Source organism: Ochotona princeps, chromosome 2 (genome assembly GCF_030435755.1).
Source record: "Ochotona princeps isolate mOchPri1 chromosome 2, mOchPri1.hap1, whole genome shotgun sequence".
NCBI classification, from domain to species: Eukaryota; Metazoa; Chordata; class Mammalia; order Lagomorpha; family Ochotonidae; genus Ochotona; species Ochotona princeps.
The window spans coordinates 110,022,700-110,143,370 of NC_080833.1; the positions used below are offsets into that span (position 1 = coordinate 110,022,700).

The 120,671-nt window shown below is 51.4% G+C and overlaps 7 protein-coding genes and 1 non-coding gene across 11 annotated transcripts; 5 read left to right on the forward strand and 3 right to left on the reverse strand.

Moving 5' to 3' along the window:
- Positions 1-5,681: 5,681 nt before the first annotated feature.
- SLC25A44 (solute carrier family 25 member 44) lies at positions 5,682-28,658 on the forward strand. 2 transcript variants are annotated; one of them, XM_058660431.1, is made up of 4 exons: positions 5,682-5,862; positions 12,556-13,193; positions 21,598-21,720; positions 26,092-26,228. In XM_058660431.1, exons 2-4 carry the CDS (start codon positions 12,569-12,571, stop codon positions 26,094-26,096), a joined length of 753 nt encoding a protein of 250 aa, XP_058516414.1. In that variant the 5' UTR covers positions 5,682-5,862; positions 12,556-12,568; the 3' UTR covers positions 26,097-26,228. The 2 variants fall into 2 exon arrangements, with proteins under 2 accessions (XP_058516414.1, XP_004589089.1); XM_004589032.3 differs by having other exon boundaries at positions 5,695-5,862; positions 21,593-21,720; positions 26,092-28,658.
- Positions 28,659-28,789: 131 nt separating this feature from the next.
- On the forward strand, positions 28,790-57,800 carry PMF1 (polyamine modulated factor 1). Its single transcript, XM_058660432.1, has 5 exons — positions 28,790-29,027; positions 50,435-50,540; positions 51,221-51,321; positions 54,410-54,605; positions 57,250-57,800. Exons 1-5 carry the CDS (start codon positions 28,798-28,800, stop codon positions 57,301-57,303), a joined length of 687 nt encoding a protein of 228 aa, XP_058516415.1. The 5' UTR covers positions 28,790-28,797; the 3' UTR covers positions 57,304-57,800.
- LOC118758779 (U1 spliceosomal RNA) lies at positions 39,862-40,025 on the forward strand. The gene has a single exon (XR_004995859.2). It is a non-coding gene; the product is annotated as a U1 spliceosomal RNA (small nuclear RNA).
- Positions 57,801-66,441: 8,641 nt separating the features above from the next.
- BGLAP (bone gamma-carboxyglutamate protein) lies at positions 66,442-67,328 on the forward strand. Its single transcript, XM_004589224.2, has 4 exons — positions 66,442-66,568; positions 66,804-66,842; positions 67,000-67,069; positions 67,193-67,328. The coding sequence occupies exons 1-4, from the start codon at positions 66,442-66,444 to the stop codon at positions 67,326-67,328; spliced, it is 372 nt and encodes a 123-aa protein (XP_004589281.2).
- Positions 67,329-67,420: 92 nt separating this feature from the next.
- PAQR6 (progestin and adipoQ receptor family member 6) lies at positions 67,421-71,923 on the reverse strand. Of its 3 annotated transcripts, none has more exons than XM_058660428.1 (8): positions 71,462-71,923; positions 70,468-70,543; positions 69,962-70,089; positions 69,680-69,885; positions 69,466-69,592; positions 69,025-69,121; positions 68,686-68,718; positions 67,421-68,340 (listed from the first exon to the last, which is right to left on the reverse strand). In XM_058660428.1, exons 1-8 carry the CDS (start codon positions 71,788-71,790, stop codon positions 68,005-68,007), a joined length of 1,332 nt encoding a protein of 443 aa, XP_058516411.1. In that variant the 5' UTR covers positions 71,791-71,923; the 3' UTR covers positions 67,421-68,004. The 3 variants fall into 3 exon arrangements, with proteins under 3 accessions (XP_058516411.1, XP_004589282.2, XP_058516410.1); XM_004589225.2 differs by having other exon boundaries at positions 68,686-68,836; positions 71,462-71,884; XM_058660427.1 differs by having other exon boundaries at positions 68,686-68,836; positions 69,466-69,885; positions 71,462-71,911.
- Positions 71,924-72,711: 788 nt separating this feature from the next.
- Positions 72,712-101,442, reverse strand: SMG5 (SMG5 nonsense mediated mRNA decay factor). Its single transcript, XM_004589033.2, has 22 exons — positions 101,200-101,442; positions 97,599-97,697; positions 95,758-95,881; positions 95,253-95,409; positions 92,364-92,453; positions 90,978-91,067; positions 90,353-90,431; positions 85,063-85,188; positions 84,888-84,956; positions 84,301-84,509; positions 83,520-83,657; positions 82,809-83,408; positions 81,370-81,545; positions 80,492-80,567; positions 79,353-79,528; positions 78,461-78,619; positions 75,697-75,756; positions 75,253-75,412; positions 74,878-74,968; positions 74,263-74,337; positions 73,642-73,780; positions 72,712-73,468 (listed from the first exon to the last, which is right to left on the reverse strand). The coding sequence occupies exons 1-22, from the start codon at positions 101,271-101,273 to the stop codon at positions 73,385-73,387; spliced, it is 3,051 nt and encodes a 1,016-aa protein (XP_004589090.2). The 5' UTR covers positions 101,274-101,442; the 3' UTR covers positions 72,712-73,384.
- Positions 101,443-104,921: 3,479 nt separating this feature from the next.
- TMEM79 (transmembrane protein 79) lies at positions 104,922-110,365 on the forward strand. The gene is made up of 3 exons (XM_004589034.2): positions 104,922-105,788; positions 105,962-106,175; positions 109,548-110,365. The coding sequence occupies exons 1-3, from the start codon at positions 105,020-105,022 to the stop codon at positions 109,759-109,761; spliced, it is 1,197 nt and encodes a 398-aa protein (XP_004589091.2). The 5' UTR covers positions 104,922-105,019; the 3' UTR covers positions 109,762-110,365.
- A 412-nt stretch (positions 110,366-110,777) lies between these two features.
- GLMP (glycosylated lysosomal membrane protein) lies at positions 110,778-113,925 on the reverse strand. Its single transcript, XM_004589226.4, has 6 exons — positions 113,776-113,925; positions 113,082-113,339; positions 112,693-112,893; positions 112,363-112,581; positions 111,614-111,870; positions 110,778-111,486 (listed from the first exon to the last, which is right to left on the reverse strand). Exons 1-6 carry the CDS (start codon positions 113,893-113,895, stop codon positions 111,321-111,323), a joined length of 1,221 nt encoding a protein of 406 aa, XP_004589283.4. The 5' UTR covers positions 113,896-113,925; the 3' UTR covers positions 110,778-111,320.
- Between the last annotated feature and the right edge of the window lie 6,746 nt (positions 113,926-120,671).

Genomic DNA, 120,671 nt, shown 5'->3' on the forward strand with positions numbered 1-120,671 from the left:
GGACTGTAGCACCCTCTTGTGCTGAGAGCTGGGGGTGGTGATGGACCAAGCCAGGCTGGACCACAGAACTCACTTGAAAGCACCCTACCTGACACATGGGCAATGGAGTTGGAAGGAGGCTGGGCTGGATCACACTGCAGCCCACGACAGCAAATGCAAAGTCCTGGACTGACGGCAGACTAGGCATATGTGAGATCCATGGCTGGGAATAGGCCTCATAGGGGAACTTGGGAAACTCCCCTGTTAGGCCACAGCTCCCACTGGGGAGCACAAGAGCTGGGACTGGAGCTGGGGCTGCAGCACTCCTCCACATCTGTATGGGCCAGGTCTGGTGTCATGCCCGGCTGGACCAGGCTACAGCAACCACTGGTATGCACAAGAGCCAAGACAAGGTGTGGGCTATGCCCAGTTAGGCAAGGCTACAACACATGTCGGCATGTGTGTGGGCTAAATTTGTGGCAGGGCAGACTGCACGAGGTTCCAGCAACCACTGGCACTCACAAGAACCAGATGGGTGTGGGACAAGCCAGGTTAGGCCATCGTACCCACTGGGTCACATGAGAGCCAGGTCAGGGGATGGGCCAGTCTGGGCTCGCCTGTAACACCACAAGTGAGCGCCAGAACTAGAGGCAGGCCATGTCTCACTGGACCACAACACCAGCTGACACACGCAAGATCTGGGGCTAGGAGTGGTGTTGGTAGAGGAATTTAGGAAACTTTCCTACTAAGCTGCCCATATGGGATCCTGATGCGTTCAAGGTGAGGACTTAAGCCGCTAGGAGCCATAAAGTCAACGCTGTCTCGGGCCCGGCAGCGTGGCCTAGCGGCTAAAGTCCTCGCCTTGAAAGCCCCGGATCCCATATGAGCGCCGGTTCTGATCCCGGCAGCTCCACTTCCCATCCAGCTCCCTGCTTGTGGCCTGGGAGGGCAGTTGAGGACGGCCCAATGCTTTGGGACACTGCACTCGCGTCGGAGACCTGGAAGAGGTTCCTGGTTCCCGGCTTCAGATCGGTGCTCATCGGCCTGTTGTGGCTCACTTGGGGAGTGAATCATCGGACGGAAGATCTTCCTCTCTGTCTCTCCTCCTCTGTGTGTATCTGGCTGTAATAAAATGAATAAATCTTTAAAAAAAAATCAACGCTGTCTCAGAACTATCAAAACCACCGTTGGAACATTCTTTACCACCTCAGGGTCTCTGACCTCCTTACTCTAATCAGAGGTCCACGTGGGTGTGCATCCCTCTCAACTATGTAAACAATATTTTTTTTATTTTTTTTAATTTTTTTTTTAAGATTTATTCATTTTATTACAGCCAGATATACAGAGAGGAGGAGAGACAGAGAGGAAGATCTTCCGTCCGATGATTCACTCCCCAAGTGAGCCACAACAGGCCGATGAGCACCGATCCGAAGCCGGGAACCAGGAACCTCTTCCAGGTCTCCCACGCGGGTGCAGGGTCCCAATGCACTGGGCCGTCCTCCACTGCTTTCCCAGGCCACAAGCAGGGAGCTGGATGGGAAGTGGAGCTGCCGGGATTAGAACCAGCGCCCATATGGGATCCCGGGGCGTTCAAGGCGAGGACTTTAGCCGCTAGGCCACGCCGCCGGGCCCTGTAAACAATATTAAAACAAAATTAAGAATTGAAAAAAAGGACATTGGTAAAATTTAAAAAAATAAAAGAGAAAGTCAGTTGGATTTTGTGACACATTGCCTATGGGTTATGAGAAAAAAAAGAGCAGAAGACTTGGCTGCCAGATTTTCAGCCTGGTTGAATGGAAGCATGGAATTGCCAGGGGGCTGAGATAATGACAACAGGCAGATTTTACCTATGTGCCGTCCACTCATGCCAAGGATCAGCCTTCAGTTTCCTTTTTTTTTTTTTTTTAAGATTTATTTATTTTTATTGGGAAGGCCGATATACAGAGAGGAGGAGAGACAGAAAGGAAGATCTTCCATCTAATGGTTCACTCCCCAAGTGAGCGCAACTGCTGAGCTGAGCCAATCTGGAGCCAGGAGCCAGGAGCTCTTCTGGGTCTCCCAAGTGGGTGCAGGGTCCCAAGGCTTTGGGTCGTCCTCAACTGCTTTCCCAGGCCACTAGCAGGGAGCTGGATGGGAAGCAGGGCTGCCGGGATTAGCACCGGCACCCTTATGGGATCCTGGCGTGTTCAAGGTAAGGACTTTAACCACTATGCTATCGCGTCTGGCCCAGTCTTCAATTTCCAAGCAAAAGAAAACAACTTGGTGGGCCCGGCACAATAGCCTAGTGGCTAAAGTCCTCTCCTTGAACACGCCAGGATCCCATATGGGTGCCGGTTCTAACCCCAGCAGCCCTGCTTCCCACCCAGCTCCCTGCTTGTGGCCTGGGAAAATAGTCGAGGATGGCCCAAAGCTTTGGGAATCTGCACCCGTGTGGGAGACCTGAAAGAAGCTCCTGGCTTCTTACTCAAATCAGCTCAGCTATAGCCATTGTGGTTATTTGTCTTTCCTTCTGTCTGCAAATCTGCCTTTCAAATGAAGATAATCATTAAAAAAAAATTACCAACAGAAGTTTTTAAAAAAAAAAAAAAGATTCATTTTTGTTTGAAAGCCAAAGAGACAGACAGAAGCTGCTGATTCAATTCCTGTGTGCCCACAATAGCTGACCTGGAGTGGGAACTCAGTCAAGGTCTCCCACTTGAGAGTCAGGAAGCTAACTACTTGAGCCATGAAGCTAACTCTTCAAGGTCTGCATTGGAAAGAATGTGGGATCAGGAGAAGGAACCAGGAGTGATGCTCTGTGTTTCGGCATGGGCCCTGGGCTGCTGACTGGTAGTTTAACTGCTCAGGCAAATGTCTGTTCCTCATTAAGTGTTGAGATATTTGTCAACACAAGTCTGAAGCTCAGGAGCAGGGATCGAGCTTATAATTTTTTGAAAGATTTATTTATTATTATTTGAAAGACAAATATATAGAACAGGAGAGACAGAAAGATTTTCCATCCACTGGTTCACTCCCTAAGTAGCAACAATGGTTGGAGCTGAGCCAATCTGAACCCAGGAACCAGGAGCTTCCTCTGGGTCTCCCACGTGGGTGCAAGGTCCCATGCTTTGGGCCATCCTTGACTGCTTTCCCAGGCCACAAGCAGGGAGCTGGATGGGAAGCGGGGCCACGAACTGGTACCCATAGATCCTGACGCATGCAAGGCGAGGACTTTAGCTACTAGGCTACGGTGCTGAATCCATATTTTTAAAGAATTTATTTATTTTTATTGGAAAGGCAGATTTAGAGAGGAGAGACAGAGAGAAAAATCTGTCAGCTGGTTTACTCTCCAAGTGGAGTTGCAATGGCCAGAGCTGAGTTAATCTGAAGCCAGGAGCCAGGAACTTCTTTGGGTTTCCCACATGGGTTCAGAGTCCCAAGGCTTTGGGCCATCCTCAACTGCTTTCCCAGCCTACAGGCAGGGAGTTGGAAGAAAAATGAAACAGCCTGAATATGAATTGGTGCCAACATGGGATCCCAGGAAATGCAAGGGCAGGATTTAGCCACTAAACTACCATGCAAAGTCCTCTAAAAATTTTTTGAAGAATTTATTTATTTTGAGTTTGGCACAATAGCCTAGTGGCTAAACCCTATTTTATTACATTTCTTAAAAAGATTTACTTTTGGGACTGGTACATTATCCTAGTAGCTAAAATCCTCACATTTCATGTGCTGGCATCACCTCGGGCACCAGGTTGTGTCCCAGCTTCTCCACTTCCCTACCAACTCCCTGCTGGTGGCCTGGGAAAACAGTGGAGTTGGCCTAAGTCCTCGGGACCCTACACCCTCTGGAAGACCCAGAATAAGCTCCTGGCTCCTGGTAATTTTTTTTTAAGTGCCACAGAAATAGTGGGAAAAATAAAAATCTTCTATCCATTGATTTATTTCCCAGATGGTTGCAATGTCCAGGGCTGGGTCAGCCTGAAGCCAGGAGGCAGAAGCTTTATCTGGGTCTCCCACATGGGTGGCAGAGGCTCAAGAACTTGGGCCATCCTCTGATGCTTTTCCCAGTCCACTAGTATGGAGCTGGATCGACAGCGGAGCAGCTAGGACATGAACCAGCACCACTATGGGTTTCTGGCATCGCAGGCAGCAGTTCTATCTGCTACACCAGCATATCAGCTCTTATCAGTGACATCTGGTACAGTCACACCATGGTGCTCACTCTATGGTTACAGAACATCCCCACCCCCTGAAAAGGTTCCTATATCCACTCATCAGTCTCTCCCCACTGCCCCTCCTTCCCTGGCCCTGGCAACCACTTACTCATTGATCTCTTCCTGATTACATAGATTTATCTGTTCTAAGTATTTCATAGACATATGATGACATATCTAGCTTTTGTATTGTATTTCCTTTTACATGATGATTTCAAGAGTCATCTCTGCCATACCATTCATTATTGATTCATTCCTTTACATCCTGGAAAATTCCATTGAGTGGATGATTCGTATTTTGCTAACCCCTTCATGTGCTGGTGCATATTTGGGTCGTGCCTAGCTTTGGTTATTGTGGATACTGAGGCGGCGAACACCCGCGTATTTGCTTTTGTTTGAACATCTGTTTTCACTTCCTTTGAGTACACTGCCAGAAGTGAAATTGTTGGATCACATGCCAATTTTCTGTTGTGTTTGCTCAAGAATCCCAAAGCTGTTTTCCACAGCAGCTGCACCATTTTACATTCCCACCAGCGATGTCTGAGGGTCCAATGGCCCCCCATCCTTATGCTTGCTATTTTCTGTCTTTTGTTTGTATTAATTTTAGCTGGTTCTAGTGGGTATGAAGTGGTATCTCATTGAGTGGCTTTTAATTTGCATTTTTCTAATGACTAATATTGTTCAAGATCGTTTCGTGTGCTTTGTTGGCCATTTGTGTTATCTTCTCTGTTCAAGTCGTTTTCTAATATTTTTTAATAAGAAGAAATTTGATTTTATTTATGTAAAAGGGGAGGAGAGAAAAGCAAAGAGAGATCTTCCATCCACTGGTTTATTGGCCAAATGCTCCCAGAGCCATCCCAAAGCCTAGAGGTCTCCCACACCGGTGGTAGGGGTTTGGTCACCTGAGCCATCGCTTGCCCCCTCCCAGGGTATGGGAGCTGACTGCTAGCAGAGTCGGGATTTAAATCTAGGCACTTCACAGGATGCAGGAGTCTTAACTATCTGACCCAGCCGCTGGACTCGTCCCTCAGAGGGCATCTTTTACAGAGCTGTTCTCTTGTAAATCCGTATTCAGTTTTAGAGCTGGATGCGTCCCTTAGGGTCATGTTCTTCAATTTCCTCCCACGCCCACCCATTCCTGACAGTTTTTTGATTTTCCAGACTTCCAAATTGATTATTTAACCTCACTCCTTCTTCTACACTTCGGCTTTTACTGTTTTGGAACATAAAGTTTCCAACAAATGCCAACACACAAGGTGACCCCCTTAACAACCCCTTCTCACACATTACCCCATGATTCGGTTTTTGCGAATCAGGAGAAGAAGAAGTACACGCATGCGCCTTAGAGCTAAGGGCAAGGCGAAGCGGAAGAAGGCGTGGCTAATGCCCAAATCCGAAATGTCTGTCCCTCCTTATTCTAGGGGAGGCTCCAAGGCTTCGAACGCCATTGGTGGAATTTCCCACAACTTATTCCGCCCTCCCGCCCCGCGCCTGCCCGCCGCACTGGGCGGTAATGACAGCAACCCGATTTCCGGTTCCGGCAGCACCGAGATCCCAGTCGAGATGGAGGAAGATGCGCCCGGAGGAGGCCGGCAGTCTTTGGGAACAGAAGATAGAGCGGGGGCTGCGGCCTAAAAGTCCAGGCTTGGAGTCCTCGGACGCGGTGGAGTCGCCGGGGTCTGAGAAGGTAAGAGATGAGCGGCTTGGGATGCCTGAGGACCAGGGCTTGTCAAGGGGGCTGTCTGCGGTCCCTACTGCAGCGCCTTGGGGACCGGCCGTGCAGGGTTGGGAATGAAGGACAGCTCCGGCGAGGCATCTCGTCCTGGCGGCGGAGCTGACAGTGACAGGAGCACGGCGAAAGGCTTGTCCGGAGGAGCTGTGTGGGCCCCGGGATGGAAGCTGCATTGAAGGGGTGTCACGTGGAGTAGGTGGAGAGAGCTGTCGTGTGTGAGAAGAGGGGTCACGTGGGCACCGATGGAAAACCAAAAGACAACAGATAGGGTGGGAGGCCAGAGATTATCCACGAGGGGTCAGTGGCAGGTGCAGCGACCTGATGGATGAAGATGTACATGCAGCAGGACAGGTGGGCGAGCATGAACCAGTGGTTGCCCTCTTGTGTCAGAGAACCGGCAGGTGCCAGAGAGAGACACAAGGACGAGAGGTTGCTGGCCTCTGCCTCTGCTTGCTGCAGCTGAGAAGTCGGGATCATGGGTATCCTGAAGGATTGGAATGGACCAAGTGGCGTCATGATGCCCTGTCCCAGTAATCAGTCAGGGTGGAGTTAATGGGCTCCAACCTGGTTACGATTGTCTTGAACTCCTGGAGTAGTTGTAATTCTTATAGTTCTATTGATCCCTAATAATGAAAGCAAGGCTTTGCAAACACACTTTGTAACTCATACATCACTTAGAGGTCTTGTTAAAATGGTTCTTATTCAGCAAATCTGAAGTGCAGCCTGAAATTCTGTATTTTTTCCTAAGATTTATCTATGTGTTTGAAGGATAGAATTGGAGAGAGGTCTTCCATCTGCTGGTTCACTCCCCAAACTGACTGCAATGGCCTGAGCTGGGTTAGGCTGAAGCCAGGAACCAGGAGCTTTTTCAGGTCACCCAAGGGGATGCAGGGTCCCTAGCCAGTGGGCCATCCTCCACTACCTTCTCATGTGTATTAGCAAGGTGCTGAATTGGAAGTGGAGCTGTTGGAACCGGAAGCAGTGCTCCTGGGCTGCCAGGGCGTTACAGCCTTAACTGGCTATACCACCACACTTTCCCCCTGGCATTCTGTATTGGGTGTTTTTTTTTTTTTAAAGATTTTATTATTATTGGAAAGCCGGATATACAGAGAGGAGGAGAGACAGAGAGGAAGATCCTCCATCTGATGTTTCACTCCCCAAGTGAGCCGCAGCGGGGTGCGCGCCGAACCGATGCCGTGAACCAGGAACCTCTTCCAGGTCTCCCACACAGGTGCAGGGTCCCAAAGCCCTGGGCCGTCCTTGACTGCTTTCCCAGGCCACAAGCAGGGAGCTGGATGGGAAGTGGAGCTGCTGGGACCAGAACTAGCACCCATATGGGATCCCGGGGCGTCCAAGGTGAGGACCTTAGCCGCTAGGCCACGCCGCTGGGCCCGACATTCTATATTGTTAACAAGCTCCCAAGTCACGTCCATGCTGCTGGTCTTGGACCTCTCTGAATGACAAGAACTTAGAACACCGCTGTCCAGTCAGATTCTCTGCAGTGATGATAATGGCTTACTGTAAACAACGCTTTCACAGTTCTTAGCTCATGTGAATTGAACCATGACTGTTACATTACTGTGACAAGCTTTGTTAGTTTTTAGCCTCATTTGGCAGATGGTGATGAATATCACTGAAGTGACTGAATACTAAAATAATAGATATGAAACTCACACATGGATCTCTTGACTGTTAACAATTATCTGTTGTATAATCTTGCCTTCTAAGTGATGCTGACTTTTCCTGGGCCACATCTTTTTTAAAAAAAAAAAAAAGATTTATTCATTTTTATTACAAAGTCAGATATACAGAAAGGAGGAGAGACAGAGGAAGTTCTTCCATCCAATGATTCACTCCCAAAGTGACCACAGCAGCCAGAGCTGAGCCGATCCAAAGCCAGGAACCAGGAGCTTCTTCTGGGTCTCCCACGTGGGTGCAGAGTCCCAAGGCTTTGGGCTGTCCTTGACTGCTTTCCCAGGCCACAAGCAGGGAGCTGGATGGGAAGTGGGATTGCCTGGATTAGAGCTGGCACCCATATGAGATCCCAGAGCGTTCAAGGTGAGGACTTTAGCCACTAGGCCACCATGCTGGGCCCCAGAATCTTTTTTTTTAAAGTTCATTTATTTTTTCTTTTGGAAACCCAGAGTTACAGAGAGAGAAGGAGAGACAGAGAAATCCAGTGGTTCACTCCACTGGCTCGCTCCTCAAATGATCACAGTGGCCAGAGTTGGACCAGTCCACAGCCAGGAGCCAGGAGCTTCTTCCTGGTCTCCCAGCACTTGGGCCAGCCACTACTGCTTTCCAAAGTTATAAACAGGGAGTTGGATAGGAAGTGGAGCAGCCAGGATTTGAACTGTTGCCCATATGGGATGCAAGTCCTGCAGGCGGAGGTTTAACTTGCTATGCTAACATACTGGCAATCCCTTCTCACCCATTCTAGCTGGAATTTTATCTCAGAACTTTGTGAGCATGTTTTTTTTTTTTTTTTAAGGTTTATTTGGAAGGCAGAGTGACAGAGGAGGAAAGACAGAAAGATCTTCCATCTGCCGATTCATTCTCCAGATAGCTGTAATATCCAGAGCTGGCCCAGACTGAAGCCTGGAGCCAGGAATCCCATCCAGGTCTCCCCCAGGGGCTGCAGGGGCCCAGGCGTTTGGGCTATTCTCTGCTGCGTTCTCAGGAAGCTGTTTTGGAAGCAGAGTAGTAGGGAATTGAACTGGCATTCCAATATGGGATCCTAACACTTTTAAATTGTGGTTTAATCCAGTTGAAGAGAGTAGAAGTGGAGCAGTGGTGTAAAGATTTGGGCCAATTTTTTCCCGTTTCAACTGGTGGGATCAGGAGTTCAAGTTCCACCTCTTGACATTTCTCTTGATGGCCTTAGGACAATGTTCAGTAATTCCTAGGTCATCTGGAAGAGATACCTCCACATGTGAGCCTCCCAAGTGTTAAAAAGATGAGACAGGGTGCAGATCTGGAGCCATGTATACAAACAAGGGCTGGGAAAGAACCATGAAGGAGTTGCGATGACAGAACAGGCAGAAGGGCAGGATGGAAGGAAATCTGCACACAGATATCCACAAAGAGGATTTTCTAAAGGGGTTAGACAGGAGGAACTGGTTTTGGTATTTCAGCAGGAAATTCGGGGCTTATGTATCAAGTACATGGAGATTGTACCTTTTGAAAGGTTAAGGAGGTGGGGGCAGGGTGCTGTTCATCTGCTCCAGAAGTGGCTTATCTGTTTGTGGCATGACCTTTGGTGGCTTCCTTTGTCACCATGACAATGGTAAGGGTTACTTGCATCTGAAATTCCTTGCTTCACTCTGGGAATATAAAATAGACTGGCACATGTGTGAGTTGAAGGCAAGATGGAGGAGAAGGGGCGGTGGGGTCCTTCCTTGATTTCTCATCTAGAGATGCTGGTACCTGATGATGGAGCTTGATAGGTTAGGAGGTGCCCATGAAAGCAGGTCCTGGAACAGAATCCTTGGTTGCCCTGCCCCTCTGCCCTGCGTAGCACGTGGTTTGTGCGGACCTGGCAGGAACTGCATTCTGCCTGGGCCCTGCTGCGTTCGTTCCATGATGATAATGGGCCTGCCCAGCCTGCCTGCCCGCCTGCCCAAGCCATTTCCACACGAGCACACTGGGAGAGCAGAGGCAGCCCTTGGTTTCTTGGGAACAAAGCTGAGCGAAGTACCCATATGACCCCGAGCTTGTACTTAACTTGGGTGACCTGCACTTGTGAGAGAGCAGTGGTTCTACCTCCAATGAGGAGAAGGGTCTTGGCTTCAAACTGAACCCAGTGACTGGTGTTGGAACTCAACTCCCAGTGGGGAAGACGGGGAAGGCGTGGTGGAGTGGAGGAGAACTTGGCTTCTATCCTGGCTTCACTGCTGACCAGCTGCGTAACCTTGGGCCCGTTACTCAACCTCTTTGACCCTCTGCTTCCTCTTTGATCAGAAGTACCTCTCGGTGCACAGGTCGATAGAGGGATTGCATGGAGTAGTAGGATTTCAGGAAATCTTCGTGTTTCCCTGTGTCTCCTCCTTATCTCTCCTTGTCATGACCCCGGGACCTTGATTGACAATCACCCTGTGGCCCATGAGACAGTGACTTTTGAAGGTCTTGGAGAAGAATGCCCTGGTGGACTTGGCAGGGGCTAGGGAGGAAGAATCACCTTTGTCCATAGCGGACACAACAGTGTTCCCAGGCATCCTCCCACCTGCAGGGCCCCACCTCCGAGTCATTTCCTACACCCTGGATTTTTCCCTTCTGGCCACCCAAGCTGCCTTTCATCCTCTCTTCTTGTTTCCAAGCTCGCTGTTCTTCCCTTTCTGCTGTTGGTGTGTATTCCTTCTTCATTCCAGCTGCTTCCTGCCTATCTGAATTCCTTGTACCCCACTCCTGCCACACCTACAAGCTGGGCTTTCCCTTCAGCCCTGAAGCGCTCAGCGCACCTAGCAGGTGGCCCATACACTAACGAAAGTGATGCAGTCCAGGTGACTTAGCTTCCCCGCTGACTTCGCTAGAAGCCAAGAGCTATTTCCACAGCCCACAGATTCCCTACAGTCTGAGTGGGGACCTTGCTTTGTCGCTGGAATCACAGGATTCAAGTCATCCCTGGGGCATGGCCGCCCCTTTTCCAAGCCCTTAGGGACTTCTCTCAAAGCCTGAGGAGCTTGTGATTTTGCACTTCCTGGAATTAGTTTCCCACTTTTCCTGTCTGGATGGAAATGGGCAGGATCCTACAGGGCAGGGCTGGGCTCTCCTGGAGTATCCCACATTCCCACTAACCATTTACCTCATAGATGAGGTCCTCTGCCTTGATGTTTCTTGATTTGAAGCCACTGCTTCTCTACAGCTCTGACATTAGTACCCCTTACTAATTTTCTTATACACTGGGCAGTGGTAAGCTGAACATGTAGGCCAGAGGTCCATGAACTTGTCCTTGTTTCTGTTCCTCCATGTCTTGCATTTCCTAGAGGAAATATGTGTCCTTGAACAGACTATGAATTTCTCGAAGACAGAGCCTGTGTCTTCTGTCGCATCTCTCCCTTCGTTCTCCAGGACTGAAGTTGCGGCTTATGTATTAGAGAGCATAGTTGGGTTTTTTTGTTTTTTTTTTTTTTAAAGATTTTATTATTATTGGAAAGCCGGATATACAGAGAGGAGGAGAGACAGAGAGGAAGATCTTCCGTCCGATGTTTCACTCCCCAAGTGAGCCGCAACGGGCCGGTGCGCGCCGAACCGATGCCGGGAACCAGGAACCTCTTCCAGGTCTCCCACGCGGGTGCAGTGTCCCAAAGCCTTGGGCCGTCCTCGACTGCTTTCCCAGGCCACAAGCAGGGAGCTGGATGGGAAGTGGAGCTGCCAGGATTAGAACCGGCTCCCATAGCATAGTTGTTTTTTATTTTTGTTTCTAAGATTTATTTATTTTTATTGGAAGGGCAAATTTACAGAGAATATACACAAAGAGAAAAATCTTCTGTCTGCTGACTTACTCTCCAAATGGCCACAATGATCGAAGCTGAGCTGGTCCAGAGCCAGGAGCCAGGAGCCTGTTCTGGGACTCCCAAGTGGGTGCAGGGTCCCAAGGCCTTAGGACATGAACTGGTGCCCATATGGGATCCTGGTGCTTGTGAGGGAAGAATTAGCCAATTAAGCCATCATATCAGGCCCAGCCTGTGTCTTCTGCCACTTCTTTCCCTTCATCCTCCAGGACATACGTTGTAACCTGTATATTAGAGTCAAGAGCATAGGTTAAACCCGGTTGCTAACTTGCAGTTCCCCAGTCTCTTCTGGGACACCCCTTAGCTCCCAGGTAGCTCTTTGCTTTCTCTAAGGTGAGTTATCTAATAACCAAAGAGGACTCTGACCTGTGGCCTATGCCCGATTTTCCAGTGGCTTTCATTGCAGCGAGGGGAGATGATCGGGGTGTCCTGTGGTGTGAAAGTCCTACTTATCATCTACCCCACATTTCCTTCCAATGCAGACTGCAGGCAATGTGGGTGCAGTGAGGGTAGGTCTATGGAGCTCCGAGTGACCAGCGTGGAAAACCAAAAATAGAGGAAGAATGAGTGAACTAGTCAGTAAGGACCAGAGGGACCGGCCAAGGGTGATATGGGGGTATCTCCTAGATGGGCCCAGGAACATGAAAATGGAGCCCAAGGCCTGTGCCTTAAAGTATCCTCCCAAATGTCGCTCAGTGACCTCCCATTGGCTCACTGAAAAGCCCTGCCTCCTACAAGGTGTTCAGTCAGTTGACAGCATCCTGAGCTCTGCTTACCTGTGCCAGCCAGAGAAGGAGAATGGTTCCTGGGCATGGCTGTGACACCAGGGCCCAAGCAAAGGCAGAGTTCAGGATGAATGCTCCTACACACTGGGGCTAGGACACTGAAGTGACAGTGGGAGTCAGGGAGTCTGAGGTGAGGAATGATTTCTGTTGGAGGGAACTTAAGTTGAGAAGGACAGGTCAGGGATGGAGAAGGCAGCAGTATTCTGAGGGTTACAGAGGGTCAGAGCCAGCTGGGTGAGGTGAGTCCCCCAGGAGGCGATGCCTGAGGACAGGGCTTCAGTGCTTGGCCCAGAAGGGAAAGTGTAAAGTTGTCATTTCCTTCCTCACATCCCTGCACTCTGCTCCAACCCCAGGTCTTCAGGCACAATGGAGGACAAACGTAACATCCAGATCATCGAGTGGGAACACCTGGACAAGAAGAAGTTCTATGTGTTTGGTGTGGCAATGACCATGATGATCCGTGTCAGCGTCTACCCCTTCACCCTCATCCGCACCCGGCTGCAGGTACAGAAGGGCAAGAGCCTCTACCACGGGACCTTTGACGCCTTCATCAAGATCCTGCGAACAGATGGGGTGACTGGACTCTACCGAGGGTTCCTGGTTAACACCTTCACCCTCATCTCTGGTCAGTGCTACGTCACCACTTATGAGCTCACTCGCAAGTTTGTAGCTGACTACAGCCAGAGCAACACAGTCAAGTCACTGGTGGCCGGAGGCTCTGCCTCCCTTGTGGCCCAGAGCATCACGGTACCCATTGATGTAGTCTCCCAGCACCTGATGATGCAGCGGAAGGGTGAGAAAATGGGCCGCTTCCAAGTGCGTGGAAACCCAGATGGACAAGGGATAGTTGCGTTTGGCCAAACTAAGGACATCATCAGGCAGATCCTGCGGGCTGATGGGGTCCGGGGATTCTACCGGGGTTACGTGGCTTCACTGCTCACCTATATCCCCAACAGTGCTGTGTGGTGGCCCTTCTACCACTTCTACGCAGGTAAGCAGGGGCCAGGAGAGCTGGGGAGAAGGGTGGATTCTCTACGGGGGCTGAGATACCATTACTGTGTGCTCGTTAGAGTTGAGGTGGAGTTTAATGCAGAACATGGCCATTTGTTCAGGAAACATTTAAGTCCAAATGGGTAAGACATGGTTTTTACCTTCAAAGAGCTTCTCATGTAGTAGGGGAAATCAAATGAGAAAAACAGATGACTAGGGGCTGAGGTTGTGGCACAGGGAGTTACGGCACCAACTGCAATGCTGGCAACCCACGTGGGTGCTGATTCAAACCCCAGTGTGCTCCTCTTCTGATCCAGCTCCCTGCTAATGCACCTGGGAAAGCAGCAGAAAATGACCCAAGTGCTTGGGCCCCTCTGCCCACATGGAAGATCTGAATGAAGTTCCTGGCTTATAAATTCGGCCTAGCTCAGACCTGGCCATTGCAGCCATCTACCAATGCATGGAAGATCTTTGACTTGCCCAATCTCTCTGTAACTCTGCCTTTCAAAGTGTTAAATAAATATGTAACAAAATAAAACACAGATAACTAGGACAGTGGGTAGCATATGTTCTGGATGTGCTATAGCCAACTTGGGCAGGATTGGCAGAGAATTGGGAGGTGAAGGACAGAAATCATGGAATGTTGGGATTTGAAGATGAAGTTGATGGGTACCAACGGCTTTTGAGTTTTTTTTTTTTTTTTTTTTTTTTATAAATTCAAGGTGTGTTATAAACTTTGAACATCTCTACTTCTATAATATATCTTTGTCAATACATTTTACTTTTTTTTTTAGATTAAGTTTCTATTACTTGAAAGTCAAAATTACAGAGAGGGAGAAACAGAGAGAGAGATTTTCCATCTGCTGGTTCACTCCTTAAATGCCTGTAATAGCTATAGAATAGCTAGAGCTGGACCCATCTGAACCAAGAGCTTCTTCTGGGTCTCTCACGTGGGTACAAGGTCTCAAGGCTTTGGGCCATCCCCCACTGCTTTCCCAGGCCGCAAGCAAAGAGCTTGCTGGATAGGAAGTGGAGCAGCCAGAACAATAACCATGCCCATATGGGATACTGGTGCCACAAGGTGGAAGATTAACGTCTTGTTCCACTATGCCAGGTCCCAGTCTAGATTTATTTATTTATTTATGTATGTATGTATGTATGTATGTATGTATGTAAAGGTTTTTTTTTAAGATTATTTTTATTGGAAAGGCGGATGTACGGAGAGGAGAAGAGACAGAAAGGAAGATCTTCCGTCAATGGTTCACTCCCCAAGTGAGCGTAACGGCTGGAATTGAGCCAATCTGAAGCCAGGAGCTCTTCCGGGTCTCCCACACGGGTGCAGGGTCCCAAAGCTTTGGGACATCCTCGACTGCTTTCGCAGGCCACAAGCAGGGAGCTGGATGGGAAGCAGGGCTGCCGGGATTAGAACCGGCATCCATATGGGATCCTGGCGTGTGCAAGGTGAGGAATTTAACCCCTATGCTATTACGCCGGGTCCAAGATTTGTTTTTTTTATTGGAAAGTCAGATTTACAGAGAGAAGGAGATACAAAGAGAAAGATCTGTCCACTGGATCACTCCCCAAGTGACCAACACGGCCAGAGCTGAGCTGATCTAAAGCCAGGAGTCAGGTGCTTCTTCCGGGTCTCCCATGTGAGTGCAGGGTCCCAAGACCTTGAACCATCTTCTACTGCTTTCCTAGGCTACAAGCAAGGAGCTGGATGGGAAGTGGAGCAGCTGGACACAAACCTGCACCCATATGGGATCCTGGCGTGTGTAAGGCAAGGACTTTAGTCTTAGTCATAGGCTACCATACTTGGGACCCTAGATTTTTCTTTTCATGATTTATTTTATTATTGTTATTATTATTTTTATTGGAAAGTCAGATATACAGAGAGGAAGATCTTCCAACTGTTGATTCACTCCCGAAGTGGCCACAATGGTCAGTGCTGAGCTGATCCGAAGCCAAGAACCTGGTGCCTCTTCTGGGTCTCCTATGTGGGTGCAGGGTCCCAAGGCTTTGGGCTGTCTTTGACTGCTTTCCCAGGTCAAAAGCAGGGAAGCAGGGTGCTGGAATATGAACCAGAGCCCATATGGGATACCAGGCATGCAAGGCAAGGACCTTAGCCACTAGGCTACCGTGCTGGACCCACACCTAGTTTTTTTGGTAAAGATTTATTTATTTGGGGTCAATACTACAGTACAACACAGTATATCCCATATGACTGCCACTTGAAGTCCTGGCTGCTGCACTCTCTGCTAATGGTCTAGATAGGTGGTATAGGGTAGCCTGAGTCCTTAGGGCACAGCATGCATGTGGAGAGGTCCGGAAGTTCCTGGCTTCAGATCAGCTCAGCTCTGGCCGTGCGGCCACTTGGGAAGTGAACCAGGGGATCGAAGAGTTCTCTGTTTCTGTCTCTACTTCTCTCTGTAACTCCACTTTTCAAATAAATAAATACATCTTTAAAACACAAACAGCAAAGATAAAAACGGTCCTTAACTCACTTCTTAGCTCAGGAACCACACTTAAAAGGAAAAAAAAGATTATTCATTTATATATTTGCAAGACAGAGCAAGTGAGAAGAAGGAAGAGGCAAAGCAGATTTCCCAGCCCTGATTCACTGCTCAAGAGGCTACAAGCAGCCAGGTCTGGGGCAGCCAAAGCCCGGAGCCGGGAGTGCCATCCTAGTCTCGCACTTGGGTGGCGGGAGTTTAAGTGCTTGGCTCATCTTCCCTTGCCTTCCCAGGTACATTAACAGGAAGCTGGATAAGAAGCAGGGCAAGCCAGCACTTCCATATAGAATGCCAGCATTGTAAGCGGTGGTTTAACCCACTGTCCCGCAATGTTGGCTCTCAAGATCCTTTTTATGTTTTCACAAACCCATATTCCTATCTTTTAGAATACTCAATTGAATTTGTAATGATATGTTAATGAAATTACCAAGTTGATATCTCTTTCCACTACTAAACCACAGCTTCTATGAGAACTGGATTATCTGTTTTTGTTTTGTTCACTGTTGGACTTTCCCAACACCTGGCTCAGAGGCTGCTAAATCAGTTCATCAAGTCCCGTGCCTATGGTGACGATTTGGTTGGGCAGGCATTTGGTACAGCAGTTCAGGCGCCATGTGGGATGCACCCATCCGGGATCAGAGCGTATGCACTTGCGTGCTGGCTCTGCTTTGGTTTCAGCTTCCTCAACACATCCAGGTAAACATCTGGGGTGACTTAAGTACTTGGGCTTCTGTCACCCTCATAGGAGACGTGGGTGAAAGAAGCTCCTTGTCCCTGGTTTCAACTTGGCCCAGCCCTAGCTATTGCAGGCATTTGGAAAATGAACCAGTGGCTAAGGGACCTTTCTGTCTCTCAACCTTTCAAATAAATAAAAATTTTATTTTTATTATTTATTTATTTATTTATTTATTTTTTAAAGATTTTATTATTATTGTTGGAAAGCCGGATATACAGAGAGGAGGAGAGACAGAGAGGAAGATCTTCCGTCCGATGTTTCACTCCCCAACTGAGCTGCAACGGGCCGGTGTGCGCCGATCCGATGCCGGGAACCAGGAACCTCTTCCGGGTCTCCCACGTGGGTGCAGGGTCCCAAAGCTTTGGGCTGTCCTCGACTGCTTTCCCAGGCCACAAGCAGGAAGCTGGATGGGAAGTGGAGCTGCCAGGATTAGAACCAGCGCCCACATGGGATCCCGGTGCGTTTAAGGCGAGGACTTTAGCCGCTAGGCCACACTGCCGGGCCCAATAAATAAAAAATCTGACAGTGCCCACAAGATTAAATACCCTGTAATGATGTATCTGTTGTCCCGTAATGTTGTATCTTGTTCACAAATGACGAGTTCACCTATTGGTGCATTCTTTGGCTAGCCCCTTCTCATACCTGGCTGCTTCTCATATCTCTGACATAATTTTACATGCATGTCACTTTTTTCAAAAAGATTTATTTTATTTTTACAGAGAGAGAGAACGAGAGAGACCTTCAATCTGCTAGTTTACTCCCCAAATAGCTGTAACGGCTGGAGCTGAACCAATCTAAAACCTGGAGCCAAGAGCTTCTTCTGAGTCTCTTACCCGGATGCAGGGTTATCCTTCACTGCTTACCCAGGCCACAAGCAGGGAACTGGAAGGGAAGTGAACAACCAGGATATGAACCGGCAAAAATATGGGTGCTTAAAGGGGGAGAATTAGCCGATTGATCTTTTGTATTAGACCTATTTGGTTTTGTTTATTTTTGATCCTTTGACTAAACCACAAGAATATGGCCATGTGTGTTTTTAGAATTGAATCTTCATCCCACAGCAGTTGGTTGGCAGGCCTGTGAGCCAGTCCTGGGAGGGAGGGCTAAGGGATTCTGCCATACCTGCTGGGACTTAGAAGCCCTCACTTCTCAGGGCTGATGTTGTGGCACATCAGGTTAAGCCACTGCCTGCAATGCTGACACCCCATATCAGAGCACTGGTTCGTGTCCTGGCTGCTCCACTTCTGATTTAATTCCCTGTTTTAGTTCTCTGCTAGGAAAGTGGTAGAGGATGGACTAAATACCTGGGATGCCACCACATGGGAGACTCAGTGGAAGCTCTTGGCTCCTGGCTCTGATGGAAATTCTCCCTCTCTCTGTGTCTCTCTATCTGTAACTCTGCTTTTCACATAAAATAAATAAATATTTTTTTAAAGATTTATTTATTTTTATTGGAAAGTCAGCTATACAAAGAGGAGGAGAGACAGAGGAAGATCTCCCATCCGATGAGTCATTCCCCAAGTGAGCCGCAATGGCCGGCGCTGTGCCAGTCTGAAGCCAGGAGCCAGGAACCTCTTCCAGGTTTCTCACGTGGGTGCAGAATCCCAAAGCATGGGGCCGTCCTCGACTGCTTTCTCAGGCCACAAGCAGGGAGCTGGATGGGAAATGGGGCCACTGGGATTAGAACTGGCGTCTATATGGGATTCCGGCACGTTCAAGGCGAGGACTTAGCCACTAGACCACCACGCCGGGCCCAAAAATAAATAAATCTTGAAAAAAAAGAAAGGAAAAGTCCTTTCTTCTGCCTGCCAACACTCACACCATATACTTCCTTCTTCAACTGCCATCATACTTCTTCAGTGTTTAGTTGCCTGGCCTCCAACTATGAAAACTGGGGGCATGAAAATCCTCTTAAAAATTTGACGAGTTGGCCGGGTGCATTGGCTCCACAGCTAAATCCTTGCCTCGCACACACCAGGATCCCATAACAGTGCCGGTTTGTGTCCTGGCTGCTCCACTTCCCATTCAGCTCCCTGCTTGTGTCTTGGGAAAGCAGTAGAGGCTGACTTGAAGCCTGGGGACGCTGCACCTATGAGGGAGACCCAGAAGAAGCTCCTGGCTCCTGGCTCCTGGCTCCTGGCTTTGGATCAGAGCTCAGCTCTGGCTGTTGCGGCTACTTGGAGAGTGAACCAGTGGATGGAAAATCTTTCTGTCTCCTCTGTAAATCTGCTTTTCCAATAAAAATTAATAAATCTTAAAAAAAAAGAATTGGCAAATGACTATATAAAACAGAGGGAAACTTGGAGATGATGAATTATTTATTATTATTATTGCTATTATTTTAGCCCCATCGCAGAGTAAGAGCCCTTTTTGCCATGGCCTTGGACCTGAATGACCCACCTGTTGGGTTTCGCCTGCTCCTCTTGGCCACAGTCCCTTCTGGGTTACCGACTAACTGTGCCTGAGTGCTTCCTGCTCAGGACTCGGGCAGGTGTATTCAGAAACCTCTCCCACAGATCTCTCCGGGGGATTTCTCCTACAGGTCTTTGCTCAGGCTTCACATTGGTGGAAAGGGCTACCATAATTACCTCCCCCAACCGGTGCATCTTGTGACCCTCCAAGCTGCCTGTCCCGTGGGATTGTTATCCATGCATACACCTGCTGACAAAGTTATAGAATTTGTTCTTTTTTTGGTCTGTTTTCCCTCACTAGCATGTAAATTTCCTAGAGGCAGGATTTGAGACCTGTTTGCTGTTTGTTTTGATTTGTTATTGTTGTTGTTGTTTTTAAAAGATTTATTTTTTATCGCAAAGTCAGATATAGAGAGGAGCAGAGACAGAGAGGAAGATCTTAAGATCTTTCATCTGATGATTCATTCCCCGAGTGATCACAACAGCTGGTGCTGTGCCGATCCAAAGCCAGGAGCCAGGAGCTTTTTCCAGTTTCATATGCAGTGAGTGCAGGGTCCCAAGGCTTTGGTTCATCCTCTGCTGCTTTCCCAGGCCACAAGCAGGGAGCCGAATGGGAAGCGGGACTGCCGGGGTTAGAACTGGCACCAGTATGGGATCCTGGCCCGTTCAAGGTGAGGACTTTAGCCACTAGGCCACGCCGCCAGGCCCTGTTTTTTTGTTTGTTTGTTTGCTTTTTTAAGATTTATGTTTTTGGATCTGGCGCAGGGTAGCCTAGTGGCTAAAGTCCTCGCCTTGCATGTGTTGTGATCCCTGGCAGCCCCGCTTCCCATCCAGCTCCCTGTTTGTGGTCTGGGGAAGCAGTCGAGGACGGCCCAAAGCCTTGGGACCCAGCACCCACGTGGGAGACCTGTAAGAGGTTCGTGGTTCCTGATTTTGGATCCGCTCAGCTCCAGGTACTGTGACTACTTGGAGAATGAATCAGTAGATAGAAGATCTTCTCTGTCTCTCCTCCTCTCTGTATATCTGACTTTCCAATTTAAAAAAAAATTAGGGCTCGGCAGCCTGGCCTAGTGGCTAAGGTCCTCGCCTTGATCCCATGTGGCCGCTGGTTCTAATCCCAGCAGCTCCATTTCCTCTCTATCTCTCCTCCTCTCAGTATATCTGACTTTGTAATAAAAATAAAAAAATAAAATAAATCTTTAAAAAAAATTAATTTTTGAAAAGAAAAGAGAAAACTGAAACTCTGATGTGGGATGCGGATGTATTAGGGCCTGGCCCAGTAGCCTAGTGGCTAAAGTCCTAACCTTACATGCACTGACAATTCCATATAGTTGCCGGTTCTAATCCTGGTGGTCCCACTTCACATCCAGCTCCCTGCTTGCGGCCTGGGAAAGCAGTCGAGAATGGCCCAATGCCTTGGGACCCTGCACCCACGTGGGAGACCCAGAGGAGGCTCCTGGCTCCTGGCTTCAGATTGGCTCAGCTCTGGTTGTTGTGGCTTCTTGGAAAGTAAATCGCCGGACGGAGGATTTTCCTCTCTGTCTCTCCTCCTCTCTGTATATCTGACTTTCAACTAAAAATAAATAAATCTTTTAAAAATTATTCAAAAAAATCTATTGGTTTGTTCCCCAAATGAATGACTGCATTAGCTGGGGCTGGGCCAGGCTGAAAGCAGGAGCCTGGAACTTCCTCCACATCTCCCATAGGAGTAACAGGGGCCCAAGCACTTGGGCTATCTTCTGCTGCCTTCCCAGGTGCATTAGCAGGGAGCTGGGTCTAAAGCAGGGCCACCAGAACTCCAGCTGGAACTCTAATGTGGGCTGCCACTTAACCCACTAAGCAGCAAAGCCGAGTTGACTTTTATTTTTGAATAGATTCATGTGGTTGAAAATTTAAAAGATAGGATAGAATATGCAAGATAAAGTTTTCTAACTCAGGACTCATTCAATTCCATTCCATACAGTCAGGGTTTGTTGTTACAGTTTTTTTTTTATTTTTTTTAAAAGATTTATTTATTTTATTACAAAGTCAGATATACAGAGAGGAGGAGAGACAGAGAGGAAGATCTTCTGTCCGATGATTCACTCTCCAAGTTAGCCGCAACGGACCGGTACGCGCCAATCCAAAGCCGGGAACCAGGAACCTCTTCCAGGTCTCCCACGTGGGTGCAGGGTCCCAGTGCATTGGGTCGTCCTCTCCTGCTTTCCCAGGCCACAAGCAGGGAGCTGGATGGGAAGTGGAGCTGCCGGGATTAGAACCGGCGCCCATATGGGATCCCGGTGCGTTCAAGGCGAAGACTTTAGCCGCTAGGCCACGCCGCCGGGCCCTACAGTTTTTTTTTTTTAAACAGCAATACTGAACGTAGGTGTGAACACGTGTGTCCTGGGTGCTTTTCCAACCTTGAGTTGGAGGGATCAGGGCAGAGGTTTGCATATTAGGAAATATGTTCTGTTTGTCCAACCAAAGAGGTCCAGCAAGCCAGGAGGCTTTGTAACTGCTCCAGAGAAATCTTGTTCTGTTTAAATGATTGGTGTTGCCAAGATGACTTCTAAAAGGGTGCCTGGGAATCATGGCAAATGATTTGTCAGCTCCATTTGGAAACAAAAGATGGGAGTTACAGATCTGAAGTGGCAAAGGACAGAGGGTTATCAGGGCTGGGAGGCCAGCAGGGAGAAGACACCTCAGGAAGGCTGGCTGTAAAACCTCACATCTTGAGCCCTTGTCTCTCCCTGAATTCCAGAGCAGCTCTCCTCCCTGTGCCCCAACGAATGCCCTCACATCGTCTTTCAAGCCATCTCGGGGCCCTTGGCTGCAGCCACTGCCTCCATTCTCACCAACCCCATGGATGTCATCCGAACCCGTGTCCAGGTAAATCCATCTGCCTTCCCCACCCTTCTCCCAGAGAAGCCCTTGGAAGTGTGACCTGGCCCCGCAGCCTTATCATCCCTTCATGTCAAGGCCTTCTGGTCTAGTCAGCCTTCTCCTGGGCATCCCAGCCCCCTCCTTGGGCTCTCCATCTACGGAAAGCAACTGAGCACTTGGAAACCCCTGGAATGCTTTTCTCACCCCTCAGCTACCTTGTGTACCTTTAGTCCTGGGATGGGAAGTGTCGGTTTGCAGGCCATATAAGGCCTGTTAAATCAAATGGTCTGGCCCAATAGACCTACAATGAACTAAAATAAATTCTTTAAAGAAAGAGTGAGAAACAGATCTAGGGAGAGAATTCCATCCACTAGTTTACTCCCGAAATGACCACAATGGCCAGAGTGGGCCAGGCTGAAACTAGGAGCCAAGAGCTTTAGTCTCCCAGATGGATGACAGGGCCCAAAGAGCTTGGATCGTGTACTGATGCTTTCCCTGGCGCATTAGCAGGAAGCTGCATCCGAGGTGGAATAGCTGGGACTTCAGCAGGAGCCCATAAGTGATGCTGGCGTTCCAGGCTGTGGCTTTATTTGCCATGCCACGACACTGGCTTCTATAGGCAGGCTGATTTTTTTTAAGTTGATAATTTTATATGGCCAGCAAATGTTAGAAATATCCAGATGACCCTAGGCAGAAAAGAGAGCCCTAGCGTCTAGCCTGTTCTGTTGCCACACCTGCAGGAATTCTGGGCTCTTCCACGGCCTAGAAGCATGGGCTGTCAATCACCCTTTCCTTACCTCTCATATTTATGGTTATTAGAAGTGCATTTCTGCCGGAGTCCAGCTCCAGACGAGAGTTCGGAGCTCGAGAAGGGTGCGTGAGATAGGCGTAGAAAGAAGAAGAGAGAAAGAAAGGAGAGACGGACCACTAGGATTCCTTGATCATTGTGGACTGCGTGAGAAAGCTGTCCACTTTATTTATACAGAAGCAGTACAAAGTTTTCTTTTAGGGGCATTTTGACATAGCTTCAGGGGGGCACAATTTACAACTTCTTGAGAAATGATTGAGGAAGGATTCCACATTCCTTGCTTATCTTGGTTTGCCAGTCTTCATCAGCTCTCCTCAGGTCTGGGCTCTAACCTAGGCGCCACCTGTGACAACCAGGCCCCTACCTTGAATTATGTATGGGTTAGTAAGTCCGGAGTCTTGGTCTATGGGGATTACGGGCCATTGGCACTAAAGGCCATTAGGTCAGCAAGCTCACACAGTTTGTTAACTGAACAAGTAAAGCAAGAGTTATAGCGGCGGAAAGAATTGTAATTAGCAATGAGCCAAGTTTACTCCATTTAAGTTTCAATTCTACAATGGACAAGTAAGTGTTTCCAAAGATAATTCTACAAATTGTTTCACCTCAAGACAGGGCATTATCCATTCCAACGTTGCAGCCAAGAATTTCTCAGTAGACAACACATCTTATTCAGTAATACACTCTTACTACAATTCTTATTCTACAACTTATCCATCACTTAATGGGAGAAATACATCAAAAGAGAAAAAACAAAGATCTAAAACAAAAGGTTCCAAACATTAAGTTCCTCTACAACTGCAGGTTCTACAACCTCATAAGTGATCAAATAATAATCAAAAGTATATCTTTGTGATGTTAGTGAAATCAGCCTATATTTCCTCTAGTTAGAAATTATGAAAGCAGCTAAAGCAACTACATTTTCTATGCTCTGAAGAGTTGCAAGGACAGGCTAACCCTTAAGGTCACAGTAACTATATTTTTTTGCCTTAGCAGGATAGCCTTTAGGGTCCCAGTAACACGATAGCCTTTAGGGTCACAGTAACAAGATAACTTTTAGGGTCCCAGTAACAAGATAGCTTTTAGGGTCCCAGTAGCTATATTTTTTGTCATGACAGTTTTAACCCATACTCCCATCATTTCCATTAGTTTGTAGAATTCTTATCAAGCCATTTCCCAGAAAGCATGCTAAATGTCCGGGCCAGATTTTATGGCAATGGGTAGGTACACAATAAGGTGTCTGGCAACAGCATGGGCTTGATTGTACTCCTGTGTGCAGTTAAAGGCCCACTCACCAGGACATTATCAGTAACATTAACTCTTAAGCTCATGTTGGTTGTAAAAGCCATCTCACAGGGGCAGACAATGCCTCAATACAAAATTCTTAGTGGGGTGGTTGAGTGCCCATGTGAAAGAGGGTGAAAACTGCGTCAAGGTGGTCAGAGATGAATCCACTAGGCCCTGCCAAGTAGCTGGAAGCTCCCTGGGCCCTGCCATGCAGGGAGCTGTTCTCTTCACACCTTTGTGTTATTCACACCTACTGCACGGACCCTGGCACATTTCAGTTTATTTCTTAAGTCTGTCTGGTTTTTCTACTGGCCCACAAGCTCTGTAGAGGGTAAGAGTTGCTGTTCTGAGATAGGTTTGGGTTTTATAGATTGTACTGTGTGGATTCAGCAAAAATGCTGACAAAGCTCTCAGTGGTAATCTCCGGAAATGATAGCCCCTGCATTCAGTAAGCTGGAAGACAATTACACAGTACCCAGACCAAGGAGACAGAACCACAGCTGTATAACAGTTTGCATGACAAGCATGGGGGGTTTTAATGTCTGGTTTGGGTAACAGCAGGAAAAGGAGAGAATTGAGAAGGATGTGCAGGAGAATGGAGTTATCATGAGGTTAGAGTAAGCAGAGGGAAGAATGAATACTAGGAAGAAAAGGCAATGGTTCTACCTCATTTTCCCCTGGGCCTTGTCTGGAGTGGTTCAGGAGCAGATCCAAGGGCAGGGACGGTCTCTCTCGGCTTCTTTTCTTCTTGTCTTTTCTTTAAGATTTATTTATTTTTTTAAATTGGAAAGTCAGATATACAGAGAGAGGGAGAGACAGAGAGGAAGATCTGCCGTCCACTAGTTCATTCCCCAAGTGGCCGCAGAATTTCATATGCAGTGGGTGCAGGGTCTGAAGTCTTTGGGGCATCGTAGACTGCCTTTCCAGGCCACAAGCAGGGTGGGAAGTGGGGCCCCCAGGACATGAACCAGCCCCCATATGGGATCCTGTCATGTGTAAGGTGAGGACTTTAGCCGTTAGGCTATTTTGCTTGGCCCAGCTTCTTTTCTTTTAAAGATTTATTTATTGGGCCAGGTGGCGTGGCCTAGCGGCTAAAGTCTTCGCCTTGAACGCACCGGGATCCCATATGGGCGCCGGTTCTAATCCCGGCAGCTCCACTTCCCATCCAGCTCCCTGCCTGTGGCCTGGGAGAGCAGTCGAGGACGGCCCAAGGCTTTGGGACCCTGCACCCATGTGGGAGACCCGGAAGAGGTTGCTGGATCCCGGCTTCGGATTGGCGCAGTCCCGGCCGTTGCGGCTCACTTGGGGAGTGAATCATCGGACGGAAGATCTTCCTCTCTGCCTCTCCTCCTCTCTGTATATCCGGCTTTCCAATAAAAATGAATAAATTAAAAAAAAAAAAAGATTTATTTATTCCTTTGCAAGTCAGAGTGACAGGGATAGGTATAAATAGGATAATAATGCTGATTATGGCTAACGTTGAGCTTCCTACCTGCCAGATACTGTGGTCCTCATTTCTGAGGATTACTCCCTCATGTTCAGAAGAACTCCCTCACCACTGTCATTGTTGCTGTTTGGTACTAGAGAAAGCTGAGGCTCATAGTGCTTCCTTAGGAGCCCACATCTTGGGGGTTTCCTGACCAGCAAGCCCCTCGAAACCACTGAGGGGGTAAGGCAACGATATTCAGCAACAAGAACCACCAGAAATAGTCTGGGCAAGCACATCCATTTATTATCAAGCAAGCATAAACTTAGACTAGAAAGGAGAAGACAGAAGGGCATCTCCTACAGTCCTCCCATCCAATAGTGATACTGTAATTGGCTAGAAGGCATGTCTATGTGGGCCCTCCAATCAAATCACAGATCACATATGGCTGGCAGGTATGTCTCAAGTCACGTTTACCACGTGGGGGCTAGCAGGTAGGCTGTAGGTCGTACTTCTCAGAGTTGCTTATCAAAGAAGTCCCAGGACAGCTTGTCCAAGGACAGAGAAGAGAGACCAGGGTGCAGCCTACCACTCTCTCCTATATGGCCAGTGGTCAGGCCAGGTTGAGGTCTCAGCTGAAACTATTATCAGGGGCTCATCTGGGGACACAATGTGCCATGTGCCTGTGACCTCCCACATAGGCCAAGCAGGCAGAGATCCACGGACGATCTCCCACACCCATGACAGTGCCTTTCAGTAAGTCAGGCAGCAGCATCAGAGCCAGGTGGCCTACCCCCTAAGTTCCTGCTACATCAGAGCACAGACCATGAATGGCCTCCACATGTGTTGACTCTTCCAGGTTGAAGGCAAGAACTCCATCATTCTGACCTTCAGACAGCTGATGGCAGAAGAGGGGCCCTGGGGCCTCATGAAGGGTCTCTCAGCTAGAATCATCTCAGCCACACCTTCTACCATTGTCATCGTGGTGGGCTACGAGAGCCTCAAGAAACTCAGCCTGCGCCCCGAGCTGGTGGACTCCAGACACTGGTAACATGTGGGAGAGAGAAGCCTACTGTTTCCACACTACACTGGGTCGGGGGCCCAAGGGGAGGATAGCACGCTCTGGAACTGCTCCCCTCTTCCCCACCCTTCCATACCCAGCCCTGATCCGGGCCACGGTAGCCTGGCGGACAGGGACAGAGACTGGAACTGCTGTCGCTGAGGAGGCTCCACTGCTGGATCCCTTGCCTCCACTATTTTGAATTCTCTGTCTGAACTGGGTACCTTCATTCAGTCGCGTTACTCAGTTACTCAATCCTTGTCTCTAAGGACCTGCCTCCATCCCCCTACCTGTTAACCCTTCTGGATCCTCCCCCACAACCTGCCCCCCGCATCCATGTTCCTGAAACCCTGGGCAGAGCTGGACAGAAAGCCAGCATACTACTACCAGCTCTTCCCCCTTGGCTTCCAGTCCAGCCTCCCTGCAGCTGCCATCAGCCCTTTTCAGTTTCGTCTCTCAGGCTTGCTTGTTTTGTTTTGTTTTGTTTGTTGGGATTGAGCTGCCCACAACACAATTTTGCTTTTTTCTTCCTCTTGGAGGTAAGTTGCCCGCACTTTTGCACAGGGAGCTGGGAGCAGCAGAGCCCTCCCTCCTCCCCCAGCGCCCTTGACTGTCTCTGGAGGAGTTGTCAGACTGGGAAAATGTTGAAACTTTGTTTTTCGGTGTGAGTTTTCTTAACATCTGTGAACCAGGCTCTGTAACTTAGTCCTGCTAATGTGCCACGAACCCACCCCTTCCTCAGATAGGTGGAAAAAAAACCTAACGGTAATATAGCATCCTCCCATTTCCCTATCCCTTTAGTATCAGCAGCCCTAGGGCAACATAAGCTGTCCCCTGACCCAAATGGCTGCACTGATGGGCACATTTCCAAGTGGATCTGACAGACTGAGGGAATACCGGACTTGGGCCACTACTCAAAAACCTAACAAAAGTAGGTTGGGAGAGTAGTTGGTTTGGGAACGAACAAGCAGGCACATGTTCCTTAGCGCATCTCCATGGACCCACAGAGCCAAGCCTAGGAGAGCGCAGTACGGGTTCTGAGCCCCCCAGGAAACCATCACATACATACACACCCAGCCACTCAGACTCAAGCAACAGATGTTGTCTGATGGTGAGAAACTCAGAGCTGTAGGACTGTTTTGGTTTTCACCCTGGACATGAAGAGTCGTCCCACTGGTGACCCTGTGCTTGGAAGAGAAGGAAGAGGAGCTGAGAAGGTCACCCAATACCAGGACCACTGCATCTACCAGCCTGATACTGCCGACATTCTCTGGGCAAGCTCTTCCTCGGGAGCCAGGAGAGGAGGACTCCTCCCCACCTCATTCTTCCACCCTCACACCTCTGCTGCCACAACCAATGGGACAAGAAGATGGAATGTCAAAATGCATTTCCACTCGAGACATTTGGCCAGGGTCATGCTCTCCACTTTCCTATTGGTCCCACCCCTGGGAAAGGCCATGGTGCCAATTTGAAAGGTGCTAGCTACCCGAAGCCTTGTTATTTCTTATGGCTGCCCCACATTCTTCGACTTGGGCCAGATCAGAATCTGAAAACCGTGTGAGTATTTATTTCTCTACCTTCAGCACACTGTTGCCCATCTTGATTTCTTATCTAAGGATTTTCTTCCCTCTTCTTATTTCTGCTTGTTTGTCCCTGCCCACATTTTTATCAACAGAGTTCCTTGTCCTACAAATGGTTATGCAAAGGATGGGGCCCACAGATCATTTCTGAATCTTCCTGTTCTTCACCCTAAAAACCACCAGTGTAATGGGAGCCTAGGGCCCTTCCTCCCTACAAGCTCAGCTCAGCAGGACCTCCCAGCCGTGGTTTTCTTAGTTCCAGAACTTTCACTTGTCTTGATCTTCCTTACTATGGCAAAGTGGGTAAAAAGTGTCCTGAACAGGAGATGGTCCCCTGCCTGCCTTAGGGTGTTTCTCCTTCCCAGACTTTGTTTTTCTCCTATTTCACCAACTCTTCTCTCTCTCCCTCCTGCTCTCTGTCACCCATAAAGTATGGTGGGTATACAATGAAAGGGACCCCTGGTCTTTTTCCGATCTGATAGTTTAGGGACTTGGATTGGGTGTGGCTCAAAACAGATCTTGGTGGGGATGTAACAATGAGCTTCCAAACCAAGACTGGAGACCAAAGCAGCGGGCATTCTTAATGTATTGGTTCCTAACCAGAACTAGCAGTAACTTCTGGGAGTCCAGGTAAGACAGGACTCTTGGAGTGAGGAGTATCAAAGGGCAGGGGAAAGAAACTTAACATCTGATGAAATAGATTCTTGAATACCAACCGCGTATATTCACTGTTGCACTGTACGAAGTCTTTGAAGTGTAATTAAAAGTTTTTATTGAGTCCCTGAATTTGGGTTTGCGCTTTTTCTTCCGGGGTGGCCACAAAGCACTTTGGGACGCTGCATCTTTAAGACTCGCCTTCCCAGACCCCTCCTCCTCTTCCATCTACGCTGACAGACTTCCCGGCTGCTCCAATCGGAGGTCCCGAATGCGGGAGTGGCCAATCGGGAGTGCCAGTGGGCGGGATGGCAGGGTAGGTTTGATTTGGCGGTCCGACTTGAACATGGCGGAATCGAGCTCCGCCAGTTCGGCGGTTGAGGAGAAAGGGTCTGAGGTCTCGTCTCCGGAGTCTGGGCCACCGCGTCCTGGCATGTCGAGGGTGCAGCTCCTCGACACCATGGTGGACACTTTTCTCCAGAAGCTGGTCGCCGCCGGCAGGTAAGGCGGGAGGGCAGTCAAGGATGGTGTTTGTAGCCTCCGAGGACCGGAGCGCGGACGCGGGTCGGGGTGGGACTCCCCGAGCGGTCCAGGCAAACCCGACCTACGGGTGATGCTTCCCAACACTGTGGCCAGGTATATCCGCGGCTGGGACCCCGGGGTCCGCTAGGGGCGCGGATTCGTATCCCACCTCTTCCACTTCCGCTCCGGCTCCCTGGCAATGCACCTGAGAAAGCAGGGAGGATGGTGCGAGTGCGTGGGTCCCTGCACCCACCAGGGAGACCCACCAGAAGCCCCGGGGCCTGGCCTGGCCCAGCCCTGGTCGTGGCTGCGATTTAGGGAGGGGACCAATAGATGGAGTATATTTCTGCCTTTCCTCTCTGCCTGTCTATACTTTAAGTAAATAAATAAGATCTTTACCAAAAACAGAACAACAAAAACGGGGAGTGAGGAAGAAGAAAAAGGTACAGCCTTGGCAGCTGGGTCAGGCACGGCTACTTAACTGCCCTGCCTGTGCCTGGTAGGAGCCAGTGGGATCGTTTTTGAGAACGTTTTGAGACGCCTGCGACCTGGAAATCTGTGTGAGTTAAGAGAACAGTAACCTCGAGGCGAGGATGTGGGAACTAAATGTATTACTATAAAAAGATACTTCTTGGCCCCGGCGGCGAGGCCTGGCGGCTAAAGTCCTCGCCTTGAACGCCCCGTTGCGGCTCACATGGGGAGTGAATCATCGGATGGAAGATCTTCCTCTCTGTCTCTCCTCCTCTCTGTATATCCGCCTTTCCAATAAAAATGAATAAATCTTTAAAAAAAAAAAAGATAATTCTTTTTCTCTTCATGATTCTTTAAATAATGTCAGACACCGTAAAGCAAAGGCTTTGCTCAGGGCCCAGCACGCCCCCAGTTGATGCTGAAACAACTGTTGTCAGAATTCCAGAGTTCGGTGCCCAGTCCATGGTCTCTCCCCACCCTCTGTCCTTACCACTGCTTTCCTTTAACCTTATCACGACTCTATCAGTATGGGAGACCCAGACTGACATTTTATTCTGTGTCAGGCACTGAGGAGGCGATTAAACAGAAAATGCCTCTTTGCTTAAAATTTATTTTACTTGGACCAGCATTGTGGAGTAGCCGGTAAAGTTACCTCCTGCAGTGGTGGCATCCATGTGCACACAGGTTGGAGGCCCGGCTGCTCCATTTCCCATTCAGCTCACTGCGAATGGGCTGGGAAAGCAGTGGAGGATGGTGTGAGGTGCTTGGGCCCCTGCCAACCAAGGGGGAGACCTGGAAGAAGCTCATGGCATCGGACTAGCCCAGACTCTACCATTTGTGGCTGTTTTGGGGAGTAAACCAGCAGATGAAAGATCTCTATGTGACTGTGATTTTCAAATAAATAAATCTTTAAAATATATGTGTGTGTGTGTGTGTGTGTGTGTGTGTGAAGCAGACCTACCATTCACTGGTTGATTTTTTTTTTTTTTAAAGATTTATTCATTTTTTATTACAGCCAGATATACACAGAGGAGGAGAGACATAGAGGAAGATCTTCCGTCCGATGATTCACTCCCCAAGTGAGCCGCAACGGGCCGGTACACGCCGATCCGAAGCCGGGAACCAGGAACCTCTTCCGGGTCTCCCACGCGGGTGCAGGGTCCCAAAGCTTTGGGCCGTCCTCGACTGCTTTCCCAGGCCACAAGCAGGGAGCTGAATGGGAAGTGGAGCTGCCGGGATTAGAACCGGCGCCCATATGGGATCCCGGGGCTTTCAAGGCGAGGACTTTAGCCGCTAGGCCATGCCGCCGGGCCCTCACTGGTTGATTTTTACAAAAGCTGGGCCAGGCCACAACTCTGAGCCAGTGAGCTTCACTAGGCCTACCTCCTGGCTGAAGCCGAACCGCCGAACCGGGCCCCAGCTCAGTGGAAGGCCCAGTCAGCAGCTTAACTGCTAGGTTAAATGACCAAGCCTTCGTTTTCTTGGCACTTAGAGTTAGTGAGTAGATAGATGCTGTAAACACTAATCACGTGATGCAGTAGTGGGTACTAGGTAACAGGGTTAGGTGAACCTACTCCAAGGAGGTAAACTTTTTTTTTTTTTAAGGACTTACTTATTTTCATTGGAAAGTCAGATTTACAGAGAGAAGGAAAGACAGAGAGGAAAATCTTCCTTCTGCTAGTTCACAGGAGTGAACCATAATGTAGCCACAAGTAGCCATTATGGCCAGAGCTGAGCCATTCGGAAGCCGGCAGCCAGAAGCTTCTTCCAGGTTTCCCATGTGGGTGCAGGGTCCCAGGTCCTTGGGCCATCCTTGACTGCTTTCCCAGGCCAGAAGTAGGAAGCTGAGTAGGAAGCAGAGAAGCCAGGGTATGAACCGGTACCTATATGGCATCCCAGTGGATGTAAGGTGAGGACTTTTGTTTGTTTTAGATTTACTTATTTTTCTTGGAAAGGCAGATTTACAGAGGGAAGGAGAGACAGAGAGGAAGATCTTCCATTTCTGGTTCATTCCCCAAGTGGCCACAACAGCCGGAGCTGAGCCAATCCAAAGCAAGGAGTCAGGAGCTTCTTCTGGGTCTCCCACGTGGGTGCAGGGTCCCAAGGCTTTGTGCTGTCTTTGACTGCTTTCCCAGGCCACAAGCAAGGAAAGGACGTGGAGCAGCTGGTACACAAACGAGCGCCCATATGGGATCCCAGGATGAGAAAGGTAAGGATTTTAGCTACTAGGCTATCACGCTGGTCCCAAGGAACCAGCTTTTTAAAAATTTGTTTATTTTTATTGGGGCCTGACACAGAGGCCTAGTGGCTAAAGTCTTCGCCTTGAATGCACCGGGATCACATATGGGCTCTGGTTCTAATCCCAGAAGCTCTACTTCCCATCCAGCTCCCTGCTTGTGGCCTGGAAAAGCAGTCAAGGATGGTCTAAAGCAGGACCCCGCACCTGTGTGGGAGACCTGGAGGAAGTTTCTGGTTCCTGGCTTCGGATCAGCACAGCACCAGCTGTTGCAGTCACTTGGGGAGTGAATCATTGGAAAAAAGATCTTCCTCTCTGTCTGTCCTCCTCTCTGTATATATGACTTTGCAACAAAAATAAAATAAATCTTTAAAAATAAATAACTCTTTTAAAAATTGTTTCCGTTATTTAAAAAATTCTTTTATTTTGGTAATCTTTGCATAGTTGATTAGGGCACAAAGGGTCAAGGACTACAGGAAAGTGGGTAAGACCATTGTTTCCACATTAATATTACTGTTTTTTTTTCTGTATCTGGGGTAAGGGAAGAGAAAAATTGTTTATTTTTATTGGAAAGGCAGATTTTCAGTAAGAAGGAGAGACAGGGTACCCAGTGCTATAGTGTAGCAGTTAAAAGTCCTCACCTTGAACGCACCAGGATCCCATATGGGCAACGGTTCTAATCCCAGTGACTCCACTTCCCATGCAGTTCCCTGCTTGCAGCCTGGGAAAGCAGTTGAGGACGGCCCAAAGGTTTGGGACCCTGCACTCGCAGGGGAGACCCGGAAGAGGCTCTTGGCCTCAGATTGGCTCAGCTCCAGCCGTTGCAGCCGCTTGGGGAGTGAACCTCTCCTCCTCTCTGTACATCTGCCTTTCTGATAAAAATAAATAAATCTTAAAAAAGAAAAAGAGAGACAGACAGAAGATGTTATCCATTTGCTGGTTCATTCCCCAAATGGCCGCAACTGCCAGCACAGAGTGATCTGAAACCAGGAGCCAGGAGCCTCTTCCAAGTCTCCCACATTGGTTGCAGAGTCCCAAGACTTTGGCCATTGGCTTCTGTTTTCCCAGGCCACAAGCAGAGAGTTGGATAGGAAGTGGAGCAGCCAGGACCCAAATTGAACTGATGCCCATGTGAGATTCCAGTGCTAGCAGGTAGAGATTTAGCCAGTTAAACCATCACACCAGTTCCAGAAACCAACTTTTTGAAGAATTACAGAAAGCCTAGAGACAAAAGCAACTGAGCTGTTCTCACATTTCCAGACACCTATGGGTTGAGCAGTTAAAATGTCATCTGGAAACCAAAACTGCCCTTTCTGTCAGCAGGTCACTTCAGTGTGAGAATTGCATAGAGGCCAGCACCGGCAGCAGTTGCACTATTTGTGGTCAGCTTGCTGGCTGCTGCACCCGACTGCCTGGCCAGGGGTTCCTAAGGGCAAGCAGGGCTGCTGGTGTGGGTGAGGGCTGTGCTGTGTGTCCTGCACTGGAGGCTACCACTGCGGTTTCCATGGGGGAAGCAGTGCTGAGCCCACAGAGCCCAACACGCCTTACCAGGAGGCCTGAGAGACCCAACCAGGGCAGCAGCAGCAGTTTGGTGCTAGAGTAGACCCAGAACCAGGCTTACAGGAAGCTCTGTGAGGATTTCAGTCAAGGGCTGAGACAATGGAGACCCGCTGATGGGTTAGTCGAATTAAGTAGAAAAAGGAATCTTATGACCCAGTTGCACTTTTTTAAGATTTATTATTTTATAGGCCCCGATCTATGGATCAGTGGCTAGATCCTCGCCTTCCAAGCACCAGGATCTTGCAAGGGCACCAGTTTGTGTCCAGGTGAAGCTGCTACCTTTGGATTGGCTCAACGCTAGCCATTGTGGCCACTTTGGGAGTGAACCAGTGGAGGAAAGATCTTTCTGTTTTTCCTCTCTGTAAATCTGCCTTTCCAAGGAAAATAAGTAGATCTTAAAAATATATATTTATTAATTCATTTGAAAATCAGTTACAGAGATTGGAGGGGAGAAGGAGATCTTGCATCCACTGGTTTAATCCACTAACGGCCACGGTGGCCGGAAAGGGCCCTGTCCTCATGGAATGGACAAAGAGATCAGCGTGAATGGAGAGGAAGGGGTTATAGCAAATGTGAGGCCGTGGCATTGGAATATGCTTGTGTCCTTGTAAAGGATACTGTCGTCTTGCCTGTGTATTTTTTCAGTGTGTGTGAGTGATAGCCTGTTAATGTGTCTCTTTTTCATTCAGCACCAGTTTGAGATCTGTCAGTGTCCCCAAGTGCCCATGGTTGGTAGCTTCTCAGTGTTGCTCGACCTTTCCTGATTTGCATTCAGTGAACACCCTTTCCTGTCAGACACCCAGTTGCCGCCCACTCTCTCTTGCACAGGTTACTCAAGATGAAGCACCTAGAACACCTGCCACACCTGTGCTAGAACAGGTCCGAGGTGTGTAACTCAGGCGGGCTCACTGATTGTGGCCTTCACACCTGCCTACAGAAAGGCTGGTCCTGTCTCCCACACCTCCCACCATCCCTGGGGAGCCACCCTCTGCGTACCTGTCTGGCAGGTGCAGGTAGGGCAAATTCAGTTTGTGTGACCCTGTTTCTTGTGAGTTTGGCCATTTCCTCTCAACATGTTAGTCATTTGGGCTTCCTGTTCTCTGAAATGCATACTCATTTCCTATAGCCTGGAAAAATGAAGTTTTTTAAAGACCTACTTAAAAAAAAAAAATGATGTTTAAAACCGAGAGACATGGGCTCGGCAGCGTGGCCTAGTGGCTAAGGTCCTCGCTTTGATCCCATATGGCCGCTGGTTCTAATCCTGGCAGCTCCACTTCCTCTCTATCTCTCCTCCTCTCAGTATATCTGAGTTTGTAATAAAAATAAAATAAATCTTAAAAAAAAAAAAAAAAAAAAAAAAAAACGAGAGACAGAAAAAAAAAAAAGAGAATCTTTTGTCTCTAATTCACTGCCTAAATGCTGTCCACAGCTGGGGCTAAACCAGCCTGAAGCAGGAGCCAGGAACCTGAATCCAGGTCCCTGCATGACTTTCAGGGACCAGAATATTCCAGCCCTCACTGGCTGCATGTGGCAACAGATAGAAATAGAAGCTGGAGTTACAGTGAAACTGAGGCTTGAACCCAGGCTTTATGCTAGGAGACACTGGAGTCCCAAGCAGTGTTGACCTGCTGCGCCAAATGTTAGACTCCCATTTAAAAAAAATTTATTTTTTTGGTTTGCTTTTTTTTTTTTTTTTTGGTTGTTTGGTTGTTTTTACTTTGTTGATTTACTGAAGTTCCTGACACAGAAGGATATAGCTTTGTCTACCAGATGTTAAATTTGTCTATGATATCCTTTGAGGAACAAGTCTTTAATGAAGTTAAGATCACAAATTTGAGTAATTTCGTCTTTCCCATGAGTAGATGAAGCAGAAATAAGAACTTGGTCATCACAGAGGACGCCTTAGGAGTGATGTAAGCTTCATGACTATCATTTTCTCAGCCTCTCAGTTAGCTTAAAGAAGCAGTAAAAGGCTGGGTGCTATATCATCAATTGATTGAATTTTTTAAGACTTTTATTTATTTGAAAGGCAGTGACAGGAAGGGACAGAGACAGAGATCCTCCGTTTGCTGATTTGCTCCCCAAATGGCTACAACTGCCAGGACTGGGTGAGGCCAAAGCCCAGATCCTGGAACTAAATCCTGGGCTCCCACATGGATCACAGAGGCCCAAGCACCTGGGCCATCTTCTGCTGTTTTACCAAGTACACCAGCAGTGAGCTGCAGTGGAAGTAGAGCCCCTGGGACTCCAACAGGCACTCACACAGAATACCTGTTTTTTGCAGGCAGCTTAATCCACTGCACCTCAGTGCCAGCCCTTAATATTTACTTCTTAATATTTACTTCTTAACATTGTCATTTGTGTATATTATCATCATTTACTTTTATCAGTATATGTTTGTGCTGTTGAGATCTTTCTTGTTTATAAAGGCTGTGTCCACATCTGTGTCATAAGTTTCCAGCATTCTCTTTGTCAGCTTAAATAGAAAACAGAAAGATTCTCCGAAGTTTAGTAAGTAATCTTTTATTTTTTTTATACATTTTATTACTCTTATTATTTTACAGTACAGTTTCATATTCCCTTATCCCCCACCCCCAGTTCCTCTATATCATAACTAACATGTAGTTCTTCATACTCAGTCATATGTCCATCATTGCGGGCCTGGACAATAGCAGTAAGTAATCTTCTAAATGGCAGAGTGATGCCACCATGGGAACCCACATGTGCTAGTAAACTCAGAAAGTATCCAAAAAGGTTGAGGCGATGGAATTTCGTTTTTTAAGGATTTCGTTTTACTTTTTTTTTTTTTCTTATTGGAAAGGCAAATCAAATTTACATAGAGAAGGAGAGCAAGAGAGAAAGATCTTCTATCTGCTGCTTCACTCTCCAAGTGGCCACAATGGCCAGAGCTGAGCCAATCTGATGCGAGGAGCCAGGAGCTTTTTGTAGGTCTCCTACTCAGGTGAAGGGAGGTCCCTAGGCCTTCTTCCCATGCCACAAGGAGGAAGCTGCATGAGAAGTGGAGCAGCTAGGACACGGACCAGTGTCCATATGGGATCCAGGCACTTGCAAGGCGAGGAGTTAGCCACTGAGCCTTCGTGCTGGGCCCGAGATATTTTTTCTGTAATGATTTTTGTTTTATTTATTAGAAAGACAGATTTATTGAATTTGAAAGAGGGGAAAAAGCAAGAGAGAAGTCTTCCGTCCACTGATTCATTCCCCAAATGACTGCAATGACCAAGGCTGGGCCAGATCAAAGCCAGGAGTCTGGAGATTCTTCCCGGTTTCCTATGTTGGTGGCAGGGGCCTAAGAATCCGGCCCTTATCTGTTGCTTTCCCAGGCACATTAGCAGGGAACTGGATTTGAACTAGAGCAGCTGAGACTCAAACTAGCACCTGTATGGGATGCAAGCATTGCAGGTAGCTGGCCCCACTGGAAAGGTTTTTTTGTTTGTTTTTATTTGTATTGGAAAGTCAGATTTACAGAGGAGGAGAGACAGATGAAGATCTTCCCTTCAATGATTCACTCCCCAAGTGAGCACAATGGCCAGAGCTGTGCCAAGCCAAAGGTAGGAGCCAGGAGCTTCCTCCGGGTCTCTCACGCAGGTGCAGGGTCCCAAGGCATTGGACCATCCTCCAATGCTTTCGCAGGCTTCAAACAGGGAGCTATAAGAGAAATGGAGCAGTTGGGACACAAACTGGCATCCATATGGGATCCTGGCGCATACAAGGCAAGGCAAGGATTTAGCCACTAGGCTACGGTGCAGGGCCCAGTGGAAAGTTTAAAGGCAGGTGGGAAGCATGCACATTATTTTTGATACAATAATCCTTTTCTACAAAAGAAGTATTTGCATGCATATGGCTGTGGCTTCTTACCAGGTTGTGCTTCCGGCAAAACCTTTTAGGATAGTTCTTGCATCAAGCCCAAGTGTGAGAACCCCTCATGCAGAACTGCCTGGCTTTATCTCTATTAAGGGTTTTTTTTTTTTTTAAGATTTTTATTTACTTTTATTGGAAAGTCAGATATACAAAAAGGAGGAGAAACAGAAATATCTTTCGTCCGATGTTTTCACTCCCCAAGTGGCCACAACGGCCAGAGCTGAGCCTATCCGAAACCAGGAGCCTCTTCTGGGTCTCTGACGTGGGTGCAGGGTCCCAAACCTTTGGGCCATGCTCCAGTGCTTTCCCAGTCTGCAAGCAAGGAGCTGGATAGGAAGCGGAGTCATCGGGATTAGAACTGGTGCCCATATGGGATCCCGGTGTGTTCAAGGTGAGGACTTTAAATTGCTACGCTATCACGCTGGGCCCAATCTCTATTAAGGTTTAATGAAAGTGCCCATAGTGATTCTAAAAGCTGTCACATCTTCTATTATCTTTTTTATCATCTTATTCCTCTTTTTAAAAAAAGATTTATTTATTTTTATTACAAAATCAGATATACAGAGAGGAGGAGAGACAGAGAGGAAGATCTTCCGTCCAATGATTCACTCCCCAAGTGACCGCAACGGCCAGTGCTGCACCGATCTGAAGCCGGGAACCTGGAACTTCTTCCAGGTCTCCCATGCGGGTGCAGGGTCCCAAAGCTTTGGGCCATCCTCGACTGCTTTCCCAGGCCACAAGCAGGGAGCTGGATGGGAAGTGGAGCAGCCGGGATTAGAACCAGCGCCCATATGGGATCCCGGGGCATTCAAGGTGAGGACTTTAGCCGCTAGGCCATGCCGCCAGGCCCACATCTTACTCCTTTTTTAAAAGATCAGTTTATTTATTTGAAAGGCAAAGGGACTAGTAGAGAGAAACAAAGATCTTCCACCTGCCAGCTCACTCCTCAGATGACTACAGCAGCTTGTGTTGGTCCAAGCCAAAGCCAAGAGCGTTTGGGTTTCTCCCATGGGTGGCCAGGGCCCAAGTACGTGGACTTTTTTCTGCTGCTTTCCGAGGACATTAGCAGGGAGCTGGCAGCAAAGCAGCTAGGACTCAAACACACACTCACGGGATGCTGGCATTGCAGGTGGCAGCTTAACTGGCTGCACCAGAATGCCAACGCCTTCATTTTACTCTTCAAAACTTTTACCTGTCTGGATTAAGGAAGGTATCGAGTTGTAGTTTCAAGCCATTCTGGCTTTTCTGGTTTTCTAAGCTCTATCAACTGAACAGTTTGTTTCCATTGCTTGATGTGGCCTCCTTATGCTAAGTGGCTGCATGATGAGTTTCGTGGAATAGCTGTAAAAATTCTGCATTATCTTTTTTTTTTAATATTTATGTATTTATTTGAAAAGCAGGGAGAAAGAAATGTTCCACCTGCTGATTCACTCCCCAAATGTCCACAAGGTCCAGGACGGGGCCTGCTGAATCCCAGAATCTTCACTCGTTCTCCTCCATTTGTAGCAGGTGCTTGAATGCTCCAACTACCATCTGCTATCTCCCAGAGCACACATTAGCAAGAAACTGGAGCAGAAGCCGAGTCAGGGTTTGACTCCAGGCACTCCGATATTGAATGCAAGTGTCCCAAGGTGACGTCCTAACCACTGCCCCAAATGCCTGTCCCAAGGCAAAAGTGGCAGAGAGGGAGAGAAACAGAAAGAGGGTTCAATTTTTTTTAAGATTTATTGATTTTAAAATGGTAGTCTTATCTACTTTCCTGTAGCCCTAGTTGAGAATAGAATCTGATCATAATCTACTTTGTGAAAGAAAAACAACTATTATAGATAGCAAATATTATTAGAAAAAATAACATGAAGAAGGATGTTGAAAAAAAAAAGATTTATTGATTTTAAAGGCAGATTTTTAGAGTGGAGAGAAGGGGAAAGAGACAGATCTTTCACCAGCCAATTTACTCCGCAAATAATTGCCATATATTTGTTTTCAACAGTATACGTATGGGTCCAGCACTGTGGCCTGGTGGCTGAGGTCTTTGCCTTACACGTGCTGGGATCCCATATGGGCGCTGGTTCATGTCCCGGCAGCTCCAAATCCATCCAGCTCCCTGCTTGTGGCCTGGGAAAGCAGTGGAGGATAGCCCAAGGTCTTGTGACCCTGAACCCGCATGGGACACCCGGAAGAGCTCCTGGTTCCTGGCTTCAGATCGGCACAGCTCTGGCCGTTGTGACCATTTGGGGAGTGAATCAGAAGGTGGAAGCTCTTTTCTGTCTCTCCTTCTCTCGATATATCTGACTTTCCAATAAGAATAAATAAATCTTAATAAAAAATATACACATAAATATATTCATTGTAGTATGTTGAGAGAACAATATTTGGAAACCACCTAAGGTTTCTGAGATTTAACAATGGAGGTTAAAAATAACATTAAAAAAAAAAAAGAATGGAATTTAGATAGTGTCATGTTTAAAGGAACATATTTGGAAACCACCTAAGGTGTCTGACATTTAGGAGTGGAGGTTACTGTGAAGTATGATACTATCTGTTCAGTATACTTAAAGCACATTTTTAATAATATTGAATCATGGGGCAGTCATCATGTTCCAGTGAACAGTTTTACAATTAGATTGTGGGAAGAAGCATTCACACCCACATTAAAAATAATTTTTTATACTTACCTGGCAGGGGAGATGCCATGATCACGAAGGTGGTTTTCCTAGGGCGAGACTTATCGATTGCACTCCGGATGTGCTGACTGCTGCGATTTCCCCAAATGTGGGAAACTCGGCTGCATAATTTGTGGTAGTGGGGGACTGCGTTTGCGCTGTCCCCTAAAAATATATATATATAATAATAATAATTTTTATCCAGTTCAATTAACATTACAGTTGATTGATTGATGTAACAATTGGTATATTATTTTTTTAAGATTTATTTATTTGTTATTACAAAGTCAGATATACAGAGAGGAGGAGAGACAGAGAGGAAGATCTTCTGTCCAATGATTTCACTCCCCAAGTGAGTGCAACGGCCAGTGCTGTGCCGATCCGAAGCCGGGAACCAGGAACCTCTTCCAGGTCTCCCATGAGGGTGCAGGGTCCCAAGGCTTTGGGCCATCCTTGATTGCTTTTCCAGGTCACAAGCAGGGAGTTGGATGGGAAGTAGAGCTGCCGGGATTAGAACCAGTGCCCATATGGGATCCTGGTGCATTCAAGGCGAGAACTTTAGCCACTAGGCCGTGGTGCCGGGCCCACAATAAACAAATTTTTTAAAAAAAACCAATTAGCCCAGATAGAGTGGTTGGTACATGATATAGCAGGTTAGACTGCCCCCTGCACTGTCAGCATTCCATATTGGAGTGCCGACAAGAGAGATCCTGGCTGCTCCATTTCTGGTTCATCTCCCTGCTTGTGTGCCTAGGAAGGCAGTGAAAGATGGCTTAAGGGCTGGTGCGCCTGCCACCCACCCACATGGCAGACCCAGATGGAGTTCTTGCTTCCTGTAGTCAGCTCTGTCCAACCTGGCTATTGCTAAAGAGTGAACCAGCCCATGGAAGATCTCTCTCCCTCTCTGTCACTCTGCCTTTCAAGTAAAATAAGTAAATTGAAAAGGGGAGCTCCAAGAGGATGTTAGCAAGCTCCCCATGTTGTTGTTTGGGGGAATGGAGATGCAGAGAGCGTTCAAGGGAAAGGTGGGAGAGAGAAGCAGATTAGGACTGGTTGTCCAGGCGTGTACGCAGACAGGTCCAGCTGGGGGCAGCCACAGCCACATGCCTGCCTCTCAGCTCCTTTGCACCTTGTCCTCCAGCCCACCAGCTGGTGAGGCCCCACCTGAGGTATGTGGTTTTCACTCCTCTGCCCCTCACCCCAGCTCTGAGCAGTGCCACAGGGTCAACCCCACAGTGGAATTCGGTGTCTCCACGCAGGGCGCCCATGGCCAGCTCCCTTCCCCTGTGTTAAGACTGCATCTTGTCCCTGCCACCTGTGTCCTCTCAGTGAAAACGGGGCCGACGTGCGGTTCACCAAGAACATGAACACCACGAGGCTGCACTCAACAACTGCAGGGTGGACTGACAGCTGCCGTCTGCTCTCCCTTCCGTCTCCCCACCCACCTCCTGCCCTTCGTAGCCTGGGCAGCGAGGCTTCAGGCTCTGGTGTGCCCACGTTCCCATTTCCCATCTTCAGTGTTTTCCTCTGCTCAGGGCAGTCTGCCACAACTCCCCTTAAACTGTTTTCAAGGTCATTAACCACCCTCGGTTTCTAAATCCTGTGGGTATTTTTTCACCTCTAACGTACTTGTCCTGCTTGTTGCACTAAACACTGTTAACCACATCTCTCTTCCTGAAACAGCTCCGCTCTCTGCCCCTTGCCCTCATGAGCTGCTCCCCTTCCTCCACCTGACCCTTTAAAGGCATTAGCGTTGCTTGTCCTTAACTCACACACAGCCCTATCGCATCTGCTGAAAGTCCTGCAGTGAGTGTACAGTGCTTCTTACCTTGGCTCCTGAGGCCCTGCCCGCCTCCTGCATCCCCGTCCCACCCTGCTCGGTCTCCTGGCTCCTGAGACCTGCAGTATCAGGTGCTTTGCTCTTCCCAGACATTGGCACTCACTGTTTGCTCTGCCACAAAGAGTCTTCCTCCAGTGCTTCCCCGGCCTTCCCTGAGGTCCCATCTCTCCCCTGAACACGTATCATGACAGCCCCTAGTGATTGGGTCCGTCATGGCACTTACAACAGGCTGCAGTGCTGGGGCTGTTTGTTTAGTTTAGTTTTATTTGTTTGTAAAAAAAAAAAAATATTTATTTGAAAGGCAGAGTTACATAGAGAGGGAGAGACAGAAAGAGAGAGAGAGAACTCTTCCTTCCATCCACTGGTTCACTTCCTAAATGACTAGAGCTGAGCTGAGCTGAAGCCAGGAGCCAGGAGCTTCTGGTTCTCCCACAAGGATACAGAGATCCAAGTACTTGGGGCATATTCTGGTTTCCCAGGCACATGAACAGGAGGCTGGATCGGAAGTGGAACAGCTGGGACTCGAACCAGTACCCATGTAGGTATGGGTGCTTCAGACTGTGGCTTTCCCTACTGTGCCACAGCTCGAGCTCCTGCTTATTTGTGATGTCTTCCTCATCTAAAATGTTGATAAGAAGCTTTATAACAAGTGTTATGACTTCTGTATCCTCCATTTTCTTGATGTATTCCTCAGTTAACTCTGAGGTTGGCAAAGACTTTTTTTTGCTCCTTTGCAGGGGAGTCTTCAGTAATATTCATTGTGCCTTTGTTTCCTCTTTTGCTCTTGGCCATTGTACTTCTGGTTACCAGATTCTTCTCTGGGGCAGGTTTCTTTTTTTTTTTTTTTAAAGATTTATTTATTTTTATTACAAAGTCAGATATACAGAGAGGAGGAGAAACAGAGAGGAAGATCTTCCGTCCGATGATTCACTCCCCAAGTGAGCCGCAACGGCCGGTGCTGTGCTGATCCAAACCCGGAACCAGGAACTTCTTCCAGGTCTCTCACACAGGTGCAGGGTCCCAAAGCTTTGGGCCATCCTCAACTGCTTTCCCAGATGCCAAGCAGGGAGCTGGATGGGAAGTGGAGCTGCTGGGATTAGAACCAGCACCCATATGGGACCCCAGTGCGTTCAAGGTGAAGACTTTAGCTGCTAGGCCGTGGTGCCAGGCCCTGGGGCAGGTTTCTAAGCTGTGTCACCCACAGGTCTACAGTTTGATTTTACTTATTGCCGTTGCTACACAGCTCTTTTTTTGCAGTCACTTGTGCTACTCCCCGCAGTAAGTTCCAGGTCTGGGTTTTCATGTTAGACTTCACCACGGTCTCCATAGCCCCAGCTCCACCTCCTGTGATCCTGTGCTGGGACTGCACTGTTGTCTGTAAAGCCTTTCTCCTACTTCCTGTTAGAGCAATTCCCAGGATTAGGGAAGACATCAGGTGTCCTATATAACTAGATTGTTGGTGGTGCTGATCTTGCCAGAACCTGTTGGCTGTTAGGTCTGAGGGCCACACGAACCCATTTTGACCCGTACAATTTCAAAGTCGGTATTATTTTCCCTGTAAGACCAGTGCAATGCACCAAATTCAGTGAGTTTGCTCCCAGCTCAACGCATGCTCAGCTCACTGTTGTCCCTGCAGTCTTAAAGTTTTTCCACACTGTACAAAATGGCTCCTGTGGCTCCTGATGTGCCACTAGAGTTCTTGATCTGCTGGCCGTCAGGTCTGAGGGCTACTCAAACCTGTCTTGGGTGGAACCTGTAGGAGGTCAAGTTGTTGCAGTTTACTGAGGCAGAAATGAGTTTACTCGCAGCTCAGTACTGTCCATAGCATTTGCCTCCCTATATAAAATGGCGCCCGATTCAGGTCTAGCGGGTGGACTGGGCTGTGAAATCCACCCTGTTTCCACACCACCCATCTGGTACCTGCCACTCTGTCTCTGCTGCTGTTCAAATCAAACCAGACCGGCAGGATGGACAGTTCTTTGTCTGGTTCACCTCCTAGGCTCCTGGTGAATGTCCCTTCCAACCTTGTTGCTGGTGGACTTCTGGCCGCCGGAGCGATTCATTTCACCACTTGCTGAATGCTGCTGGGTTATTGGTCACTGCAACACCACATCGTAGTCTCCACGCTTTCCCATGTTTGTCAGTCTCCAGGTGTCCCTCTGTTGTTGTTCTGTCCTCTTCTGTTTCCTGGAATGTGCCCTCTGCTGCACACTGGCTAATATTTCTCTGTTTAAATGTGTCCTTTCCCTACTCCACCATCTTGATTCTCCCTTCCCCATCTAAAATGTAATGCCCTTGAGGCCAGGATCTCGTTTATCTTGTTTGTTAGCCCTGCCTATTTTCTCGATACCTGGCGCTGTTAGCATTGCCCAGCCGTGTCTGTCTGCAACCATCTGCCACTGGAATTCTCAACTTAGTATCTGAAGAACAGGAAAACCCAGCGTAACAAGAGATGGGCTTCTGCTCCCCGTCTTCTCTTCCTGTGATGACTGCCTGGTTGAAGGAACCGCCCTCTCTGTTCTCCAGGCCAGAGCCAGGGGAGTCCGAGTGTGTCCTGCTTGCCGCCCCTGCTTTAACCTCTCCCTGGATTGTTGTGTCAGCCTCCACCCTGGCCCTCCAGCCCCACTCCTGCCCCTCCCTCTCTTTGCAGCTCAGACTCAGCCATAGCCTCCTTCTTAAAACGTTTAATAGGTTCAGGGCTGCTGTCAGGGAGGAATGCAAGCTCCTTAACATCACACACAGGGCCATTCATTCCCTGACCCCTCCCAGCCCTGCAGTCCCAGGATGGTGCCTGTGAGGGTCCAGTGTGCACACACTCTTGCATACATGTGTGAACACACACACGGGCTCAGACACTCGTCTGCATCCAGGGCTGCCATCCTGCCCTCTACGACACACGGTGTTTCTGCTTGCTGCTTCTCCTCACTGCAGCAGGCTTCCCCCCAATTTGGTTTCCACAAGGAAAAGATTCCCTAAATGTCACATATAGACACAGAACTTTGGGACAGTGGCTCAATAGGCTGATCCTCTGCCTACATCCTATGGACACTAGCTTGTGTTCTGGATGTCCTGCTTCCCATCCAGCTCTCTGCTTATGGCCTAGGAAAGCAGTCAAGGACAGCCCAAGGACTTGGGACCCTACACCCACGTGGGAGACCCAGAAAAGGCTCCTAGCTCCTGGCTTTGGATCAGCTCAGCTCCGGTTTTTGCAGCTATTTGGGAAGTGAACCAGCGGCTTGAGAATCTCTCTCTGTAAATCTGCCTTTCAAATAAAAATAGATAAATCAGGGCCGGCGCAGTAGCCTAGTAGCTGAAGTTGCCTAGTAGCCAAAGTCCTTGCCTTGCACGTGTGGGCACTGGTTCTAATCCTGGCAGCCCCGCTTGTCATCCAGCTCCCTGCCTGTGGCCTGGAAAACCAGTTGAGGATGGCCAAAGGACTTGGGACTCAGCACCCATGTGGGAGACCCAGAGGAAGCTCCTGGCTCCTGGCATTGAATCGGCTCAGCTCCAGCTGTTGTGGCTCTCTGTGTATCTGACTTGCAATAAAAAATAAGATTTTTAAAAATAGATAAATCATTTTTATATATTTAAAAAATTTTTTTAAAGATTTATTTATTTTCATTCTAAAGTCAGATATACAGAGAGAGGAGGAGAGACAGAGAAGAAGATCCTCGGTCCGATGATTCACTCCCCAAGTGAGTGCAACGACCGGTGCTGCGCTGATCCGAAGCCAGGAGCCAGGAGCCTCTTCCAGGTCTCCCACACAGGTGCAGGGTCCCAAAGCTTTGGGCCGCCCTCGACTGCTTTCCCAGGCCACAAGCAGGGAGCTGGATGGGAAGTGGAGTTGCCGGGATTTGAACCAGCGCCCATAGGGGATCCTGGTGCGTTCAAGGCGAAGACTTTAGCCGCTAGGCCACGCTGCCAAGCCCTATTTTTAAATTTTTATTTTTGAAATTTATTGTACAATTCTGTATAGTCTGGGATTCCCCTCTCCCCATTTTCCAATCCCCAAGAAAAGATAAATCTTTAAAACAAAAGAGACACACGGATCTTTTATTTCAGAGATAGTTCCGATCCATTGGTTCATCCCTTATCCTCCCCTTCCCACCCCCTCAAAAAAGGTACTAAGAGGCCGAGAGTGGACCCAGTAGAAACTGGGAGCTGATAATTGAGTCTGGGTCTCCCAGGTGGGTGATAGGAACCGTTATTTGGTCCATAGCATGACCTCCCAGGGTCTGCTGTAGTGGGAAGCCAAGACAGCGGCAGAGCCAGGGGACCAGCCCCCGGTCTCTGCTGTGGGACACAAGTGTCCTATGCTGCTCCTGTACCTGCTCCAAACGCAAACCTTTTAGGATGCATGCAGGTGCTTGGACCTTCCCCCCGCCCAAGTCATTAAGTTCAAAGTGTTGAAAGGCTTTCATCCCGAGGGCAGAGTGTACCTGGGACAGGAATTGGTTTGTTGTAAATACTAATATTTACATGTCAGTTACCCAGATTGTTCCCCCCCCCCCCAACTTGACATATGTTTACTATAAATACTTGAGGAGAAAAGCAAGCTAGATGACATCCCCCATAGCCAGCAGTGCTGGGCCATCACGTCCATCCTCTGCTCAGACTCTTCCTAGCAGTGGCTTGGCCAAGGCAGGCTCCAAGCTGGGCCTCTCCCGCACTCCTGGAGCCCAGAAGCACGGCCCTGTTGAAATCTCCTTTTGCATCCTGTGCCTTCTCAGTGAAAACGAAGGGTTCTTCCTGTTCTCCCAGCTTCCTGGAGCTGCTGCTGCTGCTTGCTTGCTTTTTCAGATTATTTTTATTGAAAGTCAGATTTACAGGGAGAAACACAGATGTACCATCCACAGGTTTACTCCCCAAATGACTATGACAGCTGGAGCTGAACTGATCCAAAGCCAGGAGCCAGGAGTTTCTTCCTAGTCTCCCACACAGGTGCAGGATCCCAAGTACTTGGGCCATCCTCTGCTGCTCTCTGAGGCCACAAGCAGGGAACTGGATGGGGAAGTGGAGCAGCCAAGACTAGAACCAGTGCCAATATGGGATGCCAGGACTTGAAGGGGGTAGATTAAATTGTCATTGCCACTGCGCTGGCCCCAGAAAAAAATCTTAGAGAGTGATTTTCCATCCACTAGTTCACTCCCCAGATGGCCACAGCAGTTAGGGCTGAGCCAGGCTGAAGCCAGGAGCCTGAAACTCCATCCAGGTTTTCCACTTGGGTGCAGGGGCCCAAGGGCTTGGGTGATCGTTCCCTGCCTTCCCAGGTCATAAGCAAGGAGTTGAATCAGAAGTGGAAGTGGCCACACCACAACTCTGGCCCCAGAGAAATGTTCAACAGGGGATGGTTGTGTCATTGGCCAGGGACTGACTGACCAGCTGGAGTGTCTGTCTTCCCCAACTCTGTCTTCCTCTAGGCCGTTGGGCTCCCTACGCTTAGTGAGATAGATGTGCTGGTCACTGCCTGCCCTCTGGTGGTCATCCTGTGAAACAGCTCTTCGGTTGGGCAGCTCGCAGCGTTCTATGCTACAGGAGAACCAGCAGGCCTTGCTGCCTTTGGGGCTGCCTTACCACCTTTTGTACGCCATCCCCAGCACATATTTCTTTCTTTGTTATCTTGCTGTAGTGTTCTGCAACATATGGGCAAGCCACCAGAACCTGATTCTGGACTCAAAAATGTTTTTTATTAAAGCTTATTATTTGGGGGCTTGGCACAGTAGCCTGATAGTCTTCACCTTGCACTCTCTGTATATCCTCTCTCCTCTCTGTATATCTGACTTTCCAATAAAAATAAATAAATCTTTTTTTTAAAAAAAGGTCATTATTTGGGAAGCCTGGCACGGTAGCCTACTGGCTAAAGTCCTCGCTTTGCTCATGCCAGGATCCCATATGGGCTCTGGTTCCTGTCCCAGCAACTCCACTTCCCATCTAGCTCCCTGCTTGTGGCCTGGGAAAGCAGTCGAGGATGGCCCAAACTCTTGGGATCCTGCACCCACATGGGAGACCCGGAAGAGGCTCCTGGCTTCTGGCTCCAGATTGGCTCAGCTCTGGCCATTGTGGCTACTTGGGGAGTGAACCAGTGGATAGAAGTGCTTCCTGTTTGTCTCTTTGTAAATCTGACTTTCCAAGAAAAATAAATAAATCTTTAAAAAGCAAAAAAGCTCATTATTTGAGTGGTGAGCCTTGTGGGGTGAGCCCCTGCCTGGACTTCCTGCATCCCGTATCTGGGTGCTGCTTCAAGGTCTGGCTGCTCTGCTTCTGTCCCATCTTAGGGCTAATGTACCCTGGGAGGCCACTGATGATAGTTCTCAAGTTCCTGAGTCCCACCCACTGGGGAGTCCTCAGATGGAGTTCTGAGTTCTTGAGTTTGTGCCTCGCCCAACCCTGGCCATTACAGGCATGTGGGGTGTGAACCAGTGGATCAAAGATACCTCTTGCTGTGTCTTCCTCTTTGTCACTCAGCCTTTTAAGGAGATGGAAATAGATATTTTTCAGTGGTGACAACTGGAGCCTGTTGAGGCCATAGCATAGCCGCTTCTCTAATGTGGACAGATCCTGATGGCCCAGTTGTTTCATAAGGTGCGCTTTGCGTAAACTTCAAGAACCCTCAATGTTGAAATCAACCTGCAGCCTTCCGGTGCCTCCAGAGGCTTGGTGAGCGTGCGTGTATGGATACAGGCAGGGAGGGCTGAGGCCACTCAGCTGACAAGATTTGGACCCCAGGCAAAAGAGCTGGCAATCTGTTCCCAAGATCTGTGCACTTGCACAGCACACAGCTGAGTGACTTCCCATGCACCCCGGGAAAGCCAAGGTTCCATCCCGCTGGGCGGAAGCTGTGGGGGAGGACCCCTCTTCCCAAACAGCCCAGCGCAGGGAGGGGTGGCTGAGAGCAGGCAGGCCGTGGCACCTGCTGTCAGTCTATAGTGCAGAGGCACGCTGCCCCGGGCACCAGGAGATCCCAGCCACAAAGCCGGGGGTCTCATCAACAGGGATCTGATGTGCTGCCGGAAAAGACGGGGGTTTGTGCTTTGGGGGCACATGGACACAAGTTCTTGCCGAAGCCTGTTGCCTTGCTGCTTCTCCTGGAGTAGTTTCTTGAGGTCCACTGGCCATTTGCCCCTTTCCAAGTCTGTGTGGGCCCTGGCTGGGAGTCCAATGGCTCTTGGACCCACTGACACTGGCCCTGACCCTTGCTCCCTCCCTGCCTCAAGAAGCTTCACAGTGCTGTTCAGGGTGTACTCGCGGCTTGTGCACCTGCATGAGTGTGCACGGCTCTGGGGCCCAGCACGTTCCTGAGATTCCTAGAAGAGCTCACCAGCAGCTGGGGCGGGGGAGCAGTGTGTGCCTCCCTGCTGTGGGCCCTGTCTGCTCTTGGCTGCCCGAGCTGAGGAACATCATGCCCTGCTCAGACCCTTTGCCCTCCCTGTGGGCTGGGAAGTAGAAACAGGATCTCCAGTGGGTGTGCCAAGTTCAGCTTCAAGCCTCAATTACCGAGGTTCAGTTCCAGCCCCACTTGGTTAGGCATGGTGTGTCCCCCACATTCCTTCCTGTGATCACAGACTGCATGGCTGGTGGAACCAGGAGCAAAGCTAGAGTTCTGGGGGCTCTGCTGAGGGGCAAAAAGATGCAGCACTCCTGCTCTGGGTGCTGTCTGTTGACACCTCGGCTTAGCCTGCAGGTTGGACTATGTGGAGCGTTTACCTTTGGTTTGGGTAATAGGATGCTGGCGTTGCAAGCAGCCCTTAACTGCCTGTAGCACAACACTAGCCCTATACTGTGTACCTTTAGATTCTTCCAGCTACAAGGGCTTTGTCAGCAAAGAGTGCTCAGCTGCTGGTAACAAAGAGATCAGAGCAGTAACTGGACAAGAAGGTCCCGGTGAGGGTGGCTGCAGGTTGATGTAAGCTTCACCGGCAGGCTGGGGCCCTGGTTGCCGGCCGCTGCTTGCAGTAATGTGCCGCAGGGAGTGAGGCACCTTCTTCCTGTGGCTCCTGGTAGGACATTCCCAGAGGCTGCACACCCTGTCCTAACACAGGCCCCGCAAGAGCACTGGAAGGAACACAAGTCCTCCAAGAGTGCTCTCAAGGCCTCAGCCTCAGCCACACACGGAGCCTGTTAGAGACTCGTGCAGTGACCTGTGTTTCCACAAGTCTTCCTCGTGGGCATTTTGTATACAGTGAGGTTGAACATTGCTGAACATGACCCCACTTTTCAACGATGAACCCCTGAACTCAGCTGAGCTCTGCAAAGAGGAAGAAAGGGCACCAGCGCTGTGGCTCAACAAGCTAATTCACCACCTTCAAGAGCCACCATCCAGTATGGGCACCAATTTGTGTTTTGGCTGCTCTACTTCCCATCCAGCTCCCTGCTTGTGGCCTGGGAAAGCAGTCGAGGACGGCCCAAGGCCTTGGGACCTGCATCCAAGTGGGAGATCCAGAAGAAGCTCTTTGCTCCTGGCTTCAGAACAGCTCAGCTTCAGCCATTGCAGCCATTTGGGGAGTGAATCAGCAGGTGGAAGATCTTTCTCTCTGTTTCTCTTTCTCTTTCTGTAATTATTTCTAATAAAAATAAATTTAAAAAAAAGAGAGAGAGACAGAGCAGACCCTGGCAAGATTGAGCTGTGCTGACTTGCACTTTCCAGGGCCCTGGAGCCGGCAGAGCGTGGGGCCAGCCTGAGCACTGGGCGCATATGTGTCTGACCATGTTCCTTTTGCCTTCTCTCCCTCCCTGCCAGCTACAAGAGATTCACGCACTGCTACAAGCGCTTCTACCAGCTGCAGCCTGACATGACCCAGCGCATCTACGACAAGTTTATAACTCAGCTGCAGACGTCTATCCGGGTGAGTGGCAAGAGGCCCATAGTTGCCTTTGGCTTGGGTTTGTCTCCAAATTGTCAAGTGCCCCAAGGTGAGGGACTTCTCCCTTGGCCACTCTGCCCTTGGAGCTGCCCTGCCCCTCCCTGCTGGCCACAGCTGCTCCAAATGACCTAGGGATCTTAAGTACATGTTCTCTCATGGCCCCATGTTGTAATGATGGGTTTTATATGTTGTCTGCCCCACCAGACTGTGTGAGCTCAGCCAGTGCACACAGGACTTACAACCCTGTAACCCCTTAGCCCCTGCCCAGCACAGGGGCATTGAATCAATTGCTTAAATTTGGAGGAACTGAACAACACTGGGGATGCAGATGTGGGGCACTTTCATTTACACATTTACGTGGCTGTGACGTCCCAGGGGCCCACAAGGCACCAGTGCAGCTGCTGCAGCCAGATATCCGACCGTGGGGTATAGCAAGGCTGTGGCCTTCCGAGGCAGTGGGAGGAGGGACGAGCTCGCTGGGCTCCATTGAAATGCTTCTGCATTTTATTTTCTTCATTATAAAAGCCAAGGTCAGGTGTTGGAGAAGTATAAAGACACAGGATGGAAATTAGCCAAGTGCTTACTGAATGCTGTCAGCTCTTTCGTGGGTCTCTACGTGGGCTCACTGGCATCATGCCAACTTTCTCCTCTTTCCTATAAAGGACGAGATCTCTGAAATCAAGGAGGAAGGCAACCTCGAAGCTGTCTTAAATTCCTTGGATAAAATTGTGGAAGAAGGCAAAGACCGCAAGGAGCCAGCCTGGTGAGGATGGGCTAGTGGGCAGGGAGGTAAGAAGAGTAACTTTGGGTCCTGGAGCTGTAGTGTAGAGGGCCTGGCTGCTCCACTTCCCATCCAGCTCCCTACCAGTCTGCCTGGGAAAGTAGCAGAGGATGGCCCAGGGGCTTGAGTGCCTGCCACTAGCTTGAAAACCAGGATGGGGTTCCTGGTGCGCATACCAGCCATTCCCAGCTGTTGCAGCCATTTGAACAGTGAACCCATGGGTAGAAGATAGAGCTTCTCTGTAACTCTGCCTTTCAAATGAATAATTTTACATATATATATATATATATATATATATATATATATATACTTTTTTTTTTAAATATGCACAGTCAGGGAATCAGGATTTTTGTTAACAAAGAGAGATTGACCCATGTCTGTAAGATAACACAGAAGCATGACCTCTGAGAGAGGACCATTTGACAAGGACAAGAGACCAGACACAGAGCAGTTGAGGGGATGAGAGCCCTGGGGAAGTGGTTGCTCCATCGGGGTGTACCTCTCAGGACCCCCTGGGCCTGTGCGAGGAGAGGAAGGGCCAGGGAATAGGAGGAGGCAGACCAGTGGGGAGTTGCACTCGTGGGGCCAGCTGGCATCTGGTTCTTACTCCTCTGATACTGAACAAGGATGTAGGGAGCACTGGCTCTACATGTTTGAGATGCCAAGTACTGAGCAATGGGCAGAGCTGACCTTCTGGTGGGCAGCCCAGCTGTGGCTCAGGCCAGGGGCAGGCTGCAGGGGTGGGGCCTGGGGCCTAAGCAGGTAAGACAGGCCACCAGGACCTGAGCAACCTCCCTCCTGCCTAGTAGCTCAGGCCAGAGAAACCTTTTAGGCAACTTGATTATATTTTTTGAACTTCCATATGCTCTGTGACCCCCTTAATACTTAAAAGAATTAAGTTTTACAACTGAAATATCAATACATATATTTAATTTTTTTTAAAGATTTATTTATTTTATTACAAAGTCAGATATACAGAGAGGAGCAGAGACAGAGAGGAAAATCTTCCGTCTAATGATTCATTCCCCAAGTGAGCCGCAACGGCCAGTGCTGCGCCGATCCGAAGCTGGGAACCAGGAACCTCTTCCGGGTCTCCCACGCGGGTGCAGGGTCCCAATGCATTGGGCTTTTCCAGGCCACAAGCAGGGAGCTAGATGGGAAGTGGAGCTGCCGGGATTAGAACCGGCACACATATGGGATCCCGGGGCATTCAAGGCGAGGACTTTAGCCGCTAGGCCATGCCGCCGGGCCCCATATATTTAATTTTTTAAAAGGTTTTTCTTTATTGCAAAGTCAGATATACAGAGAGGAGAGACAAAGGAAAATCTTTTTTTTTTTTAAAGATTTATTTTTATTACAAAATCAGATATACAGAGAGGAGGAGAGACAGAGAGGAAGATCTTCCATCCGATGATTCACTCCCCAAGTGAGCCGCAACGGGCCGGTGTGCGCCAATCCGAAGCCGGGAACCAGGAACCTCTTCCAGGTTTTCCCACGTGGGTGCTGGGTCCCAAGGCTTTGGGCCGTCCTCGACTGCTTTCCCAGGCCACAAGCAGGGAGCTGGATGGGAAGTGGAGCTGCTGGGATTAGAACCAGCACCCATATGGGATCCCGGTGCGTTCAAGGCAAGGACCTTAGCCTCTAGGCCACGCCCCCGGGCCCCAGAGAGGAAAATCTGTCTGCTGATTCATTTCCCAAGTGGCCGCAACAGCCGGAGCTGAGCCAATCTGAAGCCAGGAGCCAGGAGCTTCCTCCGGGTTTCCCACACAGGTTCAGGGTCCCAAAACTATGGGCCGTCCTCCACTGCTTTCCCAGGCCACAAGCAGGGAGCTGGATGGGAAGTGGGGCTGCCAGGATATGAACCAGCACCCATATGGGATCCTGGCATGTGCAAGGCGAAGAGCTTAGCCACTAGGGCACTGCACTGGGCCTTATTTAATTTTTTTAATGTTAAAAATATAATTGAGGGGCCTAGTGTGACAGTGTAATGGTTGGGTTCCTTGCCTTGAACGCCTGGGATTCCATGTGGTGCCGGTTCTAGTCCCGGCAGCTCCATTTCCCATCTAGCTCCCTGCTTGTGGCCTGGAGAAGCAGTCAAGGACGGTCCAAAAGCCTTGGGACCCAGCACCTGCGTCAGAGACCCGGAAAGAGGTTCCTGGCTTCTGGCTTCGGATCGGCGCAGCACCGGCCCATTGCGGCTCACTTGGGGAGTGAATCATCAGACCGAGGATCTTCCTCTCTGTCTCTGCTCCTCTCTGTATATCTGCCTTTCCAATAAAATAAATAAATCTTTAAATACATATATATATATATTTGAAAAGCAGAGCAAGAGAGAGAGCTCTCACCTAGTGGTTCACATCCCAAATACTCCTAGCCAGTTGAGCTGGCTCAGGCCAAAGGTGGGAGCTGAAAACTCATTCCAGGTGACAGGAGGCCCAGTGAAGTTGAACTATCAGTGCCACCACCCGCAGTCTACCCTAGCTAGAAGCCAGAGGCAGACATGGGACCCTAGTAGTCGGATTTGTCATACAGATAGCTTTGCCAGCGTTTTAACCTGGCCCCAGAAAGAATTTCTAAAAGAATCCACTCCACATCATCTCATCTTATACCCGGCTTGGTTTCTCTTCCCATGTCAGCCAACGCTTTCTGGGGCCTCTTGGGGTTTGAGCCTTGTCTCAGGGGTTCCCTCCCCAGCCTGGAGCTCATCCTGCTGCCACGCCTTGTCCCTCCCTCCAGCTCACAGTGTGGTGAGGAGGATGCCTCAGTGGGACACCTGCCACCAGGGCAGGGACTGCAAAGTCACCTGTGACGCTGAGGCGCCAGACAGTGGAGAGAGGAGTATTGCAGGCTGTGGTTGGGAAGGTCAAGCAAGAAGGGGGAGGTGGAGCCCTTGGCACTGGGGCTGGGGAATAGCAGGCGAGTGTCCCCATCAGGAGCAGGTCTCTGGAGGAGAGCAGGGCTGCGGGAAGGTCTTGGCACCACCGGGTGGGAATGTGGCGGGTTTTGGGCCTGAAAGGAGAATCTTCACAGACTATATGTCCCTCCCTCCCTGTCCCCCGTGGCCCTCTAGGCGCCCCAGTGGGATCCCCGAGAAGGACCTGCGCAGCACCATGGTCCCCTACTTCCTGAAGCAGCGGGACACCCTACGACAGCACGTGCAGAAACAGGAAGCCAAGAACCGGCAGCTGGCAGAGGCCGTCCTGGCCGGGCGCCGGCAGGTGGAGGATTTGCAGCTGCAGGTGCAGGCCCGGCAGCAGGCCTGGCAGGTCAGTGTCTGCTGGCTTCCTCCCCAGGGGCCCACCGCTGTGGCTTCCTCTGTCCCCACACAAGGCATCCCCGTAGGGAGCAGCAGGGTCTGCCACCGTAGCACAGCCACTCATGGCCTCTCCCCGGGTGAGTGCAGTAGTCTCCTCACCACCTCCCAGAGTCCCATCCCGTCCTGGGACCAGCAAAGGAGGAAGTGACGGGGAGGAAGTGACAATGCAGTGGTTCCTCCACTTCACAGTCAGTGAATCCCTCCGTGTTCAGTGACTACTACCCCCAAGGCCATTGTCCCCAGTATCTTTAAACATTCATCTTTTATTTGAAAGGCAGGATTCACAGAGAGAAGGAGAGACAGAGAAAGATCTTCCATGTACTGCTTCACTCTCCACCTGGCTATAATGGCTGGAACTGAGCCCCTCAGGAGCTTCCTCCAGGTCTCCCAAGTGGGTGCAGGGTCCTAAGACCCTGGGCTATCCTCCACTGCTTTCCCAGGCCACAAACAGAGAGCTGGATTGGAAATGAAGCAGCTGGGACACAAACCATATCCCACCCATATGGGATACTAATCCTGCAAGGGGAAGATTGGCCTGTTGAGCCACTGTGCCATTCCTCTGCCCACTATCTTTAAAATGTGTACCTTGAGACTGGGTGGGATTTCTCCTCAATATTCCCTTTAGCCCTTGTAACATTTTACCGTAATAAACAATGTAAAGATTGTCAAAATATGATAAAAAAAAAATCAGTTAAAAAGCTTAAAAAAAAATGTGTACCTTAGAATGATGTCAGGAGTTGGGCCCGGTGCAATAGCAAAGTAGCTAAAGTCCTCGCCTTGAACGTGCCAGGATCCCATATGGGCACCGGTTCTAATTCCAGCAGCTCCACTTCCCATCCAGCTCCCTGCTTGTGGCCTGGGAAAGCAGTTGAGGACGGCCCAAAGCCTTGGGACCCTGCACCCATGTGGGAGACCTGGAAGAAGCTCCTGGCTTTAGGTTGGCTCAGCTCCAGCCATTGCGGTCACTTGGGGAGTGAATCATCAGGTGGAAGAAATTCCTCTCTGTCTCTCCTCCTCTCTGTATAGCTGACTTTGCAATACAAAATAAAAATAAATCTGTAAAAAAAAAAATCTTAGAGAAGATGGGAGGGCCCGGCGGTGTGGCCTAGTGGCTAAAGTCCTCGCCTTGAAAGCCCCGGGATCCCATATGGACGCCGGTTCTAATCCCGGCAGCTCCACTTCCCATCCAGCTCCCTGCTTGTGGCCTGGGGGGGTAGTCGAGGACGGCCCAATGCATTGGGACCCTGCACCCGCGTGGGAGACCCGGAAGAGGTTCCTGGTTCCCGGCTTCGGATCAGCGCAGCACCAGCCGTTATGGTCACTTGGGGAGTGAATCATCGGACGGAAGATCTTCCTCTCTGTCTCTCCTCTCCTCTGTATATCTGGCTGTAATAAAATGAATAAATCTTTAAAAAAAAAAAAGAGAAGATGGGAAAGAAGAGAGGAAAGAGCAAGAGTTGGGGCAGAGGCACAATTATCGGCATCTCTGTCACTGTCATTGAGATGACGCTCCCAGATCCCCCGGCCTCCTCTTCTCAGGACCCTCAGCTGCAGCCTGAGCATCCTCACTCAGCACCCTCGAGGGCTCAGAGCTGCAGGGATACACGGCAGGTGGTGGGTCATTGGCTCTCCATGCTCGCTCTTTTCCCCACCCTCTCGAGCCTCTGCACACTATGACTGTCTGGACCCGGGGGTCCTGGACAACAGACACAAAGAGGTGGTGGCCAAGGTCCTCGGCCCGGTCCTGGGCAAGTTGTCCAGCTCAGAGCTGAGGCTCAGGCCTCTTGCTGGTAGCCATCGCAGTGGGGTCACAGCTGCCATCACCACTCCATCAGCACAGGGCCACCACTCGGTCTCCAGTAACAACCTGCACAGCCCCCCAGCTCTGACGCCCAGTGCTTCTGCGTGTATATACACATAAAACATTCATTTGATTTGTTTTTAAAGGCAGAGTTACAGAGAGAGAAATGGAGAGTCAGCAAAATATTTCATCTATTGGTTCACTCCTCAGATGTCTAAAAAACCTGGGCTGGGCTACTCCAAAGCCAGGAACCAGGAGCTTCTTCCAGATCTCCCATGTGGATACAGGGGCCTACACACTTGGCCCGTCCTCTACTGCTTCCGCAGTCACATTAGAAGAGAGCTGGATCGGAAGTGGAACAGCCGGATTTGAAGCAGCATGCATATGGGAAGCCCGCATTACAGGAGTCAGCTTCATCCACCAAACCTCAGCTCCAGGCTGTCCCCTGCTCTTCAAACCGCCCTTCCCCCACTGCACCTATAGATGTGAACACTGGTTAAAGTGGGTCGGCTGCTGAGGCCTATGGGAGCCCCACAGAGGTGCTGTTGAGCAGTTCATCTCATTTGACCCTTAAAGGTCAGGTAAGGTCAGAGGCCACAGGCAACCACAGCACCTCCCAAGGCCGTGGGCTCCCTAATAAGCTTGTGTCCCACCACATCATGGAGCCAGTGACATGAGCCGCACACCTCACTCTTGTGGTCCCTGGAGAAACCCAGGCCTGAAAGCCCAGGCCTGGGAAGAAGATTGGGGCTTTCTCCTTGCCTGATTGTCTATTGTCTGCCATTGATTTCAGGCTCTGCGCAGAGAGCAGAGGGAGCTGGTGACTGTGCTGCGGGAGCCCGAGTGAGGAAGAGTCGGCCAAGCCCAGCAACAGAGGGCAGCTGAGGTCGCAGGCCTGTGGTCTGCATTGGCAGGCCCCCGGCGAGCATCCCTGCAGACAGCTGCTGCGGTACCCGGTTCCGGGAGTAGCCAGGCTTTTGCTTCAGAGCCAGGCCGGAGCAGCCCCGTTGCCACAGTGCCTTTGGAGCTCCCTGGGGGTCACACACAACACTCCCTTCCAATCCCCCCACTTTATTCTGACTGGAGAATTGTTGGCAAGTTCCCCCCGCTGGGCTGGGGCCCACGCCACCCCCAGCACTGTGGTTTCTGAGGTGTCCCCAGGACCTGGCTTAGGGAGCCTGTTTTCAGTCTCCACTGATTGCCCCCTTGCTGGCCAGCCCAAGGGCTCTAGCCATGGTCTCCCCACATCCGTAAATAAACTTCCTGCAGCACACTGTAATCTGGGAGGACATTTCTTCCGCCGTGGCCACTCTTGGGCCAAGACCTGCTCCTGGACTGCCGGGTTCTTCCTCCAGCAATAAGCTCCCCCCGACAGCCTGCAATGCAAGCTGGCCTGCCGGGTCAGCAGGGGTGGGCTTGACCATCATGTCCAGGGATCAGTGGAGCCCCTGTTGCCCCTTATCCCAGAAACCAACTCCCCGAGTTCCCTGAGATCAGGATTTGCTGCCAAAGAAAGGAGTATCACTTTCCAACCCACTCAGCCCTCCACCTCTCAAGCTGTTTTTGAGGTGTCCATGGTGGGTGCTGCCTGGCTGGGGGTGCACAGAACAAGGCAGGGCCCCAGGGAGCAGCTGTTGTGAAGTCTCTGGCTTCTCCCTGCTTGGGACCAGACACAAGGTAGAGTGGGGAGCAAAGTTTCTCCCCTAGGATAACCTCACACAGACCTAACCTGTACTTGTTTGGTCTGTGTGAGGACACTGGGAATGAAGGAAGGCCCCTGCTGGCAGCCACGCGCCCAGAGACTCGCTCACTGACCCTCTGGCTGACCCTCCAAGCATCCAGAAGCCTCCCTCTTGTCCATCCTGCCCTATCTCTGCCATCCGGGTGTGTCAGGCTGGCAGCCCATCTCGGGTGTAGGTGGTGAGGGGGGATGCAGGACCCCCCTCCCTCCCCTCCAGGCTGACCTGAGGCAGTGGTGGCTCTCAATTATGGGATTTGGGAGGGGGGCAGGCGGGAAGCGTGAGGGTGTTCTGTATGTAGAGGAGGGGGTTTCCTGTCAGTGTGGGAGGGCTGGGAAGAGGCAGGTTCCCCCCTGCAAGGTCTGTCTGGGAGGTTGAAGGCTCAGGGACAAGAGGTGCACTGCACCCCACCCCTCCGGGCCCTGCTGTCCCACTGCTGTGTACCCTAAGACCTCCCTATCCTGTGCCCTGCAGGACTACCTTCCCTGGCCTGAAGACAGATGTGGGAAACAGACACCCCCTCCCAGTTGTGGGAAGCCCTCACACGTGCCCAACCCCCAGGAAAGGACTTGAGATGTGGAATCCAGCAAGAGACTCTTTAGTGACCATGTTGCAAGACTGGCGTCTGACAAGCAGGCACACCTGGGTGGACTGGCTCAGCATTTCATCCCCCAGCGTGCAGGTCCCTTCCCCGTTTCCTCAGGGGCGGAGTACAGGGCAGTGCAATCCTCCCAGCCGGTGCCCAAGTTTCACTATTTCCATATAAGTTTATTTTCTCTTCCCTTCCCCACTTAAGTTTATATTTCTTCACAAGGTAAAAGTACCCAAGGAATTTAGAGCTGATAGGTGCAGTTGGTGCTGGGCCAGGGTTATAACACAGTTGTTTATTTAGAGATTTTTCTGGTGAGTAAACTTCTGAGCTAATCACATCAGCAAACTACTTGGTCAGGCTAGCTGCCAGTAATTTTTCACTATTTCATATTGAAGATGGACCCCTGGATAAGTTTCACAGCTCCCCCTCTTTATACCTTTTGATTCCATTTTCATTTTAACTTTGGTGTCTTTTGCTTTTCGAATCTTTCTGAAAGTGGTTGACTCTTCACAGGAGAAGTAGTCTGGCTTAGTGTCTGATATCATTTTGGGGCCTGGCACGATAGCCTAGTGGTTAAAGTCCTCGCCTTGAATGCACCCCAGGATCCCATATGGGCGCCGGTTCTAATCCTGGCAGCTCCACTTCCCATTCAGCTCCCTGCTTGTGGCCTGGGAAAGCAGTTGAGGATGGCCCAAAGCCTTGGGATCCTGCACCCACGTGGGAAACCAGAAGAGCTCCTGGCTCCTAGCTTCGAAATTGGCAGAGCACCAGCCATTGCGGTCATTTGGGGAGTAAATCATCAGACGGAAGATCTTCTTATCTGTCTCTCCTCCTCTCTGTATATCTGACTTTCCAAGAAAAATAAATAAATCTTTAAAAAAAAAAAAAAAGCTACCATGACATTCTACTTTTCCGAACATCCCTCCAGCCAGCCCATAAAAGGGTCATCAGTTCCTGCATTTCCAGTCTCTTCGTTAGTCAGAGCAGCCAGCCCTGTCTAGCCTTGGCAGTGGTTCCATCCTGGACAGAATTGTTAGGAATAAAAGTGCAACACTGGAACCCAGCACAGCAGCCTAATAGCTAAAGTCCTCACCTTGCGTGCACTGGGATCCATATGGGCACCAGTTCTAATCCAGCCAGCCCTGCTTACCATCCAGCTCCCTGCTTGTGGCCTGGGAAAGCAGCCGATGACGGCCCAAAACCTTGGGACCCTTCACCCGCATGGGAGATCCAGAAGAGGCTCCTGGCTCCTGGCTTCAGATTGGCTCAGCTCCGGCCATTGCGGTCACTTGGGGAGTGAATCAGCGGATGGCAGATCTTCCTCTGTCTCTCCTCCTCTCTGTATGTCTGACTTTCTAATAAAAATAATAAATTTTTAAAAAGTGAAACATTGGGGCCCGGCAGCGTGGCCTAGCAGCTAAAGTCCTCACCTTGAACATGCCGGGATCCCATATGGGCGCCGGTTCTAATCCCGGCAGCTCCACTTCCCATCCAGCTCCCTGCTTGTGGCCTGGGAAAGCAGTCGAGGATGGCCCAGAGTACTGGGACCCTGCCCCCGAGTGGGAGACCCAGAAGAGGCTCCTGGTTCCTGGCTTCGGATTGGCTCAGCTCCAGCCATTGTGCTCACTTGGGGAGTGAATCATCGGATGGATCTTCCTGTCTCTCCTCCTCTCTGTATATCTGACTTTGTAATAAAATAAATAACGCTGTCCTTGACTGCTTTCCCAGGCCACAAGCAGGGAGCTGGATGGGAAGAGGAGCTGCCGGGATTAGAACCGGCGCCCATATGGGATCCTGGGCACGTTCAAGGCGAGGACTTTAGCCGCTAGGCCACGCTGCCAGGCCCAAAATGAATAAATCTTAAAAAATAAAGTGCAACATTGTACAACCAGCATAACAGACACTTCCCCTTCTCTGCTAATATGGTATCCTAGTTTTTCCAAGCCATTTGACTGGTGGAATCTGATTAGCTACCCCTTGGAGGGTATCACTGGTGAAATCTTTGTGGGTTTTAGTAAATGTAATGAATCCAGCCAACACTTTTATTAATACTGGACTACCCGAAGAAGCAGGCTGCCTCAAATCCTGCAGTGCTCTGGTTTCAAGCTTAGAATTCCTCAGAGAATCCTCCTGGGACGTTTGCTGAATCGATACATTATTTGGGTCAGAGGAGCCCCTTAGCTATTTCCTTTCTCATGAATCATTATTAGTTTTTTTTTTTTCTAAAGATTTATTTATTTTAATTGGAAAGTCAGATATACAGAGAGGAGGAGAGACAGATAAGATCTCCCGGGCCCAGCGGCGTGGCCTAGCGGCTAAAGTCCTCACCTTGAACGCCCCAGGGTCCCATATGGGCGCCGGTTCTAATCCCAGCAGCTCCACTTCCCATCCAGCTCCCTGCTTGTGGCCTGGGAAAGCAGTCGAGGACGGCCCAATGCATTGGGACACTGCACCCGCGTGGGAGACCCGGAAGAGGTTCCTGGTTCCCGGCTTCGGATCAGCGCACATCAGCCATTGAGGCTCACTTGGGGAATGAATCATTGGATGGAAGATCTTCCCCTCTGTCTCTCCTCCTCTCTGTATATCTGACTTTGTAATCAAATAAATAAATTTAAAAAAAAAAAAGATCTTCCTCTCTGTTTCTCCTTTCTGTATATCTGACTTTGTAATAAAAATAAATTAATCTTTAAAAAAAAAAAACAAAAGAGTGTGATTCACAGGCTGGACTGTAACACCCATTGGTTCCAGTGGAAGACAGGGCTGGAAACAGAACCGACCCAGCAATTGCAACCATCCAGCTGATTGGGGCGATGGACTGTGCCGGGCCCTGTACTTGCAAGTTCACACAAGAATCTGGTCTGAGATCACCTCAAACAAAATTTCTTTGGGGATCTCCCAAATCGAACTGCTGGGCTCAGAACCCCAACCATGAAGAGAACTACAGGTTCCATGGTCTGCCACGGAGTGCAAATGCCAGAGCCAAGCCTATTCAGAGGCTCAGACACAGCAGTGGACAGCACAATCAGGTGCTCATGGAGGATATGGCAGTCCATCGGAACCTGCACAGGACACCTGGCACCACAACAGAGGACAGAACAAATCAGTCAACTACCCCAGCCATATGTTGGCAGTGAAAAACTGGGCAAATGGAGACTCTAAGGTGGACTATGTCAATCACTGGATTCTGCAGCGACCTCACTGTGCTTGGAATGATGAGATTGACAGCAATTCATGACTGCTGAACTATCAAAACCACTTGAGCAAGACCCTCGGAGCATGCCCCACATCAGGGACCTGGGATGGGTGGGAGGCTGGGTGGGGTTTCTCCCTTTATCTCCCCCTTTACCCCAGATACAGAAAAAAAGAGAATGTGGAAATAATGGTCTTACCCACTTTCCTATAGCCCTTGACCCTTTGTGCCCTGATTAACCACGTAAAGATTGTCAAAAATAAAGCAATTTTAAAAAAGAAAACAAGAGTGTGATTCATGCTTTCTGCCTATCCTGAAGGGGGAGGATGCCAAGTAGTGTGATAGTCCCTCTTGACATGCAAGCTTTTGGGGGCTGGCATAGTGGTTCAACAGGCTAATCCTCTACCTTGCAATACCGGCACTGGGTCTAGCCCTGGCTGCTGTACTCACTAGCCAATTCCCTGCTTGTGGCCTGGGGAAGCGTCAAAGGATGGCTCAGATCCTTGGGCCCTGCTTCCATGTGGGAGACCCGGAGGAAGCTCCTTGTTCCTTGCTTTCAATCGGCTTAGCTCAAGGCATTGTGGCCATTTAAGATGAATCAACAGATAAATTTCTGTTTTTCCTTCTCTCATTTTCAATAAAAATAAATATATTTTTTAAATCGAAGCTTTTCATCACCCCCTTCAGTACTACTGATGTGAAATGACTTTGTCTGAATCAACCCTGCTACCAGGCCAAGTCTGGAGACAATTTGCTCTAGTACTTTTTTTTAAAAAGATGTATTTATTTTTATTGGAAAGTCAGATATACAGCGAGGAGGAGACACAGAGAGAAAGATCTTTCGTCCGATGGTTCACTCCCCAAGTGACCGCAATGATTGGTGCTGCACCGATCTGAAGCCAGGAGCCAGGAAATTCCTTCCGGGTCTACCCTGCGGGTGCAGGGTCCCAAGGCTTTGGGCTGTCCTCGACTGCCTTCCCAGGCCACAAGCAGGGAGCTGGATGGGAAGTGGAGCTGCCGGGATTAGAACCGGCGCCCATATGGGATCCTGGGGCGTTCAAGGCGACAACTCTCATCCTGCACTTGCTTTCCATCTCTCTCCAGGAAATTCTGTGGTTCCTCCCTCTCCACTTTAGGACACTGGAGCCTGATTGTTACTTTGGTCTTCTTTAGGATTAGGTTACGTGGTTTACTTTCCTCTTCTAGGGCGGCTTGGTTAGGAGCCTGCTCGGTTTCCTCGGATTTCAACATTGGACAGGAACACAGACTTCAGACACCTCTGCTGGGTCCAAGAGAGTTTCAAAACGGGTCCAGCTAGTTGCCCACATACTGCTTCCTTTCCCCTGCTGTTTTTATTTTTAAAGATTTATTTTAATTTTATTGGAAAGTCAGATATGCAGAGAGAAGGAGAGACAGAGAGCCAGATCTTCCGTCCAATGATTCACTCCCCAAGTCGCCACAATGGCTGGAGCTGAGCCAGGAGCCTCTTCCAGGTGTCCCACTTGGGTCAACCTCAAATACTTTCCCAGGCCACAAGCAGGGAGCTGGATGGTAAGCAAGGCTGTCTGGATTAGAACTGGCACCCATATGGGATCCCAGCACAGTCCAGGCAAGGACGTTAGACACTAGGCTACTGCACCAGGCCCAATCTGTTCTCTTTTTTAATCACCTGTCTGATCATGGTGATGATCATGGCTTTTTGCCTTTTGTTTCTGTTTTGTCTCCTAGTTTCTTACAGAAACCTAATGGTACTTTAGCTAGCCTCTCATTCCATCCCTCAATCCTCTTTTTCTTTCTTTCTTTTTTTTTAATTTTTATTGGGCCTGGCACGATAGCATAGTTGTTAAAATCCTCACCTTAAACGTGCCGGGATCCCATACAGGAGCCGGTTCTAATCCCGGCAGCACCATTTCCCTTCCAGCTCCCTGCTTGTGGCCTGGGAAAGCAGTCGAGGACAGCCCAAAGCCTTGGGACCCGGTCATTTGGGGAGTGAATCATCGGATGGAAGATCTTCCTCTCTGTGTCTCCTCCTCGTTGTATATCTGACTTTGCAATAAAAATAAATAAATCTTTTAAAAAAGATTTATTTTTATTGCAAAGTCCGATATATAGAGAGAGAGGAAGAGAGACAGAAAGATCTTCAATCTGATGATTCACTCCCCAAGTAGCCAGCTCTGCGCTGATCCAAAGCCAGGAGCCAGGAGCTTCTTCTGGGTCTCCCACGCGGATGCAGGGTCCCAAAGCTTGGGCCGTCCTCGACTGCCTTCCCAGGCCACAAGCAGGGATCTGGATGGGAAGAGGAGCTGCCGGGATTAGAACCGGCACCCATATGGGAATCTGTTGCGTTCAAGGCAAGGACTTTAGCCACTAAGCCATAGCGCCGGGCCCATTCTTTCCTTTTTTTTTTTAAATGTCAAGCCTACTTGTAGTTATAAGTTAACCTTTATGGGACCTTGTCCTACAGGGTCTTCAAGATTGAATACTTTTCCTTTGGTCTCTAAATCTGTTTGTTTGTTTTATGTTGCTTTTAAGAAAACAAACAAAGAACAACAATAACAACAACAAAAACCAAAGGGAACATTGGTTGGGGGCTGGACAGGGGCGAGGATGGTCCTTCCCTGTAACAGGGAGCAGTCTTTTTCTTCCTTTTAAGATGAGATTTTGTCATTTACACAGAGGATTAAAACTTGGCACGCCCAACTCTCATCTGAGCCAAATTTGGGCCAAAAGACCAAGGGTTTACGAATTGGGTCTTTAGGCCAATGAAACAATAGTTCATCTTTTTTTTTCCTTGTGTTTGTCCTTTGTCCAAGGGCTGTCCCCTGCAGGACTCTAGCATTCTCCCCCATGGACTGTTAAGGATAGGGTTGGGGGCAGGTAGGCAGGGATGTCTTAGAAAACCTCCTCAATTCCCCCTTTCCTCAATCCCTTAGACTTTGAAGTTTTGTTCCCCATTTCTGGCTGGTTCACCACCCCCATACAGGTGCTGTTGTATCCTGGTTCCTGTGTCTCAGTGTCTGACGCACTCAGCCCCCCACACTGGAGTCCTGCACACCCCAGCGTGCACTTTGTCTCCAGCAGCTTCCCTCGTGATCTCCTCATTGGGACTCTGCACTCCGATCTTATCTAGGACATGTCTCAGTCATACACACTTCAACTTCTGAAAGTGCCCAGTCTCAAAGGCAACACTCAGAATCCAAATTTCCTACTTTGGCTTGTGCCCAAGTAGTTGCCGCAGTACGTGTGCATGTGTGTGTGTTCCCACCACTGTCTTCCAGTCTTGGGTTTCTCTATGGCTTGCACAGGGAAGAGGGGCACCTGAGCAGGACTGACCACCCAGAATCAGGTGGGATGCATCTTTCGCTTCTACTGAACCCTCACTCCACATGTGCATGGAGTTCCCAGATGACTTCCCCAAATTGTGGGAAGCACTTGCACCTGCCTAAACCCCAGGAATAGACGTGGGACACGAAGTACAGCAAAAGCGAGACTTTACTGACACCTTGCTATATGGACATGTCTGTTGAGTGGGCACACGTGTATCCATGGCAGTCGTCATTTCATCCCCCAGCGCGCAGATCCCTTCCCCATTTCCCACTGGCTGAGTACATCCAGCATCTAAGTGTCAGTATTTCCATATAAGGTTATTCTCTCTTTCCTTCCCCACTGAAATTTCTGCATCTCCACAGCGAAAGAAGCACCCAAGGAACACAGACAATGTTAGAGCTGATTGGATCAAGTTGCTGGGCCAGGGCTATACCTTGCTGGTAGTTACCATGTCGGCAAGCTGATTGGGCAGGCTGGCTGCTAGGAATTTTTCACCTTTTTTATACCGAAAACAGACCAGTGAATCTTTCCCAGGTCAACAGGCTATCCTGATTCGCTATGGCTACCCACCTCCACCCCTTCCCCTACCTGCCCATACAGCCTGAGCAGAAGCAAGCTGCCCCACACCAGGCTCCTTGGCTGGACAAGCGCCTTGCCAGGCATGCCCTCCCTGGGGTTTGGCTCCTGCCCAGAGGGCAGACAGTGCAAATCACAGGCTCCAAGACTGCTGGAGCCTGGCTCTGCGCAAACCTATTTTAAGACTTCAGAGCCTTCTTCCCCTTCCTCTCTAGGATCTCCCTGCAATCCAGCCTGTGTTTAAACTGGGGTTGGGGGTCTCAGGCTAGGCACAGACCAGTCCCACCCTCCCCCAGGCTGAGGGTCCAGTCAGCGTTGCAAGTCCGGCCACCTCCACTGGTCCACCCTCCACACCACACCCGGGGCTCCACCCAAGCAACTGCAGCTCCCAACCACAACACCCTTTGGGGGTTTTAGCCCACAGAGCCAGAGCAGATGACCCTCAAATAGCCCTGGCAGACTTGTCAGTGACCCACCCACACCACTGTCAGGCCCTGTCATCTCCTCCCCTTGATACTCGCCTCCATCCCCCTGCCTGCAGGGCATGGCTCCCAGTTATAAATGCTGCTGGAGGCTGAAAGGGGCAGACCAGCTGAATCCCAAGCAGCAGCCCCAGCAAACAACATGAGGGCCCTCACACTCCTCACTTTGCTGGCCTTGGCCGCTCTCTGCCTTACTGGTCAGGCGGGTAAGCATTACCACCTCTCCCCAAGTCACACCCTAGAACGGGATGCCTGGGAGGGGGACCCTGCGACCCTGCCTCTACTCCCTCTTTCTGCTTACAGCCCCTTCTAAAGCCTGACCACCCTGCTCCTGCTTGGCTTAATCTGCTTGCCCCCAGCCCTGATCTGGTGGAGGTGAGGCAGGGGTGGGGGGCCTGCAGGGTGAGCAGGGGTGACCAGACTGGCTCCCTTCCATTGCAGAAGCGAAGCCCAGTGGTGCACAGTCTGGCACAGGCACAGGTACAAGGCTGGGGTGCTAAGGGGTCCCCCTCCACAACCACCCCGAATCACCTCACCCCCAACTCCAGTCCCTTCCTGTCTGGTGGTCAGCGTACTCCCCACGTCGGCCTTCTGTATACTCACAGCCACTTGATCCCTACCCCTCTGGCCCCCACAGCCTTCATGTCCAAGCAGGAGGGCAGCGAGGTGGTGAAGAGAGCCCAGCGCCAAGTGAATGACGGGCCAGGGTGAGAGCAGGCAGCATGGGGAGGCATGACCGGCAGGAGCAGGCGGGCAGGGTGCAGGGTGGATGGGCTCCCCTGGCGGGGAGTGGTGGGCAGGAGCACAGACACCCCTGGCAACCTTTGCAGAGCCCCAGCTCCTGGTCCGGATCCCCTGGAGCCCACGAGGGAGGTGTGTGAACTCAACCCTGACTGCGACGAGCTGGCTGACCAGGTGGGCCTGCAGGATGCCTACCAGCGCTTCTATGGCACGGTCACAGCCTAGGGCATCTGCTGTCCCTACCCTCCATCCCCCAGACCCTGCCTCCACCAACCCAGCCTGCCCAGCCCGCCAGCCACCACCGCAAAATAAACTCGCAAGGAGGAACTGGACGTGTGTGCGTGCAGTCTGTGAGCTAGGGGAGGGCAGGGTGAGGAGGATGGTGTGGAGAGAGGGTTGCTCCAGATCAGACCCAGAAAGCAAGCTGCTCAGAAAGGCCCCTGATGGCTGGCTTCCTTTGCACCTGCTTGGTTCAGTTAAAGGGAAGCTGTGAGGGTAGTGGCCTACAGTCCAACCAGGCCTCCCCTTGGGCCCAGCACACCCCTCCAGCAGCCACTACGCACCCCAACAGACCCAGCCCCAAAGGCCCAGCAGCCTGGGGCTCCCTGGCTCATACAGGCAGCAGCCTGCGGCCAGCCAGGTCAGCCAACACGCAGGGTGGGTTAGTTGTGTTAGTTGTCCCCTGAGCTGAGCAGAGACTTCCAGAAGCACCAGAAACGGGGCCACCCTTCCCCTGCCCTGCCTCCACTGGAGCTGGGGCAGCTCCAGCCTGGCCATGCACCTCAAACCTCCTACAGACCCTCAACACTTTCCCACTGCCACCACGAGACCCCCACTCTACTCCAAGGTTCCCTCTCCTGCCGGCGCCCTCACACTGCTGCTCCCCTTCTCTGCCCTCCCTTTAGCCCCTCACGGCTCCCCTTGCCCAGGCCAGGCTCAGGGACGCAGTCTCACTGGCGCTTAGCCTGAGAAGCCCTGCCCAGTGGTGGCAGTGGCGGGCTGCCCTGCACCAGGGGGCAGGTGGCAGGGGCCCGAAGCACCCAGGCTGTGAAGGCGGTGATGATGAGCAGGTTTCCGGCCACTGCCAGGCCCAGTGTGGCCACCAAGCCAGCCAGGCCCTGCGGCGCTTCCTGCCAGGCCAGCCAGGCTCGGCGCGATCCCATGTCAGCCAGCACGGCCTCCAGCTGGAAGTGGGTGCCCAGCACCGCACAGACATGGAACAGCTGGTGGCTGTGGCCTAGCAGGGAAGAACGGGCAAGTGAGACGCACACTCAGCTGAGACTGTCCCTGACCTCTTCCTTTCTTGTGCCCTGGGTCCCGCTACTCCCCTGCCTGTTGGGAGAAAGAAACCCAGAAAGTCCCTAGAAGAAATGGATGGATGCGCGAATATGCACGAAGCTCCCAGCATCTCTTGCCAAGTCAGGCCGGGACCCATCAGGGGGCTGTGGAGGACAGGCTGGAAGGCAGAAAGTCCTAATCTCCTACCACTCCCCAATATACCCTCCCATTCCCTGGCTCAGCCTCCACTAAACTCCCTGCCCCGGCCCCTCCCAGTCAGGCCGGCTGGACTGTGTGCACTCACCAATGTAGTCGAAGCGCCCAGGGGCCAGCCTTTCTGGCAGGTGGGAGGTGAAGAGAAAGCCAGTGAGCAGTGCACAGAGCAGGTGGTAGGCATGGCTGGGGCTCAGTGCCTCCTGCCCACAAGTGGGGACCCTGCTCCAGCACAGCCCCAGCTGCAGTAAAGGACAGAGGGGTGAGAACAGGAAATGAGGGACACGTGTCTGGGGTCTGGGAGGAGGGCCATTGAATCGTTGTGCCTGGCCTGGGGACTCGCCAGCAGGGGATTGGCGAGGGGCGCTGCGCACCGGGAGAGGCAGGAACCTGGGTCACCCCCCACACTGCAACGGCTTGGCTTCCCTACCCGGTAGAAGAGCGGGAGGTTGTCGAACAGGAAGGGGTAGGCAAAGGCAGCCGTGCGCAGGACCTTGCTGAGTCGAGGGCTCTCTAACTCTGGGAACCTGTGAGGGGGAGGGGGCAGGTGTGCATCATTAGCTTTGGGCAGGGAGTCTGAGAAGAACCTTGGGGTCAAGACGGAGTGTCCGTGCACTTCAGAGGCTCTCCGGGCACAGGCCAGCCTGGGAATGAGCGCACCTGTGAAACTGGGAAGTGACCACCTGCCTCCCAGGTGCTTGGGACAGACCACAGCACGGTTACGGCGCGGGCACGAAGGCTCTGACAGTCATGCCCTCCATAAGTGGCCACGCTGTCACTCATGCAAGTGAAATGTTAAAAAACAGCGAGGGATGTTCCCGCCCATCCCCCCGTGCCTTCCCTTCCACCCGCTACTGGCCTGAGAACCCACCGCGAGTAGCAGGAGAGGCCGGTACACAGGAAGGAGTTGAGCGCGGCGGTCGGTACAAAAAGCTGGTGCAGGCGGCTGTGCAGCCAGGAGGCCGGCATGGAGTAGGCGGCATAGGGGAAGGCGGAACCTGCGGTGAGGCGGGGTGTGGGAATGGGGCGCTGGAGCTGATGACCGAGGGGCGTTGCCTCCCTCCCGCGCTCCGCCGCCAACTCACCCAGGCTGTAGAGGCTGAGCGCGCCGTAGTCCAGGAAGTAACAGATGTGTCGCGCACGCGCCGACATGGAGCTGAAGGTGTGCGCGCAGCACGACGCGAAAGGGTAGAGGCAGGCGGGCAGCAGAAAGATGAGCAAGGGCCAGTGGTAGGGCTCTGTGCGGAAGCTCGGGCCGCCCACCAGCGCCAGGAGGCGCCACAGGAAGTACCTGCGGGCCAGCAGGTGCTCAGACCAGACCGGCCTGGTCCCTGGGCACCCAGTCCTGGGGCAGCGCTTCTCCTCACCAGGTGGGCAGGAAGTGAGTCCAGATGTTGACTGTCTCATTGGTCAGTTGGAAGGAGCTGAGGACACAGTCCAAGGCCGAGCTGGTGGGGCAGCGGTAGCCAGACATGATGCCATCTTCCCAGAACACCTGGGTGGCAGTGGAGCAGATGGAGGTGGTCATGTCAGGACCTTTCTACCACAGCACTGATCACTACGAGCAGGCGGGAAACTGGCCAGGTGGCCTAAAACTAAGCCAAATCCTGCCTCTTAGTGCAGGTCCCAACATGTGTGCTCACTGCAGGAGCCAGAGCCAGGGTGCAGGATGGGACTGGGAGGGTCTGGTGGAAGTGGGGGGGGGGGGCACTGTGGCCTCTGACGAGCGGTTCTGGAACTGAGTGAGCAGAGGCACAAGCTGGGAGGGGTGGGGTGGCAAAGAGCTACCTTGCAGGAGGGACTTCCCTAACAGCTCTAAGAACTTCTGCCTCAGTGTCCTGGGCACTAGGGCGTGGTGGGCAGAACCCCTCACCCGAGGGACCTGGTGGACTTGAAGAAGTTGGGGTAGCTTGAGGCTGAGCATGCTGCTTTGGCACCTCCACGATGACCTACAGACAAGGGTGAGGCACAGGGGCATCAGGTGTCAGCCTAAATCTGCAGGCCCCTTTCCCCTCTGGAGGGTGGGGGGTACAGCTGGGCACTCTGCCCCAGGATGGACTGCAGTGCACACACACGTGTGTCTTCCTCCAGGACCTCCACAGACACAGAGGTAGTAGGCCCAGCCCCTGGGAACCAGCCCCCAGCCCTGGTTCTGTCCTCCCTCGTTCCGGAGGTTGGAGGTGGCGGTACTGAGAGCCCAGAAAGTTCTTGGCCTTCAGGGGAAAAACTTCAGAGAAGCAGAAGTCAGCCGGCGGGGCAAACAAGCTAGGGGGATGCCCAACTCTGAGGACTCCATGGACACCCCGGCGAGCATGCAGGGTCCCTGCCCCTCCCAAGCCCTGTGCGCCTTAACCCCAGACCTGTGTGCTGCTGCTGCTGCCGGGTGGCCAAGGCTATGCTACTCCACCCGCCTCTCCCGGCACATTCCTTGGCACAGATGAAGGGGCCGGGCCAGGCCACCCCAGGAGGAGGGGGAACAGGAGGCTCCCCCTACCTCCCCAAGCCAAAGCTTTCCAGCAACTCTGTATGGCCTCACTTGGTCCTTCTTCCTGTATGCCCTCCATGTGCACGCTGCTTCCTCTCCATGTGGGGGTCCTCCTGCCCCTTCCCCAGGGTGCACACAAGGAAGCCCCAGTACCAGGATTCTGCACGTCACTCCCAGACACAGGACCAGGTCTCACCAGTGCTGACCCACACTGCCCGCCCAGCAACCCCAGGAAAGGGGGAAGGAGGAAGATGCTGGGGTCTCACTCTACCCTTAGCAGTGGGACTGGGAGCAGTCCAGGGCACGTGCAGCTGCCCTGGAGATGGAGGGTAGAGCTGACACTGCACCTGTCACCCCAGCAGTCCCAGGTGCATTTCCTTACCCAGAGTATGCTGGGTGCTCCCAGGCCGGTGGGTCAGCAAGCTCCAGGCCCAGAGCTCCACGGGTGGAGTCCCAGGCTCCCATCAGCCAGGCTGGCATAGGAAAAGTGGCTGAGCAGGGAGGCGGGCCAGGCCTAGGCGGGAGTGGGGAGACAAAAGGAGCCAGAACAATTCCAGCGTTGTTCAGCCTCCAGGGAGCAGCACAGGGTGGCCCAGCCCCATTAGCAGGCAGCTCACTCAGTCTCCTGCACATAGCCTGTCCCAGTCCCAGCATGCTCAGACTGGTTCCAAGAGAGTAGAGGCCCAGGCCAGGATGCAGCTCCAGCAGCATGCAGCCTGTCTCCCATTGGACTGGTATGCCCTGCTCAGCCTCAGGCTGGGAAAAGGGACTCCTGTCCCTGGGTTTAGGCTGATTTCTGGCTCCATGTACCTCATGCTTGCTACACCTTATTGAGTTCCTGGCATGGGGTAAGGCTTGGAGCAAACCACCTTTGGCAGATGTTAAGTTCAACGTTGGACCTCTGCATGACACTGAAGACCCAGACTGTGAAGGGGTTAGCAAGCCAGGTGCAGGCAGTGGGCAGCACCTGCACCCCTGGGGAAACAGTGCCTCAGCCTCCAGGGTGGGCGATTTCAGGAGCATCCACCAACTTCCTGTCCCATCTGTGTGAAAGCCACCGTGCCCCTCCCCCAGAGAACAGGCTGGCACACAGGACTCAGGTGTCTTTATTAAGTGATGCTTTAGTTTCCATCTCTGCCAGACCCTGGGGAGCGTGACTGAGTCCAGCCCAAAGGTTTCCCTCAGATCTGCTGCTGGAGGAAGCAGGCAAGAGGTCAGTGCTGCCCTCAGCACGACGGGCAGCTAAGTGGGTGCTGGGGTGGGGCTTGCTGAGGCCAGGGCCCCAGCCCCAGGTGACCCACGCACCCCAGCGTGTGTGATGGGTCCAGCTGGATGCAACAGCTGTTCCCCCACAGCTCTGCTCTTGATGCACCCCTCCACTGCCCTGAGCTCATCATGATCTCTGGCCCCTCAGTCACCTCCATCCTCCCAAAGCCAGTCCCAGGGACTTGGCGACCCTGGCAAAGAGGCACAAGAAGCAGCTGCACCCGTGCGGCAACCCCAATGCCACCATGCTGGGCTCTGGCTTGGCTTCAGCCCTCCCTGAATGGAACTGGGAGAGGTGGCCTCAGCTACACCCTCCCTAGCACTGGTGCGCACTCCATCCTGGCACAGCAGCTGAGAACGTATGGGGCCTGCACCTGCCCTGGCCATCTGACCCAGGGAAGCAGAGTGAGGTGAGGTGACTCCGTGTGTGGCCCCTGCAGCAACTGCAGGAGGTGGGGGCACAGCCCTGGCCCTGTTCCCATGGATGGCCCCACAGCTGCTCTGCCCCCTCCCTTCCACCGCCGTGGAAGGAGACGAAACGGAAATGAGTGGTCCTTGAGGAGGGGAGGGGGTCTGCAGAGAACCACCCAGACACCTGGGATCACCCAACTCTTCCCCCAGGGCCTGGAGGGTCCAAACTCCTGCCCGCCCCCAGCGGCCTGCATCTTGGGTAAACACAAAGGCCCCTTCTGCTGGGCCTCCCCTCAGATGTCCAGGAACCACTCCCATGAAATGCAGTCCCCTACGCCTGCCGCCTGCCCCTGGGGACAGCCCGGAGGGCCGGGGCAGGAAGGCTGGCCAGGGGCCCATCGGCTTTTCCTGCACCGAGACTTTCCTCGCTTTCCTGACATCATCGTGGCAACAGGGGCCCCCACCCTCCCAGTGGCTCCTGGGCCCTCCCTGCAGCTGGTGCGTGTGCAGCTGGGCTTCCTTCCCATGCGCGTGCATGTGGTGGGATGACTGCAGGTGGTGGTCCTGGCTGCCAGGGAGGGCAGGAGAGATTTGGAGTCAGCCCCACGGCAGGGCCTGGAGGTCAGTCTCAGCCAATCTCCTTCCACTGCTTGTAGAAGTCTAGAACATTCTTGATGTCCACGCTGGCATGGGCAGCGGCCTGTAAGGCTGCCTGTGGGGGAAGCAGGGAAGGAAAAGATAACGGAGGGCCTCACCTGCTGAGCTGTGGGGCAAGTCACTGAGGGGCTGGGGGCAGGGCGGAGGAGGAATGCTGCAGTTGCCAAAGCGTCTGTGGGTGGAGCCGTCTCAGGCACTGTGCCCCGCCCCACCCCATCCCCAACCTACCTGCATGGGGCCCGAGAGAGTGCTGGGGTTGTCCAATGGAAGGCCTGTGACGATGGTCACCATGCCACTTGGGTCCTCCTCACCTGCCCCCTGGGCCAATGTCAGCTGTTTGCAGCTGTCCAGGATCTTATAGAGGGTCCTGATGGGCAGAGGGAGGATACACAAGATCCAGCATGAGTCTCAAAAGCTAGGGTCGGGCTCGGCGGCGTGGCCTAGTGGCTAAGGTCCTCGCCTTGATCCCATATGGCTGCTGGTTCTAATCCCGGCAGCTCCACTTCCTCTCTGTCTCTCCTCCTCTCAGTATATCTGACTTCGTAATAAAAATAAAATAAATCTTAAAAAAAAAAAAAAAAAAAAGCTAGGGTCACCAGGGGTCAAGGGGGCACTAGGGAGCAAGAGGACCCGAGGAGAGCGAGGACAGCTAGGTGGCCAGGGGCAAAGGGGTCTGGCAGGTGGCCCTGGAGACATGCTACAGGGAGCAGGCCAAGGTGTGCTCCCCGAGACACCATGACCAGATAGCCCAAGGCCACAGGGCTGACTCCAACTGCAGTGCTGAGACCTGCCGGCTGCCCCAGTGCCCTTGGGTCGTGCTGAAACCTCAGGGTGAGGCTGAACTCTTACCAGGCATCTGTGTCCTGCCTTTTCAGCTTATGGCGCTCAAAGCTCTTCCCCACTTCCTTCTGGCAGCGAATGTACCTGCAGAGGAGACAGAGCGTGGTGTGAGCAGCGGAGGAGGGCGGAAGGCTGCCTTCCACAATGCAGGCCATTGTGGCTCTGTGAGCCCAGCTAGGGGTGGGGGAGGGCGGGGTTCTGTCTAGAGCCATCTGGAAGCAGCTTCCTGGCCGCTGGGTCCAGATTGCTTTTCCCCTTGATAGCATCAAGCCCTTGGTTCCTCCCAGGGGAGAGTCCAAGAGGGGTGAAGCAGCGATGCTTTTCGGGTCAGGTTCTCTGGAGACGAGGTTCCAACAAGCGGGTTTTGTGCAGCATCCTGGCCAGCCAGGGATGGGATGGGCAGCTTTGTCCTGCTGCCCACTGTCCAGTCCTTCCCCAGCCCCAAAGGCCAGAGAGAGGAGCAGGCTGGCTGTGCTAGGGTGGTCTTTTTCCCCTGCTGGCAGGCCTTAAGGGAGACCTTGTCTTCCCAATCACTGCAGTGTCCCCTTCCCAGGCGCTGTGAGCAGGTACTTTGGGTGTGGTCCATAGAGCAGCAGGGCTCCAGCCAGGCAGGCCCACACTGACCTGTTTCCTTTTTTAAACTCCGCCTCCAGGTAGCGGATGCCATCCCGGGCCCCTGGGTGCTCCTTCTTCAGCAAATCCAGGCCATCGATCACTGGGAGTGGGGAGAGGGAAGAGGGCGGTGAAGGACCATTGTGACTCGGGGCGCCCCTCCACCCATCTGACAGCCAAGTCCCTGGCATGTCACCATGTGCTTTTACTTCCCTTCTCTTGTATTCCTCCCACTTGTCAGGTGAGGCAGGGTTCAATGAGGACTGCTACACCCATTTCACTGCCAACGTTACTGGGCTTCAATAGGAGGCAGGACCTTACCAAAGTGACCACGTATACACAGGGCTCCCACCCAGGCCCTCTGGCTCTTGCACCCCACAGGCTGACCTGTCCTTGGGATGAGGATGATGAAGCGGCCACTGGCAGCCAGCTGACGGATGACAAGGAGGTGGTGGCAGAGGGCCTGGGTGTCGGGGATGAGGTACGGCGACATGGCTGACTGGGCCCTGGGCTGCTGCAGGCTGCCCTCCAGCTGAGAGACCTCGAGCTGGAAAAAGAAGGTGGGGTTAGGATGGCCACATGAGAGTGGTGCCCTAGGTGACCATTGCACAGCCCCTCCTGTCACTGAGCAGGCGCTGAGGGAAGCAGACAGCAAGAAGGGAACAATAAGAGGAGGTGGACGTGAGGGTAGGAGGTGGCATTTGACTCAGCTAACAGTGAGCGACAGGGAGCCCTCTCAGAGACACTGGAGCCAGGGACACAGTGGCACAGAGCGGCCAAGCGCCGCCAGTGGGGCTTAGTGAGAACCAGAGCAGGGGCCCACCAGCCTACCTGCAGCCGTAGCTGAGCCATGTCTCTCATCAGCCTGTTCCGCCGAGCTTCCTCCTGGGCCTAGGAAGGAGAGAAGTGGGTAGGAAAGGGGCAGGTTCCCTTCTCCAGAGATCAGAAGAAAGAGCAAGTCCTGGAGGCCCAAGAAGGCTGGGCTCAATGTCAAGTCACTTCCAGGTCACTCCAAGCAGGGCGCACGGGGTAGATCCCCCTGGTGTGCCCTGAGCCTCTCCAGGACCAGCCTGTCTGCCGCTGGAGTGGCAGTGGGCAGCATGTGCTGTCGACTTGCAGGCCACCATCTGGCCAGGCCTCATGACTTGAGCTCAGATCCATGGGCCTCCTTCCACAGGGACACAGTCTGTGCATGTTCACTTGCTGGCATGTTCCAGATCCATGTGGCTACTGCCCACACCATGGCCATACCTGCCTGTCACAGCCCACTCCTCTAACAAGCCACTGCCGGCTGAGCTGGAAAGCCCCAGTTGGCTCCAAGTCTCCCTGTCCCATCAGTTGCTCCTTCTCAGCAGCAGGCAAACCTGTGCCCCTCCCGGTGCACTGTGCAGCCCCAGACCTGCAGCGCCTCCCCTGACCACCATACTCTGCCTCCTGCCTGCTCCCTGTCCCCCTGCAGCTGCTGCTGACCATTGTTGCCTGCTGGGCCCTCTGCAGTGCTGCAACAATGGCTCCCCTCCACCTTCTGGGCCAGTTCAAATTCCATAATCTGCTCCACAAGAGGAGGCTGAGGGTTTATGTTTATTCATCTTCATTTTTGTGAAGGGTGCCAGAGAGATGGACAGGGACTTTATCCTCATAAGGGACACAGGGAGCCACTAACGAAACTCTGACAAGTGTACCTGGAAAGAGCTTCACTCTAATCGTGGTTCCAACTACAGCAGAAGCCTGCAAGAGGGGACTTTTTTTTTAAGAATTATTATTTTTATTGGAAATTCAGATATACAAACAGGATGAGGGAGAAAGGAAGGTACAGCCACAATGGCTGGAGTTGAGCCAATCTGAAGCCAGGAGCCAGGAGCCTCTTCCAGGTCTCCCATGTGGGTGTGATTCCTCACTTCGGATTGGCCCAGCTTTGGCTGTTGAGGCTATCTGGGGATCTCTGTATCTCCCTCTCTCCAATTCTGCCTTTCAAATAGTAAATAACTTTTTATAAAGTAGGATGTTGGGATACATCTTGGAAGTGAAAACATGTTGTTGGAAAAGCAATGAAACAGGAATGAAGTCCATACCTGATGTGCCACTCTTAGCTTCTTTGACCATTGCAACTAGGCAAGATGGTGTCCCTCCCCCGAGGGTGTCCCACACAACAAAGAGCTGCCCTGTTAAAAACGGCAGTGGCAGCAACGTTGTGTGGGAAAGGAAGGGCTACTTCCTCCAGAGTCCAGTGGGCAGAAGAGGCACAGATAAACCTCCCCTCCTCAAGCTGCTGAGGTCCTGCCCGTGGAAGGCTAATGCTGCATCAGTGAGACCCTATGTTTCAGAGAGGGGCTGGAGTGCTGGCTAAGAACCCCCAGAGTGTTAGCACAGGTGGGAGCGTTGCCCTGATGTCAGGGCCTGACAGCAGCAGCCCATCCAGGCAGGGACCCACATGCTCCTCCCCTACTCAGGCCAGCTCCTGGTGCCCAGCAGGCCTGCAGAGAAGCCCTTTGAAGGGCACTGCAGCAGGCCACTCCAGCAAGCCTGTCTGACCCATGGTATCTATACCATGTGACAGGTACACCCTCTTCCCCACCTTCCACCACCCCAGGAGTTTTCAGGAGTCTTGGCCTAGAGGAAATGCCTGTGAAAACTGGAACATTTTTTGAAGCTGTGTAATTTCCCCATAATTATTTTTGTGACCTCCTGTGCCAACAGCCATAAAAGCCTTAATACAAAAGGCTTGGTGGTTTTTTGTTTTTTGTTTTTTTTTAACAAACTGTGTTTGTTTTGTGGACAGTTAGGAAGGGAGTTTCTGGGGAGCCGGCCCCTTCCTGACCAAACAGAATCAATGTCTGTAGGAGCGGGGTTGGGGGAGTGGGCCTTGGGTGTGTTGCTGCTAGCCTGGGGCTGGGCTGGGCTCAGGCCGGAATCAACAGAGGCTTGCTGAGACAAAAACAGCCTGTACTTGCCATGCCAGATGCCGACACCGTGGCATACTGGTGCCATGAACACAGGGAGGACGCATCCGTGGCTGTGAGGCAGGGCAGGGGAACCAGGCTGCTGCTCAGAGAACAAACTAGAGTAGCCTCTCAGCAAGCAACGATCTGCGGGATGAGTCACTGAACAGACAACAGGCGACACTGACCATGTCTTACCCTGATGGGTCCCCGTGAGACAGGGTCAGGTCTGATACAGAAGGGGTTCTGCATAGTGCCCCAACCTAGAGCCTGCCACCCTCTTCCCCACCTTGGCATTTGGCCTTCTTTATGGGAAGAGATGGAGTGAGCTTGTGCTGAGAACCCACACTGCAGAAGCTATCGTGCAAGGTCCTGCCAAACGCACCACCACTCCATTGACCCCTACCTGGAACACTGAGTCTATCCCCACATGATCGTTCAGGAGAACAGCACAGGGGTGACAGCTTGCCCTCAACCCCAAGCCATCCATCTGGGCACAGGTCTTGAGCCCTGCTGCTTCTGCTCAAGGCATCTCATCCACTGTTCCAGCAGGCCCATTTCCGGGCTCCACTGCCCCAGCCTCCCTACCTGGCTCTGATATCTCAGGCAGCCCAGGGGGCACCCAGCTGACCAAAGGGAGGCGAAAGCCTACTCACCATGCGGATCTGGGCCTGCGCCTGCTGGAGCAGACTCTCCTGCTCGGACTGGGCAATGCTGACGAAGATGCCCACCTCAGGGTTGAACTGCAGGATGCTGTCTTGCAGGCGGGCAACGAAGTGCCCAAAGCTGCGGATACAGCAGACGCGCACCACTGCCTGTGGGAGACAGAAGGTGGCCTGGCTCAGCAGCGAACCCTGCACCCACCCTGCTTGCTGCCTTCCCTGTTGGACCAGCCACCTGGGCAACAGGGCTTTGTGGAAAGGCTGTGGTCTGTGGGAAACAGGGAGGCTGAGAGCCTCCTACTGGGCATCTGACTTGGGCTGTGAGCAGAAAGGGCCCTGGGCTGAAGGAGACCTGGGCGTGGAGGCCCTCTCTTCCCCGGTGGGAACTCCTGGCACAGGAGCACATCAACACTTTCCAATGTAGCCTTTCTATCAGTAAAACCCTTCTCCCCCTCAAGTAAAGATGGCTTCTGGACCCCAATCTACAAGAGACTGCAGCCCTGCTGGTCTAACTGGAAGTACTACAGCCAAAGGGAGGGGACTGGGCGGCTGACTGGCTTCTCTCTGCCGCTCCCAGAGGGCCCGTGGACCAGCAGCTCCCAGGGTTGCCACATGCAGGACAGAGTGGGAACCCCATCCCTCCCAATTCTGATTAAAGTGCAGACAAGAGAAGGCCGGGCCCAGTTAGAAAAGGAGTTGATGAAGATTCCAAACTCCTGAGCGCTGACCAGCTTTGTTCTGCACAGAAGTTAGAGAGGGAGAAGTGGCTGTTCTGTCTTATGGGAAGGGAAGAAGCAATGCACTTTCATGTGTACGAGCAGGCTGCTGTCCACGCCCCATCTCCCCGCTCCCAGCCAGCGCTGTGCATGACCCACAGGTTCCTCACCTCCTCCAAAACACTGAGAAGGGGCCGATCTGTGTCAAAATTAAAGCGTCGATGAGCAGCCCGCAGTGGAGGCAGGTTACGGAGTGCCATGTCTTCTGGGAGCAGCAGGCTAGAGGGGAGGTCAGGCAGCTCGCAAGCTTCCAGAAGTTCCTGGACCTCGGGACACAGACCCAGGCCTGGGCAGAAAGAGAACACATCAGTTGACCTGGCCCGTGAGAGCTCCTGGTTGAGAGGGTCACAGCTCTTCCCTTCTGGGAGTTCCCAGGTTGATGAGACAGACCATACTCCTGGTATACAAAGTGGGAGAGAGATGTTTTCTGTTTTTTCTTTGACGTTGATTCAAGATGCAGAAAGTGAAAGGGAAGATGGACTGAAAGTGCTCCCACTGCCAGAAGCAGCCAGGACTGAGCTGCAGTACACTAGGACAACAGGAGCTCAATCTGAGACCCCCATGTTGGGGAGCAAGGACTCAATGACCTGAGCCAGTACCTGCTGCCTCTCAGGGTCTACACCAGCTCAAAGCTAGACATGGGAGCTGAAGGCAGGCCCTCCACTATGGCATGTGGGCATCTTACCCACATGCAAGAGGATTGAGGAAGGGGGCGGACAGACACCCTAGAGCCTGCCAGGCACAGCCCTGGGAAGGAGAGCGAGCACACCAACGAGGTAACAGAGTAGGGAGGGCTCTGGCCAGGAAGGCTCCCTGACAGAAGGGGAAGTCACATTGGGAGGGGGTATCAGGGCTCTAGATGACCACGTGTCACTTTCTGGATCTCAGAAGGCAGGAGCAGGTGGAGTGTTCCACAGCAGGTGGCCAGGAGGGCAGGAAGCAGCCAAGGCCAGTGGGCACAGCAGCGCCTGGGTCTGGCTCCGACTCCTGGACCTACACTCCGGCCCACGCTACTGCCTTCCCTGGGGAACACACTCCCTGGCAGAGCAGGCCACCTGTCCACAGAGGGGCAGTGTTGGAGTGGAAACCCAAGAGGCCAGGAGCACACAAAGGCTGCTGTGTGCTACAGAGGCTGGGCAGTGAATCCCATTAACCTCCTTACCCTACAGAATGGGTTACCAGGAGGGGGAGGGGCTCGGTGGAGCCAGCAAGAGAGGGGAAGTCAGGGCAGTGCTGGGGGCCTACTCACCAGACTCCCGGAGTTCACCAGCAGCTGGCAGCAGGTTCAGCAGCACAGACAGGCGGTTCCAGAGACTCTGGGAGCTCTGAGAGGGGGGGAAGTGGAAAAGGGACCTGAGGTCAGGGCTGGAATGGGCAACAGCAGGGACACCAGCTGCGGGGGCCCAGGTGACATTCAGAGGCCTGCAAGGATCTGATGGAGAAGTTAATGAAAGACGTCAAGAAGTTCACTGAGGCCTGGGCAAGTGGGGGCCAGGACGTGTGAGGACTGCTCAGTGTCATGGAACCTGGTTCCAATTCTCAATTCACTGCTGCTAGGGGGAGCTACTGGGAGCATCTCTGAGGCCATCCATGGGCCTACACTGGACCTCTCGGACTGTGATCCAGCACCTGCACCTCTGCCACCTCTCCCTCATGACTAACAACTGAGTAAGTGCCACCACACACACCCAAGGGCGTGCCCGATGCTGAGCCATGCTCTCCTCTAGGGAAGGAGATCGTCGGCCATGGCAGGGCCAGGTGCTGCTGGGAGAGCATGGCTCAGTCAAAACCTCCAGGAACCAGAGGATGGAGGCTGAGAAGGAAGAGAAGGTGGCCACAGCCATGCCCAGCCTTCATGGCAGCCAGCCCCATACCACTCACCCCCTACCTGACTCTCCTGAGGCTGTCCCTGCCTCCCCTTCCTTGGACCCTCTATTTGGTAGCACTGACACCCTCCAAGGCTTTATACCCACAGGTAGGGAAAATACAAGCTGCTCTCGCTGCCCCAGCCAGAGGCTTTTTGATGGTCTCACCTTCCCCTGAAAAAGCATGAAGAGCCTGGCACAAACAGGTGCTGGAGTCAGTGATGCCCTCCCTCAACACCCTGAGACCTGCCCAGGGCCACACCTGAGCACACACAATGATGAGGTCGGGGTTGGTCCGCAGCCAGTCCAGGAAGACCTTGACAGCGGGAAGGAGGCCTTCGGCCATGAGCACCTGCAGTTTCTCCTGGACGCTGCGCTCATTCCTACAGGAGCGCCCACTGGATTCACTCCCCTCGGACTCGGAACCTTCCTCCAAGGCTGGGGAAGAGGAAAGGAGAAGAAAATTGGGACTCATAAGCAGCAAGCACTGGGCCAAAGCCTTGGCTGTCTGCAGGGAGTGTGCCTCACCATGCCTGGCTCTGTGGAGGGAATTCAGACGGGAGAGGTGGGGGAGTCCCCGGCAGACCCTGCTGACTTTGCCAAGTCCACTCCCGGGCTGCTCCCCACCTAGAGCCTGCTCTTTCTGACAGAATTCCTTCAGACTCTGGCTAACCTGTGGCGCTAGTCTACGGGCTTGACCCTCGACCCCCAGTTGGGAAGGGCCTGCTGTGTGCTGCAGGACATGCAAAGGACAGGGAAAAGCAGGAGACAGAGGTAGAAGAACGGCTCTCCACTCCCAGCTCTTCCAATTGGTGAGTTGGAACCCTGGGTAGGTTACTTCCCCTTTCTGAGTAACAGTTTTCTCATTTCTTCCAGTCGCTCAGCACATCTCCATCTGACCTACAGTGTCAGCCCTGGAGAAAGCAACAGGCACGGACAGACTTATCTTGTGCCTTCAATGGGCAGCTAGTCTAGCTAGGGAGATAGACAAGTCAACAAACCACCCACATGAGAAGGAGGCCAGGCAGGGGCTGTCCAGGAACTGCCATTGGAAGCAAAGGAATCCAGCCTTGTGACCATCTCAGACCATGCAACATCAAATTAAAACCTGGGGACCAGTAAGTTGGGTGACAGGCTTGGTGAGAATAAGGGAAGAAGAGTATGTTGCAGACACAGGGAATACATGAAGCAAAGCTAGGAGGCAGGAGATGGCACTGAGAACGGGGGCGATGACTCGTCAGCCACAAGACTATCCCAGCAAGTCAGGTAAGACAACACCCTCGCACTGCTCAGCCTGTGCTGGTGGAGCATGCTCAGCCAACGCCACTGCACCAGTTCTCCCTGTGCCCAGAAGGTCCCCAGTGCCCAGGAGAGGAGCCTCATCCACCTCCCCCTGCCCTGGTGGGGGCCAGTTTTTCTAGCAGAAGCCCTGGAGGGCCCAGGGATTGGCACTAAGAGAACATTATGGCAGCAGTCATGTGGGGATGGAAGTCCCAACCTCACATGGAGGTGTGGAATGGGAAAGAGTAAGACCAAGAAACAAGTGGGAAGCTGAGAATGAGGAAGTAAGCAACAGGGGACCTGGTGGGGAGGCAGCAGTGGGAAACCCCTGGGTTCCCCAACAGCCAGAGGGCCACAGTAAGGGTGGAGATGCAGAGCCACTCCCAGCCTCCAACAAGGGTGCCACAGAGAGGCCAATACCTGGCTCCACAGTCTTCTCCACATCACCGTTGATGCAAGGCCCACGGCTTGTCAAGGTGTGAGCTTCAGTGCTGGGCTGCAACAGCAGGTTGCTGAAGGTGGGGGCCAGGCGGAAGCTACGCTTGGTCTGGAACATCTGCGTAGACATGGCTTGTAGATTGCTGGCAAGGCTGGCCTCATTGGGGCCCAGTGGCCCATTGAGGGTCTCCGGAGCCTCTGACCTGGCCCGAGAGGGCTCCAGGGACGGGGACCGCACTCCCTCCTCGTCCTCCATGTCTTCCAGGTCTGATCGGGACTCCTGGCTATTCATCTCCGAATCTGTCTCAGCATCAAAAGCTGTGCCCCCACCATCAAGACTCTTATCTGAGCCACTGTCGGAACCCTCGCTGGCACGGGCCGAGTCATGACTTGAATCTGATTCAAAACCCTCACTCAGGTCACTGTCATCCCCCGCTTTGGGCGGGTGGCGGCGGCGGCGGAGGCAGGAGAGTCGGGAGAACTTGCGGCTCTTTCTGCCCTCATCCACTTGGGGGACTGAGGGAGTGGGCTCAGGATCTAGCTCCTCCTCTTTCTCGAGGGATTCCTTAGATTCTGGCTCATCTGTGAAGAGAAGGCCAGAGAAAGCCTGAAGCCTGAGAGCTGAACCATACCCTCCACCCTCACCTCCGCAGGCCAACTGGCCCACAGTTAGCGTCTCCCCCACTCTCCAACCTGGGCTGTCGTTCTGGAAAGCCGGGACGGGGTTCTCGCCCTCCTCGAGCTCCGCCTGCAGCCGGATGTTGACATGATTGACGAGGTGGGAGAATAGGGCCAAGGTGAAGGCAATGGCTGCACTGTACTGCTTAGACCCTGCAGCCGGGAAAGCCAGGCGTTAGGGTCAAGGGCTCTGACAAGGAACAGGTACCAAGGTTTGACCCATGTGACCTGCTCTCAAGTCTTCCAAGAAGCCAATTATCCCTCAGACCTTCTGCTAAGGTCATAGAGTTCACAGCCTCTGGGTCAGGTGACATACCACCTCCCTCAGGCTGCCTCATGCAATCATATGCTCTGCTCCTAGCTCTCCCTGCCCGGCTTGCAGGCTCCTATCCAAACCCCAAGCACAGTCCCAGCCAGTCTTTGCCCCTTCTTCCCTTCCTTCCCACCTTGTTCAACACACCTCTACCAGGAACCACCTAAGTACGCCCAACAGCAAAGTCTGAGTCCTGTGTGGATCACCAGCTCAGAGCCCTGACCCTTGACCGGGGAGGTGGGGTGGGGAGGCGGTTAAGGAGGAAGGGGAGGGAGCACGCTGTTGCCTTTGCTCATTCACCAGGAGCTCCTTTACAGCGGGGCCCTTGGCCTTCCTCCTGCAGCCAAGAAGTGACACAGGTCATGCCAAGGCTGAGGCTTCTTGGGGAGGAAAGTTTATGAATACAGAACCACAGAATGGGTTTGCAGGGGAAAGGATCCCAGGAAGCAGTGGGGGTGAGAAGCTGGACCTGGGCAAGGCTACCTGCTCTCTTCAAGCTGTGCACACCCATCAGGCAGATGATGACCATCTGAAAGATGAGCAGGTCTGGCAGGAAGGCATAACCACTCTCATATTCCTCCTCGTCCTCACTGGCCAGGCTGAGGTTGGGTGAGGAGGGCAGGTAGAAGAGACAGAGGTTGAAGTCTTCCAGGACCGACTGACAGAGTGAGGTTAGCTCTGAGTCCATGGAGCTGTGGAAGGGCAGGAGGAACCAGAAGGTCAATGGGGGGGGGGGCAAACAGTTCTTTGGAACACACCTCAAAAAGTGGTAGGGAGAAAGCCGTGCCAGGCTGGAGTCAACTCCTGGGAAGTGTTGTGGTCAAGTTTCCCCTTCGCTTATTGCTTCCCCAGCATCTAGTAAGCACCCACTTGGTGCTGCTAGAAGGAGGCTGATGGTCACAGAAGTCTAGGGAAAATAGTGAGGGAGGCCCAGAGAGGAGCAACTGGCTGGAGAAACGCCCACGAAGAATGGGATTCAGCAGGCTCTGCTTTCAAGGCTCCTCCACAGAGAAGCCCTCACAGCAGGCCATCATGTGGCCTGCCTCTTCTCTTCACCCTCACCCACTCACCTGCTCTTGGGCTGCAGCAGACTTTGAAGGTACATGAAGTTCACCAGCAGCCTCTTAATGTCTTTACATCTGAAATGAAAGGAACCCAAGGTAAACGAGGAGCAGTTCTAAGATGCCTGAGGCCCTGCAGCAGCAGCTGAGCAACCCCGTCCTCCTCTCCACAGGCCCCACGCACCGCTTCCTGCTGGGGGACAGCTTCCGGGTCTCACACTTCTTCAGCTGGTGGTACATCTTGGCAGCCTTGTCATAGAGCCGCTTGAGGTTCCCATAGGCCCCTTCAAAGGACACTTCTGACTGGATGCTGGAGGAGAGACGGCCGTGAGGTCCTGAAGCTCGCCAGGCCCCAGGCAGGACTTCAGGGACAATGGCACTGGCAGACAAGAGGCTGGCTCCTGTCTCATTGCCTTGGAAGCAGGTGATAGCCTCCAGTGCATGAAAGATCCCTCAATCTCATTCTATCACTCTGCCTTTCAAGTCAAAATTTTTTTTTAAAGATTTATTTTATTTTTATTGGAAAGGCGGATATACAGAGAGGAGAGACAGAGGAAGATCTTCCATCCGATGTTTCACTCCCCAAGTGACCGCAATGGCTGGTGCTGAGCCAATCAGAAGCCAGAAGCCTCTTCTGGGTCTCCCATGGGGGTGCAGGTTCCCAAAGTTTTGGGCCGTCCTCAACTGTTTTCCCATACCACAAGCAGTGGGGTTGGATGGGAAGCAGGGCCGCCGGGATTAGAACCGGCACCCATATGGGATCCCGGTGCATGCAAGGTGAGGACCTTAACCACTATGCCATCGCGCCGGGCCCTCAAGTCAATTTTTAAAATAAACAAAAACTGAACAGAAACCCACTGATAGTTACCGAGCATCCACTGTGGCAGGCAGTATACCCTGTCATGGCTCACACTTCTAGATCAGAAAGCACAGCCTGGGAGAGGCCGGCCAAGGGCACAAGGGCATAAGTTGTTACATGGCACTGCCAAGTCTTTGACCCAAGTCTGTCTCACCATAAAATCAACACCCTCACTAACTTTTTGAGAGTCAGAGAGACTTAAAACAAGTTCCTCTCTGCTGGTTGATTCACTCATCCACATGAAAGGCAGGAGTCAGGAACACAGTCCAGGTCTCCCGTAGGGGTGCAATCACTTGAGCCATCACTGCTGCCTCCTAGGTCTGCTTCAGCAAGAAACTAGAGGAAGCAGCAAACACTGAATACAGGCATGCCAGTGTGCAGGGCATCGGGTATCCTAACTACTGGACCAAAAAACTACTGCAAAGTGTTTTAATGCATAAAAGCAAGGTGCAAAAAAGAAAGGAAAAAAAACATACTGTGGTGAATTACAGAGAGGGAAAAATTCTTTAATACCTCTGTTCCCCTTAAATCTTGTGGAGAGCAAAGTTTATGCAAGAGCTTTCATCAACAGAATACTAGACTGCTGGGGCCCAACCCAAAGGTTTAAGAAATAAGAAAACTGGGGCTGGCACAATGGTCTAACAGTTTACTCCTCCACCTTTGAGCACTGGCATCCCATACAGGCAAGTTCTGGTTCTGGCTGCCACATTTCCCATCTAGCTCCCCACTTAGGGCCTAGGAAAGCAGGGCAGATAGCCAAGTCTTTGAGCCCCTGCACCCACGTGGCAGACCCGGAAGAAGATCCAGGCTCATGATTTTATAGATAGAGGACCTCCTTTTCTGTCCTTCTCTGTAAAGTGAATAATTAAAAAAATAATTTAAAAATAATTTTTTAAAAATGTGAATGAGTAAAAAAAAAATGTGAGTGAGTGAATACAGTGGTATATATACAGCAGACTAATACTTGTTTAACACAGGATAAATTTTCCTGGACCGGGCCTGGCGTGATAGTGTAGCGGTTAAAGTCCTCGCCTTGAACACACCAGGATCCCATATGGGTACCAGTTCTAATCCTGGCAGCTCCACTTCCAATCCAGCTCCCTGCTTGTGGCCTGGGAAAGCAGTCGAGGACGGCCCAAATCCTTGGGACCCTGCACCCGCGTGGGAAACCCGGAAGAGGTTCCTGGCTTCGGATTGGCTCAGCACCAGCCATTGTGGCCGCTTGGGGAGTGAATCATCGGGTGGAAGACTTCGTCTCTGTATATCTGCCTTTCCAATAAAAATAAAACTTAAAAAAAAAAAATCTCCTGGACCATGTAAAGAATCAATGCAAAGGGAAGTTTTCAAATAGAACGAGGTGTGTGATTCCTGTATGATTTGAAAACACTTCAGCATTCAACACTTATGCTCTGACAACCACCCTCCCTGTTCCTTGTATTTGAGCCCCAGCTTACCATGTCACCTCTCCTAGGAATATTTTGGCTCCCCCTAATTAAATCACAGCAGTAAGCTTCCTGGGTAGCTCCTCATAATCCAACCAGCCTCCTAGTTTCATCAACCTTATAGTGCAGTGGCCTAGTGGTTAAATTCTCACCCTGCATACACTGGGAGCCCATATGGGTACTGGTTCATATTCTGGCTGCTCCACTTCCCTTCCAGCGCCCTGCTTGTGACCAAGGAAAGCCTATGTGGGAAATATGGAAGAAACTCCTGGCTCCTGGCTTTGGATTGGTTCAGCTCTGGCTGCTGCAGCCACTTGGGGAGCGAACCAGTGGATGGGAGAACTTTCTCTCTGCATATCCTCCTCTCTTTAAATCTGACTTTCTTTTTTTTTTTTTTTTTTTTTTTTAAAGATTTATTTTATTTTTATTACAAAGTCAGATATACTGAGAGGAAGAGAGACAGAGAGGAAATGGAGCTGCCGGGATTAGAACCAGCGGCCATATGGGATCAAGGCGAGGACCTTAGCCATTAGGCCACACTGCCAAGCCCTAAATCTGACTTTCAAAAAAAAAAAAAAGTAACCTAATCGGGATTTATTAAAAATTTATTTATTTGAGGGGCCAGCACTGTAACAAAACACATAAAGTCACTACCTGTGACAGTGACAGCCCATATGGATATTGGCTCATGTCCCGGGTGCTCCATTTCCCATCCAGCTCTTTGCTAAAGGATCTGGAAAAAGCAGTGGAAGATGGTCCCTGCTGCTCACATGGGGGACCAGAAGTGCCTGGCTTCAGGCTGACCTGTCCCAGCAATCCAGGAAGTGAACTAGTAAACGAAAGATCTCTCTCTCTCTCCCTGTAAATCTTTAAAAAAAAATTAATCTTTTTTAAAAAGCAGAGTGAGAGAAAGGGAGAGGCGTATACAGAGATCTTCCATCTGCTGGTTCACTTCCCAAATGGTCCCAACAACCAGCTGAGTCAGGTCAAAGCCAGGAGCCAGAACTCTCTCTAGGTCTCTACGTGGGTGACAGGGACTAAAACACTTAAGCCATCACCTAGCACATCCATCTAGCACTCTTATGCACATTAGCAGACAGCCAGACTGGAAACTGAACAGCCAGGGCCCCAACGGGCACTTGGATGTGGGATGTAGGCATCACAGGAAGGTGGCTTGACCTGTTGTACCACAATGTATGCTCCAGACTGACCTGAAACATTTGTTTTTAATCTAAGAGGTGGGGATCAGACCCTGGAAAGCAATGAGCCACCTCACTGCTAAACTGGTCCTGCCAGGCAATGTCAGCACATTCTTTTTCATATAGTTTTAAAGATTTATTTATTTGAAAGGCAGAGTCATAGAAGACAGGAAGAGGAAGAGCAAGAGATTGTCCATTTGCTAATTCCCTACCTAGAGGACCACAACAGCCAGGCTGGGGAAGGTTGGGCCAGGAGCCTAGAACTCTCACTTCCCACATGGGCAGCAGAAGCCCAAGAACTCAGGCCACCTTTTACTGCTTTCCCCTGTTTTTTCACATGCAGCTGAATTCCAAAAAGAGCAGCCAGGACTCGTACAAGCAGCCAGTGCCTCATTCGTTTAACCCAGTGCATCATGATGCTGACCTGCAGCACATTAAGACAATTAAGTTTGGGGCAGGCATTTGGCCTGTCTACTTGGAAAACCTACATCCATATCCATGCGGCTGGGTTTGGGTCCCAGCTCAGCCTCCTGCTTGATGGAAACCCTGGGGAGGCAGCCAAGGATGCTTCAGCTGTTGGCTCCCTGCTATTCACATGGGAGACTGTATACAGTTCCTGGCTCTTGCCTGAGGTGTAGTCCAGCCTAGATGTTAAAAAACAGGGGCCATGGGCCCGGCGGCGTGGCCTAGCAGCTAAAGTCCTCGCCTTGAACGCCCCGGGATCCCACATGGGTGCCGATTCTGATCCTGGCAGCTCCATTTCCCATCCAGCTCCCTGCTTGTGGCCTGGGAAAGCAGTCGAGGATGGCTCAAAGATTTGGGAACCTGCACCCGTGTGGGAGACCCAGAAGAGGTTCCTGGTTCCTGGCTTCGGATTGGCCCAGCACCGGCCATTGCACTCACTTGGGGAGTGAATCATCGTACGAAGATCTCCCTCTCTGTCTCTCCTCCTCTCTGTATATCTGACTTTGTAATAAAATAAATAAATCTTTAAAAATAAATAAATAAATACATCTTTAAAAAAAAAACCAGGGGCCAGTGTTGTGGCCCAGTGAGCTAAGCAGCTTCCTATGACCCCCAGCTGCTTCACTTCCAATCCAGACTCCTGGTTATGCACCTGGGAAGGCAGTGAAGAACGACCCAAGTACTTGGGTCTCTGTCATCCACATGGAAGACTCAGATGGAGTTTCAGGCTCCTGGCTTTGACCTGACAGTAGCCATTTGGGGAGTGAATCAGCAGATACAGGAACTCTCCCCACCCCTCACCTCCCAACCCTGACAAACATTTTTAAGAACAACAAAAGAGGGCCCAGCGGCGTGGCCTAGCGGCTAAAGTCCTCGCCTTGAACGCCCCGGGATCCCATATGGGCGCCGGTTCTAATCCCGGCAGCTCCACTTCCCATCCAGCTCCCTGCTTGTGGCCTGGGAAAGCAGGAGAGGACGACCCAATGCACTGGGACCCTGCACCCGCGCGGGAGACCCGGAAGAGGTTCCTGGTTCCCGGCTTCGGATCGGCGCAGCACCGGCCCGTTGCGGCTCACTTGGGGAGTGAAATATTGGATAGAAGATCTTCCTCTCTGTCTCTCCTCCTCTCTGTATATCCAGCTTTCCAATAATAATAAAATCTTTAAAAAAAAAAAAAAGAACAACAAAAGATACTAAAGCACTAGAATTCTTGTCAGAGGCCATTTTGGTAACATTTTATCAATTATATCAAATTTATGTTCTTCTTCAGGAAGTTTGCAAAGCTGTATTCTGGCAGATAGCAGACAGCTGCTTTAGCTACCAGAGTGCTGACAGAGTCACATGGAAAGCAACAGGGTTAGGGGAGGGAATCCCTGAGCTGAGGAACCCCCTCTATCTTAATATTCTTTTACTTAGGACGGCAGGAAGCTGGGGGAAGGGAAGGCAGAAAACAAAGCAACAGGGACAGATACTCGAGGGCAGGATCAGAGAAAGCTTGCAAGCACTTACCAGCGCAGGTAACAGTACATGGCTTCTACGTTATAGTATTTGCTGCCTGCAAGCGTGCCCAGCTGGTTGAAGGGCATTCCTGGGGACAAACAGACACCTGCTGAGGACACCTGCTTTGGCCGAGGCTGCCCAGCCCAACTGACCTTACGCATCAGAGGACTTGTGAGAACAGCTTTGTCTCAGGCGAGCCACTTCACCTCTTACTCTTCTGGGCATCACCGACCTTTCCTCATGTCCTACCAGGCAGTTCCTGCCTGGTGTGCTAGGGCTCCCCACTCCAACACACACCACAGAGTCCTCTCCTCAAACCCAGCCTGCACTCCTGCCACAGTGTCACACCCCTTCTCCTACCAACACTCCAGCGTGGGGAGCTGAAGCAGTCTCTTCTTCCTAGAGACCTCGGGGCCAGGGAAGTCCATCTTCTCTCTTCCTTCTTTTCTGTCTCCCTCCCTCTTACTTTGAGACTTTGCCACCTCTCTTTCCCTCCCACCATCTCCTAAGCATGGGTTCCAAAGCGAGACCACACCACCCAGAAGGAAAGAGCTGGGGGAGGTAAGAGCCGCTTACCAGCTCAACAGCCTCATCTGCCTCTTGCAAAATGAGGCCCATCTGGGGGTCCACTTACCAATCTGGGGAGCCACTGACAGGGCTTGGTAGTAAAATCTCTCAGCTAGCCGTTCAGTGTCTACGCCAGCTAATTCATTCTGATATCGTGCTGTGGAAAAAGATAGGACGAAGGAAAATGTAATTACTTTGGGTTTCAGAGAACTCTTCCCAATCATTTGGGAATGCACTTGGAGCAGCTGTAACAAGATCCTAGGAGGAAGGCATCTGAACTCCCAGACAAGGTGCTGGCTCTGGTATAGTCCTAAACCTGCATGACTAGAAGCAAACTGTCCAATTCTGCCTTACTGGTAGATTTAAAACAAAAAGAGTACAAAGAATTTGTAAAATAAACAGGCTTGAGACCGGCGTTGTGACCCAGCAGATAAAGTTCTTGCTTACAGCCCCAGGTTCCCATATGAGCACTGGTTTGAGTCTCAGCTGCTCTATTTCATACTCAGCTCCTTAATGTGGCTGGGAAAACGGCAGAGGATGTCCCAAGTACTTAGGCCTCTGCAACCACAGGAGAGACCCAAAAGAAGCTCCTGGCTCCTGGCTTTGGACTGGCCCAGGTCCAGCCATTTCAGCCATTTTGAAGGGCTGAGGGTAAACCAAAGGATGGAAGATCTCTCGATCTTTCTCTGTAACTGCGCTTTCAAAAAAATAAATCTTAAAAACAAAAACAGGCTCCTCTTGACAACTTCTTCCCAATATGTAGGGCTACAGCACATCTACTTGCTGGCCAAGACTGTGCTATTAGCTCCTGTGATGCAATCACTTGATTCTAAAGATAAGACTTCATTAATGACGCATGGTCTCATAGGAATGCTGACTCTTGGCACACTCTGCCCATGAGGGTTTAGGAGTGGCTAGGGATGAGAGAGAAACTGCCTGAGGTCAACATAACGACGCCCAGCAGCGATATAGCAGCATCCTGAGGAGGAGCTGAGCAGGAACTGAGGAGGAGTCGAGGAGCAGCTGGCTGTCCAAACCAGAGCCTCAGGGTCACAGAGCAAGAGGGCACTTCTTAACCCTTAGTGACATCCACCAGCAGGTGAACCCTCCCTCGGCTCTATCCAATTCCTGGCCTGCTGAAGTGCCAGTTCTTCCAGGAGGGAGTCCATAAAACCCAAAAAAAAACATCCAAGAAGAAACATACTTTAGATGTTCCTAACCCAGGACTGAAACAAACTTACCACCCTGACTTTGTCAAAGCTCAGACATTTTCCTCTCCACCCCCCACATTCACAGATCCTCTCTGCTTCACAGAAATCCACTAGCAGCCCACAGGCCAAAGTTCCTGGGAACCAAACCACTCCTACTCTGCAGTCATGTCAAGGACAGGGCCAGCGACTGAAGCAGCCTGCTGTGTAACCCAGAACAGAGACACACAAGTGCAGGCTCTTACACAGATCCCCCAGGTAAACCAGACATCGGTGGCATGCCATCTGGGCCCAATCCATCTCCTTCCCTGAGGCAGACACCGGCTTCTTGCATCCTGCAAGGGAAAGAGATGAGTTGTGAGCCACTTCTCACTTCTCTACCTGAGGGCAACACCTCTTCTAGGGACGGGAAGAAGGCGCTCGAGACTCCAGAACCAGCCTTGGAGCACTGTGGCCCGGCACACAGAAAGCATCTGTCCAGGGACTAGGGAGACACGGATGCTCACTGAGGGATTCACCGCAGGGACAGGCAGGAACTGCCAGAAGGCGACTAAGGCCCTCCATCCAGAACTGCACCCTGTGGAAGACCACCCGAAAGGCCAACACAGGACTTCCAGAAAGCAGGAAGCTGGGAGGCTCCAGTATCAGCAAGACTGAGGACTTGGGGAGGAGCTGCCTATGCTCAAAGGTAGAAGAGTTTGGGTTTAGATGGAAAACCAAGCTGCCCAAGAATGGAAGGTGAATGAAGCCAAGTCAACTGCTCCTAGCCTCAGGCTAGAGGAGGTGCACATGACCCAAGAAGAAGTGTTGATGTTGACCAGTCTGAGAGATCAAGGAATTCTGCTTGGCCTAGGAACCCATAATTGTCAAAGCTGAAGAGGCCTGGGCTGGCACTTCTCCCCTCGCCCATCCAGCCCACTAACTTCAGCTCAGAGAGCTCTAACCCTTTGGGAGGTAGCTTCCCTACTGGCCAGGTACTGCTCTGAGCCTTCTATGGCATCCACTTAACTCATCCATATAGCAACTCCAGACAGAAGCTATTCTTAATATTCCTCTCAGGGCTGAGGGACTCAAAAGTCACATAGCTGGTAAATGGCACAGCCAGGATTCAACAGAGACCATCCTCTAATCGCTTCCTTTCTTGGCCTCTCTAATTCAGGTGCAATTCCTAGTCCGCAAAACCTTTTCCAGTATTTTCTGTAGTCACCTGTGGCTGGGGAACAGAGAAAACTGATAAAGATGGGCCTGGTGCGATAGCGTAGCCGCTAAAGTCCTCGCCTTGAACGCACTGGGATCCCATGTGGGCGCCGGTTCTAATCCCGGCAGCTCCACTTCCCATCCAGCTCCCTGCTTGTGGCCTGGGAAAGCAGCCGATGACAGCCCAAAAGCCTTGGGACCCTGCACCCGCGTGGGAGATACAGAAGAGGCTCCTGGCTTCAGATTGGCTCAGCTCCAGCTATTGAGGCCATTTGGGGAGTGAACTATCGGATGGAAGATCTTCCTCTCTGTCTCTCCTCCTCTCTGTATATCTGACTTTCCAATAAAAATAAATAAATCTTAGAAAAAAAAAAGAAAACTGATAAACAATATAAAGTGATGTGAGGAATCAATCCTGTGAAAGAACCTTGGAGGCCCAGCAGCGTGGCTTAGTGGCTAATAAAGTCCTCGCCTTGAACGCCCCGGGATCCCATATGGGCGCCGGTTCTAATCCTGGCAGCTCCATTTCCCATCCAGCTCCCTGCTTGTGGCCTGGGAAAGCAGTCGAGGACGGCCCAAAGTCTTGGGACCCTGCACCGTGTGGGAGACCTGGAAGAGCTCCTGGGTCCTGGCTTTGGATTGGCACAGCACCAGCCGTTGCGCTCACTTGGGGAGTGAACCATTGGATGGAAGATCTTCCTCTCTGTCTCTCCTCCTCTCTGTATATCCGACTTCGTAATGGAAATAAAAATTAAAAAAAAAAAAAAAAAAAAGAACCTGGGGACCTATGGATCCCTCTGGCCATCTGAAAAAGCTACTGGACACCATCTCAGAACACTTTTGTCTTTGTTTTTTGATTGTCTGAATGACAGAGAGATCAACAGAGATCTTCTATGTGCAAGTTCACTCCCCTGATGGCCTCAAAGACCCAGGCCAGGCCAAGGTGAAGCCAGAAACCTAAAGTCTACCCAGGTCTCCTATATGGGTGGCAGGGGCCAAGGCAAATTAGCAGGGAGCAGCCAGGACTTGGCTGGTGCTCTGATATGGATGCTGGCACCACAGGTGGTGCCTTAACCCTCTGCAAAGTGCCAGCCTTGTTTTATTTGCATAGGATCCTTTCAAGGGCTTAAACCACAGAGGCTCTGAGATCAGAAAGAGCTGCCACATGGTGGCAGGGACAATGTGTCATCCCCTAACACAGGGTCTTGTCCTGGTGAGGACTGGGGGTGTGGCCACAGAGGACAAGGCGTGTTGGAAGGAGTTCCAAAGGGCAACTGAACTGAAAACAACCAAGCAGAAAAAATCATGCCCCATTCCCTTCCTCCTCAAGCTGCACCTGCGGGGCCCAGCGGAGTGGCCTAGCAGCTAAAGTCCTCGCCTTGAAAGCCCCGGGATCCCACATGGGCGCCGGTTCTAATCCCGGCAGCTCCACTTCCCATCCAGCTCCCTGCTTGTGGCCTGGGAAAGCAGTCGAGGACGGCCCAGTGCTTTGGGTTCCTGCACCCGCGCGGGAGACCCGGAAGAGGTTCCTGGTTCCCAGCCTCGGATCGGCGCGCACCGGCCCGTTGCGGCTCACTTGGGGAGTGAATCATCGGACGGAAGATCTTCCTCTCTGTCTCTCCTCCTCTCTGTATATCTGACTTTGTAGTAAAAATAAAATCTTTAAAAAAAAAAAAAAAAGCTGCACCTGCTGGCACCTTAGTCAGCTGGAAGGGATTATAACTACCTTGAAAGACTGTCTATAGTTCTCTCAATGTTTCTGAAAGGATTTGAATACTTCAATTGTCAATCACTAGGAAACAACTTGTCAAGTCCATAGACTGACAAACAGGTCCCTACCCTTCCTTCAGGTCAGCTGACAAAATCCCTGAGGGGTAGGAGGTGGAGGGTTCAGGTGTGAGCACCTCAAAGCCTCCAGGCAGGCAGGGTTCACTGACCTATGAGGGGGTCGGTGACGTGGGTCCAGTCAATGCAGCATTGCAGTTCGAGCTGGTAGTGGGACTGGATATACAGAAGGAGATGCTGGTAGAAGCCAATACCAGCCACCAGGTGGGTCCTGTAGGCACATTCCAAAGTGCTCCGGCTGTGGATGTGCTGGAGGTGGGGAGAGGGAAAGGCCTGGTTAAGCAAGAAGTCCACAGTACCATGCCCCTCTGCCAACCTGGCCATCATACTGAGAAAGTCCACTTGTCCCATGGGCTCTGGGATGCATTCTCCATCTCCCCTTACCTTTACAGCAATTTCTGGTCTCCCAAGCTGGGACCAGGCCTCCTCCTCCAATCTGAATCATGCCCCATTCCCTGCCTCCTTTCTGTTGCCTATTTGCCACACCCTCTGCCTCCAACCACACTCTGCACCTAGTCCCCTAGCTCTCTTCTCCCTTGGTGAGAGAAGCCTGAAGAACCTACTTCCCAAATTCTAGGACCAAGGAGCTGGTCTTACCTTTTTGTTAGTCTTGATAAGCTGGATAACTTCATAGTACACCTTTCTCCACAGAAGCTCCTCAGCCTTCCTCCCATAGTCCACTGGGTGCAGGAACATAAGCTTGACGCAGAGCTCACGCAGCCTGGGAAGACATGAAGAAGCATAAGACTGCCCATTCCTTGGTGGAGACACGAGAACTGAGGACAAGGAGACACACACCCACATCCTCACCAACGAATCTCTATGTGTCCCACGAGACATCCGGGGCCAATGTAACTTAGAACAACAGCTGTCTAAGAAGACAGTGGGAGCCCCAAAAGGTAGAAGTAGAAAGTAGTGGGGCCGGTGCTGTAGCATAGTAAGATAACCCTCCACCTGTGGTGCTGGAAATCCACATGGATGCCAGTTTAAGTTCTGCCTACTCCACTTCTAACCCAACTACCTGCTTACAGCCTGGGAAAGCACAGGAGCAAAGCCCAAAGACTTCGACCCTGTATCCACTGGGGGATGCAGAAAAAGTTCCTGGCTTCAGATCAACTCAGTTCCTGCTGATGCGTCTACTTGCGGAGTGAGCCAGTAGGTGAAAAATCTCTATCTCCTCTGTAACCCTGCCTTTCAAATAAAAATAAATCCTTAAAAAAAGAAGTAAACAGTAAAAATTTTAACTGGGGTGTTATTGTGGCATAGAGGATAAAGCCACCACCCGCATCACCAGCATCCTATACAGACATCGATTTAAGTCCTAGCTGCTTCACCTCTGATCCAGCTCCCTATTAAAGACTTGGAAAAGCAGCAGAGGATGGCCCAACTATCTGGGCCCCTGCCACCCACTCAGGGCTTCAAACTGGCTCAGCTTTAACTGGTGCAGACATCTGGGGAATGAACCAGCGGATTAAAGATCTCTCTTTCTTCCCTTGTCTATAACTTTTACACTAAATAATTTTTTAAAGGAATTATAATAATCAGGCCAGGTGTGGTAGCCTATCAGTTAAAGTCCTCGCCCTGCACACACTGGGATCTCATATGGGTGCTGATTCTAATCCCGGCGGCCCAGCTTCCCCTCCAGTGGCCTGGGAAAGCAGTCAAGGATGGCCCAAAGCCTTGGGACCCTGCAACTGGTGGGAGACCCAGAAGAGATCCAAGGCTCGAGGCTCCAGATTGGCTCAGCTCCAGCCGTCACAGCCACCTGGGGAATAAATCAACAGACGGAAGATCTTCCTCTCCATCTCTCCTCTCTGTATATCTGACTTTCCAATAAAAATAAAATAAATCTTTAAAAAAAAATAATCTATAGTCAAAAAATACAGGGCTTAAAAACAGAATCACAATAATCCTCATCCTCATTTTTCCTCTACACCCTTTGCTTTCTTTCTTTGTTTTTTAAGATTGAAAAAAAAAAATCAAGAAGCAGAGGGAGAGAAGATTCCTAGCTATTGTTCACTCCCTAAACACCCACAACTGCCTGGACTGGGCCAGGTTGAAATTGGGAGCCAAGGACTCAATTCGGGCATCTCAGGTGGCTGCCAGGGACCCAAACGCCTAAGCTAGCACCACCACCTGATAGGGGTCACACCAGCAGGAAGCTGGAGCCAGAAACCAAACCCAGGCTTTCTCTTGGGACTCAGACACCAAGTACAGCCCTAATCACTAGACCCCCTTCCCTCACTCAGAGGAGTAGCCAACTCCTCTGCCTTGAATGCCATCCTGCCAGCACCAGTCCATCAAATGTAGATGCTGCCTAAGGGAGGAGGGATTCTCCCCCCACTTTCTCACCCACTGAGATAGGTGCTTCTAGGCAGCAGCGTGCACCCACAACAGGGAATATAGGAATGCCCCATGGTTCGCCATTCCCAGCTTACTTGTTCCTCAGGCTAATGTTCTCGGGTTTGAACACTTCTTGATAAGCGGTTTTGTTGCAAAGGATGAGATCAAGTCGATGCACAGCCTCCACCACAGCCCTGCGGGGAAACACAGGTAAAGAGCCCCTGAGCCATGGGCACGATCCACCTGGAAGACTGGGACATGGCCGTGACGCAACTGCTGCTAAGCAGTACCGAGACAAGGAGACAAGTGCAGGCAGAGCTATGTACAAAAATACGAAACCATCCTCAATCCTGACACAGCAATACCCCTGGCCAGGGCACCTTGGACCATGACAGACACATTTCTGCTGGCAATTTTTAATGGGGACTGCTAGACAGTACACAACATCCAGGTAAGCCCATCACAACAACTTACCCTACAACAGTTCATCACGTCACAAAAAACAAACAGGCAAGCTCTCCCAATGCAAAGTGCACGGGCTGTGATGACAGGTCAAACAATCTAGGGTCTGAGGCCTGCCTAGGGCTTTTGTACTGTCTTTGTGGCTTGGGGCAAGCAGCCTGAACTTTGAAAACTTCAGTTCTCATATTGTTAAAGAGGGAGCTTACAGCAGCAGCCACTTCAGAGCACTGCTGTGAGGGTGAAGGGAAAGAACCGAAGGACGAGCTGGGAGTACGTACATCACGTGGGAATAAATGAATGAGCAGTATGATGTGAGGGGCTTGATATGCAACATACAGGAAAGGCATTCCTATTCGACTGTGGAATTATGGGGTATGGGAAAGCAAGGCGGCTGCTGAGCTATTCAGCTGCAAATGTTCCTGGATTCTGCGTGAGGAACTGTGTCTTCAGTAGGCAAGGAATCAGTGGTTCAAACCGGGGTTCAAATCAAAACTCTGGGGGCCTGGCACAGTAGCCTAGTAGCTGAAGTTGTTGCCTTGTGTACATCAAGATGCCATATGAGCACTGGTTCTAATCCTGGCAGCTCCACTCCCCATCCAGCTCCCTGCTTGTGGCCTGGGAAAGCAGTCGAGGACGGCCCAAAGATTTGCAACCCTGCACCCATGTGGGAGACCCGGAAGAGGTTCCAGGTTCCCGGCCTCGGACTGGCGCAGCACTGGCCGCTGAGGTCACTTGGGGAATGAATCAGTGGACAGAAGATCTTCCTCTGTCTCTCCTCCTCTCTGTATATTTGATTTTCCGACAAAATAAATCTTTAAAAAAAAAAAATCCTAGCCCTGCTTCTCATCAGCTTTGTGCCTCTAGGCAAAATATCTCACTTCCTTAAGTCTTAGTTTACCCAACTATAAAACAGGAATCCTACCACAGCTTGCCTTGAAAGGATTGCATTACCCAGTCCACATGGGACTCACCAGTGTCTTCCATGGACTGAACAGGAGACCTAGGCCCAGAGAGCCACAGAAACTGTACCCTGGAGTGTGCCTCTCTGGAAGGGCAAAACCCAGAGGGTGCCAGGCAGGAGAACCAGGCACGGCTGGCGACACCAATGTGACCAAATAACAGGGAGCAGAGGGACAAGTCCCAGGACAAACCAGGATGTACTCCTGGGAAAGTGGCATGCAAAGCAGGCTGGTATCCAGTGGTGGTGGCAGCTCAGAGGGTAAGCCCAGCACGGAAAGCTGCCCTGAGCAGGGCAGGTGACTGCAGCAGCCTCCCTTCACTCAGCACTTCCAACACCACAGTAACAAGCGCCGAGTTGCTTCCAGCCAGCCTGGCCCTTGAAGCCAAGACAGCAGCGTGGTCTACTCCGTGCCAGCTGAGCCTTCAGGGCAGGGTTTTTACTTCAGGGCCAGACAGCTCTAGTGGGGAGCATGCATGCTTTTATGGACAACCCAAAAAAGGCTAATATCCAAAAAAAGTGAATAACCACCACTCCAGGAAGTTCCAACCACAAATGCTCTGAGCGGAGCACAGTCAGCACTCTTCCCATTCTCTATCATCCTGAGCTCTCCTCGGCTGAACTGATCTCCCTTAAAATTAAAAACTTGCCTTGGCTCTCCTTCCTTACTGTAACCCCATGCCCAGCACAAAGTTAAAATAAAAATGTTTCTGCAAAGAGATAACTGGGTCACTGACCTCATTAATTGGTGTCTGTGTCCCTCCAGCATATCCCACCTATAAACTGCTAGGTGTGGGACCCGTCCAAGCTGACTGAAGCTTAGGGTCACAAGCCTGGCCAACACAGAGCAATCAGACCTTCCCTCCCCCCCCCACCTCCGCCTGCAGTTTCTCCCACCAATCTCCACTGCTAGCATAAATAATAAAAACAGACACTAGCTCAAATTTCCACCTTGCTCAGAGTCAACAACACACAATCCCAGGTAGAACCCCTCTCCCCTCATGCATGCATGCATGCAAACCACGCATGCACTACACTGTGAGGAGCTGGTTCTGGAAAAAGCTAGATTTGAGAATTCAAGGATGACCAGAGCCAACCCCCAGAGAGTTGGAGACAAATAAGGAATGCTGCAGACACTGCCCACGCTCTGTCTGCCAGGGCCCATGGGCCCCTCCCAGAGCTCCTCATGAGCTCAAGGCCGGTGGGGACAGCCCACAGTGGGAGCCCAGGGGTTGCCTGGTTGGATCATGCTTCTATTTTTGGAGGAGCCCATGCTCCCCTCTGCCTGCCCGCTTGCAAAGCCAGAGCAGGCAGTGTGCCTCTTCAAGGAGAAAAAGTCAACCCTATCTGGATTGCTCTCAGGAACAGCCCCCAGCTGGGCTGTCCCAGGGTGGTCTTCTCATGCAAACACCCTGCTCTACAGAGCCTAAGCCTCAAAACCAACTCAATTCACTATCTATGTTTCATCTGCTTTGGATCTTGTTCTGGTGCCCACGACCCAGATGACCTATGCACAATCTCCTCCTCCTCCCCCACTGGGTGGGAAGAGCTTTTGAATGGCCTGTTTCCCAAACAGAGGGCTGCGGAGTGTGGGTGGCACCGTGGGAATCAGAAGCCAGGAATGGAGGAGGCTGCCTGCTGAGAGATTGTAGGCTAGCCCAGGCACCCGGAGGAGGAAAAAAAAAAGAGTTCTCACGTCCTTAGGACACTAAGGTCCCAAGTCCTTCACGGTCCACACGTTTCTCATTCACACAGATTCCCTTTATTACAGCCACAGGGGACTTCAGGGAGGCTCTCACCCAGACCTCTCCTTTTAAGGACAAGGAAACTCAGGTTCAAGGTCATACCGCGACAGAGTGGAAAGCTAGGACCCGAACCTCGCTTTCGGGGCTTCAGTTCCAGCACATTTCCCTGGACAGCCTACAGAATCCCAAGCACCATTCCCGTCTGGTTTTTTTTTTTTTTTTTTTTTTTTTTTTCTCTCTATCCCGGACCCTCACCTACCCAGCACCCGCAGCCCCTAATTCGGCAAGGCTTCCTGCCGCCCCACACTCCGTGCGCGGGGCGTGCTCCACGTGCTTCCCACCCACCCAATTCCGCCTTTCGCTTCCACCCCGGGGTGACGGCCCCGCCCCCACCTGCTCCCTCCAAAATTGGCCCAGTCCGCCCGCGCTGCACCCCAAGTCGGAACCTCGGCCCCGCCCGCCCGGACGCCCCGCCCCGTTCCATCCCCCCACGTCCCTCTGGGGCTGCACTCACGCCCCGGCCCCTCTCACCGGTAAAGCCGCTTCGTGTGGAGGACCTTTGCTTCGGGCTCGCTGCTCTCCCCCGTGGGGGGGCCTTGGCTCATGGTGCCCGGGTCCGGGGATGGCTCCCGGTCACAAGCCCCCACCACCCACCACTACCGCCACCACCTCCGTCTCCGGCCGTAGCCGCAGCCGCCACCGCCGCCGCCGGCCCTGCTCGGCCGCCATCGCTGTGAGGCGGATGCCCGCGACAGCTCCTCCTCCACCTGCCAAGTCTCGCGAGAGCAGCCGTCCTGTGGCGGGCCAGTCGCCTGCTGCTCTCAAATCTCGCGAAACTCGTTTTCCCTCCCGGGAAGTAGCCCGAACTAACTGAGCAGCATGACCTCTTTCCGGTTTCTGCAAGTCCCTGCGAAAAAACTTTATTAACACAGCTACAGGAGAACAGACCGGAGCAAAGGAGGTGACTGGAGCCGCTCTAGGTCGCGGCGAGAGGGCTCCCCGCAGGAGCATGATTCACGATGTTCATCTGGGCCGTCATTCTGCCCCTTTGCGGCTTCACGCACACCCACTCCTCTTTGGGCCAAGCCGCTTTCATATGACTCAGTTTCTCCCTTTATTCCAGAACTTAAACGAAAAGAAGTGTATGCAAAAGTTTCCTTGCATATGGCCGAGCCTCAGCTTGGAGTCAGGCCCTGGAAAACACGATTCAGCTCTCCTTGCCAAAAAATATCCGGCTTCCATGTCCACCCATCTTGCCCCAGCCCGTCAAGCAGTTGTTGGACACCTGCTGTCTTCCAGCTAATGCGTTGAGTTCTGGGGACAAAGAAAGGCAATTTAGGACCAGGCGCAGTGACCTTGTGGCTAAACCCTCGCCTTGAACGCACTGGGATCCCCTATCGGTGCAGGTTGTAATCCTAGCAGCTCCACTTCCCATCCAGCTCCCTGCTTGTGGCCTGGGAAAGCAGTGGAGGACGACCCTAAGCCTTGGGACCCTGCACCCGCGTGGGAGACCCGGAAGAAGCTCCTGGCTCCTGGCACCGGATCAGTGCAGCACCAGAGGTTGCGGTCACTTGGGGAGTGAACCATCAGACGAAGATCTTCCTCTCTGTTTCTCCTCCTCTGTGTATATCTGACTTTGCAATAAAAATAATCTTTAAAAAAGGAAAAAAGAAAGGCAATTTTAAACCCTGTTGCTGCCACCTGGAAAACTCAGATGATTTTAGGGACACGCTTTTGTCACACAACAGCCCCAAAATTGGTTGGAGAAATTGCTATAGAAGCCTCAAATCGGGATCTACTTTACGCAACACGCAGCAGTGTTTCTGGCTTCTGCAAGTCCTGATGCTGGCGTGGGTAAAGACCCTAGGTATTTACCACAAAGTGTAGAGCAAAGAGCTGGGCAACTGTCACCTCATTCCAGGATTATGGGTAAAGAGATTATGGGTAAAGAGTCTCCTTGATGAAGTGGGGGGTACAGAAGGAGGTGTTTGGCTTGTGAGCAAGTTCCTGGTTGATGCCCAGCACTCATGGCTGTCTTGATTGGTTCGCAATGCCATCTTCTTTTGGGAACTTTGATGATGATAATGTGACTACTCAGGAGGTAGGTAGTTCTGGCTGGAAGCCTGGGGTTCCTGAGCAAAGCTCCCAGCAAGACAACACACCAAGATGTTATCCACTGGGGAGATCAGTGACCGCTTGAGTCCTGAGCCCTCACACCCCAGAGGGGCCACTGCACTGCTCTCTCAACTCGGTGAGCTGATTTTCTTAAGAAGTTGCTTGGCAATCATCAAAGCAGGGCAAGGCAAACTTCAGATAGGGGAGAGCCTGGAAGATCACCATGGCCTGGGACCTGATGCATGCAGCCCCTGCAGTGGAAGCACCAAATAGGGGCCCTAACAATGAACAGCTGGGCCCTGTACAATGGCTCAGGGGCTAAATCCTCACCTTGTGATTGGTGCCACAATCCCATATGGGTGCTAGTTCATGTCCTGGTTGTTATACTTCTCTTCCAGTTCCCTGCTTGTGGCCTGGAAAAGCAGTTGAGGATGTTCTAAGGCTTTGGGACCCTGCACCTGTGTGGGAGACCCAGAAGAAGTTCCTGACTCCTGGCTTCAGATTGGCACAACTCTGGTTGTTGCAGTCACTTGGGGAGCGAATCAGTGGATGGTTCTTTCTCATTCTCTGTCTCTCTTTCTCTCTGTAGCTCTGCCTTCCAATAAAAATAAGTATATAAATAAATAAAGGAAAAAGAAGCCACTCTGTCCCCTTTCTGTACCCTGAGCCTTGCACTACAAAAATCATGTATGATATCTGAACAACTCCTGTTCTCTGAACTTTAAACCAAATCTGAAGAGCGAAACATTCTATTATGAGGAAGACCTAACCCCTCCCCTTCTTTATCACTGTACTCTTGGTCCAACTCCCAGCCTTCTTTCTGTTCCTGTAACAGCAACATGTGAGTGTTTCCCCCATTGGCATTCCTCCCCCCACCACCCCGCTGTCTCTCTACTTGGAACACTCTCAGTGCCTGTGTCCCAGATGTCCCATCGGATCTCAGCTCCAGTGTCATCTATGCTGACACAGCCTTATCTCACTGCTAGTCTTCCACTAGTATTTGCTACCCTCAAAGAACAGAGATCTTAACTTGTCCTTGTGTGTCAGTGCCTAGCACAGTGGCTAAGAACAAGTGCTCAATAAATATTTATGGTATGAGTAAACGTACAAATTCCAGCTCTCTCCTGGTTTTAACCAGCTGATTCCAAACACCCTTTGGTACACAAAACTCCTTTTCCTCCTCTTGCTTTCCTGAATGGGGGGAGCCTTTAGACATCTTAGGTGCCCAGAACACAAACTCCCCTCCAGGCACTGCTGCACTCCACCACCATTTTGAGAAAGGACAATGTCTGCCTCCAAGGTTTTTTTCTGTCGGCAGATACAGCAGGGCAGGGCCTGCCCCTTTAATCAGGGCCCCACCTGCTCTGGTTAGACAGGTTTGGAAACACTGGTAAAGCGAGGGAGAGTCGACAGAAATACTTGCAGAACCAGCGAGAGAGCTGGGAAGCTGCTTCCTGAACGCTGGCGACCCTCCGCCTCTCTCCAGACTCAAAGTAAGAGGGTGTCCTGGACCCAAATGCCATGGGGAGACCTGAGGGGGAATGGGCCCCTTCCAGAGGCACTAAAATAGAGGTTGGCGGGGAGTGGAGAAAGATGGGACAGGGAAAGAAGGCATGGGGATCAGGCCACGATGCAACCCTAAAGAATGGACAGACCCAGATGAGCTAGCAAGAAAATTGGAGACCAGCCATATACTCCACTTGAAGACGTGAGGGCAGGGTGCCCTGCAGCTGCCAGCTCCTTGGGGGACAGACCCGTCAGTGGTGACTGGTATCTGCTAGGGGAGTCCCAGGCAGGATCTGTAAGGCCGGTGGAGGGACTGGCTGCTGCTTTACCCACAGGAAGCTCCTTGGTGAGAAAGAAGCCCTTGATAACCTTCTAGGTACCTCCTCTCCTCTTCTTTCCTTTCTTGCATTTTGGTAGCCTTGAGTTTGGGGGGTTTTGGTAGAGTGGGTAGAAGGCCTGGGTGGGGGCTGACTGAGGGCAGTGCCTGTGCCCCTGAATCACCCCCTCCTACCAGACAGCCTCCTGTGTTGAAAGCATGCATGCCTCCACTCCAGCTCCCTCCCACCTTCCTCGGTTTCAACACCCTCCTCTGAGCCACGTTCTCCCTAAGGTGCCAGAAGGGGCCCCGGCCCAGGGGAATCTCATGAAACTCCTCTCTGCACCCCCTCCCACTCACACAGGATGACAGGACCTTAGACTGGACGCCCACCCCCAGTGTGGAAGCTCCAGCATGACCGAGCCTGAGACCCTGGCCCTGCTGGAAGTGAAGCTGCCCGAGGCCCCTGAGAAGAACCCACCCCCCCAGGACCTGCTTCCTAATGGCCGGCAGCCAGAAGGTGAAGGTGGGACCGAGTCCCACCTTCCTGGAATTGGGTCTCTTCAGGGGGAGTTATCAGTGGGGTCTCCCACAACCAAGGAAGCAGCTGAGGATGGTCTCGATAGCACCGTGAGCGAGGCTGCCACCTTGCCCTGGGGTACCGAGCCCCATCCCTGTGCCCCTTTCCCGGATCCTCCAGGCTGGAGGGACATACAGTTGGAACCTCTGGAGTCAGAGCCACCTATCAAACCTGAGGAGCTGCCCGAGGATGATGCCAATCCGCTGCCTGCCAAGGCAGCCCGGGCCTTCGTGCCCATCGATCTGCAGTGCATCGAGAGGCGGCCCCAGGAAGATCTCATTGTGCACTGTGAGGCAGCGGAGGGGGAACGCCGAGCTTTGCTGCCCGCTACCCGGCTTCCCCACCCTGATCCCCCAGAGTGCAGGTGGGCTGAGGCGGTAGTCAAACCACCTAGCCGGTCCTGTGCAGGCTGCGGGGGCTGTGGTGGCCGCGAGGGACTGAGGGCCGTGGCCTCAGTGGGAGCCGCCCTCATCCTCTTCCCCTGCCTGCTGTACGGAGCCTACGCTTTTCTGCCCTTCGATGCCCCACGGCTGCCTACCATGAGTTCCCGCCTGATCTATACGCTGCGCTGTGGGGTCTTTGCCACCTTCCCCATCGTACTGGGTGAGTCCCAGGGGACCAGAGAGAAGAAGAGGGGGGTACCCAGGAAATAGACTTGAAAACGCACTCTCATTCAGACTGGTCCCACTAGGGCCTCGCCCACTTGTTAGGACCTCTTTGCCCAGGCACTGGTACCTGCCTCTTCTGACCCCTGTGCGTTTCCCATCCCTACCCAGGGCTCCTGGTATACGGGCTGAGCCTGTTATGCTTTTCTGCCCTGCGGCCCTTCGGGGAGCCGCGGCGGGAGGTGGAGATTCACCGGCGCTACGTGGCCCAGTCTGTCCAACTCTTTATCCTGTACTTCTTCAACCTGGCTGTGCTGTCCACCTACCTGCCCCAGGACACCCTCAAGCTGCTGCCTCTGCTCACAGGCCTCTTTGCCATCTCTCGGTGAGTTGGGGCAGGAGTTGTGTGTGTGTGCGTGTAAGGGGGAAGTCATGCAGCAGACCTAGGCCCCTGTGCATCTGACTCTGAATTAGCCTAGACATATGCCTGGAGAGATGAGGCTACAATCCTCTCTTGCATTGTCCTCACCTGGATGAGGTGGTCGGCTCCTCCGGCTTCCAGTAGGAAGCTGATTTCAGAAACAACTTACCAGCACAGGACTAGAAGGCTTTCAAGTGTCAGAGATTGGGGTACCCGGTGTAGCCACTCCTCCCTGGGACTTGGGTCCAGTGTTTTTGTTGTTGTTCTTGTGTGTGTGTGTGTGTTTTTTTTTTTTTTTTTTTAGCTTCCAGCTGAATATGCCCTGTGATCAAACGCTCCATTTTTTAAAATTTATTTATTTTTATTGGAAAGACAGATCTGCAAAGAAAAGGAGACACGGAGAGAAAGATTCTCCATCTACTGGTTCACTCTGCAAATGGCCACAACAGCCAGAGCTGAACTGTTCCAAAACCAGGAACCAGGAGCCAGGCATTTGTTCTAGGTCTCTCATGTGGGTGCAAGGTCCCAAGGTCTTGGGCCATCTTCCATTGCTTTCCCAGACCATAAGCAGGGAACTGGGAACTGGATGGGAAGTGGAGCAGCTGGGACATGAGCTGGCACCCAGTGCTTGTGAAAGGAGGATTAGTCAATTGAGCCATCGTGCCAGGGTCCCCCTCTAGGTTTTACTTCTTAAACTGCTTAGTTATTAGGACATTATTTTTCATACTGTGTTAGAACTTCTGTCCTGACTTCGATTGCTCTCCAGATCTGCCCAGGACAGATTCCAATATTTGATGACATCTGTCAGGTTTCCCCACCCACCATCTCTACTTTGCTACGTGGCCCTGCACCCTTCATTGTCCTGGCCCCCTCAGCTGGGCAGGAAATCCTGCTAGTAAGCCACAGGCAGCAGCAAGGGTGCCATCCTGGTCATGCTCACCGGGGTCACCTTGGCCCCTGTGGCAGCCTCATTACTCTCCTTCGAGTCAAAGCTTGCTTTTGCCTGGAATTCTCAGGATTTATTTTTCATGTGAACTTGAAGTTCCAAACTCAAATGCAGCTTGTTGAATTCCCCTCAGCCCCCAACTAAATTTCCTCTTGCTATTCTCAGTACAGGATTTCAGGTAGCTCTCACAGCCTAGAGATGCCCACTGAGCTGCAGCTGGACTTCCTGGGACTTCTGATGACTGCTTTGTGGTCAGCTGGCCTACAAGCTTCTTGCCTGCCATGCAACCTTGCATTTCTCCCCATAGGTTTCCCAATACGTTCCTCCTACATCATCTAACCTCCCATTCATAAGCCTGGGGGAACACTGATACCAAGTAGATGTTATCTTCAGCTAAAAGAATCACCCAGGAGCCAAAGGGAACTCAGTGGTTGAGATTTCCCATTTTACTTTATTATTTTTTTAAGATTTACTTATTTTTACTTGGAAACTCAAAGTTATAAAGAGAGGGAATGAGATCTGCTATCTCCTGGTTCACTCCCCAAGTGGCCACAGTGGCCAGAGCTGAGCTAAAGCCAGGGGCCTTCTCCAGATCTCCTATGTGGGTGTAGGGTCCCAAGGCTTTGGGCTGTCCTCTACAGTCTTCCCAGGCCACAAGCAGAAAGCTGGATGGGAAGTAGAGCAGCCGGGACATGAACCGACACCCACATGGGATGCCAACACTGGCAGGTGGAGGATTCATCTGTCAAGCCACTGTGCCAACCCCAGACTTCCCATTTCATGTTTCTATGATGAAATTGGGAGGATTCAAGGGTTTTCTTCACGGTGCTTCCTCAAACAGTAACACTTAGCCCGGCACCATGGCTCAGTGGCTAAATCCTCGCCTTGCACATGCTGGGATCCCATATAGGCACCTATTCATGTCCCAGCTGTGTCACTCCCCACCTGGCTCCCTGCCAGGAAAGATGCGATGAGAAAGAGAGGAAGATTTTTCAACCAATGATTCACTCCTCATCAGCTGCAGCAGCTGGAGCTGCACTGATTTGAAACTAGGAGCCAGGAACCTCTTCTGGGTCTCTCATGCGGGTGCAGGGTTCCAAGGCTTTGGGCCATCCTCTCCTACTTTCCCAGGCCACTATTAGGTAGCTGGATGGGCAGCGCCAGCCAGGACACGAATTGGTGCCCATATGGGTCCTGGCACGTTCAAGGTGAGGACCCCAGCCACTAGGCTACCATGCTGGCCCCCAGGAGTCTTTTCCTGGGTGTTTTATGTAGGTGCAGGAGCCCAAGCACTGGACCCATCCTCCACTGCTTTCCCAGGTCATTAGCAGGGAGCTGGATGGGAACAGAAGCAGCCAGGGATTCAAACCAGTACCCATTTAGGATAATGATGTTGCAGGCAGCAGCTTTACTTGCTATGCCACAATGCTGACTCCTCATTCCCTCTTGGAGCTGGTTTCCTAACTCATTCCTTCTAAATTAGCCCGAGAGAGGCTGATGAGCAGGCTTGGGTTCATCAAAGCATGGCTTTGCTGTGTCCCAGGTGTGTGACTTTGGTTGGTCTGACTTAGCCCCCTTTGGAATCCAATGCAACAGAACCACATTGCAGCTATCAGAGAATGAGGCAACTGTTTATAAACTGACATGAAATTATCTCCAAGATAGAATATTATCAAATGGGGGAAAAAATCAACAAACAAAAAAGTTTTGTTTATCTATGCAAAAAAATCAGTGCATAAAATCCCTAGTACTGGATGCCTAGGATGGAGATGGGGAAGAACAGGATGGAATCGGGCCAGGAAGCTCTTACCTTATTGACCTTTGAGTTATGTGTAAGGTCCACTCAAAAAAATTAATTATTTGAGAAATTAGGGTGGGTGTGGAATGCGAGCGCTTAGCTTCCATTCGCTGGCTCACGCTCCAATTGCCACAGGTCAAAGCTAGGAGTCAGGAACTCCACTGAGGTCTCCCACAGAGGTGGCAGATCGTTGAGCCGTCACCCATCCCCAGCCTTTTAGAGTACCACTGGCAGGAAACTGGGATTAGGGTGCAATCAAGACACTGCTGTAAGGGAGAAGGGTGTCTTAACTGCTGGGCCGAAGGCTCTCAAAAAAAAAAAAAGTTTCACTTACAACTTGAAAGGTAAATACATAAAGGGGGGGGACTGGTACACTCATCTCCGAGGAGTGTGGGGAAGACACGATCAATCCGTGCACTTTCATTGATTATCACCCTGCCTGGCGAGCAGGAAGTGCACAAAGCCCGGCTGGTGGTAGCTAAAAGTCCCAGCCAAGGGCACAGGCCTTGCCTTGCACACTGCCCAGTCTTGGTGCCAGCGGGCAGCTACTCTTCCCTCGAGAATAGCACAGGGTTTTTCTCCATCATCACAGGTTGATTTACTGGCTGACCTTCGCCGTGGGCCGTTCCTTCCGCGGTTTCGGCTACGGCCTCACCTTCCTGCCGTTGCTGTGCATGCTGGTGTGGAACCTCTACTACATGTTCGCAGTGGAGCCGGAGCGTATGCTCACTGCCTCGGAAAGCCGCCTCGACTACCCGGACCACGCCCGCTCGGCAGCCGAGCACAGACCCCGCCCATGGGGCTGAGCCGTCCCTGGGGTGCGCGCCTGGACTTCGACCCCAGCGCTGACCATTGGTCAGAGCGGGTGCTGCTCTTCACCTTCGGAGGGACCCAGGGCCTGAGCAGTCAACCTCCCTCGCGGGTTCACTGCTTTGCAGAACTCTGCCGCCGTCGCGGGGCAAGGCCAAAGCCCCTGTTTCACCTATCTCGGCGGGGATGGGGCCTTGAAAAAACTGGAAATACTGCCCATGCCCAAAGGCAGGTGGCTGAGCATGAGATCAAATCAAGACTGTTGTTCTGGGGAAACTGGGTTCGGGATCCTCCAAGACCAGCCTTTTGGACTATTTAGCCTCTGTGGAAACCGCTTGCAGCTGCCCCAGTCCAAAACAACTGCCTCCTCCCTTCCAACCTTTATGGGCCCCTAGAATTTCCCACCTCTCCTGTATGCGGGGAGGACAGACAGGGAGTTCTGTCTCCCAAGAGGTTCAGGGGTGTGTGTGTGTGTTGCATGTATGTGTATGAGCACATGGTGTCTGGGGCCTGCTTGCATGGCACAGTGGCCGCTGTCCATCCAGTGTATGTGTGGGTGATACAATGTAACAATAAAGTGCTACTATAGTTTGCATTGGCTCTTCTCGTTTGCCCCCAGTGGCTTTCTCTTTGGATTCAGGCTGCACCTCCTAAAACGGAAACCTCTTAGCCCCAAGCAGCAACAGAAGGAGGTTGATAAGGGGTTGGCCCCACAGTGAGGGAGAGGATGAAGTCCAGGGAGGAAACCGGGTCTCAAACAGAAGCTGCCTTCTAAGCCCTCCTGTGCCCTGGCTCAGTCCTCAACCCAGCTGGACAGCACTCACACAGTGAGACTGGGACCCTGTGGAAAAATATTTCTATTTTTATGCCTTGCAGGGCAGTCAGCCCCCGCCCCCCGCTTTTTTTTTAAAGATTTATTTATTTTTATTACAAAATCAGATATACAGAGAGGAGGAGACACAGAGAGGAAGATCTTCCGTCTGATGATTCACTCCCCAAATGACCGCAACGGCTGCTGCGTTGATCCAAAGCCGGGAGCCAGGAACTTCCTCCAGGTCTCCCATGTGGATGCAGGGTCCCAAAGCTTTGGGACGTCCTCAACTGCTTTCCCAGGCCACAAGCAGGGAGCTGGATGGGAAGTGGAGCTGCTGGGATTAGAACCGGCGCCCATATGGGATCCTGGCACGTTCCAGGTGAGGACTTTAGCCACTAGGCTACCATGCCAGGTCCTAGCCAGCCCTTTTAAAAGGCCTTTTGCTCAGTCCTGTTGAGTCCCATAAGAGAGGAATGGGGGTGACAGGAAGGGAGGTACCGCCAAGGGTGAGCTTCCCTTTGACATAACTGCCTTTGACCCCATTCCAAGGTAGGAAGGAAGCCCTGCCCACCCCTACCACTAGCGGTCCCAGAGGTTCAGGTTGGTCTCTGCTTGTTCTGCGGAGAAGCGAGATGGGAGAGAAGGGCCAGGTGGGGATGTTGACTCTTCAGCTCCAGAGATCCAAAGCACAATGGGGCAGGAGAAGCACTTGCCAACAACCCTCCTTGTGGAGAGTGGGCCTCAGTTTAAGGACTGGTATTTGGAATACCGCTTGTGGTGCAGTAACAGAATCACCAGTCCCCCCAGCAGCAGGAGCCAGGGGGCACCCAGGGCCACGACCATGATGCCCAGGACTAGAGGAGACAAAGTGTCCACTGGAGGGGTGCCCACACCCAGGAGCATCGACCTAGATCAAGCAGAGAGAAAGGGAGGACTAAGCAAGTGCAGGAGAGGAGCCTGGGAGGCTTGGCATTCCTCCTCTGCAATGTCCTCCCCACCACCCTCAGCCCCGGGGTCCATGCCCTGGCTCTCACCAGCTGAGGTAGTTTTGGTCCCAGTAGCCAGGACCTGTGGAAGCCCCGAATGTCAGGTTGAAGGCACAAAAGTTGTTCTGGGACCCGAAGAAAGCTCGGACAATGGGTGACTGAGGGAGTGAGTATGCCAAGGTGGAGTGAAGAGGGGACGCCTGGCATGGCAGGGAGGATTCCCGACCCCCGTGCTTCTGGGAGAAAGCCACTGGGCGCCACTGCACGAAGGCTGATGGGGCAGCGCCCCATAGCAGCTGGTTCAGCTGCGGAAAAAGGCAGACAGACATGGCAGGGTGAGGAGCAACGTGCGCCCAGCTCCTCTCCTCCTCCTCCTCCTCCTCCTCCTTCCCAGCCCCTCCCAGCCTCTAGCTTGTGACCGGCAACACGTTAGGGGCAGCAGGAATCCTGAGTCCCAGGCCTGCTTGCATGGGGGCCTCCACTGCCTTGCCACCTCACCCCCATACAGAAAGAGGGACTTCACCTTGAAGAGTCCTGAACCCTTTTTCCAGTCTGGCAAGTCAGCACTCAGCACCCTCCTCTGGGCCTCCTGGCCCTTGCATATCCCCTGTCTGCCAAAGCGTGAGTCATACTGCCCTGCCTTTTGTCCTATGTCCTGGGAGGGCGGAGACAGGTGGCTCCTGCGCACAGAGCCCAGCACTTAAAGGAGAAGTATTGCCAAATGGTAAATGAGCACTTTTCTGAGGCCCTCACAGGGTTCCACCCAGGTTCCCCAGGCCTGTCCATGGGAGCCTGACCTGGAAGACAGCAGGTGCATATTCATCGTCAATGGAGTGTTGTTCCTTCATTGTGGGGCAGTCAGGGGCCGGCCCCAAAGTGACGACCTCCAACCCAAACAGAGAATGGTTTCCCCGGGGAGAGGCCCCATCCAGCGCCACCTCTAGCTGGCAGGTGTCCGCTGTGTGCAGGAGACGAGGGGGTTGGGTTGGCCGGCCGGATCTGGAGAAGGCCTGAACCTAGGAAGGAAGGAAGCAAATGGATGAGTGCTCAAGGGCTACCCCCGACCTTAGCCCCTACCCTACATATACCAGCCTTTTGAGTTCCTTGTGGATCCCCCACACCCTTACCCTGAAGGTCAGACTGCCATTGGCAAAGGCCTTGGTGGGGTCATGCGTGGGACGGCCTTGAAACGTAGCGCTCAGAGTGGCAAGATCCAGCGTGTTGTTGATGCTATCCCAGGAGAACTCAGCCAAGGAGTAGGGAGGATAAGGTCTTCCAGGGGGCTCTGCTGTCGCGTCAGACATATTCGTGCTGTCAAATTCAAGCAGCTGGGGAAGGGGATGGATCCGGGCTTGCCTCAGGTCTAGCTTTGTCCTGAGTCACCCCTGCCCACTCTCCACCTGCTGCAGACCCTCCCAATAGAGTTGACCCTGCCCACCAGCCCACCAGCCCCCAATCTAACTTGGGCTGAACGCACTCCTCGGTTATCTTCCCTCCTCCCTGGCCAGCTGCTCACCCGTGTAAAGACAACAGCAGAAGAGAACTGAATGCTGTCCTTAGGGAGCACCACCAGGCCGCCATAAGGCTCAGAGGAGAGCAGCAGGCTCCAGTTGACGCTCAGCAGGCTGTCGGGGGTGTTCGTGGCCACCAGAACCACGGCCGGCGGGCCCAGACTGCTCCACACATAGTGCAGTGTGGAGTTGGCGCCCACTGCCCGGATGTGAAGCAGGTTTTCGGGGGGGCCTGAATGGTCAGGGATGACCTCGAGAGACACCTGATGCAAGGAATAGGGGAGGGTGGGAGAGACAGGAGTCACAGGCAAAGGAAAGGCCTGAGGGGACCTTAGCAAGTGTGGGACTCTGGGGCCCAGCCAAGAGGAATGCATGGGAGCCAAGGGGACCCCAGGGTGCAAGGGCAGAGGGGCAGAACCAGGACTGCCCCATGGTAGTGGGGAGGAGGTAAGGGCACAGCAGGGAGTCAACAAAAGCCCAGTGCTCATCTGCACCTGGGGCACCCAGGGCTGAGTCAGGTCTCAGGCTACCTCACAATCCTGTTCCATGGAGCCCTGACTACCCTATTTCCCGGACTAAAGAGCCCTTCCCTTCGCAGCCACCCTTCCCACTCCCATCCGGTGGTTGCCCCAGATTCCAGTCACCCTGCAAGGGAGGCATTTCCTGAAAGCTCCATTGCCTTCGTCCCAGAGCCCTTACCAGTCGAGTCTCTTCCCCTAACAGGCGGAACGGGGCTGAGAACAGAAGTAGACCCAAGAGGAGCATGGGGCCGGGGGCACAATGTCCCCAGCCCCAACCCGGTTCACTACAGCCGCACATGCAGCACCAACTTCAGCTGGTGGAAGGCTCCCCAGTCACATGACTTGAATTCAGCTGACCTCCCCTTCCTTCCTAGGGCGGGGCAACCACAGCAGATCTTAAAGAGACAGCATGTTTTAATCCAGATTCTGGTTTAGAATCACAAAGACTGGGAGGCAGCAGGTGACAGCTAAAATATCTGGGTTGGGTATTCTATTCCTGATTTCCGCCTGGCCCAAGCTCAGCTGCAATGGGCACTTAGGGAAAGAAATGGTGGATGGGAAATCTTTCTTCCATTTTCTTTTTTTAAATTATTTTTATTTTTTATAATAATTACATGGTTGATCAGGGTGAGAACGATCGAGGTTTAGGGAAAACTGGGTGAACTCATTGTTTCCAATTTTGCTGTTTCTTCTTGTTGTTTCTGGAGGAAGAGGAGAGATAAAGACAGAAGCCACCTACAACTTTCCACACATCCCAGTACCCATGGATGAGGGACCGCCACCTCATATCAACCCAGAGTCAATGTGTACATATTCTGAGGGTTCTGCTCAAGTCATTTGGACAGTTCTGCAATGCTGTCGATTTCACCAATCCAAGGATGACGTCACCCACCCAATGTCCGTTGACTGACGTCCTAAGCCTCAAGTCTCCATTCACCAAGATTTTTTGCTGTCATCCTTTGATTCGGGTAGTTATCCAGTTTGTTCTGTTCTCTTTCTTCTGCTATGGCACCAAATGAGCTGCCATATTTTCCTTTTACCTCAGGGCCTGTGTCCAAAAAAAAAAAAGTGTAAAAGTATACCAGTATAGGGCCCGGCGGCATGGCCTAGCGGCTAAAGTCCTCGCCTTGAACGCCCCGGGATCCCATATGGGCGCCAGTTCTGATCCCGGCAGCTCCACTTCCCATCCAGCTCCCTGCTCGTGGCCTGGGAAAGCAGTTGAGGACGGCCCAATGCTTTGGGACTCTGCACCTGCGTGGGAGACCCGGAAGAGGTTCCTGGTTCCCGGCATCGGATCGGCGCGCACTGGCCTGTTGCGGCTCACTTGGGGAGTGAATCATCGGACGGAAGATCTTCCTCTCTGTCTCTCCTCCTCTGTGTATATCTGGCTGTAATAATAATAAAAAAAAAGTATACCAGTATATTAAGAGTATGTCAGAGACTTGACAAGCCTGCGGTGTGTACTGGCAACCATGGGAACCAGAGTAGGGGGCAGAACTGGTGGGGGTTATGGGGAGTCACCCCAACCAGGCTGCAGCCCCAACCGGTTTGCATGAGGACCGAGCATGAAGTGGGCAGGATCGAACTGTACTACAACACCCCTTGGTTCACGAGGAAGACAGGGCTGGAAGCAGAACGAACCCAGCAATCCCAACGACCAGCATTAGCATAAGCTGATTGGTGTGACGGACGGTGTCGGACTCTGTACTAGCAAACTCGCGCAAGAATCAGGCCTGGGATCATCTCAGATGAAGTTTCTTTGGAGATCCCTCCAACTGAACTGCTGATGTTAGAACCCCAACCATGAAGAGACTGTTAGCCAGTGGATTCTGAATAGGGTTCATTGCGACTGGAACTGAGATATTGGCAGCAATCCAGAATTGATGAACAATCAAAACTGTATGAGCAGGACCCTCAGAGCGCACCTCCCGTTGGGGATCTGGGATGGGTGGGAGGTTGGGTGGGGCTTTTCCCTTTGTTTTTTTCCCTGACCCCAGATACAGGGTAAAATGATATTGATGTGGAAACAATGGTATTACCCACTTTCACCCTGTAGCCCTTGACACTTTGTTCCCTAATCAACTAAGTAAGATTATTAAAAAATAATTTAAAAAAATGAGTATGTCAGGCCTGAGCCCAGCGAGGTGGCTTGGCAGCTGGAGTCCTGGCCTGGAACACGCTGGGATCCCATGTGGGCGCCAGTTCTAATCCTGGCAGCCCCACTTCCCATCCAGCTCCCTACCTGTGGCTTGGTAAAGCAGTCAGGATGGCCAAAGCCTTGGGACCCTGCACCCGCATGGGAGAGCTGGAGGAGTTCCTGGCTCCTGACTTTGAATTGGTGCGGCACCAGCCGTTGTGGTCACTTGGGGAGTGAATCATTGGACGGAAGATCTTCCTCTCTGTCTCTCCTTCTCTATATATCTGACTTTGCAATAAAAAAATAAATAAAATCTTTAAAAACATAGAGTATGTCAGGCCTGGTGCGATGGCTCAATGGGCTAATCCTCAGCTTGCAAGTGCCGGGATCCCATATGGATGCTGGTTTGTGTGCTGGCACCCACGTGGGAGACTTGGAGGAGGAAACTTGGAGGAGGTTCCAGACTCCTGGCTTCAGATCAGTTCAGCTCTGGCTTTTGGGGAATGAACCAGTGGATGGAAGATCTTTGTTTCAACTTCTCTCTCTATAAATCTATCTTTCCAATAAAAAGTGAAAAGTAATAATAATAATAATAATAATAAAAAGAGTATGTCAAACACACACCCCAAACACACAGTGGGCTGGCAAGACATTCTAGAGGAGATGGGGAGACACTTTCAGCCTCGCCACAACCAGTCTCACTGAACAGTTACCTAAAGTGAGCATGTCTGGACCCCAATGGGATTCCCAAAGTAAGACTCTCTGGTAGGAACATCCAGAGAGGAATTTTGAAGGAATTCTTTTTTTTTTAAATATTTATTTATTTTTTATTACAAAGTCAGACATACAGAGAGGAGGAGAGACAGAGAGGAAGACCTTCTGTCAGATGATTCACTCCCCAAGTGACCGCAATGGCTGGTGCTGTGCCGATCTGAAGCCGGGAACCAGGATCCTCTTCTGGGTCTCCCACGTGGGTGCAGTGCCGGGCCTGAAGGAATTCTGATAGTATACTCTGGAGGATCCCTTTTTGTCAATCTATTATATATCTGAAGCTAGGAGTCAGGAGCTTCCTCTGGCTCTCCCACGCGGGTGCAGGGTCCCTAGGCTTTGGGCCGTCCTCGACTGCTTTCCTAGGCCAGAAGCAGGGAGCTGGATGGGAAGTGGGGCAGCTGGGACACAAACCAGTGCCCATATGGGATGATGGTGTTTCTAGACAGGACTAGCCAATTGTTTGTTTGTTTCGATGAATGCTAGAAATACAGGTTCTTGTATGTTTATTTATTTTACTTTTTTTTAAAAAAAGATTATTTATTTTTATTGGAAAGGCAGATATACAGAAAGGAGGAGAGACAGAGGGGAAGATCCTCCATCCGATGGTTCACTCCCCAAGCGGCCGCAACGGCCAGAGTTGAACCAATCCGAAGCCAAGAGCCAGGAGCTCTTCCAGGTCTCCCACACGGGTGCAGGGTCCCAAGGTTTTGGGCTGCCCTGACTGCTTTCCCAGGCCACAAGCAGGAAGCTGGATGGAAAGTAGGGCTGCCGGGATTAGAACCGTGCCCATATGGAATCCTGGCACGTGCAAGGCAAAGACCTTAACCACTATGCTATCGTGCCGGGCCCTATTTGTTTATTTTAGGAATGCAGATTCTTGTTCTACTGTGAAGATATTTAAGTAGGGTATGAAAGCATGTGACATGTATTGTCACAAGAGGTAAGTGCACACTTTGTTTTTGCTTAAACTAGGATTAGAATACATATAGCACAAAATTCAAAAGGTATCCAAGGTTTTCGTCCCCATTTCCCAGTGAACTGTTGTCTCTCAAGACAACCCTGCCTAATTTATGCTGCCCTCCTCTAGAGTCTGTGGATAGTCACACATGCACACACAGCTCTAACTTTTCACAATTCATTTCGGGTTGCTGTGTTCTCCTTGTGTTGGTGAGGGTGATGTCTTACATTTTTTATTGTTTTGGAATCCTACTGAGATAGCACCATTTCGCAATTGGTAACATGCTGAAGAAATATCCCAGCATATACAGTATTTCTCATGTTCACAACCAGTTCTGTAGGACAAACATCCAGGAATGGAATCGTCCTGTCTTACGCTTGCCTGCTGACATACCATGTATCCAGGCGTTTGGTTATTTCATTTATTGGTAGCTCCTTCCAAGTAAGGGTGTGGAAGCTCATGTTTTTGTTACTAACTTATGCTTCTCGGGAGCTATTTCTACTCGTTGCCTATTATAAAAATGAGCCTTTTTTTGTCTTCGCTGCTAAGTTCTAAAAAAATCTCTTTAAGGAAATTAATGCTCATGTTGTTACAAATATCATCCCTACCCCATATTCCTGATTTGCAAACTTTTGGGTAGTTCCTTCTCCCACTCTGGTATATTTCAAATGCCATGTTTCTTTTTCATGTGCTTATGTTTTCATTTCTTACATTTAAATCTGTCACTTAAATTAGTATGACTCTAGTTAAGCAGTGATTAAATTTCACATAATATACACAATATAGAAATGACTTTAAAAATAAAACATATTGGGCCCAGCACGACAGCCTAGTGGCTGAATTCTTCACATTGCATGTGCTGGGATCCCATATGGGCACTGGTTCGTGTCCCAGCTGCTCCACTTTCTATTCAGCTCCCTGCTTACGGCCTGGGAAAGCATTAGAGTGGCCCAACGCACTGGAACCCTGCACCCACACGGGAGACCTGGAGGAAGCTCCTGGCTTCAGCTCAGCTCCAGCCATTGCTGTCATTTGGCAAGTGGACCAGTGAATAAAACATCTGTCTCTGTGAATCTACCTTTCCAATACATTGACTAAATAAAGGGTATTGTTGTGACTTGTGGGTTAAGTCTCCACCTGTCATGTTGGCATCACAAATGAACATGAGTTTGAGTTCCACCTGCTCTGCTTCCAGTTACTGTGTTTAGGAAAGAGGCCTAAGATGAATCTAAGTTATTCGGCACTCACATGAGAGACCTGGATGGAGTTCTAGGGTCCAGCTTTGAACAGGCCCAGCCTTTGCCCATTTGGAGTGAACAAATAGATGGAAATATTCTCTGTTAGTCTTTCAAATAAATCAATCATGAGGGAGAAAAGGGAATACATATGAGGCAAAACTTAATTTGATGGAACACCTATTTAATGCTAACAGGTTGGGTGTTTAGTTTAGCAATTAAAAATTGCTGCTTTAGGGCCCGGCGGTGTGGCCTAGCAGCTAAAGTCCTCGCCTTGAACGCCCCGGGATCCCACATGGGTGCCGGTTCTAATCCCGGCAGCTCCACTTCCCATCCAGCTCCCTGCTCGTGGCCTGGGAAAGCAGTTGAGGACGGCCCAAAGCCTTGGGACACTGCACCCATGTGGGAGACTCGAAAGAGGTTCCAGGTTCCTGGCTTTGGATCAGCGCAGCACCGGCCGTTGTGCTCACTTGGGGAGTGAATCATTGGACGGAAGATCTTCCTCTCTGTCTCTCCTCCTCTCTGTATATCTGACTTTGTAATAAAATAAATAAATCTTAAAAAAAAACCAACCAAACAAACAAAAAATTGCTGCTTGAAGCACCTCCATCTCATGTCACAGTACCTGGTTTAAGTACCAGGTACTTGGCTTCTGTTCCAGCTTCCTGCTGATGCATGCACTAGAGGGAGCAAGTGATTGACCAAGTACTTCAGCCTACTGCACTGACATGCAAGACCTGAAAGTAGTTCTGGGTTCTTGGTTTTGGATTGGCCCAACGCTGGCTGTTGCTGGCTTTTAAGGAGTGACCCAACAGATGAAGATTAGGCCTTCTAGCCCTTCTTGATTTTTCAAGATCTTTGATTCTGTTGTTTGCTTATTTACACTTATCTACTTATTTTTGAGATTTAATTTTTATTGGAAAATCAGACCTACACAGGTGATACAGGAAAAGATCTTTCATCCACTGGTTTACTGCCCAAGTGGCTGCAACAGCCACTTGACTCAACTGAGTTCATCTGAAGGCAGGAGTCAGGAGACTGGGTCTCTCACATGGGTGCAGGGTCCCACAGACTGTCCTCCACTGCCTTTCCAGGCCACAAGCACAGTTGGATGGGAAGTGGGGCAGCCAGAACCCAATTCATGACCATATGTGATACAAGTGTTTGGAGGTGGACACTAGCCAGCTGGGCCAACGTGATAGCCTGTTTATTTGTAGTTCAAGTCTACTTTTCCTCAGTTTCATGTAACAGCCAGCGTAGCTTCCAGAGCTGCCTGAATGTATGTACCCTTGATCCTAACCAAAAGGTGAGAAGCCTAGCACTGCCCAGATCTGAATTCTAAAAGTGTTTCTTACCTTCCTGTAACCCTTGCCTAGGTTACTTTGTTTCAAATTCCCTCTTACAAAATAAGGCAAAGCATTACATCCATTTTACATGTTGGCTGTGAGGATTAATTAGCTTAACACACATCTGTTACACATCATGTATTGTTAGTCAAGTCTTCGTCTTCAACTTAAAGTGAGTAAGTCTCGCGGCCAGGGAGGAGACAAACAGGCTGCATACATGAATCACAGGGACAAAAGCAAGGGTGGAAGGCCCAGTGGCCAAAAGCAAGAAGACTGGCCTCACTCAGGGCCATTATTTATCTTCTCCCTTGGTAAAAACAGCAGAAAATGAGATTTCAATGTTTTGTTTCAAATAGTAGGGAAGATAGGGGTGTTGTGCCTATTACACAATCCTGGCATGAGAATAATATAGTAACAAAATATAGATTAGAAATTAGTAAGGACACCTAGAAGGCAGAGAAAAAGAGCTACAGGTGAAGGAAGGGAAGATCTCAAATCTGTGTAATACAAAGAAACTCTCTGGCCTTTTGGATACACACTTCAGCCTCAGCACACACTGGGTGTTGCTCTACACCCAACTGCAGCTGAGGAACACCCTAGTTTTAGACAGGTTCTTCCTGTCCCTTG

What these genes read in the sequence shown, in the direction of transcription:
- PMF1 (XM_058660432.1), top strand. Translation starts at nt 28,798, where the DNA reads ATGCGGGAGTGGCCAATCGGGAGTGCCAGTGGGCGGGATGGCAGGGTA. An exon ending in AAGCTGGTCGCCGCCGGCAG is followed by an intron (nt 29,028 to 50,434) that starts GTAAGGCGGGAG and finishes CCTCCCTGCCAG; the next exon opens with CTACAAGAGATTCACGCACT. An exon ending in AGCTGCAGACGTCTATCCGG is followed by an intron (nt 50,541 to 51,220) that starts GTGAGTGGCAAG and finishes TTTCCTATAAAG; the next exon opens with GACGAGATCTCTGAAATCAA.
- PAQR6 (XM_058660427.1), bottom strand. Translation starts at nt 71,790, where the DNA reads ATGCTGCTGGAGCTGCATCCTGGCCTGGGCCTCTACTCTCTTGGAACC. An exon ending in AAGTCCACCAGGTCCCTCGG is followed by an intron (nt 70,090 to 70,467) that starts GTGAGGGGTTCT and finishes ACTGCCACCCAG; the next exon opens with GTGTTCTGGGAAGATGGCAT. An exon ending in TGGGCGCTTCGACTACATTG is followed by an intron (nt 68,341 to 68,685) that starts GTGAGTGCACAC and finishes CTTCCCTGCTAG; the next exon opens with GCCACAGCCACCAGCTGTTC.
- BGLAP (XM_004589224.2), top strand. Translation starts at nt 66,442, where the DNA reads ATGCTGCTGGAGGCTGAAAGGGGCAGACCAGCTGAATCCCAAGCAGCA. An exon ending in ACAGTCTGGCACAGGCACAG is followed by an intron (nt 66,843 to 66,999) that starts GTACAAGGCTGG and finishes TGGCCCCCACAG; the next exon opens with CCTTCATGTCCAAGCAGGAG. An exon ending in CAAGTGAATGACGGGCCAGG is followed by an intron (nt 67,070 to 67,192) that starts GTGAGAGCAGGC and finishes CAACCTTTGCAG; the next exon opens with AGCCCCAGCTCCTGGTCCGG.
- SLC25A44 (XM_004589032.3), top strand. Translation starts at nt 12,569, where the DNA reads ATGGAGGACAAACGTAACATCCAGATCATCGAGTGGGAACACCTGGAC. An exon ending in CTTCTACCACTTCTACGCAG is followed by an intron (nt 13,194 to 21,592) that starts GTAAGCAGGGGC and finishes CCTGAATTCCAG; the next exon opens with AGCAGCTCTCCTCCCTGTGC. An exon ending in TCATCCGAACCCGTGTCCAG is followed by an intron (nt 21,721 to 26,091) that starts GTAAATCCATCT and finishes TGACTCTTCCAG; the next exon opens with GTTGAAGGCAAGAACTCCAT.
- GLMP (XM_004589226.4), bottom strand. Translation starts at nt 113,895, where the DNA reads ATGTGCGGCTGTAGTGAACCGGGTTGGGGCTGGGGACATTGTGCCCCC. An exon ending in ATGCACCTGCTGTCTTCCAG is followed by an intron (nt 111,871 to 112,362) that starts GTCAGGCTCCCA and finishes CTTTTTCCGCAG; the next exon opens with CTGAACCAGCTGCTATGGGG. An exon ending in GACCAAAACTACCTCAGCTG is followed by an intron (nt 111,487 to 111,613) that starts GTGAGAGCCAGG and finishes TGCTTGATCTAG; the next exon opens with GTCGATGCTCCTGGGTGTGG.
- SMG5 (XM_004589033.2), bottom strand. Translation starts at nt 101,273, where the DNA reads ATGAGCCAAGGCCCCCCCACGGGGGAGAGCAGCGAGCCCGAAGCAAAG. An exon ending in GTCAGTGGCTCCCCAGATTG is followed by an intron (nt 90,432 to 90,977) that starts GTAAGTGGACCC and finishes GTTTGTCCCCAG; the next exon opens with GAATGCCCTTCAACCAGCTG. An exon ending in AGGCAGGACACAGATGCCTG is followed by an intron (nt 73,781 to 74,262) that starts GTAAGAGTTCAG and finishes TCTGCCCATCAG; the next exon opens with GACCCTCTATAAGATCCTGG.
- TMEM79 (XM_004589034.2), top strand. Translation starts at nt 105,020, where the DNA reads ATGACCGAGCCTGAGACCCTGGCCCTGCTGGAAGTGAAGCTGCCCGAG. An exon ending in CACCTTCCCCATCGTACTGG is followed by an intron (nt 105,789 to 105,961) that starts GTGAGTCCCAGG and finishes ATCCCTACCCAG; the next exon opens with GGCTCCTGGTATACGGGCTG. An exon ending in GGCCTCTTTGCCATCTCTCG is followed by an intron (nt 106,176 to 109,547) that starts GTGAGTTGGGGC and finishes CCATCATCACAG; the next exon opens with GTTGATTTACTGGCTGACCT.